This window comes from Ananas comosus, linkage group 3 (genome assembly GCF_001540865.1).
Source record: "Ananas comosus cultivar F153 linkage group 3, ASM154086v1, whole genome shotgun sequence".
Classification (NCBI taxonomy): Eukaryota; Viridiplantae; Streptophyta; class Magnoliopsida; order Poales; family Bromeliaceae; genus Ananas; species Ananas comosus.
In genome coordinates this window covers 2701129-2845307 of record NC_033623.1, presented here as the reverse complement: position 1 = coordinate 2845307, position 144179 = coordinate 2701129, and the positions used below count along the sequence as shown (strand labels likewise).

Below are 144179 nucleotides of genomic sequence, written 5' to 3'. Positions count from 1 at the left end.
TTATTTTTTCTTTGTAAAATAGATAAATAGAAACAAAAAGTTAAGCCAATTACGTTGAGGCTGTTAGAACTTTTACCGAAATACTATCTGCACAAAAAGTGAGCCATAAACTGTATGATCTGCCATACCATGCTAAAACATTACATCCGTGACCAAACGGTCACCCTAAAATACTCAATACAATAATCACGATCAGTCGATAATCATAAGCAAGATGCCGCCCCGTGCCGTACCGTGCCCCCAATATGGGCTGCACATACCGTGCCCCAAGTATGGGGACACAGTATAGGAGGGGGTCTCGCAGGACCCCCCGTATACGCCAGTGGGTATCGCGACACAGTATCGTGTTGGTTGTTCTTTTTTTTTTTATTTATTCTGTTGTGGTTTTTTTTCCCTCTCTTTTTGCACACTCCCTTTTTCTGTTGCGGTTTTTATTTCCTCCTTTTGCACACTCCCCACCCGCGGGGGGCTCCGCTCCATACCACGAGGGGCCGAGCCCTCCGTTTCCACAACAAACATCCATTTTTTCTTCACAAATTATTTTTTCAAAATTTATCGCAGCACGAATCGTGCGGCGAATCGAGGCTAATGCAGAATCGGGTGCGGATAGGATTGATTCGTTTAGGTTTTAAACTCTTTTCTAATTTTCGGAATTATTTTACTTGTTAATTTATTTTAGTCGTTTTTGTGAAGATTTTTAGGATTTATCATATGGAATAAATCTCTAAAAATTAGGGATATGGTTTAGATTTTAGATATACTCGAATTAGGGAAATATACCTAAAATCTTGGGATTTGAATTAGATTAGGATTACGGTTGGAAGGTTATAAATATAGCCTATAATTTGTAATTTGGGGACGTGTAATGAAAATCAATTTGATATTTATGATTTGACTGCGGTCGTGGTATCTTCTTCCTTTCCTCTCTTGTCCTGTGCGCCGACAAAATTCTTCTTACTAAAAGGTTCTACCTTCTCCTTCATCATCTTTTCTCTTTCATCTATTTCTTTCTTATCTTTCTTCTAAATTTGCTTTTCTTTATTATTAGCTATTTTAAAAAAAAAAAAATTACAACAAAAAAAAATCTGAAAATTAATCTGAAATTTTAGAAAATTCTAAATTTGGTTTTAAATTGATTTTGGGCTCATCGCTTGCAAGATAGATTAGGGTTTTCTTAATTTGTCCTGCATTAGTTTTGGTATCAGAGAAAAGTTGATTAATAAATTAATTTTCAAAATGCCAACAAACGCAGAACTTAGTTCAATGCTTGAAGAATTTAAACTTTCTACCAACACTCGTTTTGAAAAGTTAGAAACTAATTTGCAATCAACTAACCAACAATTAGCGGAAATCAAACAGCTATTTGAAAACCTCATTCATTCTAAATCTCCACCGCCCACGGGCTCCTCTCTAACATCCGCAACTTCCGTCCCTCCCTTACCTCCTGTTATTCCTCAATCTATTCAAAATACCCCGCCGCAAACTCAAACCACTACATCTCATACCAAAGCTACAGAAAATCAAAGAGGTATCAAGTTTCATGTGGAGGAGTTTCATGGTGACATGGACCCCGAAATATTTTTAGACTGGGTTTACAGCCTAGAGGCATATTTTCGTTGGTACCAGCCTGCGGAAGATCAAAAAATTATGATTGTAGAATCAAAACTTCGTGGTACAGCACGTATTTGGTGGACACGAGAACAGGCAACATCCTTATATGGATGTTCGTATGTGGGAGGATATGAAAAGAGCTATGACACGTCAATTCGTACCAATTGATTATAGGCAGCGCGTTCAATACCAATTTACCAAGTTAACTCAAGGTAGCATGACAGTCGAGGAGTACACTTCACGTTTCAACCATCTGGCAGCACGATCAGAATTTCCATGGAGTGAGGATTTGTTGATTACCATGTATCGACGAGGCCTCCATTCCAATATTGCTGAAAAGTTAGCCTCCAGTCGATTCCTCTCCCTTGCTGACGCAGTTCAAGTTGCACACCAGATTGTGGAGGAGCAAAATGCGCATGCTTCACCGACGCGGCCTAACTTTCTACGCAATCCTGAGTCAAGATCTGAGCACCACTACACTGCGTCCGAAAAGATGAAGCAACCAATATCCACTCCCTAGGCATCCCCTAAGGCATCAATCTTTGAGGCGTCAAAGAAAAAAGAAGGCAGGTGTTTCAAGTGCGACAAGGCCGGGCACTATGCTCACCAATGTCCACAGCGCAACTTAGCAATGGCTCAAGCACATGATGATTTTGAAAATTTATGCGTCGTACCATATGATGATGATGATATTGAAGTGCACGAGCCCGAATATGATAAAGAGCTTGAACATTGCGGAGTTATTAGGCCGATGCTCTCAACCCACGCAACAGAAGACGATAAGGAGTGGAAGCGCCATACCATCTTTCAAACTCGAGTTCTTTGTAATAGACAAGTTTGTTCAATGGTTATAGACTTGGGAAGTTGTGCCAACATTATTTCTAAAGAAGCCGTTGACAAACTGAAATTGAAGACCACACTGCATCCTGAGCCTTACAAGTTGGCATGGGTAAATAACCAAAATTTGAAAGTCACTCGGCAATGCCTAGTGGTATATTCAATTGGTAAGTTAATTCAACAAGTATCGTGTGATGTTCTACCTATGAAAGTCACACATATACTACTTGGAAGGCCATGGATGTATGATCACAAAGTGAAGCACAATGGATATGAAAATACTTATTCGTTCGACTGTGCCAGATCAAAATTGAAATTCATGTCTTGTAAATTAAGTAATATTGTGAAGTTGAAAAAGATAGGCAAAAACTTGCTTCTACGTCGAGTTGGCTTCGCTACAGGTGATGGAATTCTTGGGCCATATCCAAAATATCTTCGAGCATCAATAGGTATCTCGAGGACGAGATCCTGCGCAGCGGAAGCAAATGATACAGAATCGGGTGCGGATAGGATTGATTCGTTTAGGTTTTAAACTTTTTTCTAATTTTTGGAATTATTTTACTTGTTAATTTGTTTTACTCGTTTTTGTGAAGATTTTTAGGATTTATCATATGGAATAAATCCCTAAAAATTAGGGATATGGTTTAGATTTTAGATATACTCGAATTAGGAAAATATCCCTAAAATCTTGGGATTTGAATTGGATTAGGATTACGGTTGGAAGGTTATAAATATAGCCTATAATTTGTAATTTGGGGAGGAGTAATGAAAATCAGTTTGATGTTTATGATTTGACTGTGGCAGTGTTTGAAAAGGTGGGCCTGAGGCGCGCACCTCAGCGCCTAGGCGCAAGGCGCGGGCCTCCGCGCCTCAACAATAGCGAGGCAAGGCGCTATTGCTGAGGCGCGCGCCTAGGCCCTGAGGCGCGCGCCTCGGCATATTTAATATTTTTTGGATTTTGGATTAAAGTTTTTGGGTTATTGGGTTTCGGATATAAATTTTATGTTTTAGCCCAATAAGATTAGTAAAAGAATCTAAAAGAAACCTAAAAAAACCCTAATGAAATCAATCTATCGCCTCTCCTCCTACCACTCTCTCCTTTTATCGCCCTCTTCTCCTTCTTGAGGCCAAATGAAAACATTGGCACCACAATCACTTTTAAGTTGAAAGTCGAAATATATTTTTTTTAACTTGAGAACCTATATGCATGTGTTTTCTTTACTTTTTTATAGTTATTTTAGTTTTGTATAGTTATTTTGGAGTTTTTTTAATGTAGAATATCAAATTAAATTACTGTGCGCCTCGCCTTCTTAAGGCGCGCGCCTCGCAGTGCGCCTCGCGCCTAGACTCCAGGAGGGTCTTGCGCCTTTTCGCGCCTCGCGCCTTTTCAATCAATGGACTGCGGTCGTGGTATCTTCTTCCTTTCCTCTCTCTTGTCGTGTGCGCCGACAAAATTCTTCTTACTAAAAGGTTCTACCTTCTCCTTCATCATCTTTTCTCTTTCATCTATTTTTTTCTTATCTTTCTTCTAAATTTGCTTTTCTTTATTATTAGCTATTTTTTAAAAAAAAAATACAACAAAAAAAAAATCTGAAAATTAATCTGAAATTTTAGAAAATTCTAAATTTGGTTTTAAATTGATTTTGGGCTCATCACTTGCAAGATAGATTAGGGTTTTCTTAATTTGTCCTGCATCAGAGGCACAAAATCGAACTTGCAAATCAAATTTTGAAAAACATCTAATATAAAATTCTATTATTGGAGTTAAAAGATTGAAAATACTGATAAACTTAAATGTTAAATTAAATCAATTAATACTTAAATTTATTTAATTTATTTGTCATATAATTTATTGCTAAATTTTTATGGATAGATCTAATAAATATTTATGATCAACTGCGACAATCTATTTGGAATTAAACCGTCATCTCTTTGTAAAGACGTAAATTTATATAATTATTGTACTAATGAATTTTATTATTGTATTTTAATTTCTACTCTTTATAAGATATAGTTGTACTTTATATATAAAAAAAGCTTACCAGTATATTAACTAGTGAATATAGTAAGCTATACATAGTCAATATTCATAATTATTTGACTAAACCTTTTAAAATAACATTATAATAACTTATTAGGAGCAAAAAATATCAAAATAAGCTCATACCAAAGTGTGTCATTAGGAGGTCATGCGTATCTATCGGCATACAAGCATGCTATGTGTCGATACGAAAACGTGCCATTGCCATACCGTGCGAAGCAAACAACAACACACCCTTATGTCATGGCACTTTAATCCTTGATCATAAGGTTGAAACCAACCTACTAAATCAAGGCCTTATTATCTTTGTAGTAAAATGTGATGGGATTTAGGCCATCACCAGTTTTATACCACTCCATAAATCATCAAGATCTTTTATCTTAGTTTATGAATTATGATTACGATGGCTTTTCTTGCTACCTAAATCAACTGCTCGTAATGAAACATCATGAAACTCAACCAAGATAATTCATCATTCTCATATTGCTCGGCAGTCAAAGGGTGGCGATCATACCTCCTTGGTTGACGTTTCATTATGCGCACCAACCATCAGAGCATACTTGTTGGTGTAGCGAATTGCTACTTTAGCACACTACCTGGCTTTTCAAACTATTGGGATATGATTATGAAAATCCAGTATAAGAAAATGAGGTAGATTCCAATGACAATGCCCTTTTTGGGTGCGATACCAACTCGTCCAAGCTCATGATTGTAAGTTTTCCAACTTTTCCTTTCTTGGACAAAATTATTTCTAACTACTTTTAGGATGAGGAGCTCTAGAATCTTTAAGAGCCAATTAGAAGATCCGACGAGCACTCCTGAGGGATATGTGTTTTGAGATCCCATTATATACTACCGTGGCTGCACTGTACTAGGCATTGATTCAATATGGAAAGAGAAGGTTTACATCATGTTCACGACACACTGCTTGTAGGTCATGTCAGATTTCTGAAAACCTTTAAGCGACTTAGAACAATTTTCTCTTGGCTAGGCATGCGTAGATATATCATGGAATATATTTCAAAGCGAGGATTTAAGTGCCCATTGGCATAGGCTGTATCCATTGTGTCGTATCGTGCCAACAAGAGATCGGCAAGATATAGCCTCGTGAGGATGGCACAACTTAAAACCCATTTTTCTTTAAATTAGTAAGTAATCTCTTTGTAAAGTTCAAAAGATTTGATAAAGATACATAAGTAATTAGAATACTTCGTTGCTAAAGAAAATAAATAATTTACGCCATTGTGTGTTGGCACACATGTATTTTTTGTGACCGGCATGTATCGGCACAGCCTGACACGCACTGTGCCTGCAAGTTCCCGCCACAACCCCGTGCCGTGGCACTTAAATCCTTGTTTCAAAGTGCCCTGTCTACCAAGAAAAAAGATCAGCCAAGCTCACAAGCTTACTTTAGAGATTGTCGATTCTAGAGCACATTTAAGAGGAAATTTCAATGAACTTCATTGAGAAACCTTCCAAAATCTCAAGGAAAGTCCATAATCATGAAAATAGTCAATCGACTCACCAACAACGCACACTTCGTGGTTCTCTCTCATCCGTAGACCATATTGCAAAGTTACATGGCATGGCCAAATCTGCTATGTTTTATCAAGATCCAATATTCCTTAGTGCTTCTTAGCAAGAGTATTTTGCTTTATAGGGCACTAATGCATGAGCATGTCTCACCATTCTCAAGCTAATGGCCAAATAGAGGTGCCAAATCAAAACTTGGAAACTTATGTCAGATGTTATGTAGACGAGCAACTAAAGAAAAGGATCCAATTTTTGACACGGGCGAAGTGGTCCTACAATATCTCGCACCATTTATGAAAATGTACGACCCTGTTTGAGGTTCTCTATGGACGACCTTCTCTAACCACTCCATCTTATGTCGTCGGATCATCTTACTATGGGATGCAAATTTAGTTGAGCGGGATGAACAAAGAAGAGTGCTTAAAAAGCACCATAGTGCAACACAAAATCATATAAAGCAGGTCTCTAACCACAAGCATCGCGGGTGCGAGTTTCGGATTAGATATTGGGTGCTCCTAAAACTTCTCCCATACCGGCAGTTGAGCATCCTTTCATTTTCGTCACTTAATTTCATCAATTAAGAGAATTAGAGTTTCTACCTCGTCGGTTCTCTTCTCCGACAAAGAAGAGATTTCTGCCAAAAAACCACCACTATAATCCTCACATTTTCCTGAAATTTAGCAACCAAACTAAAGCTGATCCTTCTTTTATAAATCATAATAACATGCCAGTCCAAGGATAGAAGATTATGTCATTTCTATTATCCCTTCTAATGATTGGGGCTTAATAGGAAAAAAAAAAAAAAAGGCCTCCTGAATGCTTGGCAGTAAATTTCCTTCAACACTTGTTACTGTCAAACATATGCATAAGAAAGCATCAAATAATATGGACCAAAATAAGGTCCCTTGATAACTAATAACGCAAATATAACCATCTATGAACTCTTTCTTCCTAAACCTTTAGAAAAATTTTTGTTTCTATAAAACTACATGGTAAAAATTACTCTCATTTTAGTTTGAACATTACTACCTGCAGTCATCAACATAACAATAGAGTTATGTAGAAAGATCAGTGATCGATCACCCGTATTTCACCATCCTATCAGTCAAATAATATTCCACCAAGCAAGAAAACAGTAATAAACCAAAATGAGCAAAACCAAGTACCTTCCCGAGAGAACCATTGGGGTTCTCATTACGAATTCTTTTAATAAACATTGCCTCCCTCAACTGAAGTGCGAGTGAAAAGTGTTCACCACCCACGTGAGGTGTATTTTTCGCCCCATCCGACGATGACGAATGCAACTTCGTAAAAGAAGGATTCCTCGCGATGTTTCTCAACCAGTTCACCACCCCTACAAAAACGTCTCTCTTCCTCTTAAGAAGAGACGACCCTCCGTTCACAACAGCCTTCTCCAACACCACAACGAGGCCGTTGTCGCCCCCACCATTATCGAGCTGCAATTTTTTCCGGCTATCTCTAGGTGGGGTCAAGAACTGATCCTTCTTCGAACCTGAAGGGGGTGAAGGTTTACAAACCTTCTTCATCTGATCCGAATCCCCAGTTTTAGCTCCTTTGATCACTTCCTCCAAGTTCGACAAACTACAATTCCTCTCAAAAACCCCATGAAACCACCAATCGAGCGCACCGAGGTACTTGGCATAGATCAGCTTCAAAGAAGAGCTGACTCTTGAATCGAAACCGATCGCCTCCGCCACCGGCGCCCACAACCGGTGCTCGGAGACCGACTCGTACCCGCCCCTCTCGCGCACCGCCGCGTAGAGCTCGAGCAAGTTTACATGGCGCCCGTCGCCGAGCATGGCGGGGAGGGGCCGGATCTCCCCGCTCCGGTAGATCTCCTTCAAGAAGGCTGAGAGCACCCGATCGAAGAAGCCGAGCTCGGCAATGGCGGGCGCCGGGAGATCAGAGCAGAAGCCGACGCTCTGGAGCTTGCAGAGGATCTCGGCGACATCGAGAGTAGGAGGAGGAGGAAGATGAGGAGGAGGAGGAGCGCCGCCCCCGGCCATGGCACTCTAGGGTTCCGGCGAGGTCACGGCGGCGGCGCCGCCGCCCCGGCCACGGCGGGGCCGCCCATTGGCGGGGTAAATTGGAAAAGGAAAATAATCAAATAAACGGTCGGGGGTAAGAGGTGTAAAAAAAATTAAAAAAGAAAAGAAAAGAAAAGAAAAGAAAGAGTAGAGAAGGGAGGGAGAGGTGGTTTAGGCCATTTTTGCTTTGAGGCCCTTGAAGGAAAGGGAACTTTCTAGGGGGACTAACAAGGGCAAAGGGGTGAGGGAAATTGGGGAGATGGTTTTTAAGGTTTACTCCTCTTTTTTTTTTTTATTTTGATTTCCCAATTACTTTCGAAACTTAGGGTTTGGTGTTGCATACACAAAAACCTAGGTTTGAGAAGGGAAAGGAGAGGCATGGGCTAGTGGGGTTTTGATGTACCAAGTGGATTTATGTGTATTTTTTTTTTAATGAAAAGTATTAATTATCTTCTTTACATATTATAATGTATACTTTTTAAGAGGTGAGATAGATGGATGGATGGATTGATGGATGGAGAAGGGTACGTACCTAGAGGTGGCAAACGGGCGGGTTGGATCACAGTTAAGATCCATTAAATTTTAGTCTCATTTAATTACAAATTATGTCGAGTTTTGGCGGTTTGATTTTAAAGTATTTTGAATTTTAAATAGATCAGACTTGATTTATATTGGTTTTCACTCAGTTGGAATTGTATTGTCTCTGATTTGGATTAATCAAATTTATATTTAGATCATTCGAGTTATATTTTGATTGTCTCGGATGGATAAGGGCATGTTAATATGTTTCAAATATAAGTTGATTCTGTTATTACTTTTTTGGTTTCTAAATGTTTCATGTATTTAATGTATAATTTTATGTGCTTTAGGTAGTAATAATTGCTTAGGGTTTCAAGTATATCAAGTTTCGAGTCATTCTCAAACTCCTATGAATTCTTGAATTCAAGTTGCTATTAACGTCAGATTGTTCAGATAGTAAATTATTAGCATTATTTAGGCTTAGTTTGGTATTGAGGTCTATCTAACGCTATTAGATAAAATAGAGTTGAGGAAAAAGCATATAGAGATATGCTTCTACGTTCTTCGGTGGGACCGTGGAAAATATATCGTAACCGACTCATCGCGATAGGCGGAACGCAATATTATGTACGGAAACAAACATGATATTTTTCCATCGTTATTTCTCACCGCACGTAACACAATCTCCCCGCAATCCCAAACGAAGCCTTACTCCGCTAGTTTTCACTGTATGAAATTTTGTATGACATATATGACTAAAAGGAGAATTTCTTAATACTAGTAAGAAGTTGTAGTGTACCCTACATTTGGATAATCCAATAATCAAACTTCTCAACCAACCATCCCTAGAGCAAATGGCAAAGGGCTTGGTGGTTGGTACTCGAGACCCAAGCTCGAATCCTAGTTGATTCACATTTCTAGCTAAGTTTATTTTTAAATGAAATAAACGAAGCAGGTAGCGTGCTACCTATCTCTCAAAAAAAAATAATAATAATAATCAAACTTATCACCGACCGTCCCTAGAGTAAGTGGCAAAGGGCTTGGTGGTTGGTACCCGAGACCCAAGTTCGAATCCTAGTTGATTCACATTTCTAGCCAAATTTATTTCTAAATGAAATAAACGAAGCGGGTAGCGTGCTACCTATCTCTCTAAGAAAAAACAACAGCCTATTCTAAGGTTGAAATCTTTCAAAAAAAAAAAAAAAAAAAAAAATCAAACTTATCTATCATAATTTGTCCAATCCCAAGTTACAATTTGGATCGAATAGTTCTTTTTAATATCTGTTCTCATATAGAATATTATGTTGAATATTATGTTGAAACATTATACCTTTTGTAATGATCAAGTATTATTGCCACAACTTAGCTTCCCAATGGGTCACACATTACTGGGCCTGCTGTTCGATTAACTGGGTACCCTAAACCTAATAGCTTGTTGGACCCAATTTACTAGCCCAAAATGTTATAGCCGAGTTACTGTCTCTAGTCTATTCAAGCTTGTATAACCCTACACCTCGCCATAATTATCTAATATAGAAATATTCTCAAGGCTTAGAGTGTCACGAGTTATAGTTTTATACTTCCATTTACTTTAATCTTGCTTTCTAAGAATTCTCAAACTTTAGTGGGGAGCTCCCTAACGACGCCTCATTGGAAAGACCTCGATCTATTGCTGTATATAAATTTTATCTATGTCCAAAGATTATAATCATTTCCTCTAGGATTTTAAAAAATTTTTGGTTTAGAGTATTAAAAAATATTCCGCGAAACGTTGGATGGAGTTAGAACTAACACTTGGCAGCATATAGGAGCTCTCCAGTGAGGTATCATTAGGAAGTTCCCTACTAAAGTTGTCCCCCAGATGATGTGCTAGAAATGGATCAAAGATGTAATTATCGATACTTTTGATAGGCAACAATTACCACTAGCAAACTATTAATTTATATGAAATTATTATTATTATTATTATTATTGAAAGATAGGTAGCACGCTACCCGCTTTGTTTCATTTAGAAATAAACTTAGTTGAAAATGTGAATCAACTAGGTTTCGAACTTGGGACATTGGATACCAACCACCAAGCCCTTTGCCACTTGCGCTAGGGACGGTCAGTAAATAATTATTATTTTTCAAAAGCTTAAACCGGTAGAGAACAATATTTTTTTATATTTTTATATTTAACACTTCCCTTACATCTAGGGTCGAAACTTCTTGATAAGCTCATGACTTGAGTTTAAATTAAATAGCAGAAAGTTAATTATGCTAGGTGCCTGGTGAAACTTGAACTCAAAACCTCCTTCTTTGATGCTATATTAAATTAAAGGAAAAACATCAAATACCACCCATGTGGTTTTGCACTTTTTTTTTTATTACCTTGATGTTTAAAGTGTATCAATTTAGTACCTCGTAGTTTTCTTTTTCTCTTTTTATTATCTACTCCACTAATTTTTTTTCGTTAAATCGGTGACAAAGTTAAAACAAAGAGGTACTAAAGTGAATATTCGATAAACCTAAGTGGAGTATCTGAAGTTTTTTGTATATAATTTAACAAAATGTTAACGGAGGAGATGACGAAAAGAGAAAAATGAAACCACGGGGTAGTAAATTGATATACTTTAAACCACATGGTACTAAAGTAAGAACGTATGAAACCACAAGGGTGGTATTTGAAGTTTACCCTAAATTAAATGAAACAGTTTTTATTCTTCGAGAACTTAAATTGGTAGAAAATTAGTATTTTTATATTTTTATCACTAAAAATATAAAAGTAGTGTTTGTTTCTTATAATTTAATACAAACATATTAATGACGAGAAATCATTTTTACTATGCTACTAGTAATGTCTATTCTTTACTATTCTAACCAAGTTTCTAAGTAATTTGCTATTATTAGACTTGCAAGTTACAAAATTATTAATTTGGTAAATTTGTAGCGATCAACAATTTTATTGTCAATAATATACTTTGGTTTGATCTTTTGATGAAATGCTCGCAATAGTGGTAGTGATCATCATTGATAACGATGCAAACAAGTCAAGTTAGAGATGGGTGTAGACCAAAAAACACCCAACCAAAATGAGATTATTGATGGACATAGACTAGAGTCAGATAACAATCATTAGAGTTTAAGCATCTAGCCATTCTATATCTATAACTCTATATTAATCCCCAAAAAGAATCCACGTGGCAGCCCCATCTTCAAGATTGGGTGTGGTCTCCATCTTTAAGTTGCTATTCCCGGCCTCTCATCTTTCTTTAACTGTTTCTCTTCCCTATGTGACAATTTATCTTCCCTATACGACCGTTTCTCTTTCCCATGCGACCATTTCTCTTCCTCATACGTTGTAATTCTTCTTCTACTTTTTTCATTGCTGTTTTCTTTATTATCTTGCTTTTTTCAATGTAGATTCACCAAAAGGTGGGGTGGTGATTGATTGATCTGATGCTTTCTTCGGCGCGATCCAAGTTGAGGGCGCCAATCCCATCCGCTCCTCCCTATGTGTCGATCCCGATCTCCTCTGCCACACCGCTATCCACGACCTCCTCTCTACACTCCACATTGCCGTCATAAACGACCGCGTCGAGGTCGGCTTCGTTTAATCGCTTCTTCTTCTCTTTTGTTGAAGATGAAGGAGATGGGAGAGTTTCTGAAGATACAGAGAAAGAGAGAGGAGAAGAGTTGGCGAATATGGTGGGTGGTGTACTAGAATCTGTAGTCGAGAATGAGGATGAGGTTCCTAGCAATGTCGGTGGTAATGGCGGCGTCGCAGCCTCTTGCGATTGCGGCATCATAGGGCTCTACTATTAATAGGGGTTAGAGGTCAGGGTTAACTTTTAATAGGGGTTAGAGGTGAGGGTTAGTATTCCGACGCGCCAATCGCCCCGTCCATGACGCCTTCTTTGTTTTTATTAATGAATACTTTCTTTTTTATTGGTAGCTTCTATAGTTTCTACCCCCTGCGAAGCGCAGGTCTTTTCACTAGTAAATATATGAATCCTTAGTTTGGGATCCATGTGGCAGCAAGGAGGCAGAGGCTCAGGCGCGGGAAGGTGCTGGTGCGGGCGCGAGCGCATGCGACGGGTGCGAGCGGGAGCAGGCATGAGAGGGCGCGGGTTGCGCACCGGCACGAACGGCTCGGTAGGATTTTTTTCCCTATATTCTCTCTCTCTCTCTCTCTCTCTCTCTCTCTCTCTCTCTCTCTCCATTAATTTTGACAGTGGAGCCATTTTCTTTTTTTCCAACTCATTCCTCTCATGCTCTTCTAAAATTTAAATTATATAATCTATATATATATACACGAATCCTTAGTTTGGGATCCACGTGGCAGCAAGGGGAGAAGACGCAGGCGCGGTCGCGGGCGCGGGCGTGGCGCGAGCGCGTGGTGCGAGCGAGCACAGGCGTGAGAGGGTGCGGGTCGCACGCAGGCATGAGCTGCTCGGGTGGGATTTTTTTTCCTCTAATTCTCTCTCTCTCTCTATTAATTTCGACAATGGAGTTTTTTTCTTTTTTTCCAACTCATTTCTCTCATGCTCTTCTAAAATTTAAATTATATAATATATAATTTTTTACATATAACGTTTTGGCCAATTTGCATAAAAAATCGACAAGTTTTGAGCTTTGACAAAACTAGGCCACCTTTTTTAATTTTGCAGATTCGGGTCGGATTTTTCGCCATCGGACGAAAATACTCTTATTCCTTTTCTTTCTCTCTCTTTTTTTCTCTCTCTCTTTTTTTCCTTCATTATTTTTTCTCGAGAATGCGCCACCTCCTTCTCCGCGTGCCCTCCCCATCGCCTCCTCCTTCACCGACAAACCCACATCCTCCTTCCGCCGCCTCTCTCTCCCATGGCGTCCATGGCCTGCATAGCGTAAGCGTCCATGGCCTGCATAGCGTCGGCATCGAGCGGGACTGCATCGCCTGCACGTTGTACTGCAGCGGCCACGAGTTGTTGTGTGGGACTACGAACGGGGCTTCGCACAACAGTGCAACGTCAATCCGGACTGAGCGTGAAGCCGACATCTGAGAAGCCTGCGGCGGCCGGGTGGTTGTCGTTCTTAGCGACCACTGTGAGGGGCATCCGAGTGCCGAGCGTGCCGGACTGGTCGTAATCAGGCTGACCCAGGTGACACACGAAGCGGAGGGAAAGAAGGAAGAGGAGAAGGAGGAGAAATAGTACAAATTTTGCCCAAAATTGCACCATTCGCGTAATTTTGCACCATTTCGCCCAAAATTGCATAATTTATCCTTCTCTTCCTCTTCATCTTTCTTCTTCCTTCTTACACCATTACACCATTTCTTACACCTTAAAAAATTGCATTCTTTGGATGCTCTCATCTCCCTTGCCATAGAGTAGAACTCGGATGGCGACCTTAAGGGCATGGATCCATCCTCGATGCTCATCTTGTTGATGTCGAGAGTAGCGAGGGTCACCGCGATGGCGTCACAGCGGACGACGATGTACATTTGGCTCATCTTCTGCCCGTACCCGGCGCGGATTATGCGGCCGGCAATCTTCGCAAGGTCGGCGATGGCGTCAGCGCTGAGAGGCATCGACGCGGAGGAGGTCGGAGAAGAAGTGGTCGGTGGAAAGGGATCCTCGGCCTTCTCCTCCTCCTCCATCCTCATCGCCGCCGTGCGGGAGTCCTCGAGATTGGCGTTGCGGTAATGGGGGTCAAATCTGGGGAAGGAGGTGGGGGCGTTGTCGTGGGAGACGGAGAGGCGGCGGAAGGATGTGGTGGGTTCGTCGGAGGAGGAGGAGAAGGCGATGGGGAGGGCACTGCGGAGGAGGAAGTGGTGGAAGAAAAAAAAATAACAAAGAAAAAAAATTAAAAGAAGGGAGAGAAAAAAAGAAAAGAGAGAAAGAAAAGGAATAAGGGTATTTTCGTTCGATGGCGAAAAATTCGGCCCGAATCTGTAAAATTGAAAAATGTGGCCTAATTTTGCAAAATCATAAAATTTGTGAATTTTTTATGCAAATTGGCCTAACTTTTTATATAGCTAAAATTACATATATTAAATATAAATTTTAATTTTATAATATTAAACATTTTGATATAGATTGTACAATAAAAAAATAAAAAGGATTGATGGAGTTTAAGTTAATTTTATATTTTACTAAATTATATTGCGAGAATCGCATAAAATATACTAATTAAATCTGTAGAGTTAAGTGATGCATTCAATATTTTAAAGTCAAAGTAATATTGACTAACTTAAATATAATATATTGAAAAATTGGATAATCAAAATAAAATTTTGAAAGATTGGATTTATATTTTTCACTCTTAAAACTATAAGTCGAGTGTCACTTTAATCCTTGAATTTTAATATGTTATGATTTAAACTATGAGGCATGTGACACTTTCATTCTCAAACTTTAATTAGTTGTAATTCTGACTTGAAATATAAGATATATCATTTTAGTCATCAACATTTATTGTTGCTATAAATATCATTTATTATTCGTATGGTTTTTGATTTTTTTTAATCCTTCTTATAATTTATTCTTATATTTTTATTGCAACAATAGCTGCTTATTCTTCAGTTGCTTTTTTATATATAATTTCTTGACTCTTATTTTTATTATTTATTTATTTATTTCTATGGAATCGTCTCGTTGCAACGCGCGGTTCCTTCACTAGTCTAGGAAGATGATGTTCCAGCCAAAATTGAGTGAACTCAATATCGAGTATGTATTCAAAGATGATATAAGACCTTTCATGTCCTCTGGGATTTGTTTGATATTGAGACTTATCTAATATATTAAATCATAAAGAGTTAATGCAGAAGTGTGCAAAGATATGCTTCTTTATTTTTTGGTGGTATACAAAAAAGAATTATAATATAAGTAATAAAAACAAAATAAAAATTTTCATCACACTTTTTAACCACATTTTAGGCGCTCTTCCCTCAAATCCTTAGCGTAGTAAATAGATCTCGAGGGATGATTTGGAGATGGTAGAAATGGTCCTCCAGTACATAGGGGAGTAGTTTTGGAGGTTTTGCTATATTGATATTGTAAGATATCGAAATTCGACGATAATTGGCTAACTTTGGCCAAATGGACCAAAGTGAGCGATTGAACGGTTTGGACGAGTTCCATCCGGTGCTTCAACATGTTTGGAAGAGTAAAAATGAGTTCCAAAAGTGTTGGAATAGTTTTAGCGTTGTTGGACGCGAAAGGAAATCAAAACGGATCGAAAAACAGCATTCTGGAGCTGCTGTACCGGTACAAGGGTGATGGTTGTACCGGTACAACCATCGCAGCCTGGCTGCGTAGCTCTCGGGTTCGAAGGCTCCAGGTGCTGTACCGGTACAAGGCTGGCTTGTACCGGTACAAGCTCTGCGAAACAGATTNTTTTCCTGGGGACTTGTCGTACACAATCTCGTTGTTGAGCCTAGGGCGGACAGGGGAGACTCTGTCCGTTCGGCGGTCGCGCCGCCGCCCTCGAATCGGACCAAATTGGTACCGTTTTCGGGCCGTGCGGGCGTGGGGCGTGACAGATATATATAGACTATTATATGTGCTCTAATTAGGGATGCAAACAAGGCGTATCTAGGGGTATGAGACCCACCTTGTCTTCTCACCAACCAATACCATATTCACCCTACCTCCTACCCTGTAAAATATTTCTCAAATGATCCACTCTCTCTAGAAATTAGACTTCCACTGGCATCTCAAATCTGCTCCTAAACGTTTATTTACTTTATTAGTACCCACCAAATTGCTCTTAATCTTATATGCATATTTTTAGCTGTAAACTAAACAAGTAAATTGTTGTATGTCACCGCTTCATGCATATAGAAAAAAACTCTATTTGTACGGCGGGTCTGTGCACATGTCCGATCGAGGCTTCCGTGCTATAGCATGACATTATTTAATGTATCGAACTTTAACTAAATTGACAAAGTGCAGATTATATTGTGTTATGCATAATTAAAATGGGTTTTGAGATGTTTAGAATGAGTTTGAGTTGAATTAAAATAAATTTGGATCGAAATGAACTTCAAATTCTAGAATCAGAGTTCCCAGACCACTTTCGGATGCCCAGACAGGGAATCGGGCACTCGAAAAGGGTTTTGGATGGTTCATTTGTCACACTCCAATAATCCCACATCGGATAGGAACGGGAATGTGATTGGGCATATAAGAGACTTAGACATTAGTAATAATAACTGGGCTTAAGTATTTTGGGCCGGTGTTTGGGCCCAATGAGTTATTGTTGCTAGTGGGCTGGGTCGTTACATTTGGTATCAGAGCCAAGCACCAGCCGAAAATGTGTGGCGAGTCGCGGCTGAGTCAGGATCTGAAAGACAAGGTGATAGGCTATGCCGGAGTCTGTATGACAAGGTGACCGGCTATGCCAGGGTCTGGATGACAAGGTGTATGATAAGGTGACCTGCTATACCAGGCTTTGGATGACAAGGCTAGCGAGACGAGTCTCACATCGCCTGGTGATCTTGGGCTGTGTGTGTGATTGGACTGACGAGGACGTCAAGGTCTTAACGGGGGGAGTCTGTCATACCCCAATAATCCCAGATAGGATAGGAATGGGGATGTGATTGGGTATATAAGAGAATTAGACACTAGTAATAATTACTTGGGCTTAAGCATTTTGGGCCGATGTTTGGGCCCAACACGTTATTGTTGCTAGTGGGCTGGGTCATTACACCATTGAGGTGCCGGAATCACTCAAGCGCCTATCCAAAAGCTGAAGTTCTAAAATTGGAGATTCAAACACATGGAATGCCCTGTGGTAGTCGGATCTAGATTCAAACCTAACCAACAGGCACCCAGACAAATTTTTGGACTCCTAACCCGAGAGCCCTGGTCACACAGTCTTGTAGGTGCGCGAAAAAATTTTCGTCTAGACCATTATGGGCGCCCTATAGCTTTCAGATGCTCAACCCGAGAGCACCCCTCAGGCGAGAAGATGACTATTAGGATGCCCAAAACATCTTGCAGGTGCTCGAATTAAGAAACTCGTAGAGCCAACGGGCGTCTGAAACAACTTTCGGGCGTCGCTACATCGGCACTAGACATCTTCTATCAACCACTCGAAAGATCGAGTGAGTGCCCAAAACCTGGCATACAAAAAGCATTTTGTCTACTTATAAATATAAATACTTGAGATGTTTAATTGTAGTTGTTGCAACCTATAAAAGAGGGACTTCACTGTTTTGCGCTAATACGCAACAACACCCTCCTTTTTTCTCTCTCTAGAAGAGATACCAATCCGCTATTGTTGGAGCTCGAAGCTCAGATCCGCCTTCTCCAAAGGTTGGAAATAGTGGAAAGCTTCAAGAAAAAGCCCTGGGAGGAAGAAGAGGACCCTTCTCTCCCATGTTTTGGCTCGCAAGAAAAGAGGAGGTGAGTTGAGATTTTAGGATTTTAATTTTTGAGTTTTCCAAATGGGATTTTTTGGGTTCTAACTATGCTAGGACCATTTTTAGGGTTTCTTTTAGGGATTCAAGAGATCAAATCCATCTCATTAGTGGAGAATCTTGCAAAGATAAAGAATAACACCGAAAAAGGTGATCTCTCTCTTTGTCCATTACTTTTTTATTTTAAATAGCATGCTAAAATACAAATTATTAATCTAAATGTAGTTTAGTTGCATATTAGTGAAACACTAGGGTGTTAAACTTTTTGTATGAAATAGAGATGATTGGTTAAGTGCCTATAATGGTAATGTGAATCTAGAATATAGGTTAACATGTGTGGCATTTAAACTTATGTCAAAACCTATGGTGAAACATAGAGATATATATAAGGACTCTAGGTTGAATGTAAACTAGAGTACAAGTTGTGTATAATGGATATGTACAATAACCCTAGAAGTCATTCAAATTAGGGTGTCATGTTGTGTTATGTCGTGACCTTTTGAAGGTATCTTAGGAGTGCTAATCACTCTCGACTCCCTCATGTGCATTGGAAGGGCCGATCACCTTTGACTCCCACTATGCACGAGAGTGCAAATCCTCTTGACTCTTTACGTGGTAATTGGAGGGATGATCTTCCTCGACTCCAAGTGCTTTCCAATTAGAGAATAATACGATTTTTCTTGGCTCTCTATACGGTATATGCCAACCAATTGGAAAGTAATACAATCTCTCTTAGCTCTCTATGAGATGCATGTGTCAACCTATTAAAGAGTAGTATGATTTTTCTCGGCTCTCTATGAGGTGTAGTGTGAAATGTAACCAATCAAGTAGATGATTGAGACTTGAGGTATTTGAGGCATTGTAGTTGTAAAATTCAATTATTATATTTCTACTATAGAAATATTTGTTGTTATCCATATGCATCTACTAATGCCTCCTTTGGACCGAGTGAGTATAGAGTATCATTCTCAATGGTTGCATCCACTGAGAACTATCTGTAGTTCTCACTCCCTGTGGTTTATCATTTTTCAAATCCTAGCATTGCCGACGAGGTACGTGACTGCAGCAAGGGCGTCGCGCAGTAGAGGACCAAGAGAGGTCTAGATGTATCTTTTTCTTTTTGAAAAATAAAGTGTTGTAAAATTTTGGGGTTAAACTATGTAAAACTTAATGAAGTTTATGTTGGTGAATTATTTCAATCAATAGTTGTAGACTTCAACAAATATTTGAAGTTGAATATTTCAATTTAGTAGTAGTACTTTGATATTATATATATACATATCGTATATGATTGTACATGTTGATGCATGATTTCACTTCATTCGCATAGGGGACGCCTTGCCCATTCGGCAGGTTTGTTCGTGTGCCCATGTGGGCCAATTGGCGGTCTCAGGGCATGATAGATACATAACAAAAGTTCGCATTTATATTAGTGAATACGAGTTATTTGTTACAAAGATCAGGAAATATCTATAACTCCATATGATTTCCCAATAATAACTGATGTAGCAAGTCCTCCTTTTTTTGAACTTTTCTGATTTCTTTTTCTTTTTCCTTTTATAAGTGGGCTTCTCTCTTTTCCATCCTCCTGCCGTACATCCCTTCATCTCCCCCCATCACACTGTATATTCCCTTCATCTCCTCCTTATCCCATCGTTCAGCCTTTCATCTCTAACCCGCTCTCTCAAGAAAACCTCCGTCCCCTCATCTCCCCCTCTCTTTCCCCTCAACCCATATCTGCTCTCTCTTCTCCATTTTTTTATAGGTTTCAAATTACTATTAACAATTTCTAAATACTAATTTATATAATTTTGATTTGATTTAATATAGAGAAGTAGGTGATGATGAATTTAAGAGTTACGAATCGAGTTCGCCTTAGGTGAGATTTTATATTATTATGAATTCAAAAATATATTTTTTCCTTTCTCGAAAAGAAAAACAATTTATTTTTTCTCTCCTATTTTCATTTTATTTTAATTGCTAATTTTTTCTTTTGAAATTTGGTTTTAATGTAGAAAAGAAGAAACCGAAGCCCGTTATAACTCGTCAAGTAATGAAACCAACCCCAATGAAACTCCTCTTTTTTTTTTTTTCTCCTTCTCTTCATTTTTGCATTAAATTATATTTTTTAATTCCTATCTATGCAACAAATTTTTATTCTTTTATAGTTTTTTTCTTTGTTCTCCATTGGATTATATTTCCATTCTAAAAAAAATTCAATATATATTTTATTTTATTAACCAATCAAATATTGATTATTTTCTTCTATATTTTTATATTTTTATTTGTATATTTAATTTATTGTAGTATCCCTAGTTTTTGGGTTGCCAGCAAGATTTCAGCATCTGAGGCTTGTCAACACATCTGGAGAGTGTCGGAACAAGTCGGAGTCATTATGGCGCGAAATAGACGCAAAAACGGATTCAGTGCGACGCGAGAGCAGAGTTTTAACATGGGAATCTGTAAAGTGCAAGTTTTCAGTGTTGAGTACCGGTATGGTATCGGGTTGGTACCGGTACCCTGTGTGTGAGCTTGCGGGCTGAGAGGCCGAGTACCGGTAACCAAATCGGGTACTGGTACTCCAGCTGTTAATAGAGTTGGTGAGGGGGTATAAAGGTCTTTTTATGTTGGTGGTTATCCACACCACCAACTCTCCCTCGTAATTATCCACCTGAGGGAGAGTTGGTTGCTTAATTAATTTCCTCTCTCTCTCTAGATTGAAGTGGAGAGCACGGTGAAGGCCTCGGGTGGAATTCGGATCAACGTCGATTTCGCGCCGGAGAGCCGTTTGAGCCTACGTGCATCGTGGTAGCGCCGTTGGAGGCCGGGTGAGCGCGGGATTCCTTCTCCTATCGACTTTTCGCTGTCGTGGATTAGCTTTTGCGGTGGGTTAATGTTTACCGAAATCATCGGATTTCCTCCCAAGCCTTGTTGTTCACAGCATGTATTTTAGTTTCGTATATCATATTTAGTTGCTCAATTTGTCGATTTGCATTGTCCTTAAATAAAATCTGAATTGGAGCTTAGAATGTTAGATAAATTATGGATGTTGTACTTGGAATTGACTTAGGAGAAAACTATAGATTCTACACTGTCATTTCTAAAAACTACTAGATTTAGCTTTAGGAGCTATAGTTTATTTGTATCGCCGCAGTTTGTGGGCGGTGGATATCCAGAATAGTGTAGAATGAATTTACGCTCGTCCTGGGAACCGAGTTTATTTTTACAGTAGTGTATAGACTGTTCCAGACTGTCTGATGCCGTCGCGGTTGACGGTGGACCCAGTTTGCTGTTTTTGCATCGGATTGTGCCGAGGGCACGTGAGTTTTGGTTGTTAGACCAGTTAGACCCATTTGCTTTCACTATAGCCTGTGAGAGTCTGATTGAGCTCGGCAGAGACAAGTTTGCATACTCGGTTGGGTAGCGCCCACGAGTACCACTCCGGAGTCGGGCTTTGTGTGTTTGCGTTGGTGTCGTTGTGTCCTGGTTGAACTCGCTCTCCACTAACTACCCAGCATGGTGGTTATTAGTGTAGCTTCGACAGGCGGGACGGGTGTGTTCATAGTCCCTAGTGAGATTGGGTCAGAGATTGATTTTTCTTTTCCTACAGATAGTTAGTATTGGATCATGATAGTATACTGGTGTATAACTGTAGATTGTTCCAGTTCCTTTACTATCATTGAGCATACTTTCTGTAGACTTAGTGGGTGAACCGTTGAGGTCGGTAGTGGTACCTATTGAGGACTATTTCTTTTTGCAGTAGTTCTCACACCCAGTTGTTGACCCCTTTTGCAGAGTCTTTTTCTGCGGCTGCTGCTACTGCTGATACTGATCGTGGAAATGGTGTTGCGAGTTAGAGCCCTTCCTGACGAGTTGCAGAGCTAGAGGGGTACCTCCCATAGGTAGTTTTGGGGTATTTTGTACATATGGTTGATGTCTGAGTACTCGCTAGAGCGAGTGTTGTAGTAGTTTTTGTATATGTATATGTAGTTGAACCCCTTGAGGTTTTTTATATATATGTGTTTTCAGATTAATAGCTCTATACTACTAGTTGTGATTTTATATGATTACAGGTATAGGTACAGCTATCGCTTCGTATACAGGGAAAATTCTTTTATATACGGCGGATTTGTCGGCGTGCCCTGGGAAACGAGTAATCCGGGGTGTAACAGATTAAGTTGGTATCAGAGCTTAGGAGTAGGTCGTTGGGACCTAGAAATCTTAAGTTTGGCAAACTTTAGGAAGGTAAGACGTGAGAGGCGTGATTTATCGCGAAAGTTAACGATTGATTTGTTCTAACTCCTAGAGTGAAGTGAGTGACTGAAGGAGTGTCTGTTTCGGCCAGAAAAATTATGTCGGCTGTAGACGGCATAATTTTGAGGACAAACAGGGGCGGCCTTCTAGACTTTCGCTTGATTGGGTTGAGAGTTTATTATGTTTTGTATCTGACCCTTGTTTTGCTTGCAGGTAGCTATGTATCGACGCCGAGGTAGACCGCCGACGCCGGATCGGGCTGCACCATTAGAGATGCCTGAGCCGGCAGAGCCGAGTGCACGGCCAGAGTCGAGCACACCCCCTGATCTGAGAGAGCAGTTGGCTTCCCTGACTGAGGTGACGAAGCAGCAGGGGGCGTTGTTACAGAGAATATGTGAGACATTAGCTCCGCCGCAGAGCACAGCACCGAGAGCGTCAGAGCAGTCAGCTCCACTCCCGACTACTCCAGTAGTCGCACCAACCGCAGCTGTACCCCCACCAGTGGTAGTTCCTATGGCGCCAGTTACATCTTCTGGAGAGGCGTCACAGATATCTGAGGTTGAGCAAGAGCGGATGACAGAGAGGCTTGCTCGTTTCCGCCATTTTGATCCTCTGACCTATGACGGCAGCTGCACAGAGCCCTGGGTTGTAGAGGGCTGGGTCAGCGCAATGGAGAAGCTATTTGAGGACTTGTTTATTCTTAAGCGGGAGCAGATACATTTGGGAGTGCACTGCTTGGCTGGCAATGCACATGTATGGTGGAGGAGGATGAGGCGAGACCGAGGGTTGGTGGCATTGCAGATGAAGTGGGATGAGTTCTGCGGAATGCTGTAGGGGATTTATTTTTCAAACAGCGTGAAGCAGAATCTCGAGGAGGACCTGAAGAAGCTTCACCAGGGAGAGCGAGTAGTTCAAGAGTACATCCGTGAGTTTACTCGGCTTCTAAACTTTGTGCCATTTGTAGCCAGAGACGAGGCCCACAGGGTATATCTGTTTGAGCGAGACTTGAGACCAGAGATCTTAAGGTTGGTACATGCGCAGAGGTTGAGGACCTTGGATGCGTCTATTGAGCAGGCTTTATGGGTGGAGAGAGGTGATGCATCTATTCAGGAGCGGACACAGGTGCCGGTGCAGAGTCAGGATAGGAAGCGCCCGGTTCCAGATGATGGAGGACAGTCGAGCAGCAGGCGTTCGCCGAGACCTACACTATCACGCTCTTAGGGTCGTGGGTCTTCGGGGTGTCAGCGTTCTGGAGGACCTCGTCAACAGAGACAGTCGCAAGGGACTCCGCAGTGTATGATTTGTGGGGGACCACACTGGTCCCGACAGTGTGAGCAGAGAGAGGGCCGATGTTTTACTTGTGGTCAGCCTGGACATATGAGGTCAGCTTGTCCTCGAGCAGCCTCACCAGCACCATTGACAGCGTCAGCACAGCCGGCACCTTAGCAGTTTTAGGGAGCAGCACCGAGTTACCGCCAGGAGGACAGAGCGTCTATGTCGCAGCAGGGTGAGTGGCGACAGCAGGCCCCGAGTGGCAGGGTATACGCAGCTCAGGTGGATGACTCTACAGCAGCCGACCGAGTGGTGACAGGTATCATTTTAATTTCTTGTATTAGAGTTCGTACCCTTTTTGATACCGGTGCATCACATTCCTTTGTTAGCCGAGCATTTGCATCATTGCATGGTCTAGAGATAGGGCCTTTACTGCATGCACGAGAGGTGCAGATTCCCGATTATGTTTTGCAGGTAGCAGAGTATTGTTGGTCGTGTCCGATGCAGTTGGATTCTTGGATTATACCCGCAGACCTGTTGGTCTTAGGGCAGCTGCAGGACTTCGACGTAGTGCTCGGTATGGATTGGCTGGCGCGGTACTATGCTACGATCGACTGTGGAGCGAGGACGGTGACGTTCCGCGAGCCAGGCCAGGAGGAGTTCATGTATAGGGGTTGCAGGAGTACGTTGCTTGCCACTTGGATATCATCGGCGAGGGCGCGATAGCTGATGAGTAGAGGATGTGTTGCTTTTTTTATGACAGTTATGGAGGTGCCTACGGCTGCGCCGGGACTCGAGGATATTTCTATAGTCCGCGAGTTTTCGGATGTTTTTTCTCCAGAGTTGACGACTATGCCGCCGAATAGAGAGATCGAGTTTGTGATTGATATAGTTTCTGAAACTGCACCAATCTCGAAGGCAACTTACCAGATGGCACCGGCAGAGTTGAGAGAGCTAAAGGCGCAGCTTCAGGATTTGATGGATAAGGGGTATGTGAGATCCAGTGTATCGCTTTAGGGAGCGCCGGTGTTATTCGTGAAGAAGAAGGATGGTTCACATAGATTGTGTGTGGATTATCGGGAGCTGAATAAAGTGACCATCAAGAGCAAATATCCTTTGCCGCGCATTGATGATCTGTTTGATCAGCTGCAAGGATCTTGTGTCTTTTCGAAGATTGATCTTCAGTCAGGTTACCACTAGTTGAGGGTGAAGGCCAAGGATGTTCTCAGGACGGCTTTTCGGACTCGGTACGGGCATTATGAGTTTACTGTAATGCCTTTTGGATTGACGAATGCCCCTGCCACATTTATAAATTTGATGAATCGAGTGTTTAAGCCGTTCTTGAATAGGTTTGTAGTTGTATTTATTGATGATATTCTGATATACTCCCACAGTAATATTGAGCATAAGGCGCACTTGAGGATTGTGCTACAACTTCTCAGGGAGAAGAAGTTGTATGCTAAGTTGAAGAAGTGTGAGTTCTGGCTTCGGGAGGTTTCTTTCTTGGGCCATGTGATTTCTGCAGTTGGAGTAGCAGTGGACCCGAAAAAGATTGATGCTATTCGGGACTGGCCCAGACCGACGACGGTGACTGAGGTGAGGAGTTTCCTTCGACTAGCAGGATATTACCGTCGATTTGTGGAAGGCTTTGCGAAGCTTTCCACACCCCTCACTCGATTGATTCAAAAGGAAATTAAGTTTATTTGGAGTGAGGATTGTCAAAGGAGTTTTGATGAGTTGAGACAGAGGTTGATGTCAGCTCCTATCCTTGCCCTTCCAGTTGTGGAAAAAGGATTTGTAATTTATAGTGATGCATCGTACAGTGGTTTGGGTTATGTGCTGATGCAGTATGATAGGGTAATTGCTTATGCATCCCGGTAACTGAAGGATTACGAGAAGAATTACCCTACGCATGATTTGGAGCTTGCTGCGGTGATATTTGCTTTGAAGTTGTGGTAGCATTACTTGTATGGCAAGCACTGCGAGGTTTTTACAGATCATAAGAGTCTTAAGTATCTGTTCACCCAGAAGGAGTTGAATCTGAGGCAACGCTAGTGGTTGGAGTTATTAAAGGATTATAGTGTTAGTATTCTATATCACCCCAGCAAGGCGAACGTGGTGCCAGATGCGTTGAGCAGGAAGTCAGTGCAGAGCTTGGGCATGATGATTACTCAGCAGAGGCCATTACTCGAGGAGCTGCAACGGTCGAGGCTCGAGGTAGTGTCCCCTGGGTCAACTGCAAGACTGATGTCTATGGTCTTGCAGCCCACTTTGTTCGATAGGATCAGAGAGAAATAGAGTGGAGACCCTCACTTGTTGAGGATTCGAAAGCAGATGGAGAGAGGACAGGCAGAGAGTTTTGTTGTGGACAATTCGGAAGTACTGCAGTACAGGGACTGACTGTGTGTGCCTATAGATTTAGAGATCCGAGAGGATATTTTGAGAGATGCTCACTATTCACCTTATATGGCTCACCCTGGTGGAACCAAAATGTATAAGAATTTGAAGGCACATTTTTAGTGGAATGGAATGAAGAGATATATTGGTAGATTTGTAACTCAGTGTCTGACTTGTCAACAGGTAAAAGTAAAGCATTAGGTACCTCCTGGCAAGCTTCAGAGTCTGCTAGTGCCCGAGTGAAAATGGGAGCAGATCACGATGGATTTTGTCGTGGGATTACCGAGAGCACAGGGTGGTTTCGATGCTATTTGGGTGATAGTGGACAGACTGACCAAGTCTGCTCACTTCCTACCAGTACAGACTACTTGGTCCTGGGAGAGACTCGCTCAGTTATACTTGGATGAGATTGTGAGATTGCATGGTGTGCCGATCTCGATCGTATCGGACAGAGACCCGAGGTTTGTCTCGTATTTCTGGAGGAGCCTTCAGACGGTCTTGGGTACACAGTTACATTTCAGCACAACATTTCACCCACAGACAAATGGTCAGTCAGAGCGAACCATTCAGACTTTGGAGGACATGTTGAGGGCATGTGTCATGGACTTTGGAGGACGGTGGCATCGACATTTGAGACTGGCTGAGTTTACGTAAACAACAACTATCAAACGAGCATTTAGATGGCTCCGTTTGAAGTGTTGTATGGACGCAGGTGTCGATCCCCTTTGCATTGGAGTGATGTGGGTGAAAGGAAGACTCTGGGGCCTGAGATTCTGATAAAGACTGAGGAAAAAGGTTAAAGCTGTACGACGACATCTTTTGACAGCCCATAGTCGATAGAGGAGCTACGCAGATATCAGGAGACGAGATTTAGAGTTCCAGCTTGGTGATCATGTGTTTCTGAAAGTCTCTCCGTCTAGAGGGATACGGAGATTCGGAGTGCGTGGAAAGCTTAGTTTATGCTTTGTAAGCCCTTTTGAGATATTAGAGCGAGTTGGACTAGTACCCTACAGGATTGCTCTACCCCCACGACTGGCTGGTATTCATGATGTTTTTCACGTCTCGGCATTGAGGAGATACGTGTTCGACCCTTCACACGTGATTGACTTCACTCAACTGGAGCTTGGCGAGGATTTGCGATACGAGGAGCGACCGGTGCGGATTTTTGCTCGTAAGACGAAAGATTGTGAGACGAAAGAATTGCACAACCGGATCATACCTTATGTAAAAGTGCAATGGAGTCATCATGAGGAGCGTGAGGCGACGTGGGAGCTAGAGACGGTGATCCGGGAGTTCTACTCTTACTTGTTTGAGACTCAGGATTGAGATATGTTTTAAGTTTCGAGGACGAAACTTTTTATAGTGGGAGTGGATGTAGTATCCCTAATTTTTGGGTTGCCAGCGAGTTTTCAGTATCTGAGGCTTGCTGACACATCTGGAGAGTGTCGGGACAAGTAGGAGTTGTTTTGGCGCGGAATAGACGCTAAAACGGACTCAGTGCGGCGCGAGAGCAGAGTTTTAACATGGAAATCTGTAAAGTGCAGGTTTTCAATGTTGAGTACCAGTACGGTATCAGGCTGGTACCGGTACCCTGTGTGCAAGCTTGCAGGCTGAGAGGTCGAGTACCAGTAATCAAATCGGGTACCGATACTCCAGCTGTTAATGGTGTTGGTGAGAGAGTATAAAGGTCTTTTTATATTGGTGGTTATCTACACCACCAACTCTCCCTCGTAATTATCCACCTGAGGGAGAGTTGGTTGCTTAATTAATTTCCTCTCTCTCTCTAGATTGAAGTGGAGTGCACGGTGAAGGCCTCGGGTGGAGTTCGGATTGACGTTGATTTCTCGCCGGAGAGTCGTTTGAGCCTACGTGCGTCGTGGTAACGCCGTTGGAGGCCGGGTGAGCGCGGGATTCCTTTTCCTATCGACTTCTCGCTGTCGTAAATTAGTTTTTGAGGTGGGTTAATGTTTACCGAAATCGTCTGATTTCCACCTAAGCCTTGTTGTTGATAGCATGTATTTTAATTTCGTATATCATATTTAGTTGCTCAATTCGTCGATTTGCATTGTCCTTTAATGAAATCTGAATTAGAGCTTAGAATGTTAGATAAATTATACATGTTGTACTTGGAATTGACTTAGGATAAAACTATAGATTTTACACTGTCATTTTCTGAAAACTACCAGATTTAGCTTTAGGAGCTGTAGTTTGTTTGTATCGTTGCAGTTTGTAGGCGGTGAATATCCAGAATAGTGTAGAATGAATTTACGCTCGTGCTGGGACCCCGAGTTTATTTTTACAGTAGTGTATAGACTGTTCTGGACTGTCGGATGCCGTCGCGGTTGACGGTGGACCCAGTTTGTTATTTTTGCATCAAATTATGCCCAGGGCACGTGAGTTTTAGTTGTTAGACCAGTTAGACCCATTTGCTTTGACTATAGCCTGTGAGAGCCTGATTGAGCTCGGTAAAGACACGCTTAGATACTCGGTTGGGTAGCACCCATGAGTGCCACTCCGGAGTCGGGCTTTGTGCATTTGCGTTGGTGTCGTTGTGTCCTAGTTGGAGTCACTCTCCACTGACTACCCAGCATGGTGGTTGGTAGTGTAGCTTCAACAGGCAGGACGGGCGTGTTCACAGTCCCTAGTGAGATTGGGTCAGAGATTGATTTTTCTTTTCCTACAGATAGTTAGTGTTGAATCATGATAGTATAGTGGCATATAACTGTAGATTGTTCCAGTTCCTTTACTATCATTGAGCATACCTTCTGTAGACTTAGTGGGTGAGCCGTTGACGTCGGTAGTGTTACCCACTGAGGACTACTTTTTGCAGTAGTTCTTACACCTAATTGTTGACCCCTTTTGCAGAGCTTTCTTCTGCGGCTACTGTTACTGTTGATATTGATCGTGGAAACGGTGTTGCGAGTTAGAGCCCTTCCTGACAAGTTGCAGAGCTAGAGGGGTACCTCCCATAGGTAGTTTTGGGGTATTTTGTACATATGGTTGGTGTCTAAGTACTCGCTGGAGCGAGTGTTGTAGTAGTTTTTGTATATGTATATGTACTTGAACCCCTCGAGGTTTTTTATATATATGCGTTTTGAGATGAGCAGCTCTATACTACTAGTTGTGATTTTGTATGATTACAGGTACAGGTGCAGCTATCGCTTCGTATACAGGAATAATTCCTTGGTATACAGCTGATTTGTCGGCGTGCCCGGGGAAACGAATAATCCGGGGTGTGACATTTATAATTTATTATAATTTTTATCCGTCGCATTACGCGGGTTCCTACACTAATTAAGTATGGATCAATATAGTACCCCCTAATTTCTTTTCTTTTTTTACATTAGTATCTAGTTTAAATTAAATAATAGTATTTTATTTTTCTAATATGATAGGGCATTCATCAACTCAATCAATCTGAAGTGATTATTGACAACAAAATGATAGAAAATTATCTATTATTTATTTAATCTTTCTAATTATCATAAGTAGACAATTTATATAACTCGTCCAAAATTTTGGCGAACACCTTTTAAATTTTAATATTAAAAATAAATAATGGTAAGACTTTGACAATGTGTAAAATTTACAATAAGTTTTAGTGCATGTACGAGAAGGATTCTTCCTAAAACATTTAGTCATGTCCTATAAAAATGAGACATGAAGTTTTTCACTTGTCCTTAAGCTATTTAGTTTTTAAAATTAATATTAGAATATAACTTATATTTGTTAATTTTTTAGCTATAGCTCATAAATACGAGATGTGATGCGGAAAAATTATGCCTTGTTTGAATATCTGCAATGACCCGACCCGCTAGCAATAATAACTCATTGGGCCCAAACTACCGGCCCAAAATGATTAAACCCAGTTATTATTACTAGCATGTAGGCCTCATATAAACTGATCGGAATCAGTATCCCATACGATATGGAACTATTGGGGTATTATAAACTCTCCCTGTTTAGACTCTGACATTCTCGTCGGGTCCAAACTAAATCACAGACAGATAGACAGAGCAGGACCAGAATTACCAGGCGATGTGAGATTCTAGAAGTGACTCCTAAGGGTTCAAGAGGTGGCTCCTACCAAACCCGTTGGTGTAGCACTTTACCCCGCATAGCATTTAGCTCTCACACTTCCGACTGGTATTCGGCTCTGATAGCAATTGCAATGACTCGGCCTGCTAGCAACAATAACTCGTTGGGCCCAACCACAGGCCCAAAATGCTTAAGCTCAGTTATTATTACTAGCGTGTAGGCCTCATATAAACTGATCGGAATTAGTATCCCATCCGATGTGGGACTATTGGGGCGTTACAAACTCTCCCTGTTTAGATCCTGATGTCCTCGTCGGGTCCAAACCACCAGTCCAAAAATGCTTAAGCCCAGTTATTATTACGAGCGTGTAGACCTCATATAAACTAATCGGAATCAGTATCCCATCCAATGTGGGACTATTGGGGCATTACAGTATCGAAATGAGTTGTCCGATGATAACATTTTCGATATAAACATTTTTTTTTGTCATTAGTGTCAGCTATATAGTAACTCATACTCGAAACTTCAGCAGATTTGACTGAAAAGAATCTGTGGCATCAGGGTCAAATAGTATTCGCGCATTATAACCATAGACAGAAATCGTACCTTCACCCACAGTGTTAGTGGCCTGAGTATCCTTTGAGGAAAAAACAAAAAAAAAAATACTAACTTGTAACTTGAATAGTAAAGTGAAACTAACAGCTTGAACTAGATCTGATAGGAGTTTGATACTTCAATTTTTGCACCTTGAAAGTTCTTAGCATATGTGATATGATAGAATAGTATATTTTATATGTGAGATAATTTTTTATATTATTCTTAATGACTTGAAAGCCTAATATGCTATTCTATTTGAAATATTGGACCGGATTCCTAACTTTCAATCAAAATAGAAAATTTTGTTAATGAATAAGATATTATTAGATAACTTATCGTCTCATCCATATGATTTGACAAAATATTCTTTTCAACAAAAAGATTGGACATAAATTAAATTATAAATTTGATGTGACAATTGCTTGGAAGCATTAAATGAGCTTTAATACCAAATGGGCCCTAACACAAATTTTCTTTTGTTATAGGTCAACCTATTGACCCACTGGGTTAGCCCAACCCATTTGCTTTTCCAAGTAGTAGGGTTGTAGTTTGGTTCAATCCAAACGCACGCAATCTAACCAAATAACAAATTAACAAGTTGAATTCGATTATCAACTAACAACTTAAGAGTTATTAGAGATATTAAGTCCTACCATGAGCTCAACTTGAGAGTTATTAGATGTGTTAAATTTTAAAGTGAATTTTTTGTTTTCATCTTTTGTTTAAGTAAATTATGTTTTTACATGTGTTCTCGTAACATCCTCATGCAACTCACATAGCCCAAAATTTTTTATGCATGCATGTTGACTTTCATCAATGCCTTCCAACCTTCAACAACCATTCATAAGTATACCGTACTTTCCAACCATTTACACCCTTTCACATTCCTATCCTTGACTCAAGAGCTAATCTCTTGAACCCACCAATTATCTTGGTTTATAAAATTAAATGTAACGACCCAGCCCACTAGCAATAATAACTTGTTGGGCCTAACCACCGGCCCAAAATGCTTAAGCCCAGTTATTATTACTAGTGCCTAAGTCCTTTATATACCCAATCACATCCCCATTCCTATCCGATGTGGGACTATTGGGGTGTGACAGATTCCCCCCGTTAAGGCCCTGACGTCCTCGTCAGTCCACACACACAGCCCAAGATCACCAGGCGATGTGAGACTCGTCTTACTATCCTTGTCATCCAGACCCTGGCATAGCCGGTCACATTGTCTACAGGCTCCGACATAGCCTATTACCTTATCTTTTAGACCCTGTCTCAGCTGAGACTCGCCACACATTTTCGACTGGTGATTGACTCTGATACCAAATGTAACGATCCAGCCCACTAGCAATAATAACTCGTTGGGCCTAACCACCAGCCCAAAATGTTTAAGCCCAGTTATTATTACTAGTGTCTAAGTTTCTTATATACCCAATCACATCCCCTTTTATATCCGATGTGGGATTATTGGGGTGTGACAGACTCCCCCCGTTAAGGCCCTGACGTCCTCGTCAGTCCAATCACACACAGCCCAAGATCACCAGGCGATGTGAGACTCATCTCGCTAGCCTTATCATCGAGACCCTGGCATAGCCGGTCGCCTTGTCATTTAGACTCCGGCATAGCCTATCACCTTATTTTTCTGACCCTGGTTCAGCCGAGATTCGCCACACATTTCCGACTGGTGAACTGGCTTTGATACCAAATGTAACGACTCAGCCCAATAGCAATAATAACTCATTGGGCCCAACCACCGACGCAAAATGCTTAAGCCCAGTTATTATTACTAGTGTCTAAGTCCTTTATATACCCAATCACATCCCCATTCCTCTCCAATGTGGGATTATTGGGGTGTGACATTAAAAAATAAAAATAGAATAAAAATTTTACAGCTTATAGGAGAAAAAGGTTATGGTTATTAGATGTAGATAAAAGTGGATGTTAGATGTGCTATTATATAGCCAAATCGATAGGCATGAGGATATAGGAAGCAGCGCTGCAAAATGTTCAACCCATGATGGATTAATACAAAATCGAAAGCGGCGACGAAGAAAGACGAAACGACGATGAAAGAAGCCGCAGTGGGGAAAGAGATCCATCATTTGATTCCGGCAACGAAAACGACTAAAATGGATGAGAAAACAGTGAAAGAAGAAGTGGCGCCGAGGGAAAGGATCCATCATGGGAAGAGGAAGAGGGTCCTATTCAGTCGAAAGTAACAGCCCTAGGGTTTTCGATTCGTGCAAAGAAAAAGTGAACCAGGTTTCAAAAAAGGAAAGGAACCTGGTTCAATTCAAACAAAGAAGAGAACCCGATTCCATAGTGATTTGATGGGTCCTACTTCAACACCTTCTTATTTGGGCTCTCGTTACATCTTATTATTTGTTGATGATATTACAAGATATACTTGGGTGTATTTTGTCAAGAAAAAGTCCAAGGTATTCTAAATTCATATAGTTCATAGAAACTATTGAAGGTGTGCTTAATCACAAAATCAAATGCTTGCATACCGACAACGACGGCGATTTCACTTTAAATGAGTTTTTCTCTTTTTGCCACCAACAAGGAATCAAACGGGAACTTTCTTGTGCCTACACTCCTCAACAAAATGGAGTCACGGAGAGGAATTAAGATTCGGCATCTCGTGGAGACATGCAAGCCTTGGTTACATGCGAAGAATTTACCCAAAGCCTTTTATGGGCGAAAGAGGGTATGGCGTGCATGGCATATGTGATAAATCGTATGCCTTCATGTCCAACCAATTCAAGTCTCCCTATGAGTTGATATAGGGTGAGAAACCTAATGTTAAGCACTTTAAAGTTTTTGGCTCTACTTGTTACGTTCATGTTCCAGGTGACTTAAGAGGCAAGCTTGATCCTAAAGCTAAGAAATGCATATTCATTGGCTATGACAAGAGAAAGAAAGGATGGAAATGCATGGAACTAGTGTAACGACCCGACCCGCTAGTGATAATAACTCGTTGGACCCAAACCACCAGCCCAAAATGCTTAAGCCTAGTTATTATTACTAGCGTGTAGGCCTTATATAAACTGATCAGAATCAGTATCCCATCCGATGTGGGACTATTGGGGGCGTTACAAACTCTCCCTGTTTAGACCCTGACATCCTTATCGGGACCAAACTATATCACAAACAGACAAACAAGCTAGGACCAGAATTACCAGGCGATATGAGATTCTAGAGGTGGCTCCTACGAGTTCAAAAGGTGGCTCCCACCAAATCCGTTGGTGAAGCACTTTGTCCCGCATAGCACTTAGCTCTCATACTTCCGGCTAGTATTCGGCTTTGATACCAAATGTAACTATCCGACCTGCTTGCAATAATAACTCTTTGGGCCCAAACCACCAGCCCAAAATGCTTAAACCCAGTTATTATTACTAGCGTGCAGGCCTCATATAAACTGATCGGAATCAGTATCCTATCCGATGTGGGACTATTGGGGGATTTACAACTAGAGACTAAGAAAATTGTAGCCTCAAGGGAAGTCGTGTTCAATGAGTTATCTTCTTACTATTCTTCTCAATCCACTTCTACAATGGAGGTGATGAAATATGCACAAGTAGAGATGGTGCCTCAAGTTAGCAAAAGAATGGAAGTTCTTTCTAGTGCTCCTACTTCGCCTAATTCGGTTTCTATTTTGGAGGGGGAACAAAGCCCAAAGGAGAGCCATGACAATGAAGATCATCAAGATGAAGTGCAATTACTGTGAAGTTCATAAAAGAAAATTTGTGAAGCCGCTTCGCTACCGAGACAAAAACCTTGTGAGTATGGTTTCTTTTTTCTTGCCAGTCCTTTTGATGGGCTTGAACCTTCTTGTTTCAGCGAAGCATATTGTGTGAAAAAATAGGATGATGCTATGAAGGAAGAAATAAGGGCGCTAATAAAACATGAGATGTGGGATCTTGTTCCAAAATTTGAAGATGTGAATCCAATCACTTGCTAATAGGTTTACAAAGTGAAGCACAACCCAAATGGTAGTATTGCTCGCTACAAAGCTCGGCTTGTGGCGGGGGGTTTTCACAAAAATATGGCGGAGATTATGAAGAAACCTTCAGACCCGTTGCTAAAATGACTTCCATTCGCATGGTGATATCTTTGGCAGCTAGTCTCGGTTGGAAGCTATGGCAATTTGACATGAAGAATGCGTTCTTTTATGGTGAGATTGACAAAGACATGTATATGGAGCAACCTCCGGGCTATATTTTAGAAATTCGTCCGGATTTGTTTGCAAGCTCAAGAAGGCCCTTTACAGGTTGAAGCATGCACCAAGGGCATGGTATGGAAAAACTGTCAAGTATTTACAATTGTGGTTATCTTGATTCCAATTCCTATTCTACCTTATTTATCAAGAAAGTTGGAAACTTGCATATTAGTGTTCTCTTGTATGTGGATGATATGATCGTCACCGGCAATAATGATGGAGAAGTTGCAAGACTTCGAGCCAAGCTCTCTATTCGGTTCAAAATTAATGACTTAGGTACACTTCACCATTTTCTTGGGTTGGAGGTGGAGAAAGTGGAGAATGGAATTTTCTTGCATCAAAAAGGCTATGCTCAAAAAATTGTCGGAAGGTTTGGTATAGTAAGTACGAAGCGGTGCTCTACTCCACTTGATACCAATATAAAGTTACGATGAGAAGAAGGCAAGCTTCTCCTGAATCCTCAACCATACCGAGCATTTGTTGGAGGTCTTATTTATTTGACTATAACAAGACCGGACATTGGATTTGTTTTCGGTCTTGTGAGTCGCTACATACAATCTCCAAAGAATCCTCACCCCGAAACAACAAAGAGAATATTAAAATATATATGTTAATCCTACTCTTGATTTTGGTTTACTTTTCAGGAATGGAGTTTCTTTTCTATTGCAAGGTTATGCGGATGCCGACTTGGGAGGGGATTTAGATGATTGACGATCTACATCGGGCTATGTATTTTCATGTGGCTTAGTGGCTATCTCTTGGTACAGCAAGAAGCAAGACTCGGTATTGCTCTCTACTATGGAGGCTGAATGCAAGGGATCATCATTGGCCGCCAAAGAATGCGTTTGGTTGCGGTAGTTGGTCAAAGATGTTCATTCATTTCTTTTCCAACCACAATTATGATGGCAATCAAAGTGCGCTAAAACTGCCAATCAATCTAGTTTGTCATGCACGCTCAAAGCATATTGAGATCAAGCATCACTTCATCTGTGAGAAAGTTCTTCAAAACATCATTCATGTGGTCGAAGTTCAAAGCAAAGACAATTATGGGCATATCTTGATCAAAATCACTCTCTAAAGGACCATTCGAACTACTTCACGGAAAGCTCGGACTTGCTTCCAAAAATTCACTTTAAGGAGGAGTGTTACCTGTGAAATACTAGCAAAACATCAAAGAGAATTGACACCAACAGATATAAAAGTTTATGTCTGTAACACACTGGACCTTTGCAAATTGCGAGGTTCGAGTGTTTGGACAGTGTCCTGAGCCTTTCCAGACTTTCTGGTGGGTCGTTGACAGTGTTCCAACCTATGGTTCGAATCCCGAAAATTGTAGTATTTTATGTAGCGCTAAGGTCACTAAAGAGTTGGACTTAGGCTACCCTCGGATTGCATTCTGCACGAGGTGTAACCGGTGACAAGTCGATGGCTGTACCGGTACACATTTTGTACCGGTACACTTTTGATGGCTGTACCGGTACACTTGTGGCGAATTTCAAACCCGAGCCTCTGGTTTGCCTTTTTGTAGGATGTGTACCGGTACACTTTCCCGTGTACCGCCGGTACACTTTGGCAGAATCTGAGCAGTTTGAACTGCAGGAAATTTTTCGCAATTGTGGCCTATCTATAATACCACCCACGCCCCTTAGGGCTTTCTTTGTGCTGGAACCAGAGGAGGAGAAGGTGAGAGGAGCTCCACCTTGCCCCACTTGGATTTGATCCCCTTTTTGGCGTGGATTTAAGGTTTAATCCTTCTCTTTGTGCTTTTGGAAGCTTTTCCACCTTTGGAGCTTGGATTTGGAGCTTTGTGGTGGGGAGATCTTGGGACAGAGAGTTTAGAGCTTGATTTGAAGCTTCTAGGAGGTAACCTACCTATTCTCTTCTCTAAATTTCTTGGTTTATTGGATTTCTTGAGATGGAACCCTAGAATGAGATTTAGGGTTTGATTTTGGGCGTTTCGAATCTAGGGCTTTTGGAACTAGATTCTTTGGTTTAGAACCTTCCTTGGGCTTGGATTGGAAGAATTCTAGCTCTCATTTGGAGCTTAGGAGAGGATTTTTACTCTTGAGGTGAGTTTTGGCCATTTTTGCTTCTAGGTTAATATTTGATCTTATAGTTGATCGTAATGCCTGTGTATCTCTTCGCTCAATACTTTTAGGGTATTTTGAGACTCGTGGACAACTTCGTTCGGCGAAACGAGGCATTACGCGATGGTTCGGTGGGTTTGACCTAGCCACACAATGAGAAAATCTCATTTGTGAAGATTTGAGTATTGTTAATTGAAAAAGCATGCATATTCATGTTAGATGTATTTATTGTGAATTTTAGAATGCTTAAAATGCCTATGTTACATGTGATGAAATTTTGGACCTCTATGTAGTAGAGGGTTGCTTGAGAGATCGATGATTGCATTTAGCATTCTATGTGAAACTTGGTTTCACGCTTCTATAGTGTAAAGGAGCTTTGATTCATACATTTAAACTTAAATTTATTTGAGATATGAAAGATGACAAAAATTGCCATATAGAGGCACCGAACTAGAATGTATGTGAATTAGAGAGCTAATGTCATCAAGCGGCATTGAGCTCGGGACATGTGTGAACCTAGTGGATAGGGCCATCGAGGGATTTGGAAACATGTTGAACATTAAATTGTCTAAGTGTCATCAAGGGGCACTAGGCGTGATGAATGTTGAAACTTCATTTTTGTGATTTAGTACTAGATCTTCGGGATGCTAGCGACTATACCATATTAGAGACATGATGAGTGGATACTTGAGACACTGACTATGCTTGCTTGCCATTTGTGCTCATTCGCACATGCTTGTGAGGGTCGCTCCCTACAAACCGGCACTCCGGAGTTAGCCTACGCGACCTATGTTCGCTCGTGCGGTATTGAGAAGCCTACGGGGTCGAATGGGACAGACACATTCCAAGAGTTGGGATGTTGGGCTACCACAGGCACTTAGGCGGCACAAGCTGTACTACCTTTGGTAGGTCCTTAATTGGAAATAAAAATCAACACAGTGTGGAGAATAAATAATCACTACTAGATAGGCTTAGTAGTTGGATTACTTGACATGCTTACGACATAGCATTGAGACATATAGTGTACTTGCCTGTTTCATTCATTGCAACATAGTATACTGGGTTGCTTTGATAGAGCTTACTCCTTTTGCATTGACATATTGCATCGTGAGGTTTACTTGTTTATTATGTTAAGGCATATTAGTATGCATTGGACATATTATCTTATGATAGCGTAGATGTACATCACCATGACATCATGCTTACTTGAGACATAGTAGTATAGCATTTCATTTATGCTTTCTTTCGGCAGTTCTTATACTCGCTCTTTATTGTTTATTATTATTGTCGTTACTTACCCCTTTCTTTTGGGGCCTAGCGATGCATTGAGCTGATGTCAGTAATTGCCCACTGGGAACTATAAATTATAGTTCTCACGCCCTCTGTTTTATGATTTCTTTCAGAGCCTTCCACGTCGGATGAGGCCAGGGACCGAGGGAAGGGCATTCCTTCCAGCTAGCTCTTCAGTGAGGGACGAGTTGTTAGGTGGCCTACCTCTTGATGTATTTTTATTTTGGAGAGGTTGAGAGCTGTACCAGTGTATTAGAGACCACCCTTTTGTGTACCTTTTTGGACGGATATTGTATAACTATATATTTCACTTCTATTGTTTAGTATTTCCGTTTACCTTGTTATAGATTATAAAACTATCTGTGCTCTGATATCCCTAGATGTAGATTATTTCTCGCTTTTATTTCCGCTGTTATTTTAGACGCCTTATATGTGTTGACATATGGCGGGTCTGGGCGCGCTACCGGGAGGGCCTCTGCCGGTCCCGGGGCGTGACAATGTCGTTCGGAGTTGATCTCTACATTTATGGTCAAAGGTAGAATAAGATTCACGAATTCGAAGGTGAAGTAGAAAAAATGCATATCAGTTTCCAAACTTTGTATCCAAATATGTTCACTATCTTGTACTCAAAAACTCACAAAAATACAAAATAATAGATAAATACTGAACTTCAATATACCATACTAAACTTTACCTAAATTGCACAAAGTGTGGTCAAGTAATGAATATGAAAGTACTTAAAAAGAGTTTTGAAGGTTTCAAAACAAATAAAAGTGAGTTGAAGCTAAATAGCGCAAAAATAAGATATTTTTAGCAAAGTGAATCTGAGTCATGAAAACTACGGGATTCAGACCTTGGTAACGGGACTTGGACTTCGAAGTTACTGTTTGAGCTCCAAACTTCATTGTTCGGACCTCAGACCTTCAACTTGTAAACTCAGTTCCATCATTCGAGATCCCGACATTAGGCATGAAGTTCAGACCTTCACTGCATAACTGGCAACATCAACCGTTCAGGATTTGGACCTCGATTAGGAGATCCGGACCTTCCTTGTGCATATCTTTCGTGATTCAGACTTTCAATGGAAGGTTCGAATCTCATGCAGTCTGAGAGTAAAATAAGAGTCAATCTTAAGATGGTTGATAGCGTAGATTGATTAAGTCAATCCTAGAACAACCGTGAGGTTGTTCAACCATGACCACTGAACATGTGCATGCAATAGCTACACGCAGAGGCCATTTGCTAGTTGAGCTTCGCTTTTTGGGAGTCTCTCCCCCACGAGTCAGGTCCCTCCATAGGTATTGACCATGCAAGGTGAGTACGACAACTTCACCACCTATTGATTAGCCTTCGTGACTTCAAAATCCTAGCAAAGGTACAACCCAGAAGGTCTCGACGTCTCCAACACTGTGCTCACTGTCTGGTGCAAATCCGAGCACCATGGAAAAAGTTATAGTCATTTGTTGGTTGAGCCAAAAGTTTTCTGAGGAGTGACATTACTAATACAGCAATTGGAGGTCCCCCAACAACAACCAAGGTGAGCACGGCATTGCACGAGTGAGAATGATGGTGTGTGCGACAAATTTGCCACTCGTAGACTTGTATGCTAAGGTGAGTGCGACAATTTCGCCACCAACAATTATGTTGAGTACAAAATGGGATGAACCATGAGTTCAGTCCTTGTCGATTGGGTAAAAAAATAGCAGGTTTATTCATTAGTTGAATTACAAAGATTTCGTTATTATTCTTGATTGAGATATAATAGTAGTTTTCTTTCACAGACATTAGATGTATATATACTTATTGTTGGCTATATACAATCTCATAGATATTATGCCACCTTTGGACTCAATGGGTCGAGTTTTCTCCTTCGACGGCCGTACCTACTAGAAACTATATTTATAATTCTCATCCCTATTTTAAAGGTTCATCTGTCGTCGGTGCGCTAGATCGAGGTAAGGATTTGGCGCAAAAAATAGAGTGCACCTATCTTTCTGAGAGTAGCCATGTTGTTCACCTAATAAGATTGTAACATTTATGGGACATAAAAGGTGTAAAGTATAAGTTGTATTTCGTAAACCCTGGCTGGGTAAAAAAAAAATGATGTAATTCATGATGTGGGAATTATGTAATAATTAGTGTTTGGTGTATGCTCATAAGATACTTACCATATGCAAATTGTACGTATTTTTCCTAGGTGAAATGTCATATATACGTTTGCATGCGGGCAGCAGGTTCCCTTATGGGCCGGGGCGTGACAAGATATCCGTCAAGCATTGCACATTTAGTTCAGAAAGTAAGCATTATAAGTGCACCTTTCAATAGTAAAAATATAAATGTTTTTTCATCAAGTGTATAGCTTTTAATGCAGTTTCCACATGGGCCACATTTTTCTGGGCCAAACCACACTCAAAAGTGGCCTGGCATAGCATAGATTTGTATTCGTGCCGTGCCATTGTGCCTGCTTTTCGGTTCCCGGAAAAACATAGGATCCCATTCTAGGGATGTAGATAAGTATGGATATCCAAAATTTTATCAGAATCCAAACTCGAATGAAATAGGTATACTCAATGCTAAAGGTATATATATAGTCAAAAGGTTAAATCTAACGGTGGAAAACTTGATAGTACCAAATGCTTGGTGCTATCGATAGTTTCCCAGCCGGACTATATATATATATATATATGAGTTGGGATAGAATACTCCCAAAAGCATCAAGGGGCTGGTGCTCTTGGGTTTGTAGCCCTTGGATAGAGTGATGTAGGGATAGGATGATGGTGGTAGGTACTGATAGGTGGAATAGTATTTGATCCAAAAGCTATTAATAGTGAAATAATAGATATAAGGGTTAGAAACCTAGAAGCACCAAGGGGTTGGTGCTTCTAGGTATATTCTAGATCAATTCTATATATATAGAATTGATCTCTCATGCTTTTAAAAGTATCAAGTTATTGGTGCTTGTAGATTTTTGGCTATTGGATTAAGAGATGTACAATTAGAATGATATGGGCCGCCTAGGGTTGAGTGGGTGGTTGGTTGAATAGCTAGTATAATCTAACGGGTAAAAATGATCAAAGGTGTAAATCTAACGGTAAAAAATTTACAAGCACCAAGTGTTTGGTGTTTTTATAAGCATCATAGCCGGACTATATATATATATATATATATATATAGGCTGGTATACTATCGGTAGCACGGAGGCCTCCGTGCTACTCAGTTGTTTTCAATGATGCAGCTTCCAAATCGACGATCGGCTCTGTTAGACTTGATCTACACTATTGAAAGTATTTAGAAACTAAATTTTATAAATTTTCGGCATCATTTATTTATCAAACGAGTAGTCTAAAAATGAACAGTTGAAAATAAAAATCTCACAAAAATAATGATAAAAGACTTAAATTTAAGATCAGAGATACTGATCTTACTCTAAATAACGAAAAAAATTTTCTATAAAAATTTCATTAGATTTGGATTATTTTACACCGTTAAATTCACAAACGCATCACATCTACTATTAAAATTATCAATTTTGAGACCTTTTGATCACTAGCCAAATGATGTCGAAAAATTATGAAATTTAGTTGCCAAATATTTTTAATAGTGTAGATCAAGTCTAACGGAGCCGATCGTCAATTTAGAAGCCGCATCATTGAGAACAACTTGGTAGCACGGAGGCCTCCGTGCTACCGACAGTATACCATCCTAACTCTCTCTCTCTATATATATATATATATATATATATATATATATACAGTATAGAGCTACTATGCTATCGGAAGTATAAAATAGTTAGTGCTTCCAATTTTTTAGCCATTGGATCAAAAATTCTACGGTTAGGATGATAGCGATCCCCTTAGGATTGAGTGGTCCCCCCAGGGTTGAGTAATCCCTATTGGTTAATAATCTAGTTAGTAAATCTGCAAATTATTCGCGAATTATTAAAAATCCGAATTAAACGGTCCGTTTACGAATTTTTCCCAAATAAAGAGAATTATTCGCGAATTTTTGGGCCAGCCGAATTATTCGCGAATTATTCGTGAATTATCGCCGAATTATTGAAAATATGAATAAAAAATTATAATTTTTATTTTTAAATATAAATTATCTTATATTTTATATTTTATATTAAATCCGTTTTTTAAGCCGAATTTTTAAACGAATTTAAAAATTAGAAAACGAATTTTATGCGTATAATATCCGTACCGAATTTTTGCCGAATCCGAATTAACTAACTATGTTAATAATATTAATCCAATGGTTAGAAATGAGCAATAGGGTTGATCTAAGGGGTAAAAAATCGGAAGCACCAACCACTTTATGCTTTCGATAGCATAGTAGCTCTACTCTCTCTCTCNAAAGTTTTGATATTATATTTAAATTTGTATTTTAAAAATTTAGATTTAATGTAATATATTTTGAAATATTATAAAGAGAAATAATTATTCCGGATTCGGGTATGCGGATTTAGATTCGGGTTCGGGTTTCGAATTTTTGGTCAGGTTCAAATATGGATATGAGTTTTTAAAATTAGTCGGATTTGAATTTGATAGTCAGATTTGAATTCGAATTTTTAAAATTCGTCGCTAACCCAACCCGTTGACTTTCCTATATATCCCTTTCCCCGTCCTATCCCCACCAATGGTATAAAATCCAACCCTCCCAACACACGCGCACGCGCACACACATAATCCACTATCGTCCCTGCAGGGTTCACCGTCCGCACCAAGATACCACGAAATTCATAAAATAATTGTAATAGTATTACTAACTAAAAAGTTTAGTTGATTAAGTTTAATTTTTCATGGAATCTTTTAATAATCTGTAAGTTTGTTTCTTATTACAATAAAGATTTTATAAAAAATCAATATGTATAAATGCATGGGCTGTATATATTATTTATACTTCATGTATTAGAAGCTTATTATTGAAGATAGAAAATTTTGCAGGCCATTACCATCCTATGTTGGAAAATTTTTCTGATTTTTTATTAAAATATTTTTAAAAATAATTCGAAAGTTTAATTTTTTGTTAGAAAAATTTCAAAATGAAATTAAATAAAAATACTATATAAAAAATGATTAGAAAAGACTTGTGAATCGAGATGTGCAGAGCACTATTCTATAAGCGAAATTGCTTCTTCACTTGCGAAGCTTTCCGACAATTACTTTCAGCGATCCAACAATCACGTTCCACTCCGTCGGCATGTTTTCGCGCAAAACGAACTCAACAAGCTTCAGATCCAGCAAATATGAGAAAGTTCTGCGAAAATCGGCGGAAACGATTAATGGCGAGAAAGCAGGAAAATGCGAGATAGAGAATAAAGTTTTGCTCTTCGGTATGCTTGGGTTCAGGTTGAACTCATGCAATCTCCTCCAATATATATAATCAAGTCAAGAATTTTGCTTAATTCCGTATAGAACAAAATAAGTTTAAGATTATACGAGATACGGATTAGGATTAGGATAAAAATATAACCAAAAAATAAAATAAAATAAAATGAGTGCATGGACCACGCGCGCTGCCGCCCGTCCGGCCCTGCTCGTGCCATGCGTGCGTGCGTGTGTTAAGTCGAGAGCATAACTCTCATTTTCTCCTAAGCAACTAGCTTGTGAATAAAACAATATATAAATTATAATAAAACACCTTTAGTTTTTAATGTGGGACTAAATCTCACATATAAAAACCTTAATTGGGCTTTCAGGCAAAATCCATCAAGTATTGAACTGTCCAAAAGGCCTAATAAGTTTTAAATCACCAAAAACCAACAAAATCCAACATCCTACTGTAGCGCCTTGCTTCCTAAGTGTCCGGGGTCACTTATCCTAAAATTGCTCTAATCTTAGCCAGTTTAATTTTCTTAATCTCTTGAACCTAACAACCGCACAATATGTTAGAACTTAGTTAAGGAATTTAGTTATCCTAACTTAGTTTTCTACCGTTAGATTTTTCTCTTTTATTATTTTCATCCGTTCGATTATACTATTCAACTTACCACCCACTCAGCACTAGGATGCTCACATCATCCTAACCGCACATCTTTTAATCCAAGGATAGAAAACTTCATAGCACCAAGTCATTGGTGCTATTAATAGGATCGGAGATTTTGCGGAGCGGGGAGTAATATCCCCACCCCCCGTCCTTGTGAGAAGTGGGAATTTTTCCACGACCCCATCCCCACGGAAACAAAATCCTTTCCATCCATGCTTCATTCAAGGCGCATCCCCGTGGGCACCTAAGTCTGTGAAAAAAATATTATTTTTATGTGAGATTCATCTCATACTTTCAGCTAATGAATCTGCTCTAATGCCAATTGTAATAATCCAGTCCGCTAATACTAATAACTTATTAAGTCCAAATCGATCCTAAATCCTATAAATTTTTAAATATCACGAATCTTTATGTAAATATATATTATGAGTGTATCGATCACAAGCGACGCTCGTTGTTTAGAGACACTAGCAAACATCAAAGTAACCTTTATTCATGTAAGAGTTATCAGTTAGTTTTTTAATTTTCTATTTTAACTTCTGCTTCTTCCTCTATTTTCTTGGGGTTTTTTTTTTTTTTTTTTTTTTTTTTTTTTTTTTTTTTTTTTTTTTTTTATTTTAAGTTTCCTCCACCAAAGAGAAATGGAGCTAAGTGAGTTAATAATTAACTCACACCTGAATAAAGTATGGGCACACGTGTGCCCATATGTTGGCATCTATGATCAAAGTACAGGCACAAGTGTCAAGGCTATTAGGTTAATAATTAAATTAGATGATGATTAAATAATTGATAGTGATATCATATTCTATTTTACTAAGATGCCATTGATATAACACAGAGGAGATATGATATTGAATGCGCACCTCTGGTACTGCCAACACAAACAGACAATCACAACTCTCCAAATAAGTGGCTTTACTCTTTTATCATCAATGATCAATTTTATTAATAAAGTAGAAAGTTTTACTTAATAACTTTTACCTTGGACCAGGTTAAAAGAGAATATCTCTCTTTCCCTTGGAGTAGAATGGTGTGTACGAGGGACGTTAAATCTATCTATCAGTATCAAAGCTATAATTAGAAGCGAGAAAAATGCCAACACCCACCTCCAAACACTGCATACCACTTCAGAATAACTCATCATAATGAACTTGATCATCCTGGCATACGTTATTCATCATCACCAATACTACCCGAGTCATACCTCTCTTGTCATGCATGTATCGGGCCTTCCTCGCGTACATGCATACGTTATTCATCATCACCAATACTACCCGAGTCATACCTCTCTTGTCATATGCATGTATCGGGCCTTCCTCGCGTACGTCAATCATACCAATTGATCTTAATCTGAGTGCTGCGCAGCATAATATCGGCACACAAAGTATGCTAGCTTCACTACACCCTGCCCATATCTGAACTATCCTGTTATACAGATCTTAGGTCAAATCCTACCCTACTTCACTGGCAGCATTAATATAACACCTCAAAAGTTCCATATCGGATGAGAAAATAATTCTGATTAGAATATATAAAGTCTCACACGCTAGTAATAATAACCGAGCTTAGGCATTTTGGGCCGGTGGTTAGATCCAACGAGTTATTATTGCTAGCGGGTCGGGTCGTTACAATTGGTATCAAAGTTGAATACCAGCCGGAAGTATGAGAATTAAGTACTATACGGCGCAAAGTGCTACACCAATGGGTTTGGTGAGAGCCGCTTCTTGAACTCGTAGGAACCACCTCTAGAATCTCACATCGTCGGGTAATTCTGATCTGTACGTATGTGATCGATCTGAATTTGAAGCTGACGAGAACGTCATGATCTAAACAGATCCATAGGAATCATCTCTAGAATCTCATATTGCCTGGTAATTCTAGTCGGTATGTTTGTGATCTGGATTTGGAGCTGATAAGGACGTCATGATCTAAATAAGGGGAGTTTGTAATGTCTCAATCGGATAAAAAAATAATTCTGATTAGAATAAATATATAAGGCCTCACATACTAGTAATAATAATTGGGCTTCAATATTTTGGGCAGGTAGTTTGAGCCCAATGAGTTGTTATTATTAGCGGGTCGGGTCGTTATTATTAAGCCATATTTCAGCCTACTAAACTCAGTGCACTTCAAGTTTGTTTATCCTTCCCTACATCTCCACTCCATATATTATGAGAATTTGGTTACTGCCAATTATTGGATTAATTTTTCTAGTCTAGAGAATCACATATAGCCACATATCTCGCTACCTCGAGTCCTCGACTCCATCATCAATACCTTAGACCTCTGCCAGACATACAACATACACCTCGGGCCTTTGCCTGGTACCCAATACCTTGGCTTTCTGGCTGGTCCACATAACTTGTTAATATCCAAATAGAATGTGATCCATTCTTTACCACAATATAGTATATATAATGTCACGTTCCAAACCCGAGGCGTAACAGACGTCGCATATCTGTTAAACTAGCAAATATGCAAGGCTACAGAATCAGACAGAAGCTAGCAAAAAGATGATTACCAAATTTTTTACTAAATCCAAAGAATAATAGGATGCGACTAAGAAATTGAATTTTAACTAAAATCAAATGAAATTCTAACATCTATAGAACTAAAGCTTACTAAGAAACACCATAAATTCGGTCCACTAAATATCATAATTAACCAAGGTAAGTACAAAAAAATAACGAAATAAAAGATAACAAACGATCATTTACGAAGTTCAAAAGAATATTCACATCTAAATATGTTAGGCATAAAACTAAAAGGACTAAAAATTAAAACTAGCTACGTCTAACGTTCACTCGGTCTCAGCCCCGCCCAGCAAATCGGTCTCGGTACCTGGGTAAGCAACCATACACCACATTAGTCGGATTAAGCATACAATACAAATAAATAAACGAATACAAAAATTAATTCAAGCGACTGATTTTTAATTTGCAAAATTTAGAAAACAAGAATTTATCAAAACTCAAAAATTCAGATTGGTTTGAAATTATAATTTTTTTTCAAATGCATTTCTCATTCAGCAAATAAACGAAATAGATCTTAAGTCTCCGGCACCTAACTATATCATATGATCCGTTGGCGAGATGCAAAGACACCCGAAGGCGTAAACAAAACAGAGGCACTCGAAGGCGCAAACAGAACAAAGGCACCAAAGGTGCATGTACAAAACAGAGGCACCGGTAGGCGCAAACAAAGTAGAGGCGCGAATAGGCGCAGGCACCCGAAGGCGCAATATAAAGACGAAGCTCACTTCTATAACAAAATACATGTCGACATGGCTAACATTAGCATAGCAGAATACCAAGAGACATCATACTTCAAAAATTATCCAGTCACTAATTTACAGAATAGATTATCAAGTTTCAAAATTTTATTTTGCTAAAAGAACTTGTCAATCACAGTTGAAACTCAATTTATAGAAAAATTAATAATATGTTTAACCCTTAATTTTAAAATCTATAAAATAAGATTTTCATACAATCGAAATATTTTCCTAAATTATCTTACGAAAAACTAACGGGTGTCCGGCCGCTTACCTCAAAAGCGGCTTCTAAGTTAAGAAGCTATCCAATCGAAAATTGCACGAGATCAATCGCCGGAACCTAAAATAGAGATATACGATTCTCTATAAGATACTTAAAAATAAACTTACAAAGAGAACATATATATTTAGAAAGCAAGCTTATACAAAAGTTTGAATTCGGATAGGTTCACATAGGTCGACAATATCAACTACAGATGCATGCAAAAGGGCAAAACAGAGCACGAAAGAGATTTAGAATAATGAACTCGAAGAAACTGAATTAACAATCAAGAGAATTGAGAGTTTCAAAAACTAAAATATTCAAAGAAGCAAGATAAGATGAATGAAGTTTTAAATAATAACGAAGGGTCTAATGCTCGAAAAGAGGGTTTTCAGATGTTGAAATATTAATAGGCAATTTACAATCAGATAGGATCGGAATTAGAAACAAAAACAAAGTTCGCCCTCTCTTAGGCATTTTATCGAACATGTAAGGAGCATTACAAGAAGCATGCAGAATATGGAGGATTTATATAACTAAATCAGATAGGAATACAAAATAAAATGATAAATCGAATAACACATATTTAGATCAAAGCAAATCAGATTTTGATAGTTTTAAATTTCGATCATCATGAGGCGAGTACTCAAAATAATAATATAACGATAAACAAGAAGGTTGGATGATCACAAGGTTCGATATAGAGATAAAATAAGGAAAAGAGAAAAACCTTCTCAAAAATGGTGAAGATGATGGCAGGATGCCGTCGATAGTGAACCAAAAATAACGGCCAAAGAGGATTGCGGCGGAGGCAGCTACGGGTGACGGCGATGATCGGATGGCGTCGCGTGCGCACTTGCGGAACGACAAAGGTCATATGGATGCGGTGAGGAAGTGAGAGAGAGCGAGTCGTAGGGCAGGGGAAAAAGAGGGATTGATCGGGTGAGGGTTAGGGAGAAAATTAATTAAGTTAGATACTAATTAAGTAACAAAATGCCGCCGAATCCCTCGAAGATAGAAATTTACGAAAAGGTCCAAACTTAATAAGAATAGGAGTCAAATAAAGAAGTTTAAAAGTACGGGGTGTTACATATAAACTCATCTTATCACAAATTGAAACACAGAAATGTTGGTCTTATACATGATGCCCGATCATGCACTCACTTTTATAAGAAAATAGTGAAGGCATCGGCGCGTTGCAATGGATCAATTCGTTATTATCGGAAATACTAGCTGTACACCCAAAAAAGGTGTACATTTTACATCGCCCATCATAGATTTATAAACTCCTTTATATTTTAATCTTAAAAGCAAATTAAAAATTTTTGACAAAACAAAGAATGCAATATGGGATTTTGGATGGTACGGATGTAAAATTTATACCCCTTTTTGGAGTTTTAAGGTTGCAATATTGCTCTAAAACTTCCCTCACTAGCCCCTGCACTTTCTACATGTTGCTAGGTGGGGGCCCATTACAACCAGTAGCCTCACAATTTACCTCTTTCTAATTAACAACAACATAGGGGCTTGTTTGCAAACTTGCCCTTTTTTTTTTGTATTACGCGCCAAATTGTAGTGGAGAGAGAGAGAAACCGCACTCAACGGTCATCTTTTTGAACTCCGTGTTCTGCGTGTGTGGTGGGGAAAGCTGTTTGCTGTTTTTGATCGAACAGCTGATCCTTCCGCGGCCTCAACGGCTAGTTTTCCCGCGCTTTAGGCGAACCGCTTCGGATTTGGCTGATTGGCTCAAGTCTTAAAATGCTCCATTTCTGTTCCCAACTTTTCATTCTTTATTTATAAACTTCAAATACCGCCCACGTGGTTTCGCATATTTTTACTTTAGTACTCTGTAATTTAAGTATATCAAGTTAGTATCATGTTATTTTATTTTTATCTTTTCGTCAGTTTTTTCATTAATACTTCGTTAAATTATATACAAAAAACTTCAGATATCCTACCTATATTTATCGAATATTCACTTTAGTATATTTTAGTTTTAACTTTGTCATAGATTTAATGAAAAAAATTAATAAAATCGATAATAAAAAGATAAAAATGAAACCATATGGCACTAAATTGATACACTTTAAACCACAGGGTATTAAAGTGAGAAACTGTGAAACCACATGGATGGTATTTAAAGTTTTTCTTATTTATAATAAGATCTTTAGCCTTTAAATCGTCAGCCCTAACTTTTTACTTTTATTTTCAGTTTATTTCCTAACTTTGCTTCCACTATCATCCTCTACGCCAACAACTATCTCGACCTCGCATATGACGCCACCGCCTCTTTTGGAGCACATGGCATTCTTACTACGGAATCAGACGTACTGCAAAACTCTTTTAAAAATTTAATAGAGTCATTGTTGAGACTGACCAAAAATTCTCATAACATGATAATACTCTATATGAGTAAGTAGGGTTTTATTATAGTTGACGTGATTTATTGCTATTTACCATTGGCACAACAGGGTAGTAATTTTAGGACAAAAATTTGCTGGGTCATGTGTTGCAGCGCCCATCGCAACCATTGAAAAAAAAAAAAAAAAAGAGGGGGGAAGAGAGCGGCTGGGATGGGCGCCCCGACACACGCGGCGCCCATCCGCCAGCTTGCCCAAACTAATTAGTTTGGGCACGGTGCCCAGCAAATTTTTATTCCTAATTTTGTGAAACTCGAAGTGCGCTTTAATTTTTTATATAATTGATGAAATTAATATCTTCTTCACTCTTCAAAGTTATTAGATGAACGCAATTAATTCTCAGGCCGGATTGTATGCAACTGTACAAGCTTGACTTTCTTTCTTCAATCTTTTAATTTCATTTAATCTTACCTTCGAATATATTTCAATATTAGCACATAAATACTCTAGAAATCAGCCTGTCAATTTCAACCCATATTTGCATGTACTCACGGACTGTCTGTAAATTTACAGGTATAAATATTAGTTTTTCTTATCGAAAAAGTTATGAGTAAAATCAGTGGATACTCGTTAAATTATAAACATTTTAGACAATCCACGACTATCCACGAATATCCGTATATATGTTTTTTAAAAAAATAAAAAATAAAAAGGTGAATACTTCTTTTGTTTTATCCTTTTCTAGAATTCTAGCACTAATTTCTCGTACTGTCATTTTTTTCGTTATTATTTATTATATGCTGTAATATTTGAAATAATAAGTTAAATTTTGATCTTCTAAAAATAATATATATGGTATTTGCCTTTGAAAAGTATAATAACATAAAGAAAGATAAAATAAGAGGAGTCCAGCTATGGTGCTTGTAAAAGCACCAAGCACTTAGTACTTTAAGTTTTCTTACCGTTAGATCTACTCCTCGGATCATTTTCAACCATTAAATTATACTATTCAACCAACCACCCACTAAACCCTAGGGGGCCCATATCATCTTAACCGCATATCTTTTAATCCAATGGCTAAAAATCTACAAGCACCAATAACTTGGTATTTTTAAAAGCATAAGGGCTCAATTCAAATAAGAGTACCTTATAGGTAACCTGCATATCCACCCGCCCACATGCAGACGGGTATAAATAAGGACAATGTATTGGATGTGGCCCATGTGATTTATTAAAGCCGATCTATAAAGATACAGTCGGTTTATTGAAGTTGATCTATAAAGATACGATAGATCTAACGGTTAAGATGTATCTGGACACGTCTTTAATAGACGAACGTGATTTAGCATCCTTACATCAAGTTATATATAAATATGTAATATACGGGAGTTCCGGTCTAACTTTAATCCTATTTTCTGTGACGGCTTCATCTCCGGGGATAAGAAAATTAAACTCGAAACATTCCGCTCTTTTACAGATCGCGAACGAGAATGAACCACGAGCAAGAATAGCCGTTTGCAACCCGGATATTATGACCGTTTACAACCCGGATATGAAAATCGAAATCATAGCAGAAGATACGATCTTAATTATTATTAAAGTTTAACATATGATATGAAAGCCGTATTTTTTGCCAGATTTTTGTTTCTTTTATATTTCTTTAAATTTTCTTTTCATTAAAATAAATAAATAAATAAATAAATTTATCGATTGGTTTGCGTTAATGGTGATATCGACGGGTCTCAATTGAGACCAGCGTTTGGAGAAACAGTGTCACCGGCCCGGCCGCGTTAAGCGATTCAAAAAGTTTAAAAAAGAAAAAAAGACAGTGTCAGACCGGTTTCGGCCGTGCTAGGCGGCCGGGGCCCACGTGTACGGCCCCATTAGGGGCTATATGAGGCAACCTCTATGGTGGATGCAGTCAACAATAAAAAAAAAAAAGAAAAAAAGAAGGGAATTGTTTATTTTTTTAAATTAAAAAAGAATTATATATATATATTATATATATATATATTATATATAGAAGAGAGAGTCCGGGCACTATACATATCCGATTAGTATCAAGCCTTCGGTACTATTGAGTTTTCTACCATTTAGATGGCTATTCCTGGTGATCATTTTCCACCCGTTAAATTATACTATTAAACCAACCACCCACTCAACCCTAGGGACCACTATCACTCCTAACGCACATCCTCAATCAACGACCGAAAAACTCAATAGTACCTAAGGGCTTGATACTATTGATAGTATAGTAGCTATATTCTATATAGTAGAAACGAGGCTGGCTCTTATCAAATAGCACCAGCTATTGGCACTATGATTTTTTTATGTCTTGGATTTGAGAAATGGATAGTAGGATGATGTGGACCCCATAAGGTTAAGTGAGTAGTTGTTGAATAGTATAATCTAACGGGTAAAACTAATCAAGGATTAAACCTAACGTGTGAAAAATTCGGCATAAGCACCAAAAAAATTTCTTGGTGCCCTATTGATAGTACCCTGCGGATTCTCTCTCTCTCTCTCTCTCTCTCCTCCGCCCTGCGGCTCTCTCTCCCCCCCCCCTCCCCGCATCTCCTCTCTCTCTATAATATATACTATAATATAATAATATATATATATATATATATATTATGAGTTCTCGCTTACTCTTATGAGTATGATTATCCTCATACTCATAAGTTATTTTCGGCGATAGAGTTTTCCGATCGTACGATCTACACCATTAAATGTTATCTAGAGTATGAAAACGCTCTAGAAATCAAAATTTTATAACTTTTCAACATCATTTACCCTTACGAACAAAAAGTCACAAAATTGACAATTTTTTACGTACTGGTATAGAAGATATTTGCTAGTTTAACGGTATACCAAAGAATCGAAATCGGTTGAATTTTTGATAGAAAATTCTATTCACTACATAGATAAATATCAATGACTCCCGATTTTAATTGAAGGATCCGAACCATCCATTTTTAAGACGTCGTGTTCGATTTTGACCCATTCATTTTATAGCCGCTCTTGATGAACTTTATTATGATTTCGAAAAATTAACGAAATTTATTTTTAGAAGTTTTAAATACTGTAGATCATATTAACGGGTGGATCGTTGATTCGAAGTGCCATCATGAAACAACTTATTAGAATGAAGAGGCTCTATACTCATAAAAATATAGTCAGCCCTAGCATATATACTATATATATTATATATTAATATATATATATATATATATATAGAGAGAGATGAGAATGCGGAACGGAGAGAGAGAGAGGGAGAGACCCGAGAGACGATCCAGGGAGGGTCCCCGAGAAGCTCCCCACCGACCGCGGGGCCGGAGGTCGAGAGAGAGCGACCGACTTTTCCTTTTTCTATCATAGAGAGGAGAGAGAGGTTGGAGCTGGGCTACTCATTAGTACGCAAATCCATGTTGTTACCAGTTTTTAGCCTAGCTTTGATCAACTCTTTTCATTATTTCTAACCATTGGATTAAATACTATAACCTAGTGGGGACCACTCAACCCTAGGGGGACCACTCAACTCTAACCGACTAATATCATTCTGACCCTACAATTTTTCATCCAAGGGTTAAAAACTTGATAGCAAAAAGAGCGTTTTACTATTAATAGTATTCCAGCCTAATTCTATATATATATATATATATATACATATATATATATATTTTGGTGTATAATAACGTGACTTGTTCTAAGAAATCTATATATTAATTAAAATCATGTGTAATATTTGGTATTTCTCATATATGATTTTTGTTCTACTATTTTGCTTTTTTTTTTTATGATTATAAAGAAGTGTGTTTAGATTAATTTTTGCGGTGTAATTTTACGTTATTATTCTAAACATACATAAGGTGATTATAAAAATTTAGTATAGAATATATTGACTTCATACAGTTTATAAATTTTGAGTCACATGAGCTTGTTAAGAAAATTACTCTGAACTCTTATTTTATTTCTGCTGCATTTTGTAATACATGAAATTTGTAGGTCATTCAATATTATATAAGGATTTGTAAGATTAACTATGTTTAGGAGTAGGCATAACATCCTACTCATGATATATGATCACTTACGGTATTTTTTATAAAATAATATTGAATTAAAGTTAATTAGAAAATTCATATAGATTCCTAGTTTGATTTTAATAATCATTCAATGTTGAATAAGGTTATTTGTACTTTTCAGTATACTTAGAAGTAGGCACAGTATCCTATAGATAATAAAGAATACATAAGGATTTACTGACAGTGAACTAATGTTTGACTATTAATTGCAGTCAAATAAATAATAATTTTCTCAATTTCGACTGGAATCGGATAATGGATTGAATTTCTAGATAGCGAGATTTTTTATCCCCACAGGTATAGAAATCTCGTAATTTAGGAATTAGTTTTTTGTCAGTTTTATAATTAAAGTAGATAAATTCTATGCGTGTAGTGCCTCTGCCCATAGGAAGGTAGAATTTATTTAATCTGAAGATTATTATCTTATAGTAGGCGATAAAGTTCTATATTTTTTTTATTTTTGCAGCTTCTTTCTCTACTGCATTTTTTAATGATGTTTTTCGTATTTCTATGTTTACTGGGGGCAACTATTCTGATTGAAAAGAAAGTATTTCTTTTACTTTGGATTATATAGATTTAGACTTGACTCTGCTCGTTGAACAACCGTCTAAGGTAGTGGGGCCAATGACTCCATAGCAGGAATCCGCACAAGAAAAGTAGGAGCGATCCAACCGCTTAAACTTGATACTCATAAAGTCTACAGTATCAAAAAGCAAAATGGGATCAATTCTGAAATGTGATAAAGGTAAGAATTGCCTAAAGGCCATTGAGGAGCAATTTGTCAGCTCCGATAAAGTTTTGGCGAGCTGTGAGGATTGAGATTTTTATTGTGCATATAAACCCTTTGTTGACGATATTTTTGTGTGTAATTTAATTACATAAGCACTCGTTAAATTTCAGGAGAAAAAGTATTAGGATGGAGAAGTTACGCGATCTGTACTAATCACTTAAAGTAAATAGTAACTCCGGCTTTCTGGAGAGGCCAATTAGTGGAGATGGCTTCTGGCGCGTATTGGACTCCGTTCATTGTGATCCAATAGCTCGTTTTCGATGGTGCGACTATCCTGGACCCAATGGCACTGACGGAATTGAGTTCACGATTTTCGAGAAAAAGGGATTTAATTGGATTTACACATATATATGCGTGGTTTTTGAAAAATTGGTGAGGGGATGGGTTTCGTCGCAAATCGGCAACCAAATTTGATGAAACAAAATTGTAGATTCGATGCCCCAGTCGTGTTAAACGCACTGGCGCAATCCAATCGAAAATCCGATTGACGGATCTCCAAAAATCGCATGAAGTTTGCTGAGGGGTCGAAATTGGCAACACGGAAAATTCACAAAAAGCCCCACATTTTATGTACCGTTTTGCGCGATTTCGAACGTCGAGGTGCGTACACGTGAAACACTCGTGCTGTGAGGGACTTGGTTGAAAATTCTCAGCTTTGGGGGACTGTTTTGCAAAAACTGCACATGTATATAATGGTGCAACTAGGGTTTCATGCACGAAACCCTAGCCCTAGTTGTCCCAGCTCCCCTAGCTGCGCCCCAGCCATCTCTACCACCTCCCTGCCCCTCACCGCGCGCACCTCGGCCGCAAGAAAAAGGGTCGGCTTCGTCTCCCTCCACCAATCTCTCTACCCTCTCGGCAGTCGACATAAGGGAACTACCCACACACGTTGGGCCCCTATTCCCTGGCCGAGACCCGACCTCCGGCGCCGCCCCTGCCGGCCCCCGCCGGCCCCCGCCGTCCACATGTGCCTTCGGCGCCGCCTGGGCCATCCGCGGTCACCCACGGGTCGCTCGGGCCGAGCTTGAGCCAACTCGTGGCCGCGAGTTGCCGCCGACTCCTGGACGGCCGCGCTGCCCTCCTAGGCCTCTGACGACCCTCCGCACGCCGTCGCCGCCGTCGCCGCAGGCCCCCGGCTGCCGCCCTTGCTCCTTGTGGCCACCCTATGCGGGTTCGGCCAAGAATAGGCTCGCACCATCTCCGCGCGCCGCCGCCGCCCACCGTCGGCCATGTTGCCCTCCCTTGGCCTCCAGCCACTCGTCGCCGTCGCCCCGACACTCCCCCGGCCATCGTTGAAACGTGAGCCTGAGCCGAGCAGCACGGGCTCTGCTGCTCCACCATGCCATTGGCCGCCTCCCGCCGCCGGCTAGTACGTGCCCGGGCCCCCTCCGACCGGCTGCAACCTCCCCCTGCCAGCGCGCCTACACTCCGGCCGCCACCGGCCACCCCGTGCTCCACCTAGCTCCGGTAAGCTAGTTTTACATTTCCTGCGCACTGTTTTGGGTTTGGGTTGCTGTTCCGGTAATCCGAGGGCACCCCGACACTCCCGGAAGTGAGCACGATGATCCCTAATCCGCGTCGATCATCGTGCTTACCTCATTTGGGGTCAGCGAAGCCCCGGTTTGCGTGCTAGACACTGTTTAGGCACTGTGCGCACTGTTCGCTGAGTTTCACGTTGCTCCCGCGCTCTCTTCAGTAGTCGGCCATGCTCCGAATCATGAGCACGGCCTCCAGCACAGAGACCTATCAACGGGTGTCTTGGCCAGGCACGAATGTCCTCAGTTTGCGCTGTCAATTCGTAAAACCCAAAAAATCACATAAAATGATGTGATTTTATGTAGTTGCAGGGGCTTATGTGCAAATTTACGTTTCGTGACTGCTGTGGCCAGTGTGTGCGGGCACCGGGTGACCTCTGAATTAGTTGTCTAACGTCCCGGGCCTTTTCGAAAATCGAACGTCGATTCCAGTACGATTTTCGGCAAAATCCGCCGACGGAACGCGTTTTCGGTTCAAATTTCTTCCAACAGTTCCTCACGGTAAATTATGTTGTCGCCGAGCCTTGTTGGCTGGTCACCCATATCGTTTCGAGGGTTCGAAAATGACGGGTGAGCGATGGTGGGTTCCAGTGTCGAAATTGACACTTCCGGGAACCCGGATCGAAACGATTATCTGGCGATAATCGTTTCGATGTGGAGAGATGTGTTTGCTGCTAGGTCGCACAAATTATTGTGTTTAGTGGTAGCGGGTGACTCGTGGTACGAGTTGGTGAGTTTCAGGGCAGTTTGCAGTTCCCGGCGGAGTCCCGGTGTGATTTTCGAGACTTCCGGCGAGTTACGGTAATCGATTTTAAGAAACTGACTTCCGTGGGTTTACAGGTGGGGATTGTGAGTTAGTGGTTCTCATTCGTGGGTTGGATTCTAACCCAGTGGACCCTTCGTAGGTCATGTTGACATTCTTCCGCAGTCGGGAGACTAGTGCTACGTACGTACAGGTGGGTACTCCGACCCGAGGTCGATACAGTAGTGCACGCTCGATGACCTCCATTCCACCCTTCTCCTACTATCACTTTGCATTTTATATGTTGAGCCTTGCACCTTTATTATCTCTTTATCACTCTACTTGGTCAGTTTACATATCTAGCATTATAAGTAGAAGTAGAGCAGATTTATGATTACATGTGAGATCTGTGACCTAGTCGGTCGGTTCTTGTATCTCGTATTGTGACCTATTTGGTTAGTTCATTGCATCTGGTATTGTGACCTACTTGGTCAGTTTGACTACTTGGCGACCTACACGGTCGGTATACCCTGAGGGGTAGGATTATCGACTAGTTGCCGACGTTTGGCTATTGAGCATATCAGTATCGATTGCCACTGCTCGTACGCATTTCACTAACACCAGCGGTCTGATCCACTGTAAGAGGGTGTTCTTTTCCAGAAAAGTGATTGGGAATGCCAGCCCGTGAGCCCGGGAGCTTTATGCCAGGGTTATATGCTTTCAAACCCCGGTGCTTATGTGAGGGTCATATACCGTTCAGACCCGGATGCTTATGCGAGGGTCATATGCCTTTCTGACCCAAAAGCTTATGCTGGAGTCATATACAAATTAGAGCAATTGTAGCATAGGCTTGAGGTGTGCGGACCAACATGGCAGATTTCTGAGTTGATGCATACATACAGTAGCGGTAGTGATTCATATATATCTCTCGTTTTCTTGTTATCATTGCTTCTGTATTACCATTATCTATTCTTTTGCTTATCCTCCTTGACTAGTGAATACCCTCGCCCTCGTCGGCTTGTGGTACCCACCGGGAGGGGAGACATGTGTACATATTCTCACCCCCCATCCCTTTTCAGGTGACGTCGCGGGTACAAGTCGGGATGGTACGTGAGGTGTGCATCTTAGCGAGCGATAGAGCTATCGGCCCGCCGTTTTGGTTAAACTTCTTAAACTTGCCTTTTTAAATAATTAATTTAGACTTATTGGTTCAGTGGTTTCCTTTAATTGGATAATTGAAATTTTGTAAATGTAATAAAGGACTTGTGGTTTCTTTTGAGATGAAAACGATTTTCTACCCCTCGTGGTAGCGTGTTTTAAAATAAAAAGATTTCCGTGTGGGAAATGGCTTTGAAATGGTTTTTCGTGGTTTCATAATTTTTTGGTGTTTCAAAATGAGTTTCCAAATAGGAAACATTTTAAACTAATAGACGTGAATTTATATATATCTGTGATGAAACGAATGTGAATGTGAATAGTGAATGTATATGGATGTTCATATGCATGTGGTTGTATCTTGTACTTGTGCGACACCGTGTAAATGCAGGGAAGACTCTTCCCGTGTAAACAGTAGATTTTCTGTATTTGTAGCAGATCTTACATACTCTGGGGTCAAGGTTTTCAAAAAAAAAAAAATTGAGCACTTCTGCATCGATTTTTAAAGCCAAAGGGACCCCGGGGCGTGACACGAGGACGCTGATGAAGCGACTTTCGGGGATCAAGTACAATCAAGCCAAAAGTGTGCCGCGAGCATATCATGAAGATGCGGAACATAGCAGTTCAACTAAAGGTTTTAAAAGTTGAGATCTCCGATACCTTTTTAGTCCATCTAATTCTAAAATCATTACGTCTGAGTTTGATCCCTTTAAGATTTCCAATAACACACATTAGGATGAATGATCAATAATAAATGAATTATTGACCATGTGTGTTCAAGAAGAGAAGAGACTTAAGTAGGAGAAGTTGAAAATTATAACAGAATATGTTAATCTGGCAACTCAGTGTAGAAGGAAAAAGTGTAAGGGTGCCTCCAATTATAAGAAGTTAACTCAGTTACCAATAAAAAATTCTGGCAAGAAAAATCAATTCTACTTCTATAAAAAGAAAGGGCATATAAAAATGGACTACTTGAAGTATAAAGCTTGGTTTGAGAAGAAATGTATTGAAACTATTTATATTTGTTATAAATCTCATTTAGTTAATATTTCTAAAAACACCTGGTGGATTGACTTTGATACTACTGTACATATCTCAAATATTATACAACAAATTGGAAGGAAAAAAAAAAAAAAAAACCAGAGAACTTACAAAATCTGAGGCAATCAATCGCAGATCAACCGTACAGAAGCAGTCAATTTCCTGAGACAGTAAAATTATTCAATATTTTTTTAAAAAAAATAATAAGCAGCCAAATTGAAATTCAAAAAAAAAATGAAAGGTAGAAACTAAATCAGAGAAGAAAAGAGCACCAGCAAAGAAATAGAGATTTTTTACCGTATATTTATGGAGGCATTTTATATAGGTAAAATAAATTGCATTTAACGTAAAACGACCCTTCAGATTCAACAAATACATGTATCCGAGTCAAAGGGAGAGTAAAGAATTAATCTGAACCATTTTTGCGACCGAAGGAGGATCAACCGGCAGGAACGAAACGTTGCTAACGAAAATGGAGTGACGGGAAGAAGAACCGACAATGAACTTGGCCCACTTTTCTGTCTAGGGAGGACACATCAGGAGCCGGAGAGACATCTAGGGGGGTGAGCGGCATCTAGGGCAAACAGTTTAGAGTTAAAGGTGGTAACCAGTTGGAAGATGAACCAAGTACATTGAACTAAGTAAATGGGAACCGAATGAGCAATTACACGGGAAGAAGATGAGGAAAAAAAAAAACACTGACAAGGCCTTATAATTAGGATGAATGATAGATTCTATACAAATCAATTAAATGAAAATCATGTGAGCAATTAAGTGGGAAGAAGATGACTAAAAAAACTGAGAAGTGGGGCTCATGACCCAAGATGAATGATAGCTCTCACATAAATTAATAATTAAATAAGATAATTTAGTATGACAGATAGGTCCTGCAAAAACACAAAATTAAACTAATATCACTACATGGACAAAAGGATATGGACAAAAGGACATGAATTTTTATAGGAATTTATAGATAACGCATGGCCAATTAGCTGTTTCTTGTGCCAACTCCCTATTTTCTCACTAATGAAACTTTACAATTTTCTTTATTCTTTTCTACCAGGGGATGTCCCAACTCCCAAGAGTTAATGGCCAATTAGCTGTTTCTTGTGCATACAAAGACATTAGATTCTCAAGTCACACTTGAAAGAAGAAGCCAATATATGTTCTTGATCTGTAAGTAATTGTACTGACATAATTATTATTACTAGCTAAGTAGACGTGCAATATATATATGTATCAAATTTTGGAGCAGGACTGCTGTGCTCTCAGGAGCACGGAGGCTAAGTAGACGTGCAATATATATGTATCAAATTTTGGAGCAGGGCTGCTGTGCTCTCAGGAGCACGGAGGCCTCCGTGCTTCTGAGCCGTTTTCAATGATGGAGTTTCCGAATCGACGATCGGCTTCGTTAAACTTGATCTAGCGTATTTGAAGTTTCTAGAAAATAATTTTTGCGATTTTTCGATATCATTTACCTAATAATCGAAAGGATTCAAAATCAATGATTTTTAACGGCTGAAAATAAAAATCCTATAAAAAGTGGTAATATAGCAGTAAAATTTTTGATCAAAAATATTGATCTTGTTGTAGATAGTATAAAGAATTTTGTATCAAAATTTCATCTAATTTGAATACTTCTACACCGTTAAACTTAAAAACAGCAGATATCAACCATTAAAAATTATGAATTTTGAATCCTTTCGTTCACTAGGTAAATGATATCAAAAAATCACAAAAATTATTTTCTAGAAACTTCTAATGCGCTAGATCAAGTCTAACGGAACCGACCGTCGATTCGAAAATTCCATCATCGAAAACGGCTCAGGAGCACGGAGGCCTCCGTACTCCTGAGAGCACAGCAGCCCTGCTCCAAATTTTGACTAAATTGACAAAATACGGATTAAGTAGACATGATTAAAATGGATTTGAAGAAGTTTAGACATGATTTAAACGGATGCCAATATATGTTCTTAATCTGTAAGTAACAGTAAAGCTGCTGGTTCAGGGGCAAGGCAAAGAGAGAGAGAGAGAGAGAGAGAGAGAGAGAGAGAGAGAGAAATTAAATCGATGTTCGTTCGAAGGAGAGGAAAGTAGGAAGCCGATTTACACTTTACTTTTGCTGGAATTTGTGGTAATCGAAAGGAATTGAAGTTAAAGTGCAGTTTGACCTTTCGTTGGATTTTAGGAGTTTCGGAGTTCAGATTCTTCAGTGGAGCATTTGGAGGATTCCACCGAACCTCTTGTCACTTCCCGCGGAATTAGAATTACCTCACTCAGATCATCAAGGTAATCTAGTTTCGTCCATCTACACCTTTTGTTGATTAAATCACCAAATTGAGGAAATTTAGTATTTCTTTATTTCGCTAGTACACTTGCTGATTTTAGAGTTTCTAAGTGGATCCTTGCGGGACGTGAGCCGAGGAGAGGTGCATGAGAGGTGGATTTCTCGCCGTGACCGGATTAACAATTCGAGGTGGGTTACGAGTTGTTGAAAACAGTGAAGTTCCTACTATATCTTCGTTGATGCAAATACATGTCTATATGCTATGTATGCTCATGGAGGATAATGTTAGTGTAAATTGTATCGGAAAGTAGAATTTTATTTTATTTTATTTTATTTTTGAGAAAAAGGTAGCAAGTTATCTACTTCATTTATTAAGCAAAATGAACTAAGCATGCAAGTTGAAAGCAGCTAGGGTTTCCGAAAAAATAGGCAAAAGAGGTAAAACTAAGAAACAGAAAAGAGCTAGCTAGGCGAGATGAAGCTAGTGACGCATCAACGCAGAGCGGCCCAATTGGTGATCAGAAGATTAACACATCCTAGAGACCTGGAAGCATCGGTCGGGATACCCCGGAAGATGGAATTGTTGCTATCCCCCCAAACGATCCACCAGATTGCTGTGAGAAGGGTCAGACCTTGTGTTCTCAGAGTCTGCAGGGTTGGTAGAAGTTCGTTCCCAAAGACTTCGGACGTCATTCGTGGTGCCATCAAATACGACCGAGCCTTCCGCGCTGAAGAGGAGGTATCATACATAAACACAATTGTGGAATAGGTGATCACAGCTTTCCGTAATAACCGCGCAGAAGACGCAGTGTTGATCTACAAGTACGCCTCGGAGAAGTAATCTGTCGGCAGTTAGTAATCTCTTCCGCAGTAACAGTCATTGCGATTAGGTATCTTCTTGCATTTATCTATTTGTATTAGCATCGATGCATGATTCAGTCATTCTCTTCTTGATCATTACTAGTGTAGAAGCATGACAGAAAATAAAGAGTTATTATTTATAGTATTCTCTGTAGCTCAGTTTATAGTAAATTTAGTTGTTTTTCACTTATTCTCGCTTCAGGTAGACCTAGTGGGTGGTTGTCGCCGATCGTATCCACTGGAAACTACTGTTTAGTAGTTCTTACACCCTCTTATGGTTTTCTTTTCAGAGATAGGTGCACCATTCGCTGACTGAGATAAGAGAATTGCGCAATAGATAGCATCCCCTACCAGTGTGCATATACTACATAGGACCACCAGATAGAGAGTTGTTCTGTACTACATCTCTGGATTGGTGAAGGCCAAGGCCTTTTGTTGTTTACTTTACTTTTTGGGGTTTGTTTATTTAGCACTTATTCTAGTTCTTGTGATTTGGAAAAACTTTCAGTTGTGATCTCCAGTGTTACTTTGCTAATGCTAGATTATGTTGGTGCTTCGTTCGAACAGAAAAAATTATGTCCATTCGGCGGGTCTGTTAACATCCCCGTGGCCTTTTGCTGCTGTGGACTGATATACTTATTATTACTAGCTAAGTGGACGTGCAATATATATGTACTGAATATTGACTAAATTGACAAAATACGGATTAAGTAGACATGATTAAAATGGATTTGAGGAAGTTCAGATTGAATTTGGATCGAATTGATCGAAACGGAGTTACGAAAGAAGTGAACCTGAGTTCCGAACGTTTTGGGTGCCCGGAATAAGACTTTGGGCAGCCAAAAAATGTTTCGATTGGCCCAGTTGAGCATCCAAAACAAGCAGATGCTCTACTCGAGGGTTGGCTCGCGAGAGGTCAGCTTTCGGGCGTCCGAAAACCCTTCCGAATGGTCCCAGCAGCCGTCCGAACCTTTTCCGGACGCTCTACCTGAGAGCTCGGGTGCACGAAGGATTAAACTTTTAAGCAACCGAATGTCCCTCCGGGCGTATGGAACACCTTCCAAATGGCTTCCGTGGGCGTCCGAATACCTTCCGGACGCTCAACCGAGAATACTGGTTGTGCAACTCATTAAATAATCGGACGTGCAGTCTTCCCTGCACGAGCCCAAGATGTGGTTCAAGCAGACTAGGCAGGTGTTTGGATCACTAACCACATACTGCCACGTAGTTTTTGAGCGCCCGAAAGTTCCAGCAGGCGCCTTAGCCTTTAACCAAAAAAAGAAAAAGAAAAAAGAGTAGGACTACTATAATTTTAAGAGCACAAAAGCCTCCATACTCCTAAATTATTTTCTATGATAGAATTTTTGAATTGACAATCAGCTATAGTAAGCTTAATCTAGAGTATTTGAAGTATTTTAAAAATAAATTTTACGATTTTTCAATATCGGTTACATAAATGGCTCAAAACCATTGACTGAAAATAACAATCTCACAAAAAGTAATAATATAATATCGAAATTTTAGATCAGAAATATTAATTTTGCTGTTAATAATTAAAAATTTTTCTCTCAAAATTTTATTTGATTTGAAAATCTATACACAGTCAAACTAGTAAACAACTCACATTAACCATTAAAATTATTGATATTAAACCCTTTTAAACACTAGATAAATGATATCAAAAAAATCATATTTTTAAATATTTTAAATACCCTAGATCAAATCTAATAGAATTGATTGTCGATTCGGAAGTCTCATTATATAAAACAAATTACGAGAACGAAAACCTCCGTACTCATAAAAGCACAATAGCCTACTCGAGAAAAAATGGGACTTTATCAAAAAATGCCATTCTCATGATTGCAAGCACAATAGCTATTCACTGCTTTGATATTAGAACTTCCAAAGAATCTATTGTTCAAACTACCAAGATTGTGATTTGATCCACTTCAAAAGTTAAGAAAACATCCAAACTTCATAAATTAGTCATAATCATCCAACCAGGTGAAAAGATGTTAAATCTCTAATAGATGAAAAAGGCAAGTTTTTGAAATTTCAGGTTCAATTTCAGTGGGGTTAAGGTGAAACAACCTATAGCTTGAATCTAAATGACCCTAAATTGAATTGTTAGGCCCAGACTAAGTTACTGAATCAGGGGACCTGAAACCCACCTTCTCCTGCCCAATTTCAGCTCTATCAATTGGAATATGTTGCTGCTGCTGGAAATCCTCAAATGAAACATCAATGGAAGGTTGAATCTGTAGGGTCAAATCTGGTTTACTCTGCAACAATTGAAAAAGCTAACAAGTAAAACTAATTGATTTGACTCCAATCATATAGTAGTCCTTGATAAATCTTTGTATCGACTATTTATTCGCCCGCTAATGCATTGATTCTGCTGTATAATAAATTTGCTAAATTACAAAGGCCACCCTTGCGCACTTGCGCTTTACCTTGTGTCTCAATCACCCTCTTGCATATGATTTTGCTTCAATTTGAAGCTTGCATTTTATCACTGTGTACAGGATCATAAGTAATCCCAAACCTCGCACATGTCAATTTGACCTGTTTGATTCAGAAGAGTAATGCTGATCCCCTTTCTGAATTATGTTTATTTCCTTCTGTTTTCCAATTTACTTGATGAAGAAACTTCTTGGAGATTCAAAAGAGTGATTACTTACAGAAGCTGTAAGGATCAGTGAGGCACAGCTTCTGTAAGAAATCACTCTTATGAATCTCCAAGAAAGTTCTTCTTTAAGTAGATTGGAAAACAATAGGAAATAAACATAACCCAACAAAGGAATCAACATCCCTTATGAATAAAGCAAGTCAAACCCAAATTATTCCTTTGAAATCTGCAGGTAAGGCATCTATCAGCTCTTCACTCCTATCTTCTGTTGGACTCGAAAAAACCCTAACTAAGAGTGAGGTTAGTTCGAGAACTAAGTTATGTTCCTACGTCCTCTCTGAATAAACAATTCCTTAAAGGCATGCAAAAAATTGAAAAAATTAAACTCAAAACATACACAATTCTATACAGATATACAGAGCAAACTTGCAAAGTTGTGCTACATATCGTCCTTAGTTATTACTAATATAACTGGTGATTTTGAGATACGAAACTCTTAACTAGCAACAATGCCAACTGATGTTATACAGAAGAAACATAATAATTCTAAAGAAGATCACTGTTAATCTCATTCAACTTCAAACTATTGATGAATCAAGCGATGTAAAAGTATGTTCTATTACCTGTATTACCCTCTATAATTTCTTTCCATGATGATCACTATGAATAAAATAGATTTATACCATCATTGATCCTCTATAATCTCTTGCCATTACCCACTACGTATTCGTCACAATCTCTCTAGTCCAAGTTCCAACCAACAGTTAATTTTCTCTAAATAATACAACAGTATCTTGACCCCAAAGAAATAAAAATTTTCTATCCATGGATGGTGAAGACAAACCACTATCACAAGAAGATGACATAGAATGCAAATGTACGCATTCAATAAAACTACCAAAAGAGCACAGATATCTCACTTTGGTGTTAGAATAATACCTAGAAACATAAAAGGCTATGCACAACACAATCTTACCAGCAGGGCCCAGGTCGGAGACATTGCTTAGCGTAAATGAAGACGTTCTGACCAAATTCAAGAAAATAAGTCATACATGTAAGCTAGATCAAAGTGATGCATAAGGTATGGCCTATTTAGTGACACCCGGACATAACATGTCATAGAGACGTAGCAAGAAGGTAATAAAATTACATCAGAAAACAACTTATAACACAAAAAAAAAAACAAAAAACACCAGGTATGACAGAGAAACAAAAATACAAAGCTATTACAAATTACTCACGTTCAATGTAACACACTGAGTCTTTGATCGAGAACTTTGTGTGGAATTTCATGGTTTTAGCACATAGAAATGCCAGAATTAATTAAACAGAAAAGGGAGGGAGGGGTTGAAGAGAAAAGAAAAGGTATCAGTTTTTGCTCATTGTACATGCAACTATGTAAATAGACCCAGCTAATCGCAGCAATACTGAAACAAATAAAGCTCAAATAATGACTTTATAGAACAAACAGTGAAGAAAACAAACTACATATGACAGAAACTTTTCCATTAGGGTTAATTGCATACACGTCCCTCCAAACATAGTGAATTGCATATCTATCCCTGCAAAACTTAATTTCCATAAGTTGTCCCTGCAAAAGTCCTAATGTATGCAAATATGTCCCTGCCGTTAGTTTCCGTTAGAGAAATTTCGTTAACCATAATTAAAATACTTAACCATGATTAATTAATGAGTGAAATGACAATTTTACCCTCTTCTTCTTCTCTCCCTCTTCCTTTTCCCTCTTCTTCGTCGCCGGCGAGAGAGGAGATGCGGCGGCGGCAGCGAACCCTCTCCCTCTTCTTTTTTCTCTTCCCTCTTCCTCTCCCTCTTCCTTTTCGCCCTTCTTCTTTCTCTCCCTCTTCCTTTTCCCTCTTCTTCGTCGCCGGCGAGGGAGGAGATGCGGCGGCGGTGTTGGCGGCGAACCCTCTCCCTCTTCCTCTTTCTCTTCCCTCTTCCTCTCCCTTTTCCTCTCCTTCTTCCTCTTCCCTCTTCTTCTTCCTCTCTTTCTTTCTCTTCCCTCTTCTTCGTTGCCGGCGAACCCAACCCCGCACCGCCGCCGCCGCCGTCCGCTCCAGCGGCCCGAAAAGGAAGAGAAAAAGAAGGGGAAGAGGGAATATTTTGGAGGGATATATTTGTGAAGGCAAAAAGGTCATTTCACAAGAAAACTGTTAAAAAATTAACAGTTTCCTAACAAATTCTAACCAGGGGGACATATCTGCATATATTAGGACTTTTGCAGGGACAACTTATAGAAATTGAGTTTTGCAGGGATATATCTGCAATTCACTATATTTGCAGGGACGTGTATGCAATTAACCCTTTCCATTATTATCTGTCGAGTAAACAATTATATCATCCTATTAATCTACAGAGTTAACCTGAACATAGTATACTAACATACAACAGTAAAGAATAACTCTTTGGACATACCATGAATACTGAAACCAAGTTATTCCATCTCTGATGCAACTTTCCTCAGTTTGATAGAAAGCATTTAGATTAACTGAGCACTTCCCGTAGCAAACAATTCCGGTGTCAATAATTTGTCCTGACGACCTATCCTTCGTAACAACAACAAAGTAGGAGCAAAAGGGGTTTTCTTGGATGCAGGAGTTTTTCTTTATCTCATAGATCAAGCGCAGTGCCCCTTATTAGTAAAACCCAAATATACCTCTAGCAAATAAGCGTGAATTTTTCCTCCTACCTTTGTTAGTACTTCTACTGCTTCTTAAGGGTGTCAAATAAAAGCGCAACAGCCCATTATCTACATTTCCAGGAGAGGAGTAATGAACACTCCGACTCCGACCGAGTCGGCTTTCTCTTTTCGTTTGCCAATCAGGTTTGAGGTTCTGCATATCATCATTAGCAGCATTCACATTCCGTTTCACACTCTGGCTCTCTCTAGATGAACTTGAGCCGTTCCGATTAACATGCACTCCACTATCAGCTTCCGTAGCTTCTATGATTTTATCCTTTCGCCCATCCTTCCAAGATTCGGACAGAGACCTCTCCAACACACGCTCACGCTTCTTTACAATATCCCTCAGAGGGCTAGTAACACTCCAATCCCACACATTGCTCCATCTGTGTGATTTTCTCCTATTGATTCTCGAAATAGCTAAATCTGCAGAGGATTCATCAGCCGAGGGCTGACCATTAGTTTTGGCTGTATCACCACACTCAGCAGATGGGTTAGGGTTTCTGCTCGTAATATCCTCCGCTAATTTTCCTTTTATACTTCTAATCCCATCTTTTCGCTCCTCAAGGCAGGCAAACGAGCAGGCGAGTGCCCTACTCACCACTGAACCATCCCACGAACGCCTAGGGAGTTCCCATGAGCCCCTTCTCGACTCTCGGCACACCATCCAGTCACAAGAATACCGGAAACTAGGCTTTCTTTCCAACGGCATTTCTCTTGGGCGATCAATTGAACACCTTTCCTGCGATCGGCCATCGTTCGAAGTATTCACTTTCTCCCGTGTCAATCCCTTCCTTGGCAAAATCGAGCTCAACCAATACAGCATGCCTTTTCCGTTCAATTTCCGCTCATCCAAAGCAACCATTATCTTCTCATCAGCGGCAACATTCCCCGACGGGGCTGCTTCAGAGCAACTGGCACCATTGTTCCCAATTCTCGAGCTCTCTACCTCTTTCCTCAGAGATTCCTCATTCACGCCATTATCAACAACATCATCCAACTGAAACAGCGAAAGGAGGGTCTTTTTACGCCTGATTTCACCGCGCTTCTTCTCCTCGGCAACGGGGAACGCAACTGAGATCTCTGTTGAGATCTCTTCTACGATCTCGCTCCTGGAGTTGCTCGTGCCGACCGTAGACAACCTCTCCACCAAACAAGAAGGACAGAAACCAGTGAAGATCTCAGTAGGGTGTTTCTGGCACCTCGTAGAGCCGTCATTTTCGCGGTCCATCAAAACATTTAGAGATCAACAAAGCACAAAGGAATTGAGCATTCCACGAACCTGCATTTGCTGTAGCAACGCATAATCCGGAGATTATAGCCCTCAGATCTAAACAAAGAGGCCTTGAGCACGTATAAACATCTGAATCAAGCTAAATCCAAAATTAATTCCTTCCAGAAAACAAAAAAGGTTACACCTTTGGGCATAAAATTGAAACATTAACACATCAAAAAACTCGGAACAAAAAAAAAAAAAAAAAATTCTAATCCGTGATCTTTGCATAGATCTGAAACAACCAAGTAGATCGTAACACCAATATCGAGCTCAAGTACACATTTTTGCCCCAAAATCACAGAGAAAAAGCGACCTCAGAATCGCCAAATCCGATGGAATCTCCGCGAAATCCGATGCTCCGAAACCCTAAAAATGGTAGCAGCTTCTCCCCCCGTGCGCTCTTGGGAAACCCTAGGGAGAGGGAGAAGAGAGGCCCACGAATCGATCGAAGGATCTCCGCGTCGGATAGTTTGGTAAAAATATACGCCGACCCCCCTAAACGATATCCCATTTGAAATTTATTTTTTTCCAAAAATAACTCTTCAGCATTTAATCTTTGCAATAAACTAATTTTTAGTTAATAAATTAGAAATTCTCTCAAATATACTGGTGATTTAACCAATTTTAATAGCTAATAAAATTAACTGGCATTTAATAACTAAAATAAATTACTAGATTTGATAAAAGGTCCCGATCAAAATAAAAATAGAGGTTGGGGCGCGCATTTCAGAGGCGCGTATAGTTGAGGGGTCTCCCTACATTTTTACCACGTAATTAATTTCCCCCATCGCGGCGATCTCACGAGCGGTTGAAGTGACCGTACGTAACGCCACTGGCGTAGGACAAAATTACAAGAATGCCACTGAAGGACCAGTTGCAGCGAGGGGTATTATGGGAAATTCACATGGGCTGTAAGGATCAGAGTTGGGAAGGTCGGTGAGGGGGAATTAAATGACACGTGTCGTGACAAGCTGGCTCGTGAAGGGAGCCGTTGTAAGAGTGGTGGTAATGGAGAAAGGAAACGTTACTCAATGTGTTTGTACTAAACCACAATTTAATAGGGTACTGTACTAGCGTAGCCAGAGATATTTTTTATATTATAAAAATTTTTAAAATTTTAAAAAATATTTCTTTTAGATAAAAATATACACCATTTTGAATTGGTTGCTCGGCATTTCAAAATTATAATTTTACTGACCAACCTTTCGATTTGTTTGATTGAGTCAGTCGACGACACTTTGACTTTTAAAATTTAAATATGTAGTTTATCTTCACAGATTTAATAAGTATATTTTATACAATTTTTACAACTATAAATTTATTAAAATAAATAAATAATTTAAATTTTTAAGTTAAAGAGGATGTTGACTGACTCAAATTAAATAAATTGGAAGGCCGGATACTAAAATCAAATTTAAAAGATTGGATTGTATGTTTGTACCTTTTTATATTATAAAATTATGATTGATTATAATTGCCATTGGAAAAGCATGTTGTCCTATGCTTCTTCAGTGGCAAAAAGTGATTGACTACATTTGATGCATTCAGATATTTATTTATACACTATATCTCAATTCTTTTTTAAATACATCTCAAATTAAAAATTCAATCACTCATTTTTTAACTAAAGAACTACAACTCATTGGATAGTAGAGATTAAATAATTAGATAAAATAAATGACCAACAAAGATGTTGTGTACAAATATACAAATGCACTGGATATATGCAATGTGGATCGAAAGTACTAACCAAAAATTCTATAAGCTCAAACTGGAGAAAAGAGGACACCGATCACACTTAAATTTAATGGACACATAACGATACGGCCTTCGCTACGACTCGGCTCAAATCGGCCTCCGCCAGGAGGCAGGGATGCTAGTCTATTTAAGTCAACAGCCTCTATCTCCCCCGAAAATGCATTTCGCATGTAGGGATCAAACAGAGTGTCACTAGTTTTTATACCATCTGTAAATAGAAAGTAATGATCAATAATATCAAAAATTTTAACTAAAGGAATGAGGATGCTCATCGCACTTGAAGTGTGTAAACACACAACACTAACGTTCTTTGACTATGACTCGATCCAACCTGGCCTCTGCTACGAAGTAAGATACTGGCTCATTTAAGCTAACATGCAATAGTTTTAAAACAAATAAACAACTAAAATCAAATAAAATAAAAGATTAGAAGTAAAATAAATTTTTTTAAAAGTTAGATAGTTGTAAATAAATTTTTTAAAAAATTAGATAATTGTTAACAAATGACTTCAAGTTTAGATTAGTTGCATCTGTTTTACCTATTTTCTTTTAGCAAACATTTTATATCAAGGGAGCCAAATCGACTATAAAATTAGAATTTTTTTCTCCTTAACTTTTCCATAAGCTCCTCAATCAGAGACCCCCTTCTAATTAATATTAAATAGTCATATGGTATAAAATAAAATATTAAGGGCTTGTTTGGTTCATCCATTTTGGGTATGGAATGTGAATCGGTTTGATCAAATCCGGTTAATTTTGTTTGGTTCACATGAATCGGTTTGGGATTCCTATTCCGGACTGGAATGGGAATGGCCCATTAGCCTTCAACTTGATTCCGGTCTTCTAGCCCGGATTGAGATTTCATTCCGGAAGCCCACTAAGTTCTCGAAGCCCATGTGACCATCTCACCCTCCTTCTCTTCACCCCTTTCTCATCAAAAAATATATATATATATCCCCTCTCAAAACCCTATCCCTAACCAACATCAATAAAAGATTTTAAAAATAAATTTGTTATTTTTTTTGAAAAACTTATTAAAGAATAGTATTATATTTTTCATAAATTTTAAATAATATAAATTTATATTTGAGAGTAAAATTAGTATTATAGAATCCTATACTTTTTTTAGTTTATACGAACCAAACAATGAAATGTGAATACTCATTCCAATCTAATCCACAAATAAACCAAACGTCTGTGGGGAGTGGGCCATTCCAATTACCATTCCAATTTATTCGCATTCCATTATCCATATCCAATTCACACTTAACCAAACAAGCCCTAAAGGAGAAACGAAATAGAAATTTGTTATTTTTTAATTTAAATGATGTCATATATGTATTATTATTTTTTAAATTTTTTTAGCAAACAATTTTTAATATATATATATTATATATTATATATTATATTATATATTTATATTATATATTATTATATATGAATTAGAATTAGCAATAATGTAAATAAAGTTTTACATTCATATTCAAATTTTTGTATACCTATATTTAATTTTTTATATACCTATATTTTTATATACCTATATTCATATTTAACAAATACAAAAATAAACAAAGAGCACACAAGACTATTTTATTTCTCTCCAAGGAAATATTATTATTTCACAAAAAGCAATCAAACTCCTTCTTATCTCTCAATAAATAGCAATTAAGCCATCTACTCCATATACATATTGGCAATCAAACACTTAGAAGTTTTTATTTTTTTTTTACACATCTAAAAACTTGAAAGCACAGTATTGAAACATGAAAATAGAATATTGGGATTAAAGGATTAGGGATATGGGATGTTTCCAATTAATATTGCAATTTAATTTGTCAATATAAAATATAATACTAAAAAATTTGGATATTTGTATCTATACTCATTTTCCCTAGATATTTGGATAATTTTGACTCTCTAAAATCAATTTTATTTTCCATATTCAACCGGATTCAAATATTTTCTATCTGGATGCGGATATTTTCAAATAATATTCTATCCATTCACCCCTAGGGGTCTCAGTGATACAAGATTTTCTCATTTCTCATAAGGAAAATACTATATGTACACCCCTTATGAGGTTATATATTTCGCACCTAAGGATTCAAGAATTGATAAACCTTTTTGGATTTTAGTAAAATCAAAGAGAATTGATAAGATTAGTAGTTTAATAAGAGTTACAAGAGGCCTATTGGAATAAACTTTATACCATGAATAGGGTACATATATAGATAGTATTGCTGTTTTGGTAAAAAGAAAAAAAATGTTATCCATACACCTCAAAGGAGTGTATATCTTACGGTTTCGAATCCAAAAGTTCACAAAATTATTTGGGATGTTTACACCTAAATTTTTCAATTTTTAACTTTCCATGACTACATAAGAGTCACAAAAAGTAGAGAATATTGGAGTTTTCCTATTTATTGTGTGATTTAAAATTTTAATTTGAAGTACAAACCTATTGAGCGGCCCAATTTTTAAAGAGCTTTATTTGGGATCACTGAGGAGCTTATTGTCTTAAATTAAGTTGAAGTTTTGTAATAGTAATACATATGAAGGTTCCAAAACATATCCAATAACTTTTAATGCATAAATAATGGATCCGAGGTTCATTTGTGACATTCCTGTCACCTTATATTATGTTCAGAGATTTAAGATGTTGTAGATTGGAACAGTTGTGTAGGTCCAATCAGATTCAGATTTAGTCATTTAGATCACAGAGAATCCATTCTAGATCTGACACAGCAACTGGTCAGTACTAAGGTCTGTGCTATTATTGTTTAAAAAAAGTAGGGTAAACTTCAAATACTACATCTATGATTTCGCATCTTCTCATTTTAATATTCTGTGCTTTAAATTGTATTAAGTTAGTGTTCTGTGGTCTCATTTTTATTTTTTCGTCAGCGTTAATATTTCGTTATTATATACAAAAAATTTCATATACCCCACTTAAGTTTATCAAATACTTACTTTAGTATCCTTTAGTTTTAATTTTGTCACTGATTTAACGAAAAAAAAGTAAAATTAATAATAAAAAGATAAAAATGAAACCACATAACATTAAATTGATACACTTTAAATCACAGAATACTAAAGTGAGAAGGTGCGAAGCTATAGAAGTTGTATTTAAAGTTTTTCCAAAAAAAAATACAACACCTAACAAAAAAAGGAAACCATCAATTCTAAAAAAAATCCTTCTACACTTCACCTTGCATTCCAAATACAACAATTGAAGAGATGTGGGTGTATTTTGGTTGCGATATATGTACAGGATAGTTTTAATTTTTATAGTTACTTTTATTTAAGTTCTGATATCTACTGTTGTAGTGAATTCTTAATTGTTTACCGATTTAGACGCTTTGCGTGCATGAGAGTTTTTGTGTATGTGTAACGCCCCTAATAGTCCCACATCGAATGGGATACTGATTCCGATCAGTTATATGAGACCTACACGCTAGTAATAATAACTGGACTTAAGCATTTTGGGCCGGTGGTTTGGGCCCAACGAGTTATTGTTGCTAGCTGGTCGGGTCGTTGCAATTGGTATCAGAGCCGAATACCAGCCGAAAGTGTGAGAACTAAGTGCTATGCGGGACAAAGTGCTACACCAACGGGTTTGGTGGGAGCCACCTCTTGAACCCGTAGGAGCCACCTCTAGAATCTCATATCACCTGGTAATGGTCCTGGTTTGTCTGTCTGTGATCTGGTTTGGACCCGACGAGGACGTCAGGGTCTAAACAGGGGGAGTTTGTAACGCCCCCAATAGTCCCACATCGGATGAGATACTGATTCCGATTAGTTATGTGAGACCTACACGCTAGTAATAATAACTGGGCTTAAGCATTTTGGGCCGGTGGTTTGGGCCCAACGAGTTATTATTGCTAGCGGGTCGGGTCGTTGCAGTATGTGGCGATTTCGTATCTCAAATACTTTTTTGTATAAAAGATTTAAATAATAGTAATTATATTCTTTAGTTTTATCCCAAATAAACTCTTTTGTTAGAATTTTTTTTATTAATTTTAATGACGGCATGTTGATATATCATATTTTTCCGTTTCTGTAAGCTTCTTCAAACACACCTTCAAATATTAAAATTTAAGAGGAAGTATGAAAAAGTACTCACATGCGAGAATTTTAAGCATTTTTTTATGTCAAATATCTTATCATGTCATCATCCTTAACACTTCTATAAAAGTTTAACAGAATTTCTAAATTATTAGACTTATTTGATATAAGATTAAAGTATAGGGTAGACATTATTTAAATTCTGCATGTAGGAGAATATTTAAGAACAGGATAAAGTGTAGAATTTTTTTTATAATTAAGTAAAAATAAATTCAAAGGTCCTCCTATGTGTGAAGAAGAATTTTTTATAATTAAGCAGAAAAAAATTAAAAAAGGTCCTCATATATGTATCATGAATGACATAATTTTCTTTGTAAAATTTATTTTGATATGAACTCATCATTATTATTTTTAATTAAAGCCACAAGCATGTCAATCAAAAGAGAGGAACAATACAGCACTACAACAAAATATATTTTAGATAATGTTTTTTAGACGACACTCTATTCTAGCGTTTTTAATATTTGGTATGTGCCGACACCATAATTAAACGTCGCTAATAAACATATTTTTATCAAATACTGATAAAAATTTTTCGACATTATATTAAAGCGTCGGTATATTTATCCCGACATATTTACTTAACGAACTCTTTACTCGACGCTTTGAAATTATTCTTGCCGACGCTTTAAAATTTCGCTAGTTATTATTTAAAGTGTTCTCAAGTGTAAGATTTATTGTAATGCAATAACAAAACTATTGAGGAAAAGTAGGTTACAACTCAGTACACTGAAAGAGGCCTTTGCTAAATTGTGTACTAAATTGTTCACTAATATATTTGATGAAAATGATGGTGTTGGCTCAAAGCATACTCCAGCAGCCTTGAATAATTACAACAGTACTAAGTTGCGAGTTTATTATAGTTGTGACCAGTGGATCCAAAATATTTTCTTAATGGGGTCAAATGTATAATGAAGAGAAAATATAAAAACATAAACTAAAAAAATAAACTACTCATTAATATTACTAAAGCAGTTCAAAATATTCGATATTTCGTACCCAATCCGGACCCTATCCGAATCCTATCCGGACCCAAACCGAACTCGATAAAAAATAGATAGTACACGGATAAAAAAAATTATTTATTAAAATTTCAGGTATGGGTCCAAGTACTTTATGCCCATAATCAATTTGGACCTAACCCAAATCCGACCTTTTAATGGGTACGGTTTGAAAGAGTTTTCAAATCCGGACCCGGATCCGGACTCAAACCTGAACTCATACCCAGACTCAGTGAAATAGTAACAAACGAGATTTAAAGTTGAGAGATTAATTTTAATAGAACTTATAGATGAAGAGTCTGTATATTTGCATCCTAGTAAAACCCCAGTTGCTCTATTTACTTCTTGTTTATTTTTTTATTTTATTCCTTATTTTTTAAACCCTGGCAATTTTGTTTATTGTTTGAATCTTTGTTTTGAATGAATTTTATCTGATTCGGTGCAACTCATTAGAACACGAGTTTTCTATTGTGAGATGTTTACAGTTTATCCATAAATTGTTTAATAAAGTCTATAAAAGATATATGACTATGGGTATCTATACTTGATCTAGAAACGATCCGTACCTGACCAGTGTCCGGTCTTAAGCGGATAGTATACGGCTAGTCACTACGCAGACTTGCTCAAAAAGACTCGATAGGTATATTATTAACTTAAGTATCCAGACTCGGATCCGATCCGAAATTAAATGGATAGGGTATTTTTTTTTTTTCTAACCACTTATTTTTAGGGTATGGGTACAGTATATCAACTATCCAAATATAATCCGGTCAACAGATACCTTTAAATATTATAGAAATAAAAAAAAAAACTATTTCTATTCCCAATTATTCTCAATGTATTTTCATACTCTGAAAATTATATAAATAGCATCATCGTCGAATATTTTTTTTTCATAAAAGTCTCAAAATAATCGTTTATTAATTGATCACATATATAATTGTGTAATTTACTCTTTATAAAATTTTCTACCAGGTCGACTGAATTGATCAACTTATCAAGCCCCTCTTTTTTTTTTTATTCTCGTGATAGAAAGTCATTATCTATCTATTTATTGACCCCACTTTGGGATTAATTTTGATTCCAAAGTGGAGTCAACATATCAAAGAAAGGCATGAAGTCTTACTTTTTGGTTATCTCAATAGAGTCAATAGACCCCCACTAAGATAACAGTGGATCCATCACTGGTTGTAACTGTATGTAGATTCAAATTTTTTATTTATTTTGATGCACTGTAATTCAACTATTGTAATTGTAACTGCACGAAGAGTCTCGACTGCAATAGCTAGAACTACATCTAAATTGGCCGTAACTCTAACTGCACGCTTAAAAAGAGTAGTTTTAAATATAGGTAACCTTACCTCTGTAATAATTATTTAAACTTTTTTTCCCTTTCTTATATAAAGGGTAATTTCACCACCCCACATATAAAATGATAAAAATTCGTAAATACACTTTTTAACTACAGGCAACCAAAAAAGATATTTACAGTTATAGAGCTTTTTACTATAACGAACAAAATGAGATGCATGTAATTATAATTATTGTATTTTTCATTGCATACATCTTTAACTATACTGTATTTATAATTATATCGAACCAAATAATATCTGACGTGAAACGAACAATGCTCCTTGTACGCTTAAATATATACATAAATATAGACAGTAAATTTTATACTCTAGTGTTTCAAATGTCCATAGTTACTCACTAGTCTTATCAACTTCTTAAAAATATTAAAAATTTTGAAAAAAAATATTTAAACTCTTGGAAGCTTTACATCCTACACCAACCATACTAAGTATAATTTTGTAACAGCTTGATATTTTGGTATTTGAGATATCAAATTCGAAATTTAGTGTTCTTATATATCTATCAGATTGGCCTAACCAGTTTGACTCGAAGAACAACTAGATCTAAAAAAATAAAAAATAAATAAAAAAAAAGCTGCAAAAACTATGTCCAAAATGGATATATGACCCGGTTTCACAATCCAGTTTCATAATAATTGTTAAAATAGTAAAATTAAATTATATTAAATTATTTTTAAATTTTACATAGGTACATGAATTATCTCTAGGATTACAACATTTTCATTTGAAATACATGAATTTGAATTCGAATTCTAGCAATTCATGTTTTTAAATTTTTTTTTCTATTTTTTGTTTTAGAAGCGGGTCTAGCTAGTTCAGGTCAAGACACCTTATTCTAAATCGAATTGAAATCCAAACACTATATGTTATTTGAAATTTGGGTCAGAATCAGATCAGAACAGAGCGAATATTATTATTTCTAGCAGTTGCCCGACCCGAATTTGATCCAAACAAGAATTTTTTTGCACCTTAATTCCGAATCTTAAGGGTGTGTTTGTTAATCGAAAATGGAAATGAGCGAAGTCAATTATGAAACCTTAATTCCGAACTTTTGTTGTTTAATTCACTGTAATTTTTATTTTCGGTTGAAACTCAAATTTCAAAATATCGTAATCGGCTTCGGCCCGTCTCAAGCTAAGTCAATTATGAAAAAACAAATAACAAAAAAAACTTCAATTCTACAGCTTTACAAACGAACAATGAAAAAAAAAAAATTTTTATCTAAATTTTATTTTACCAAAAATTTACTCCAATTTGGTTTTTTATTTTCTTTATTTTTGAGTGAAATCGCCCAATAGCGAAAGTTTATTTAAACAAGATGAGACTCATAGTTGGAGTAAGCTCTTATCCTTGAGTGTAAGGGCGAGGCTACCGCAGCTATAATGGTGATTCGCATCGGTCCCTCCCCTTTTTTTCTTTAACGGTTCCGATACATAGCAGAAAAAATCTTCGAAAGAGGACCACACAGTATATTTTTTGCTAGACGGACCATAATTAGCTAGTTAATCAGTTTGCATAGCATTTCTGAAGAAGCGAGAATTCCATCGAAAGGAAAAGGCGTTCACTGAAGAGGGCCTAAAGTATTTTGAGCTTCGTTCTAACATCCTGATCGACTTAGATTGGTGAGACCTAAAGTGAATCGCTTTAATAATCAATACTGAATCCAAGAATATTTAAATTCGTTCTCCTAGGAAGGTACTTAAAAAAAATTTAGCTGCTTTCGACACTATTTCAACTTTAGTTGACAGCGCATTATACTGACCGTCCTTAGAGCAAGTGGCAAAAGGCTTGATGGTTGGTATCCGAGACCCAAGTTCGAATCCTAGTTGATTCACATTTCCAGCTAAGTTTATTTCTAAAATGAAATAAACGAAGCGGGCAGCGTGCTACCTATCTCTCTAAAAAAAAAACGGACCAGACAAACACCTTGCTTATTAGTAACGAGGATGCCAATTCCACCCAAATTGTCGCCTTTTCAGCAGTCATCTACCCAAGCTTGCGGCGAAGAGTTCGAGTTAATCGGCCTGAAATTGCATTCGGGATAACGAAACTCGCTTGCATATAATGAAGTCCAAACCCAAGCTCTCGCGATAATAATGGGAATAAAGATTTGGGAGTAATTTAATACCACTTTGTGACCCTTCCAAATTGCTCCATATTCTAATTATGGCTTTCTCCGGCTGCGAGCCGAGCGCGAGCCGACCGAGTCCGAGAAGCCGAAGGCCGAAGCCGGCTTGAGAAGCTCTCAATGAATTAAGAGCCGGTTGCCAAATCGTTACTCTCTGCGTAGTTGAGGCGCATTGAGTGTTGCTTCTGCTCATCTCCTCTCTCAGCTCTCTCTCCCTGTCACTATTTCCACACATTATCTCATTTTAGCCGCTTCCCCCCCCCCGCCCACCCCCCCACCAAATTGCATCCGATCCCTCGCTCCCCGGCCCAATTCGAGCGTGAATCGCGATCGCCCATGGCAGAGAACCCCCGAACTGGCGCTTCAGCGGATTCGAACCGCGGCATTTCGTGATCTCTAGCGTTTTTGGTGCTTCATGCGCTTGGATCCGTGGATTGAGGTGAGGAATACTAAAACTTAAGGAGTTCAATTTGGTTTTTGAGCAATCCGATTTCTTAAACTTTTAGTGCATTGGGTTAATTTGAATTGATCGGTCTCGGATGCTTGAATTGGTAAAATTCGGTGCGAAATTAGGGTTTGTGGGGTTGAGGGAGTGAGATTTGAAGTTAGGGTGAGCTTGATCGTATGGCATTTTGATCTAAGGGATCCCGGGATTAGTTTTAAGTTTTAATTACTATCTTTTTTTTTTCCTCCTTTTTTGCAATATCTACAGGGTAGAAGTTGATCTCAAAAGAAGGGATTTAAAGGTGAGATTTTTAACTTCAATTTGTTTGTTTACTACTTTAAGCTAAAAGATTCATTTTTCTTACTTTTTTTTTTTTCTAGTTTTAATTAGAAATTTGTTACTAGCTTTCTCTTATAGTTCTTAAATTATCATTTCAAATCTATCAACTAATCCTTTGGTTTGAGCTTAAACAAAAATGAAAAATCATAAAAATGTTTTTGAAAAGAAGTTTCAGATCACACTGCCCTCTCTTTCTCGTAATTTTATTTGATATTCTCAATTAGGACAAATTTGAATACAAAATTAAACAAATAATATCTTCTAATGCTGTCAAATTTTCCTTTCTCAGCTGTTTTGGATAAGTCAATTGTCACATTGGTTGGATCAGATGCACTTATCATCTATCAAAATCAAAATAATTTTGTGAGTGGTGGGTCCGTAAAGTGTTCGGATTCTTTCTCTTTGAGCTAGTTGTTGAAAGGCACTGCTAACACTCTGTTGCAATCAAATGATTGGATCGCGTTCTGGTTCGAGTCGCGATCAACTCTTTCCACGCCGCCTCTTAGCTGTTTCATCTTCACCATGCTATAACTTATTATTGGATGATCCTTTGTTGTAGGGCCCCCCACTGAAAGATAAGGTTTGCTTAATAGTTGGTATGGATGATTGAGTATTCTGGACTTTTCTTTGATCTAAATGATAAAAAAAAATAATTTATTTCTTCTTGTTATTATTTTTTTCTTCTTCACTCGGAAGGTTGAGGGATTAAGGGCCTCTTAGACCTGACTGAAGCTTTTATTGAAGTGCAATTTAAGTAGAATTTTTCGAAAAAGGCTCAATGACTTTTTCAATTATGTTATCAGAGGCTCATTTCAGCTTCTGATAACATGTTGACAGAAGAAGCAACAGCTACAAGTTTAGAGCTTCTGCTTTCGGAGTTTTGAAGCTTATTTCAGCTTATCTAAGGTATAAACTTAGCTTTTTGGGACCATTAATTCGAAATGACGATCTGTTGTTCAAATTTGGTGTGATCTAGATTGATGAACTCAGGTTCGACAGATATTGGACGCGATGATGGAAGCGGAGATGTTTTCGTCGTCGAGGGTTCCATCTCCTCGTGAAGAAAGTGGAGATGAGGGGCTTTCTGTGCTTCCGAGACACACTAAAGTTATTGTTACGGGTAACAACAGAACAAAGTCTGTTTTGGTCGGTCTTCACGGTGTCGTGAAGAAGGCTGTTGGTCTTGGTGGCTGGCATTGGTTGGTAAGCATCCATCGATCTTAACCTCCCTTGGCTTTTCTTATAGTTTGTTTTGATCACTGTTTGAAAAGGCGTGTCAGAGGCGCGCGCCTCGGTGCCTAGGTTTGAGGCGCGCGCCTCAACAATAGTGAGGCGCAGCGCTATACTGAGGCGCGCGCCTCGCAATATTTAAGTTTTTAGGAATTTTTTATTCAAGTTTTCGAGCTGTTGGGTTTTAAATTTGCATATTATACTTTAACCCGATAATATACTTAAAAAATATTAAGAAAAATCTAAAAAAATTCAAGTTTTCGGATTGTCGGGTTTTGAATTTGCATCTTATACTTTAACCTGATAAGATACTTAAAAAATATTAAAAGAAATCCAAAAAAAATTCAAGTTTTCGGATTGTCGGGTTTTGAATTTGCATCTTATACTTTAACCCGATAATATACTTAAAAAATATTAAGAAAAATCTAAAAAAATTCAAGTTTTCGGATTGTCAGGTGTTGAATTTGCATCTCATACTTTAAACCTAATAAAATACTTAAACAAATCTTGAAAGAAACCCAAAAAACCCCTAAAAAAATCAGCCGCTCACCCCCTCCTCTCCGTCTTTTGTTATCCCACATTCTCTCCCTATCGAGCATCCAACAACAGCTGTGCTAGCAGCAGGAAGCAACGGCAGCAAACCAGCGGTGGCCAGAGTAAGCAACCAAAAGCAGCAGCAGGAAAACAAGAAGCAACAGCAGCGAAAACAGCAGCAGCGTCAGCAAGAACATCAAATTAAACTATATGCATGCATTTTTTTACTTTTTGATTGTTATTTTGGGCCTTTTTAATGTAGAACATCAAATTAAATTAGGCTTAATAAATGTGCGCTTCGCCTTCTTGAGGCGAGCGTCTCGCAGTGCGCCTCGCGCCTAGGCTCCAGGAGAGTCTTGCGCCTCTCCGCGTCTCGCGCTTTTTCAAACACTGGTTTTGATTACATCTCGTGTAACCATTTCAATGAGATGATAACTTATTAATTGAGTTCACTTTATAGCTATACTTTTTCTTCTAGGTCAATGAGAAGAATGCTGTCAGCCATATGAATTTGTCACAACTTTATCATTAATTTTTATCTAATTCTGTTCTAGTTAATGGGTGTGAGATAACCACAAGATTCTTGGCTGATCTTTATTTACTAACTGGAATTATACCTATGCGACGGGCGAGCTTGTTTACAATGGTTTATTTATAATATATAATATACAGTTAGAAAACTAAGAAATATATTAACTTTTACCAGTCAATAATAATTTAAAAGTAGAAAAATAGAAAAATAAATATTTTAAATAATATGTAACTGAAAAAAGGTGATTATAGAAAAAAAAAAAAATCAAAGAGAAACAAAAAAAAAGAAAAAAAAGAAAGAAAAGAAAGAAGAAATATACTATGATTGCTGAAAAAAGCTGTACTTTTTTCTATGTAAAATAACATTTCTTCTCTGCAATTTATATAATCATAGCCAAAAATCTAGTCTGAGATTCATGTATTCATTGTTGAAATTTAGTCCGGGAGTTCTATATTCATTGCCGAAATCTAGTCTAAATAGAGATAAAATACTAAAGTTACTCAATCCAAAATCTTGTTTAAAACACACATATCTTATTTTAGTATATGTCTATAATCTTATTAAATTTACTTTAATTTCTATTTAGAGTCAAAATGGATACAAATTATAATCCAGTTTTATCTACTCTAATTAAATAAAATATAAAATATATCTATCTAGTGGATTACTTGTAATTTAAAGAAAAAAATGCTAAGATATTTCTATCTATCTTATGGATTTAATTCTACTTTCTATCTAGTTTAAATAGTATCAAGATATTTTCTATCTTAATAGTGTAAAGTTGGACTGATTAAAAATTTTAATTTTTTGAACGGGGTTTTCTGCTATTTTCTGCTAGGGTGATGAACATGGCTTAATGACATCACATGAAATTCTCCAGTTTTATATAATATTATTAGATTGATATTTGATGATTTCCTTAATGATTCAATCGCTAAACTGCATTGAAACAAAGAGGTTTATATATCAGTACTTGCTTCTGACTTTCAATTTTGAGTGACATTGAGAAAGATATGTGCTCTGATCTTCCGAGATTGAACTTAAACAATGCCACAGGCCTAACCATGTCTCCTAACCAACATTTTTGGTACTTACATATGCGACCTTTTCACCAAGGATACCTGCAGTGGAATTCACACTTTGCTCTCATAATTTGGATAAACTTGAGACCTCGGTCTCCTTGTGCTCGTCCTACTAATATGGTTTCTCATTTTGCTTGTAGAAGCTGGAAAGAGAAGTGATCACATTATTGGTTGCAGGTCCTGAAGAATGGGGTCGAGGTGAAGCTGCAGAGGAATGCTTTGAGTGTTTTGGAAGCTCCAAAGGGTAACGAAGAAGATGACAAAGATTGCATCGACTGTGACAACTCTCTCTGCAGCAGCTCTAACATGAGCGAGAAAGAGATTGACTATCGTAAGAAACTCTTTGTATATTTAATCGAGTATTATGTAAATCCCTATTTACTCATATAATAATTTCAAAATGATGGTTGATAATGTAATATCTATTTTTCGAACAGCAAGCACAGAGTTCCGGAAACCTACAAAACGAAGGGTTCGTCACACAAGGCCTTGGAGTTCTTCTTCAGGGGCTAGTAGCAGAAGCAGCCATGGAGACTTCCCCTCACATGGCTTCGAGATGCAAACAGTAATACTAGGATCACAATGCATTAATATGATACTTAGTGGTAAACAATACTAGGATCACAATGCATTAATATGATACTTAGTGGTAAACAAAAAAAAACTTGCGTGCTTTACATCGAATTGCGACCTACACAATTGACATCGAATTGTGCTTCCACTTTTTGGCATGCATGAATCTATTGTGCAACAATTATCCTTACACTTCATCATACATTATTTTTAGCAGAGAGTAAATTTGGCAAAACTCGGGAGAACCGCCTTGTGGAGATATTGGAAACATTTCAACCTCGTATGTTATATTTGGACCTGAACCCCTATTTTAAGCTTCCATTTGTGAACCTATTCATGATGCTCTGTGATACTAATCGATCTCTGAGTGCTATGAACTTTTCCTATTCAGGTAAGCATCAACCCTAACCCTTCCGAGGAGCAACTAATTCATGGCGTACAACATCATTTCTTATCTCAGGTACCCATTAATATTTTGTCAACTCTATTCCTTCATGACAAAAATGTATGAAGACCCTCTCAGTCGTAGCCTCTTTGCAGTGGGCACTCAAACTTCATTTTTATGCCCCTTCTTAATTGGAATTTAGCATTGTGGTACAGTAATTACTCAATTAGCTATCAGCCGTTAACAATTTAAGAAATGGGGAAACTTTAATTTGCCCCCTTTTGTTTAGCGCATTTATTTTATCATTGTGTGGTTTAAAAAGTCTCACTTTGTTATTCTGTAATTTTCTCTTTGTGTAACAATAAGGGCTTGTCGTTAAGTGGGACAATAAAATGCTATAATTTATCACAAGGTAGCGAAGTGATAAATTTTACAAACCACAGGATGATAAACTAGAACACTTTACTAGCTTATAATTTGTAATTAATCACTCTGTGGTATGCAAAATACGGTACTTTATTATCCTATTTAACGGCAGGTCCTTATGGTGAATCAAAGACAATCAATCATAGGGTTGTAAAGTGCCTGGCAAACTAGAAAACGTGCTAAACCACAAAAAGGCTAAATGAAGTTTACCCTTAAAAAACTTCATAACAAAATTTAGAAAATTACCATTAAACTTAACAAAATCTTCGAAAATTTTATAGTTGATGGAAATAATTTCAATCAAAATAATCAAAAGTTGAAGGGGGTGAGCGAATTAGAAAAAAAGCAGTTGAGGTGTCTATTTTAGAATGGCGAATAGTTGACGGGTTGACCATACATTGTAACCTTTTTATGTTTCTCATTTGAAATAGCATTCTCACCTGTGATCTGATCAATTATTTTTCCTCCCAATTGCAAAAGCGATTGGATGAGATGCAGGTCATTGTGGGCTTCATTCACACTGCAAAGAGATTAAAGACTCTCGGCTCTTAGCGAGGAATTAATTAAACCCAGAAACATTTATACTAAAATGTAGAGGTAATGTATTTTTAAACCAAATACGGAGAAATTTAAAGAGTGATCCTCTTTCTTTACTTGATTGCTGTCCATCTTCTAATTTAAGGATGTATAATAGATTATATGTAGAGTTCGGCTGCTATACTATCGGCAGCACAACGATCGGTAATTTGGAAATCCGTGCGTGCTACCAAGTTTTTTTCGATGATGTGGTTTTCAAATTGATGATCGACTCTGTTAGATTTGATTTACACTATTGAAAGTATTTGTAAACTAAATTTTATAATTTTTTGACATCATTTACCTATCAAACGGGTAGTCTAAAAATGAACGTCTGAAAATAAAAATTTCATAAAAAATGATGATAAACAAATATGGCTTATCCGCGAAGCTTGTAGATATAATACTATATTTAACTTTCAAATTATGTTTCATCCAAATCACATTATGAATGTCAATATCTATCTAGGAGTTAAAATTAAACTTTTTGCTTCTATTCACACAAGAAAATTTTTGTACTAAATAAGTTAAATATTGGATATAAATTATTCCAATATTTAGATAAGACTTAAAGTTCTTTGCGCGATATTAATCCTGATTATGAATGCAAGAATAAAAGGTTTATGACTAACATTCATCTCCATGTGACAGAGGTTTCTAGATATGATAGAGCTTGCAATAATAATAGAGCTAAAACAAAGAAGATAGGATCATTAATTTGACAGTGTCTAAATGCATTCCACAGCGCCTGATGAAATTGGGATGTCAAAGGAAACTATGGTCAACGTTCGAGTAACATAAATGAATGCACCAGGGGGGTGATTGTTTGGATGTAATAATAATTATGCATCTAAAGTGTAACAGTGTGACACCCCAATATCACACATTGGATAATGTGAAACAGTGTGAAGGGCATATTAGAACTAATAACCCGACTTAAGTATTTTGGATTGATAGTTTGAACCCAACTAGTTAGTGTTAGTTGGTTCAATTATTATATTTTGTATCAACGCCAAGTTTGTCAGTCGAAAGTGTGAGATGGGTTTCATATCGCCTGATAATCTTGTGCTAGGGTATGAGATGGGATAAGGCAAAAACTTGATAAGGATATCAGGATCTAAACATGAAGAATTTGTAATGCCCCAATAGTTTTATATTGGATGGGACACATGAGACGAGCTAGGGATGGGAACGAGATTGTGCATGGGCATGAATCTAACGAGTACGTCAGGATTTAAACAGGAAGAGTTTCTAACCCTTAATAATTCTACATCAAATAGGAACGAAATTATGCATAAAAATATAAAGTCTATGGGTTGAGCTTAAGCAGGCTTAAACATTTTGGGTTGGTTATTTAAGGCTCAATGAGTTATTAGTGTTAATGGACTGAATTGCTGTAAGTAGTTATCGTTATACATATCTTGTCGGTCAGCTGCAGAAGAAATCGTTGTCATTATAAATAATTTGTTTGATCAAATATAGTTTGGAATTGTATTTATACGTTTTATCACTCTATATATGAGGTTGTGAGATTAACACCTGTGTAGAAGATTTTTTTTTCCATTTAAAAGGTGATTAAGTAAGTTTACCTTTGTTCAAAATTACTCTTTCCAACTATTATATTTTATATTGCAGCTAAAACTATAGCCAATTTGAATGTAATTTCAACTCCTGTGCTTAAGCCTCCTTTTACGGTTCCCATTATAGCAGTTGAATTTAAGTTAACCAAACCAAATATCATATTTAAATTTACATCCAATTTCAACTACAGTGCAGTTACAACTCAATAACTCTGTGTAACCAAACAATCCTTAAATCTCTTTTTGATGTTTTGTACTCTATAAACATATCAAATAATTTTTGGCTGCAAAAACAAATATAAGCAACCATGAAAATGCAGGTTCAGTTCCTTCATGACTTGAAAAAGTTCTCGGGCAATAGCCATGAATTTCCACCTGGGAACTGATGAATGAAAATGGTCATCAAGCCTCATAATTAATTCAAATGTCCAGAGAGTTTGAGCACCACCACATTCTCAATTTCTAGTATGCCATTCATGTCATCTATCCAGAACAAATCCATTTTCATTTGATAGATTGGGAACTAGAATTAAGTAGACAAGATATAGTTTTGACTGAAAATAAAGTAATTTCAAATTTTTTTTGGTGAGTTTAAAATATAGAGCAATTTTCTATGCATATTCTTAAAAAAAAAAAAAAAGATTTTAAGGAGAAACATCATAGAGATGCTATATGTACCCCAGTCACCAAAACAAACTCATCCTTTTCTGTCATACGTTCTCAACAAATTATAAGATAAACAATAAAAGTGAGAAGACACGGTCAGTGAGATGAGTAGATCATAATAGAGTACTATCCATCTAAGAATATATTGAAAGTCTCAATAGCCAAGGAGCTGTTAGATGTTGTAATCTAAGGATCAGAGGAAGTGGCAGGAGCGAGAGCATCTAAAGTCGCTGACGTAGTCTCCCGACAAAGATTTGAGGAAGGTATTTGGGAGCAGAGGGTATGATGATCAAGCGCAACCGCGCAGGAGAATGACGAAACAACTCGGACAAGGAAAGTGCACGATCGAAGGAGAGTAGTGTATGTGAAAAGAGAAGCAGAAAGGAGGAGGACAAAGGTTCATAGCTTAAATAAGTTGAGTATAAAGCAGTGCAATGTTAAAGATTGATAACATATCTCCGTTTCCGATAACAATCAATGTTACTTTGGCAACAGTAGAAAAGGAAGAGTGACCTCACCTTACTTTCTTGTAGGCTCCAATGGACAGAGAAAACAAGCAATCTCAAGAACCTTCATGCATCTGAAACATGAATACTTCTAGTAACCACCAGTTAATTTGCAAAATTAGTGTCTAACAAAGTAACTCTTAAGTGTAAAATAATTACCTGATTTGAATCAATTGAAAGGAGTTTTGTGAGGAACTGCCACCTGAGCAGACAGCATGATAAAATTCTAGCATACTTTGCAGCTACGCGCGATCATGAACGAAGAAAATGACAATCTTCAGATGAACTTGTCCAATGAAATGAACTACTGTATAAAGGAATCAAAGTCATACGGTAAGTTCTTACTTGATAGGTGAACTTGTCCAGTGAGATGAACAGCACTTGGAAGTCCCACTAATAATACATAGGATAAACTAGAACAATTTGGTATTTACATAACTGCTAGTTCATGATCCATCAAAATTTCATCAATCATGCTAGCTTCCTGCATCAGTGTAACAAGCACTCTCAACATTTTCCGAATCTCTAATGCCTGCACATATGAAATGTCATTGGAGACGAAGGAGCGAACCGTTCCACCGATCTCTATCCAACTACAACCCGGCACGTTGGTGCCACATTTAGTCCTCATCGTGCTTCTCACTGTAGCAACATCCTCCCATTGTCCCGTAGATGAGTAGATATTGGACATGAGTTTGTAATTCACTGGCTCACTTGGTTGTAACTCGAAAAGCTTTTCCGCAGCCCATTTCGCCAACCGAGTGTTGCCGTGAACTTTACAAGCACCAATAAAAGCTCCAAGCACATCAGCATCAGGTTTCAAGCACATATTACTTAGAACACTGTAGGCAACCTCAAGTTGATTAGCTCTACCTAGCAAATCAACCAAACAAGTATAATGCTCCGAATTCAGACTAATTTGATATTCATTTCTCATAGAAGCAAAATATCTCAACCCTTCTTCCACAAGCCCTGCATGACTACAAGCAGAGAGAACCCCTAAAAGGGCGACTCCATCCGGCCTTATTCCTTCTCGCAACATTTTCTCGAACAGATCAATTGCATCGGTAGGAAGTCCATGGTATGCATAAGAAGAAACCATTGATGACCATGTAACCAAGTCAGGCCCAGTGATCAAACAAAAGGAGTTAAATGCATCATCTATGAAACCATTCTTGGCGTAAGCAATAATAAGAGCATTTCCTATCGACACGAAATCTTGGAAACCCATTTTAACCGCGTAACCGTGGACTTGAGTAGTCTCATTGGTCGCCGCTATATGGGCGCAAGAGCTAAGAATACTAGCGAGTGTGAGTTCATCAGGCTTAAATCCGAATTTGATCATCCGACTAAGAAGCTTCATAGCCTCTTTACCTTCGCCACATTGCCCGTAACCAACAATCATTGCGTTCCACGAGACAACATTCCGAGCACCCCTAGCATCAAAGGCCCTGCGAGCATCAACGATCTCACAGCATTTTGCATACATATCAACTAGTGCGCTACCAACAACTACATCACAACTAAGACCCAACTTTTCAATAAGACTATGAATCATCCTTCCTAGTTCACAACAACCCAAGGAGCTACAAGCACTGAGCAAGCTACTAAAGGTAAACCCATCACCGAAAAATCCCTTTAATCTCATCAACACAAACACCTTAAGAGATTCTTCACCAAGACCATTCAAGGCATAGCAAGACACCATCACATTCCACAGCACCAAGTCTCTCACAGAGATATCAACAAACACCTTGTGGGCATCCTCAACAAACCCACATTTCGCATACGTATCCACGAGCACGCTTGCTACGTAAACATCCGACGAGTACCCGTATTTCAACACAGGAGAGTGCAATTGCATCGCCGTTAGGATATCGTTTTCTCTGATGCGAGAACGAAGGAGATGTAGTATAGCTCGGCGTTTCAGCGGTAACATCGTAGAAGAGAACTTGCTTGAGAGATTGTGTGAGAGTGAAGGGACGTTGTAATCTTTGACATGAACCATAGGGGAATGAAATTGTTGGGCCATTTTGTTAGGAGGTGTTTTTGGTCTCTGGGGCATTTCATCAAACAGTGAGCATGCAGAGGAGAGAGAGATGGAGATGGAGAGCATGGAGGTGAGATGATGGTTTTGTATCTTTGATTTGAGCATGGGAGGAGGCAAAGTAATCTTTGAGAGGAGGTGAGCATTGGAGCAAAGTAGAGAGAGAGAGAGAGAGAGAGAGAGAGAGAGAGAGAGAGAGATAGAGATACTAATAAGTGTATGGAGAACCCTCAAATTATGGGATCATAAATTTTAACTTTTATTTCAATGCATTATATTTATACCCTTTTTGACTTTGTTTTATAATTTTATTGGAATTGTGACATCTTTTCATTTTTTTAAATAAAATTTTTATATGAGATAGTATACAAGGGAATTGTGAATTACTCGCGATACTTGTATTTAGAGTGTTTATTTGGCAACAATAAATAAAAACTAAATAATTACTTTTTTCTTCTTCTTTCATTATTTTTTGCACGGATAATTAATGGATGACAAATGTTCAAAAAAAATAAAGGAGAAAGAAAGTTTTGGCTATAAGATTTTTTGTAATCTGATTGTAAGAAAGGAATTTAATTTTTATTCATTGAGAGATTTTGATATTTATGATTTGGTAGAATAGCATATTATACCTACGAGCTAATTTAGCTTATCCAAAAAAATAATTTAAAGGTGAAATATAGTATCCAATTCTAGACATTCGACCACACTCCTCGTATACCAAATGTACAAAATTTTTTAATTAAATCATAGAGATATGTTGAATAAAATATTCATGCACGTAAATAGAACCTAAGGATTAAGGTGATTTATTTATTCAAAGAATAATTTGAAGACCAAATGTTATATTCAATTTCAGACATTTAGGGGGTGTTTGGCTTAGCTTCTCAGAAGTCATTCTAAGCCCAACCTCACTTTTGAGCTCAGTAGAGCGTTTGAAAACGACAGATAGAAAATCTGATTTACTTTTCACAATCACAAAACCGATTTTGAACGATCTAGAATTAGAAATAGAAAAAAGCTACTTTTCCAAAACTGATTCTGATTTTGGACTCAAAACTTTAAATTTTAGATACAAAGTATAAATTTAGCATTAAATTTAAATTTTAAAATTTTAAATTTATATTTGAATTTTTGAATCTCAACTTTTCAAATTTAAAATTTAAAATTTAGATTTTAAAATTTAAATTTAAGTTTCAAATCTCAAATTTTAAATTTTAAAATTCAAAATTTTAAATTTTAAATTTCAGATAAAATTTAAATTTTGACATTTCAGATTTTAAAACTTAAATTTAAAATTTGAAATTTTAAAATTTAAAATTACAAGTTTTAATTTTCAAATTACAAAATTTTTAAATTTTAATTTTAAATTTCAAAATTCAAAATTTTGATTTTAATTTCAAATTCAAATTTAATTTAATTCAAAATTCAAAATTTTAAATTTTAATTTTTCAAATTCAAATTTTAAATTTTCAAATTCAAAATTTTAAATTTCAATTCAAATTTTAAATTTTCAAATCAAAATTTAAATTTTAAATTTTATTTTACTTTTAAATTTAAAATACAAATTTTAAATTTCAAATTTAAAAGTTTAAATTTTAAAATTCAAAATCAAATGCCAAATTTCAAATTTCAAATTTCAAATTTAAATTTAAATTTTAAATTTTAATTTTGAATTTGAAATTCAAATTTAAAATGTAATATTTAAAATTTAAATTTTGAGTTTTAAATTAAATTGAAATTTGAAATTTGAAATATAAATTTAGATTTTAAATTTGAAATTCAAAATTTAAATTCAGATTGAAAATTTGAAAATTTAAATTTATATTTAAAATTCAATTTAAATTAAATTTTAAAATTTATTTTTTGTACAAATTTGAAATTTAAAAATTATACTTTTAATTCAAATTTAAAATTTTAATTTAAATTCAAATTTTAAATTATTTTAAAATAAAATTTAGTAAAAATATTAATATAAGCAAGCATCAAAAATTTTTTGCCAAATAGCTTTAGAAAATCACTTTAGAAAATCACTTTTACCTAAACTCAGCCAAATGCTTTACAGTTTTTCACCAAAATCAATTCTCCAAACTAAAATCACTTCTGTAGAAATTACTTTTTCAGAATCTAGGCCAAACAAGCCCTTAATTACACTACTCATTTATCAAATGTACAAACATTTTAAGTAAACTATCAAGATATACTAAATAAAATATTCATACATTCAAATAGAACCTAAATGAAAAGGTCATCTACTAACATAATCAAATATAATTTCTATTTTACAGAAGAAAAAATAAACGGTGCCTAATCAGGCCTAACATTTTGCTTTAAAATAATCTTCGTGATCATCAGAAGGTAAACTAAAGAAGTGGCCATACAGCAGAAGATTATTATTTTATAACAAAAAGTAAAATGTTTGACGATCAAACATTAGAAAAAAAATGGATCAAATGTTTGGCGATCAAATGAGCTCAAGATGAGAGAAAGGTGACAATTAATTTAGTGATTTTTGCTTTTTTTTAAATTTATTCTAAAATTATCAAAATACACTTCTAAACTCCAAATTCTATTAGTAAACCTAAAAGGGTTTGGAGATGCTTGAAGGAATTTTCGAAAATTAAGAAGAGTATTTTGGTCAATCAAGGATATATTAGATATTTTGAAGTTTTGAAGCTTTGGAGGGTACCTTAGAAACTATCCCATTAAATTTATTAGGCTCTATTTGAATGTCAGAAGAGCATATGCAATGATAATTTATTTAGTATGAAGATCTTTTTATGTGATTAGAGCGTGTTATTTATGATTTTGATAAATAGTAGAAATAAGCAAAAGCCCTTTTTTATTTATAAGATGATTTGAAAGCCTAATATGGAGTTCACTCTAATATTTGATTACATACATTATCTAACAAATATTATGTGTTTCTTAAGTAAATCAAACAGAAGTATTGAATATTATGTTCATCTCTCCAAATGCACTGAATATGACGTTCATCTATACAAATAGTCTTAGGGCATGTTTAGTTCATAATTGGAATCGAAATGGAAAATGTAATTGATTGCTTTGGAATGAAAAATAAAATGACAAATTATCTAAAATTGTTTGATTCATTATTGGAATCTTGAGAGAGGTTTTGGTTAAGAGAAAGGAGAGTGGTGGAGGGAGAGGAGGGGAAAGTGTTTGTATTTTTCTCTTTTTTTTTTTTGAGAAAAAAAAGCACATTACTCGCTTCATTCACCGAAAATATAAACTAAGCTACATAGGTGGGGCACCATCGGCCTTGGGGGCGGTGGGGTGGGGCCGCCGAAAAAAAAAAAAAAAAACCGACTACCAGCTACGAGCATGCCGCCGATTAGCTGGGAGAAATTGTTCCCAAAGATTCAATAGCTACTTAATCTTACAAGTTACAAGAAGGGGTTTTGGCCGGGCCTTCCTAAAGATCACGCCGTTCTTGGTCTCCCAAATTACCCACCAATAGGCTACCAATCCGGTTATCTTTGGCCTAATCGACTGCCCAATCCTCGCCGTCCACCTATCCCAGACCAACATCACATCGTCCTCCAAATCGCTAGGCTGGACATTTTCCAAGGACGTTGTTATTAGAAATCTCGAAAAGATGTACCGTGTAAATAGGCGGTCGACGGTTTCCTCTTCGCACCCACACAACACACAGGCAGTATTACCGGTCCATCCTCTCCTTAAAAGGTTATCTGCGGTAAGAGGTCGCCTTTTAAGTACAATTCAACAAAACGCTTTCACTTTTAGAGATACTCGTAGTCTCCAGATCTTGCTTGTTCGAGTATCCCTTGTACCCCCATCATTTAGCATCAAATAGGCTAATTTCACCGAGAACCTCCTGTACACTGTCCGGTCTATGTTCTAGTCTGAAATTAGAGATCCTATCCCTAAGTGCTAAGTGACTAGGGCTCAATCCGTGTCCACTAGTGTTGCCACCACCAAGAATCTTGCTCCAATTCCATCCATCACTCATGAGGAAATCATTGATTTTCTAGTTTTTACGCTGCGAAAGAGAATAAACCTCGGAAAATGAGGATTCCAGCATCTTTTCCCCACACCATCGATTGGACCAAAAATCGATAGTACACATGTTGCCCAATTTGAAGTAGGTTCCCCACTAGAAGATTTCGTTATGACTAAGGACTCCCTTCTACCAAAAAGTACTGGGTCTAAAGGATCTGACATCCTTCAATGGCCTTCTTTTGTGATAGAATAGATCATGTATAAGTTTATTCCACTGTAACTGGAGCGCCGAGTAGAATTTCCACCACTATTTGGTGAGGAGGGCTTTGTTCATCGTGGCTAAGTCCAAAATATCTAGCCTACCCTCTTTCTTACTCCTACAGACACTCTTCCATGCAACCAAACATCCCCTACCTGGTGAGTTGCATCCTCTATTCCAGAAGAAGCCTCGACGTAGAGCCTCGATACGCTTGATTACCCATTTAGGTGCATTGAACACCGATAAAAAATAAAAAAGGGAGGTTAGTTAGGATCGTGTTGGCTAGAATAAGTCTACCTCCTCTAGATAAAAGCTTCGCTTGCCACCCATCAATTTTACATTGAATATTCCTGATAATGGCCATCCAGTCCTCCTTAAAAAAGGGCGGGTAGCTCAGGTCATGCTATCTGAGATAAAAATCGATAATTGTCAGCAAAGTTGTTTATGCTAACTTTATTATGACCATCCCTCATTGGTTGCCCGCGGATCCCATTATCAAGAAGTGTATCCACGGCTTCTTGTACTAATTTCTCCTGACACATTACTAATTCCCCTGGCGTAGATCTACTTGTTGCTAATAGATCAGTAAGAGTATTGTTCCGATAGATAACTCTTCTATAGAGTTCATTAATATCCGAACTCATTAGTTTACCTCCATCTATCTGAANGTTGTCTCGCGCCCCTAGGTATTCTCTACCTACCCACCTGTGTCGGTTTCGGGTACAGGTACCCTTTTGTTGAAGGTCGTTCGAGCTTTTCCTGGGAGTATGGCATGGGTTACTTCAGCGCCGTAGCGCCTGGTACTCGGACATCGGCTCGAGGCATTTTCTCTACCCCTTCTTACCCTGAAAAAGCAAGCGGAATCAGCATATTTGTGTTTTACTCCCCGTAACTCTTCCTCAGCCAGGCTTGGGCAGAATAGCAGAGCAAGTACAAGTATTATTAGTAGCATAGCAAAAATGCGTTCCTCGTCATTAATATGTTTGCTCGCGGTAATTGTGGCCTATCGGGAGAATCGATGACTGCATCAAAGATGCACTGCTAGTACATCATCTGAGAATTCTTAATTGGCTATTTACAAAGGATTATCCCGGATCTACGCCGAGGTATTGACGGCGATTCTCAAATATCGTAGAACTGAATGTGATACGATGAGATAGAATGCAATAGAAACAAAGAACCCAAGGGGTTGTGGGTTTTTTTCTCCCAATTGGGGCTCTCCCTTCACCGCCCCCATGGGGATGGTCTACAGGGTTCATAACTACCCCTCTTACTACAGGACGCTTACCTAGCCAACACTTAGATCCGGCTCTACCCAAACTTTTTTGGTTCACCCCAACATTACCTTGTTTCAAATTTCAAAGAGAGGAGGGCGGGTTATTCACATTTAATTTGATGGTCAGAGGCGAATTGAAAGCTAAGCAGTGGTAATTAAGATCCCCCGGGGGAAAAATAGAGATGTCTCCTACGTTACCCGTAATATGTGGAAGTATCGACGTAATTTCATAGAGTCATTCGGTCTGAATGCTACATGAAGAACATAAGCCAGATGACGGAACGTGGCCAACTTTATAGTTGAGGATATTCGCCAGTCGTGTTGCCTTGCCCTCTTCCTTTCTAGTGTAGTAAAGTTCCCATTAATGCATTAGGTTTTTAATGGTTTACTTGGAATGGGCCAATTCGATATTCAAAATCGGATTGAGCCATAAATGCATTGGGTCATTCCCATTACAGAGTGAAATGAAAATCAAAATTTAATTTTTGGAAAACAAACAACAACTACTGGAATCAATAAATTCCATTTCGATTCCATAGTTTATAATAGGTGGACCAAACAAGCCCTTAGAGTGTATAAACATAGCACATACGAGTCTCGACTATAACCTAGAACAATCAAATGTGTGCCATCTAAGCAACATGTTTAGAACAAGTATCCATTTAGCTATTTGGTTGTATGTAGTTGTAACTACACGGCAGTTGTAACTATATGTAATCTCAAATTCGATGTTTGGTTTGATGATTTGAATGCAACTACTGCTGTTCAAACTGCACACGCACACACACACGCATACGCGAGATAATATCAAATATGCCCTTCAAAACTTCAAAAATATCTAATTTATTCTTGATCGACCAAATACTCTTTCTAGCTTCAAAAAGTTCTTTCAAATATATCTATGCCGTTACGAACTTACTAATAGGATTTGAAATTTGAAAGGAAATTTTTTTAAAAAACCATGGGTAAATAAACATTTTGAACAATAATACAGTATATATAGACAAAAGCCCCTAAAATTTATATCAAACATTACTTATCATTTGGTTTATCTAACAATATTTTATGATCAAATACCCTTTCTCATTGAAATAAATGAAGATAAGTTAGATTAAAAAAAAATGCTATTAATATGTGGCTCAGATACAGTGTTGGAACCAAAAAAAAAAAAAAGTGAACCTCAAGAAATTGAAAAACATAGGAGAGGTACCTAATTTTACATATTGAAAGCCTCAACTAACTCCAATTGGGCAATTTACATATTTAGATACCTAACAGATTCAACAATTGGCAAATTTGAAAACTCAAACACCTCTATTTTTTTTTAATAGTACTTTGTCAACAGAAAATAAAGTTGTGAAACCAATTACTCCTAGAAGAATCAAATGAACAAAAAACTTAAAGATCAATTAAAAGAAAAACGAAAACCAAGATGGTCACTAGTTGAGGGAGGTTTCCCTACATTTTCACCTTTCAAAATATAGTAAACCAAAAGCCCATAAAAAAGAAAAAAAAAAAGAAAAAGACCTTGCCTTAAACAAATTTCTTGCACTATCACCTATGTACATGTTGCTCCTGTTCCATTAAGCTTCCATTTTCATAAACTCAACTATGAAAAGCAAAGAAAATTTCTAAAAGCCAACTAAAACTAACTCTGCAGCAGACTTCCCCTCCCTCTCTTACACCCTTCTCAGATCAACCACAATGACACTTATGTTGTCACTGCTCTTCCTCCCGAGTGCGAGCCGGGCGAGTAGCGCTGCCGCCAGGTGGCAATTCGCCTCCGACTCTGGGTTCTCCTCTTCCTCGTCGCCCGTTACGTTGAGGTCGATACCGGTATGAAGAGGCGCGATCTCCCTAGCAGGATCAGCTTCCTCAAAGCACCGCCGCGCCACGTCGCATGCCAGTTCGTTGGACAGAACATCCCACAGCCCGTCACTGGCGAGTATTATGAACTCATCTTCCGCGGTTCTCTCCACTACTTTTATCTCCGGGTCAGATATTACCTCAGGTTTTAAGTACTTGTCTCCTAAGACAACAAGGAGGAATGGCTTTAAGTAGTTTAATAATTCAAAGGCGAAATTATATAGATGAACAATACCCCCAATAGGACAATTCATAATTATAACATAGTAAACAAATTGTAATGCAGTTAAAAAAAAAAAAAAAAACTGCTTATACTGGTCGCGTTCGAGTCAGCTTCGCCAGATGCAGATTTTGTTTCCTTGAGTTTACGAAATTGATAAATAACTGGCCCACTATAACCCCCTAGTTTAACTCTAATTTATGGTTCATATTATCGCATAGAATGGAACAAAATTTTTAGATAACAGTAATGAGTGGCGCTAATAGGTCCGCTTTCATGTATAAGCAATTTTCCCCACTGAAATTCTAATAACCCTTTCATTTATGTTTGTTGTTTAAAACTTCTTCAATAAGAAGGTTTACCACACACAGAAACCAATTATGCTAATAAAGATGCAACAGCATTTACTTGATTGTTTTAGCCTGTGAGTGCTTCCATGACCATTTGTGTTTTGTTGTGTGATACAATAGTTCGTATCTTCTCCACTTGTAATACTTCTATAAACTATACCGTTTCGTTCCGCTGCAAATTCTTCCTTCGGAAATCTCGAAAGCATGCTTCATTCACTGCTTGAAAATCTGGAAAATGCATGCTTCATTCCGTTATTGTACAATCTAAGCAAATTTGAGCTAGCCGCAATCCAGCTAGGTTTGTGCGAAGAAACCAAAACAGTGCAAAACAGAACTTTTCAATCTATATTTCTCAGTTATAGCCGGCTTGCTTTCAGGGTTTTGATTGGCACATAACTGCTTGATTTTGGAACAAGTTTTCCCTGAAACCGAGTAAAACTTATCCATTCCAAAAAGATTTCAGTAATACTATTTTCAGATTTCCGGTTTCTTCTTCAATTCTGATTGTATTTTCTGCTTGACAACTTTCTTTCCTTGACTTCTACTTACACAGCTAGGAGGACTAAAAAATCTCCATCAATGCATGAATGACCAACTCTGGACCTTGATGACAACTTCTTTACACACTATTTTGTCGCAAATAAGACAAAATTATATTGATTTGCCATTTAGTTAATTCCAAGAATTGAATTTACAGTTGAGATGATTTTTTATTTGCAATGAGTTCTATTGATCACATTTCCAATTTAATCCATAGTCGCGCATCTCTTTGGAAAAAAAAAAAAAAAAAATCAGGTATTAGTTGTACGCATTAAAAGCCAATCACTGACACCTATTTAGGAAAGTTCATTTATTCTTAATAACAAAAGAGTTATTTCTTTTTATCACAAACATTACTTCTTTGTGCTATGTTTTCCACAAGTTTGTTTATGAAATCCACATTAGAAAGACATCTCTTTCAGTATACTATAAATTTGACATTTTACATAATAGGCTAAATTACACTTTTGGTCTGAAACTATAAGGCATATAACACTTTGGTCCACAACTTTAATTTGTTGTCATTTCTAGCTCGAACTTTCTAAATTGTTACAATCAATTCCCACAAATTAATTTAGCTGACTAATATTGAGGTGTTGCTGAAGTAGAAGTGATGTGACATCTTAATCATTGTCGTGTCATCAATTACAACACTAGCATATCACTTCCATTGTTCCACACTAGCAATTAGTAAGTATTTAGTTAACGAAATTGGGTTGTGGGACTCGATTGAAACAATTAAGAAAGTTCGGGCTAGAAATTGCAACAAATTGAAGTTTGAGGATCAAAATATCACGCGCCTCATAGTTTGAGGACCAAAGTGTAATTTAGCATGTACAATTTTATACATGATTCTCATATAGCTCATAGTCAAAAAATATCACAAGCCCAATGATAATCTGGGGAGATCATTATGTACAACACTTATCTTAGAGCAATGCTCTACACATACACCCAAAATGGGTGTAAATCCTACATGCCATATATCCAATGGATGGGGTTTCTCCACCGGGGAAAACACCCCACCCATCAGATAGGTCCGGTGTAAGAGATACAAAAGCTAGACATTTTGGAGGAACGTCGTCGCCTTGACTCACAACAACAAGAAAAACGAAAACAACTCAAGAAACAACTGTTGACTATAGTGGCAGAAGAGAAGATTTTGTGGAAGACTAGAGCCAAGCAGCATTGGTTGAAAGAAGGTGACGGCAATACTAAATTTTTCCACTCGGCGGCTAATGGAAGAAGAAGACAAAACTTTATTGACTTGGCGAAGGACGACAGTAGAAGAATCTTTAGGGAGGAAGAAAAAAGGGACTATTTTTATACTAAATTCAAAGACATCTTCGCCCTGAACAACCCCAGTACCTCTACTTTTGGAGATTGGAGCGATTTATTTCATGATAGATAGGTCCTGAGTTCGGAGCTGCTTACGGCACCCTTCGACGAGGAGGAGATCAGAAAAGCCACCTTTCAGCTAGGCGGTGACAAGGCTCTAGGACCGGATGGGTTTAATCTAAGGTTCTATCAGAAATTCTTGGATGTGATTACAGCCGACCTCTTTATTATCTTTCTAGACTTGTTTGACTGCAATTTTAATCTTGGACCTTTGGATTACGCCTACATCTGTTTGGTTCCTAAGAAAGAGGATGCCAAATCTGCAAGCGACTTTAGGCCTATCAGTCTTATCAATGGGGTTCCCAAGATCATCTCCAAGGTTCTTTCAAATAGACTCGAAGGCGTTATGAAAGATATTATTTCCCCTACTCAGGTCGCTTTCTTAAAAGGCCGACTGATACTGGACTCTTTCGTTACGGCTAGTGAAGTGGTTAGCTGGAGCTCATATGTAGGAGAGGAGAGTGTTGGAATTAAAACTGATTTTGAGAAGGCTTACGATAGAGTGAAATGGGATTTTTTGCGAAAGATCATGCAGTGGCTAGGGGCCAATGAAATGTGGTGTGGATGGATTGAGAAATGCATTTCCAACGCTAAAGTGGCTATTTTAGTTAACAGGACCCCTTCTAAAGAGATCAAAACGCGTAGAGGATTATGCCAGGGAGATCCTTTGTCTCCTTTTCTTTTCCTTTAGGTGGCAGAAGGTTTGGCGAGACTGACAACGAGAGCAGTTTGCAATTACTTACTAAAAGGGGTAGGCCCGACTAGTGAAAGCAAGGTTGCCATCAGTCAATATGTTGATAATATCATTTTTTCCTGCGAAGCTGAAGAGAGAGACAGGTGCGAAACCTACGGTTCTTGTGGCAACTGTTTGAGTGGGCTTCCGGGCTGAAGATTAATAGGTCTAAGTCTGAATTGTTCTACCTGGGTAGAGGGACCTACTCTGGGGACAGGTTGGCCGACATTTTAGGATGCAAGCGGGGATCCTTCCCGTTTCGTTACCTTGGTCTCCCACTTTCAGTGAGACGCCTTACGAAGGAGGACTGGTGGCCTATTATCGGTAAAATTGAAAAGCGAATCGAGGAGTGGCAAACTAAAACTGCTTTCCCAAAGGGGTAGACCGGTGCTTGTGAACTCGGTCCTATTGAATTTGCCTCTTTATTATTTCTCGGTGTTCAGAGCACCCAAATGGGTTTTATGCCGTATCGAAGCACTAAGGAGAGCTTTTTTTTGGAAAAGGGGGACTACTATCGCCGGGGGACACTGTCTGGTCCAATGGAAGGCGGTATGTAGGAATAGAGAACGGGGAGGGTTTTAGGGGTCAAGGACCTGGAGAGTATGAATATGGCTCTTTTGGAGAAATGATGGTGGAGATTCCTCTCTGACAGGAACCATTTGTGGGGCCCCCTCATTGAAGGACTGTACTACTCCAGAAAACGTCCGCTAAAAGAGGAGCCTCATTCAGACCATCCTCGCAATGGTGGCGGAATGTCTTAAGGACTAGGGAGGTATTCAAATGTGGAATTTCTTTCTCGATTGGGGATAGAAGAAGAGTAAATTTTTGGTCGGACATTTGGTGTGGTCAGATTTCACTCCAGTCCCAATTCCCTAGAATTTTTGGTAATGTGCTAAACAAATCCTATTCGGTGAAGGCATGTTTCGACGAAGGTGGTTGGAAGTGGCGCAAGATCCTGTGCGGTTTTACCCCACGCTCGGTACAGGAGAGAGAACTATTTTTGAAGCTAAAGGAGAAGGTTTCAGATACGGTGCCCAACAGTGATCTTGATGTCGTTAGATGGCGATGGGCTCATTCTGATATTTTTTTAGTTAAATCCTTGTATAACTTCCTGCAAGATGGTGGAGTGATAGACAAAAGTTATACTCGATTGTGGTCTATTAAAGTACCTTTGAAAGTGAAAATTTTCATCTGGACAGTTCTCAAACGTAGGGTTCTAACGGCAGATAACCTGCGAAAAAGGGGCTAGCAGGGGGAAGAGAATTGCATCTTCTGTCGAACGATGGCTGAGACAGTAGATCATCATTTTGTAGGGTGTGACTTTACCAAATCCATGTTGGAAGGTCAGCTTTTGGACAAGAGAGTTTTACAAAATTACCTCTCTGTGTATAGTCTTTGGGATTTAAGCAGTTCTAAACCTGGCGCCTTTGGGCGACTGGAGTTAACTACAATCGCCTCCCTATGGTGGACTATCTGGCTGGAGCGTAACAAAAGAATTTTCGAGAAGCGAAAGGCAACCCTGAGCCAGCTACTCTCAACCTTCCGCTCCTTTCTTTCGCTCTAGAAAGCGTTCTGTGTGTAGAGCGAGTGCATGTCTCTTCCTTCGTTTTTTTTTTTTTTCGTCTCGTTGAGGCCCAACTACCTCACTTTGTAGCTTAATTCATCTTCTTAGTGAATGAAGCGGTAGCAAGCTACCCATTCCTCGAAAAAAAAAAGAAGAAGATATGCATCCCAAATACGATGTATAGGTAGCATTTTTTGGGTAAAGAATCCCTAGCGCTAAAACCATTAGAGCAAGTCTCCAAGTATTTGTTGGAAAACAAGCATGTTGAGCTTGATTAGTTATGAGAAAGATCACATGGATTGTGCTTGTCAATAACTAGTTTTATGCCACAGGATTGTGTGCAAAAACCCTAATTCCTTACTCAAGACGTTACTGTATACTATGAAGCACTAATANGCTACTCTCAACCTTTCGCTCGTTTCTTTCGCTCTGGAAAGCGTTCTATGTGTAGAGCGAGTGCATGTCTCTTCCTTCGTTTTTTTTTTTTTTCGTCTCGTTGAGGCCCAACTATCCCACTTTGTAGCTTAATTCATCTTCTTAATGAATGAAGCAATAGCAAGCTACCCATTCCTCAAAAAAAAAGAAAGAAGATATGCATCCCAAATACGATGTATAGGTAACATTTTCCTTTACCTTATTTGGGTAAAGAATCCCTAGCGCTAAAACCATTAGAGCAAGTCTCCAAGTATTTGTTGGAAAACAAGCATGTTGAGCTTGATTAGTTATGAGAAAGATCATATGGATTGTGCTTGTCAATAACTAGTTTTATGCCACAGGATTGTGTGCAAGAACCCTAATTCCTTACTCAAGATGTTACTGTATACTATGAAGCACTAATACTTCAAATTTCACATCGTTCTCGTATCAGACACGTATCGGATACCGATACATGTCCATACGTGCCCGATACGTGTCAGATATCGGAATGAAGTATCTGACGTTTTTAAAAAATAAAAAAATAGTGGATATGGCTCGGATACATGATGGATACAAAGAGATATAGGGGGATATGGTCGTGTTTTTTGATTTAAAATGATAGGAACTCAAAATTTTTCAAAAGGCCCACATCCCAACCCATTGAAAATAAGAAAAAGAGTGAGAAAAATGACAATCTTTCTTCAATTTGTCATTTCTTCTATCTTTTTAACTCTTGGATAGTTGAAGGCGCCCACTCTCGCTCCATCTCGACATAGTACTAAGCTATGGTTCAGTCTTTTACGGCTTAGCTTTTACTTTATTTTATCTAATTTGCCAACCTAGCACTAATTAACAAAGGCCATGGAGAATGATTTTTTCTTCTTCCATTCAAGTGTTAGCATATTTTCTTTTATTACTATTTTATATAATAAAACCTAATAAAACATACATATATGAATAGCTAATTACCTAGTTTGTGCAAATATAGTGTCATGCGAATGATTATCTTTTTTAACGAACAAATCAAGAATAATTATACTAGCTAATGTATATCAATATATACTCCGTAATATAATCCAGATATCCTTTTTGTCCTCGATATATCATCACATATTATCAACATATATTAAAATATATTTAAAGTAATATTTTATTCAAATATACCCTGCGTATCGTATCCTTGAGCTTTTAGGAATTGTCGTATCATCATATCCATGTCGTGTCGTATCCATATCTGTGCAACATAGATTTAAACACTCTCTCCTCGGAAGGGCACTATGGTATGATTGGGTGTTCAACTTTAACTCCTATTCATAGGCTTATGCCTACACTACATGACTATATTAGATAATGGCTAAAAATATTTGACTACACAACGTCGAATCTGCCACACTAGATACAGTGATAGCATTTTTCATGCAACTCGGTCTGAACAATTATAAACACCATATCAGTCAACATGATTGGATTGATTATATAATTTAAGGCATGGTGAAATTAGATGAGTTATTTATAATTATTATTTAATCACGATATTTAATAATAGAAGTATTGAATAGCGTAGTATGTTTACAAGGAGAACTGTATACTTCTTTAGTAATCTCGTATAAGTGAAGGTGCCACTCAAGTAGGGCTGGCAAATGAGCGAGCCGGCTCGCGTTTGACTCGCGTTCGACTCGATATTTGGCTCGCTCGAGCTCGGCTCGAATTAATTTCAATCCAAGCTTGAGCTTAAATTTAGGCTCGAAATTAATTTCAAGCCGAATTTGAGCCAAGGTAAGCTCGCTCGTTCGAATTAGGCTCGCTCAAAAAGCTTCGAAAAATCTCGATAATTATATATTTATACTATAGTAGAGGCTACCTATCCTATCAAAGTATACGAGAATCCCGGTACTTCAGATTTTTTTATTCTTAGATCAACCCCTTAATCATTTTTATCTTTGATTAATATATTATTATCTTGTAAGGACCACTTCAATCCTAGGAATTTAATTAATTCTAGGGGAACTGCAATCATCCCAACCATACAATTCTATATCAATGGGTCAAACATTTTGAAAATATCAATACAACTCTATATTTTCGATAGTATATAGTTCTACAATATATTATTATAATATATATAGTATATATATATATATATATATATAATTAAAAAATATATAAATAATTTATATTTTAATTATATATAGGCTGAGTGAAATAATCTGAGTTTAGTTAAAATTGGCCAATGTTGTTGGCCATAAAACAAACCCAATAGACAAATAAAAGAGCAAAATTTTCACTAAATTATACATTTCCCTTTCTTCTTTCTTTCACAGAGCTCTAAATTTCAATATGTTTCTCTCTTGCCTTTTTCTGTCTCTCCCCTAAGTGGCCAGCGAAAGCCCTCCAAGTTACCAAGTAACAGCATATACCGCCGTTGCCTACCTTTGCTGTTAATTGTACTGCTTGAGAAAATATACAGAATATTTTTTAAGTAAAAATTATTATTCATATAAAATTTTAATGTTATTATATATGATTGGATATTTAATCCAATATTTATCTATATAATTTATTTATTTTTGATTGCATAAATGAAAATGAATAAATGTAGATTGAAGGCGAAAGAAAAAACATGTGAGCGGAAAAGATTAGATATCTCAACTCATAAATTTTTTTTTTTTCATATTATAATAACTATATTTCATAAATATTTTGTGCTTTGAACTATTATAGAGTAATGTTCTATACAAATTAAACTATTGATCGATGATGTTAGAATTTCAAGCGGCTCTTTAGGGCTCGAGCTCGCTCGACTCGAAATTAGCTCGCGTCTGAGCTCGGCTCGAATTAATTTCAATCCAAGCTTGAGCTTAAATTTAGGCTCGAAATTAATTTCAAGCCGAATTTGAGCCGAGATAAGCTCGCTCGAGCTCGGCTCGTTTCCACCCCTACACTCAAGACAAGTAAAAGTTACATGAGTAATTATGGAACAATTATTCTCAACGATCAATTAATGAATTAACAAAGTTATAATTACAGAATATATGCTATAAAAGTTTTTTTTGTGGTGGTGGAAAGGTATTTGCAACAAAAATTTTTGAAGGACAAATGCGTAAAAGTTATAGTTGAGGAGGGACATATTTAAAAACTAAGTTTACCATAGGATTTATCAACAAAATTTATTAAAATATTTAATTAATAACAAATTAATTTTTTACCAAGTTAATTTGTCACAAAAATAACTTTATTTCAAATACAATAGGAAGATTCTAATCGATTTGAGTGAGGCTGTTATTACCATGCAAGGATTAAAGTGCCCATCAGCAACGGCCGTATCCACCGTGCCGTATCGTGCCAGCAAGATATAGGCACGATACAGTCCCCGTAGCGATGGCACAACTCAAAACCCTCTATTCTTCCAATTAGCAGGTAATTTTCTTAACAAAGTTCAAAAGATTTGATAAAAATATATAATAAATAATTTGCATATTTTGCTACTGAAGAAAATAAATATTTCATGCCATTACATGTCGGCACACATATACTTTTTGTGACCAGCACTCATCGGCACGGCCCGACACGCACCATGCCATACCGTACCGACAAGTTTCCAGCATGACCTCATGCAACGGCACTTAAATCCTTGTTACCATGCCACCAGCATGGGATATGCTATCAGATACTATTAGCATAACATTCCACGTTGGCACGTCTCGATATGCTATTTATAAACTATTATATATGTTTCACACAAGCGGCACATGCAGCACAAACAGCACCGACTTACCAAAATAAGCAATATTGGCATATATCGTGACCATGCCAGACTATGCCAATTGGCATGACAATTCTTGGAAGAAGATTTAAAATTCTTGGTAAGGAATAAAAAAAGAAAACAAAATATAGATTCAAATACAACAAAAAAAAGAAAGTATGCATGAGACCCCTAAAGTAGGATTAAACTTCAATAGGGAGCTCCCTAACGAGATGTCATTGGGAAGCCCTTGGGATAAAACTTCAGTAGAGAGCTCCCCAATGACGTGTCGTTGGGAAGCCCGCGATCTGCTACCACATGTTAGTTTTGTCTCTATCCAAGTGTTCATGGGGTGTTTTTTAATACTAAAACCCCAAAAGAAACCTACAAGGGATGATTATAACCATTGGATAGAGGCAAAACTGACACATGGCAACAGATCGAGGGCTCCTCAGCAAGGTGCCGTTGTGGAGCTACCTATTGAATATTCTTCCGCTAATATGCCATAGCAATACCTCATAATTAGTTGCAACGATTATACAGTTTACTTTAAGAAAGTTTCGTCCTTAAGAATTTGCATACAGAAGTTGAATGCTCATGCTCCATGTATGGACTTCTTTCTCTATCAAAATTCTCCTCTATCGAACTTCTCCTAAGACTAGCAACACCATCGTAGAAGTCCACAATTTTCTTGTTTGTGTCAGGTATCAATGAAGATTTTATAAACTCATAGGAAGCAGCCAATTAGTGATAGACTCCCGTTAGATGAGCATAGAGGCTGGGCTCATGCACAGTTACAACACAAGCTTATTGAGCACGAGTCAATAAGCATCAACAATGAGATCAACCGTGCCACAAGTCATTAAGCCTAAAGCGGTACAGGGTGAACTTGAACTCTTTAGAAATAGAAGTATCCACTAACAGGTCAAGAGATGCAATATATTTTTTTAGTTTTTTTTAGTTGTGATATCATGCTTTTTGCTTTCTGTGATTTGATTATATGATCTCCAAAAATCATTTAAAATTAAAATTTCAATTACCTATGCATTTAGCATCCCGATTTTCTTTTATTACGACGCATGCCTTTGGATAAATAAGTTTTTCTTAGCTTTAACAAATTCAAATCATGGAAGTTCCAACCTCAAATTATTTGATTTTCTTATACTTATTCAAGGCATTTCATATGATTAGAAATCCATCTAAATCACAACAACTAATCTTTCCTAATTATTGTTATTTCTAAAAACGAAGGCTTACGTTTTGAATGAGACAATTATTACCATTTAAATGGGACTGTTATTATCATTCACTAGCATGGGACGTGCCATCATATACTATCAACAAGACATTATGCCATTCAAAACACTATTTTAGTAAGGAAGAGGAGAGAGGTGGGAAACTATCTGGACCCTTAGAGGGCCACTCGGACGAAGAACCGGCAAATCAAGCATGGAATTAGAGCTCCCATCTTCTGCACATCTTGATATATGATTTATACTTGATGTTATATGTTTAGCACAAGTAGCACGGGTGGCACAAGTGGCGCTAATGTATCAAAATAAGAAACACTAGCAGCACATTGCAACTATGCAAGCCTATGCCACTAGCACAACAATCCTTGGAATAAGATTCAAATTTCTTGGAGAAGATTAAGGAGAGAACAAAAACTAGATTTTGGCACCAATTCAAACACAACAAAAAAAAGGAAAGAAAGTGTATGGGACCACTAAAGTGCTATAGTCATACACCATATGCCGATCGGGAGACCGCCCTATTCGTCAAAAGTAGGTGTACCAACTATATAGTTACTTTAAGAATTTTCCATCTTTGAGGGTTTGCGCATACAAAAGTTGAAAAAATTCTCATCTTTCTCATGCTCGCATGGACTTGAACTCTTTGAGTTCAAATTTTTGGGGTTTGCATATAGAAATGAAAAATGGTCCACTAAGATGTCAAAAGATGCAAAATATTTTTTTAGGCTTTTTTAGTTTGATGTGATATCATGGTTTTTTGCTTTCTATGATTTATCTCCAAAAATTATTTTAAATTTAAAATTCCAATTCGATTTTCTTTTATTAGGAAGGTTGCTTTTGGGTAGATAATTTTTTTCTTAACCTTAATAAACTCAAAATCATGGATCACATTATTTGATTTTCTTATACTTATTCAAGTCATTCCAAATGATTAGAAATCCATCGAAATCAAAACTTCTAGTGTTTCCTAAGTATTGATATTTGTAAAAACGAAGACACAATTTGAATAAGATGGTTATTACAATCTATCAAAAATAGAGACTTACGATTTGAATGAGATCGTTATTACCATGCACTAGTATAGGACGTGCCATCATATACTATCAGCAAGACATAGCATGCCGACACTTCTCAAAACGCACTCGATTTATACTCTATTTAACATGCTTATCACAAGCAATATAGGTAGCACAAGCGACACCAGATAAGCAACAATAGCAACACATGGCAGCCATGCAAGATTATGCCAACCGGCACAACATTTGGAATAAAATTCAAATTTATTGGAGAAGATTAACGAAAGGAAACAAAACAGATTTTGGCTACAATTCAAACACAACAAAAAAAAAAGGAAAAAAGTGTATGAGGCTATTAAAGTGCCATAGCCATATACCATATTCAGGTGTAACAACGATATAGTTTATTTTAAGAAAGTTCCGTCTTTGAGAGGTAGTGAATACAAAAGTAGAGAAAATTTCCATCTTGCTCATCCTCCATGCATGGACTTGCACTCTGAGTTATAAATTCTTAGAATTCATATATAGAAATAAAAATGATTCACTAGGATGTCAAGAGATGCAAAATATTTTTGTATTTGTTTAGTTTGATATGGTTTCGCGATTTTTTCTTTCTATGATTTGATTATTTAATCTCCAAAACATATTTTACGTTAAAATTTCAATTTCCATTGCATTTGCATGACGATTTTTTGATTATTAGGAAGGTTACTTTTGGATAGATAATTTTTCTTTAATAAACTCAAATCGTGGAAGTTCCAAACTCAAATTATTTGATTCTCTTATACTTATTCAAGTCATTCGAAATGATTAGAAATCCATATACCTAACTATTGATAATTCTAAAAACAAAGACTTACGATTTGAATGAGACTATTATTACCATGCACTAGCATGGGATGTGCACCATATACTATCAGTATGACATAGCACCCCGCACGTCTCGATACACACTTCATTTATACTCCATTTAATATGTTTGGCATGAGCAGCACAGGCAGCACAAGCTACACCAACTTATCGAAAAAAGCAACTCTAGCAACACATGGCATTCATGCAACACCAGCCAACTGGCACGATAATCTTTGGAATTAAATTCAAATTTCTTGGAGAAGAATAAGGAGGGAAAATAAAATATAGATTTAGCTAAAATTCAAATACAACAAAAACAAAAGAAAAGAAAAGGTGCATGAAACTGCTAACGTGCCATAGCCATATACATATTCAATGTAACAATTATATAGTTTGGTTTAAGAAGGTCCCATCTTTGAGAGTTGGTGCATACAAAAGTTGAAAAAATTTTCATCATGCATGCTCCTTGCATGGACTTACATCTTTGTCCATCCTAATTCTCCGCTATCGAACTTCTCCTAGTACCAGTAACACTATCTTAGAAATCCATTACTTTCTCGTTCTCATCAGGTATCTTCGAAGATTTTATAGATTCACAGGAAGCATCCAATTCGTGATCCGCTTTGTTAGCACGGAGGCTATGCTTTGTGCATGACTACAGCACAAACTTATTGAGCACAAATTGATAAGCATCGATAATGAGATCAACCATGTTAGCCCTTAAGCGGCACAAAGTGAACTTGAACTCTTTGAGTTTTAATTAGATACAAAATATTTCTTAGTTTTTTAAGTTCAATGTGATATCATGTTTTTTACTTTTTGAGGTTTAATTATTTGATCTTCAAAATTAAAATTGTAATTCAGTGCATTTAGCATGTTGATTTTTTTTTTATTAGGAAGGTTGATTTTGGATAGAATTTTTTTTAACTTTAACAAACTCAAATCATGAAAAATTCCGACCTCAAATTATTTAATTTTCTTATACTTACGTTGTTCCAAATGATTAGAAATCCATCCAGATTGCAGCTATTAATATTTCCTGACTATTGATATTTCTAAAAAACGGAAAAATGATTTGAATGAGACAATTATTTCGATGCTAGGCATGCCACTAGCATGGGACATGCCATAATACACTATCAGCATGACATAGTACGCCAGCATGCCTCCAACATGTCTCAATACACATTCCATTTATACTCCATTGTATATGTTTGGCATAAGTTGCACAGGCAGCACAAGCTGTGTGGCACCTTTAGGATTTGGAATAGTTCAATATATAAGATATAATAGGACTAAAACTTCTTTACCTGGTATAACATTTTGGACGGCAGCTAGCCCAAAATATTAAAAGAGTTGAGCGTGCTGCAACTAGAATAATCCTAGAATGGGTGACCCTTTAGGAAATGGGGCGTCATAGTTGGTATAAGAGCCAATTACCAACCGAAAGTGTGAGATGTGTCTTGGCTGAGTTAGAATCATACAGCGGGTAGAGCATAGCTCCACGTTGACGACCATTATGGGTGGAGCGCGGCTTCCCACAAGGTCACCTAAAGCTAGTGAGACCAGTCTCACATTGTCTGGTGTTGTTAGTGTGCTCGAGCTTGACAACAATGTCAAGACTTAACAGGGGAAGAAACGTGACATTCCTAAAATTTGCAGTAGTCCTATATATGAAATATAATAAAGCTAAACTTTGTAACCCAAATATAGCATTTTGGGTGGTAACTAGCCCAAGAGGTTAAGAAAGTTAAACACGTGCTTGGGCTAGAGTAGTTCTAAGATAGGTGACCTCCTAGGAAGTAGGGCGTCACAAGCGACACTGACTTATCGAAATAAGCAACACCGACAACAAATGGCAATCGTGCCAGATTGTGCCAACTAGGACAACAATCTATGGAATAAGATTCAAGTTTCTAAGAGAAAATTAAGAAAAGAAAATAAAATATAGACTTCTGCCACAAATCAAATACAACCAAAAAAAGTGTTTGCATGAGAGCACTAAAGGGTCGTAGTTGTACCTCATAATTTTACTTTAAAAGGTTTCTTCTTTGAGAATTTGTGCATACGAAAGTTGAAAATTTTCATCTTGCTCATGCTCCCTGCTTGGACTTCTTTCTTCATACGTATTCTCTGCTATCAAACTTCTCCTAGGACTAGTTGTGACACCCCAATAGTCCCACATCGGATAGTTATGGCTAGATGTAGGGGTATATAAGCTTGATTAGGATAAGACATAATAACTAGGTTTAAGCATTTTGGGCTGGCGGTTTGGACCCAACGAATTATTATTACTAGTGAGTCAGGTCGTTATATTTGGTATCAAAATCGGTTCACCAGCTGAAAGTGTGATGAGTCAGGTCGTTACATTTGGCATCAAAACCAGTTCACCAGCTGAAAGTGTGAGATGAGTCTCGGCTAAGCCAGGGTCAGAATGATAAGGCTAGCGAGACAAGTCTCACATCACCTAGTAATCTTAGGCTATGTGTGTTTAGGGCTAACGAAGACGTCAGGGCCTAAACAGGTGGAATCTGTGACACCCCAATAGTCCCACATCGAATAGTTATGGCTAGATGTGAGGGTATATAAGCTTGATTAGGCTAGAAATAATAATTGGGTTTAAGCATTTTGGGCTGATGGTTTGGGCCCAATGAGTTATTATTGCTAGCGAGTCAGGTCGTTACACCAGTAACACTATCTTTGAAGTCCACAACTTTCGCAATTGCGTTTGGTGACTTTGAAGACTTCTAGATTTGCAGAAAAACGAATCGATAAGTATTGACAATGAGATCAACTGTGCCATAAATCATAAGCCTTAAGTGGCACAAGGTGAACTTGAAATCTTGAATTTTAACCTTTGTGGTTTGTATATGGAAATGAAAAATAATCCACCTAGACGTCAAGAGATGCAAAATATTTTTTTAGTTTGATCTAATATAGTGTTTTTTTTGTTTTCTGTGATTTGATTACTTGATTTCTAAAAATCATAAATTAAAATTTCAATTTCCAATTCATTTATCATGCCGCTGCTCTTTCATTAGGGCGTTCACCGTTGGATAGAAACTTTTTCGTAACTTTAGTAAACTCAAATTATGGAAGTTCAAACATCAAATTATTTGATTTTCATATACTTATTCAAGTCATTTGAAATGATTAGAAATCCATCTAAATCACAATTTAGTGTTTCCTAACTATTGATATTTCTAAAAACGGAGACTTTCAAGTTGGAAGTCCTCCCAAATTAATGACTTGGCACATGCTAAAGAGGGTGTAAATCCATCCAACCATCTAGTTGGCTTGTTGTAAGATGTAGTGTTGTTTAATAATAGATAATAATCTCCGCTGACCCTTTTCTTTTCAAATTACTGAGAAGGCGATGGGGAAAGGAAAGACAAAAAGAGATAAAGGAGCTTGATTAGTGACTGGATGGAGGTCAATTACTGGAATTCATAAAATCAAGCACTGAGAGGTGAAAGAAAGGTGAAAAAAAAGAGCAGGAATTATACAAAATTTATCATTTTTATACTCCAAGCACTCCTTCCATAAATACTGACATTGCAACTTATATTGCTCATGCTGAAGAAAACACCACAGCCATTGCAAATTATTATTGACATTGGCCTCGGGGCTGCACCTTGCCTTTGGCTAGAAAATTTGGTGCCTTCTTCCCGTCCTTCAGATTGTCCACATCTCAACGCGACGGATGCTTTTCGATGACGCATAGGCTGTGTATTGCATCAACAATCCCTATTACCACATATTGTGGAGGGAATATTCATGACAAAGTTCAGTCATGTTGCATCTTGTCAAGTGTCCATGATAGTTATAAAATTATATTCTATTGCTCCAGTTTAAGTAACATTTTATTTATATGTCTATATAAAGACTGATTATTTTAAGCCAGCCCATTATACTTCTCTACTGTCCTGCATCTAATTAGTAGGCTATACATATCATGTTAAATATTTTGCACAAGATCACGCTATTGCTCAGTCTCTGTTTCTCCAAGAGATATAAGGCAGTGAGTCTTCTAAAAACATAAGCTAGCTATTCCATTTTAAGAAAAGGTGGTATCGTAAAGGGCCAATGAGTTGTTTCTTCACTTGGGTGGTAATAATTTTGTGTGAATTATGATAAGATATAAATTAGATACGAATGACTGCAACTATAGGTCCTAAGTGCATATTTTGGTAAGTCAAAATAAATTCAATTGGGATTCCTTGCACGCATTAACAGTGCATGGGCCAGACAGAAGCTACACTAAAAGTTCGGTTGCTACTGGTCCAACTTAATCCTAAAAGGAATAATTATTCCTTGACGTGCGTAAGCAAACACGGCTGTCAAAGGATGTCCTTAGATTGAAACCAAATTGACACCCATATTCCAAGCCCTGGGACTTTGAAGTTCGACAATCAACACCCCAACACAGCTGCAAAAAGATGTCCTTAGATTGAGACCAAATTTACACCCGGCCATATTCCAGGCTCTGGAACTTTTAATTTCGACATTCAACACCCTAAACTTTTAAAAGTGTTTCACTTGTGTTGTAAACCTTACTTATAAGAAAAGTTTAAAGTTCTAGTGAATCTATATATCCAAGTACCTGGTATCTATCAATGCTTAGTCCCTTCTTACATTTCAATAATCCCATCTCATATTTCAATCATAACACCATTAAGTTCCGACTTTGTCACTAATTAGAAAACAAACTATTAAATAAGAAGAAAGAGATGAATAGAGGACTAAAGCGAAACAATAACAAAAAAAATTCAGGGTTGCAATTATTGAACTTTAAAAGTTCTAGGACCAACATAAAACTTAATGAAAGTCGAGGGACCAGTAGAGAAATTTACTTCCTACTGGAAGGTTATAAAAAAAAAATACAAAGAGTTTAAGGTGTTCGATACATGCTTTAAAAAGTACCAAACACAAACTCTGCTAAATGTTCAGGACTAAGTCGTCATCCTTATTTCTTAGAGAATTACTATCTGTACACCAAAAAAGCGGGTATAAATCTTACATCCCGTCATCCAAGGGCCCATAATGGGCCGTTGTCTTCGACATTTTTTTTTTTTAAATACTAAATATCCAAAAGGTTTTACACATCCTAGGATAAGGGGGTGTATATTATGCACCCTGTTTCTGGGTGTTCTTGTAGCATTTTCCTATTTCTTACTAGGATAATTTGAGATTCAACTCCATACTTTATTGAAATCACAGAACAAATAATCCAATGGGTCCACTTTCACAGTTGAAAATGAATCAATGCCGCCATAAATTGGGCCTGCTAGACCATAAGGATTGGCCAAAGCTTTTGACCTCATAAATTGCACACAAAGGTGTCAAATGCAAGGAGAACTAATTTGAGCTGCATATCCACCATATAGTAGTGAGAATCAATCAGACAAGGTTAAATGTAGTGTGGAATTTACACTTTCTAATACACTAAATGATATTCAACAATACTTGTTGTTTGATGCATTACGAAATTCACGTCACATGTACATGTGCCAAGTATAAACCAAATAAAATATACTTAATGGGGGCAACAATGACCTATTAAGGAATCATCTTCTTAGATAAATAATACGCATTCAACATATAAATAATTTCCTATAACTTGCGGTGTCAGCGGCAGCCATTCATCTCGAAGCAACACGTGGCGTGCATTAACATGTGAATTTCGTGATTAATAGGTAAAGAAGACGTGCTTGATAATCTCTGCTAGCAAATCATCCATTGCGATTCAAATTAATCAACAGAGAAACATGTTTAATACTTATTTAACAGTTCCAAATATAAAAGATTACAATGACATAATCCTAATGATGAATCCAACATGAATGACATAAGAGCAGGATATATGCTCATAAGATTCTACTGCTAATGGACATTTTTCAAACTTTTCTATTGAAAAGACTAGGGTGCCATATTAAAAATGAAGTATCTAGACACTGCCAGGTGGGAGAGAAAGTGTAACGAAAGAGATGTACGTGGGGACTACTTTAAAACTAGCAGGTTGGGTATCAAATCTCTTTTCTAAAAAGCCCACGTGCATAGGCCCCAGGTTATGGGTAAGTGGTCAAATTATGAACAGCTGTTTTGGTGAGCTGGTGTACGAGGAAAATGCTAGACCACCTCAGAACGTACCCTAATGTGCAGATGATGAGGTAGTTTTGCAAATATACTCGGCTAGTAATGGTTCAACATTTAGAATAAGCTAGCTAGATATCTTTTTGTGAGAAAAAGGTAACATGCTAACTATTACGTTAATTTTTTCTAAAAAAATAAATTTAATTGAACATGCGAATTAATTAGACTTCGAATTTGGAACCTGAAGTATCAATTACCAAGCCCTCTGCCACTTGCTTTGAAGTACAGTCGGTCAGCTAGCTAGATAGTGAGAACAAGTTTCTACAGTAATAAATCTAATTCGTCAACTAAACACTAGGTGCCTTGAGCAAAGCTAGAATGGATCCAATTGTTCCATATGGAAAGTAAAGGTAATCCAGCTCCACATAAAACAATATATTGCCCATCATCATATTGGCACTTGCGACCTTTACTAATATAGCGGCCTGACAATTTTAAGTCATGAAGCTGCAACTTACGTGCATGTCTAAACACGAAATATACCTTACAAATTCAAGATCGCCAATTTTTCGAGACAAAACTCATTAGAAACTGCATAAATGAAAGGATCTAAACATGGTCAGCACAGATGAAGGGTGCACTAACAAAATTAGTTTGAAAGCTCAATTTCAACCATTTGTCATTCTTTATATGGAAAGAAGAATATTTTTTTTGCAACTACAAATCTTAATGCAAATAAAATAACGTAGCCAATAACAGTTGAAATTGAGCCTTACAATTTTTATCTTGTTAGTGCATTTTTCACCTGAACTGAGCTTGCCTAATATAGCATTATGTTGACTTTTAATAACGTAGCCAATAAAGTCTTTGTACAACATACCAAACCAAACACCGCTGGCACAAGTAGTTTGTCGGGTATATATAAAACAGTTGGTTGTAGGATGATTAAGCCTAGATTAATTACCTATAATGGATCAGAAATCCTCCTCATTTTTTCGGGTGGAACTAACTATTTGGGATATGACACTTTGCTACGCATCCGATTTAGTCCAGGATTAGACATTTCACTTAACTTGATACGATCCACACCAAATCCCATCTCACAAAATATCAGCTGTTTCTGTCCACCACAAACTGCGGCTCCGTCTGGTCATAGAATCAGTCTGGTCACCCCCTAAGGCTTCGTTTGGTTTTGGAAATTAGCAGGAACTAGTTATTCCGGAGATAGGTACAAGTATGAGTTTTTGTAAGTTTAGATGAAAATGTGAGTATAAGCTGGAACAAGGGCATTTTTTTGTTCGGAAATTCTTATTTGGGCACAAGAGGGAGGATAACCCCCTTATCCCCCCTCTTGTACCCAATCCAAACGCAGTGTAAAGCTTTGGTATTGAGGCATAAGACGGAAAAAATGATGGGCGCCATGATTCTTCTGGCATACATGAGAATCACTCGTAAAATGGGGAAAAGATATGCACATTGAAGTAATTAATAACTTAATCCTACAAGGCCAGGCCAGTATTCATGCTAAGGATCTTTGACTTCTTTAAGATGTTACTAGAAAACTAGGCGTTACAAAAAAGACACGGGATATGGGACATGACATGTTAATTTGAACATGATGACTCAGCAGCTTTCAAAAAATTAGGACACGGATACGATATGGACACCACTAATAAAATATAATATTATTAATATATATTTATTATATATAAAATATTAATTTTGGTAAAATATTGTTATATTTCTCATATAAATAAAGTTAGTAAAATTTTTATTGATAATTCATATATTTTAAGAAAAAAAATTTTGCACCATACATAATTTATTAATATTTTTCAAAAAAAATTATATGTATTTATCAAAAAACTAGAATATTTATCATTTTACATTTATAATGCATAAAAAAAAGTAAAATAAAAATACATATATCTTTTTTAAAATTATTTGCACTATGAATCGATATTAAACGCGCGTCCAAAGAGTATCCATATCGGACACGTGTCCGACACGGATGTCGGACACATCAGGCTGATAGAAGTATCCGTGATACATAGTTAGAAGAACAATTGAACAAAGGAAGGAAAGATTACAGTTTGCGATGTCCTATAAGTTATCATATGTTGGAGAGTTCAATCGGAGAGGAAGAGTAGAACCTAAAGCTGAGTCCAAATAACTTGATTTATATACACTATGGCTGGAAAATCACAAACCACCAAGTTTTACATAATTGATTCCCGGGTGATACTGATTGGTCACGCAACCGCACGCGGAAAAAAGGAAAAAAAAAAAGAAAATGAGCTTGAAGCAAGGGACCGCGAATTAAACTTAACCCAAACTACCCCGTGAAAGTGTTTTCCATCTACTGGAATAACTCCCTTAATTGATCGAGTTTGTATGTATTAACCAAAAGATATTTAGTTTCTTATTTTTATTTTACTTTATATTGTATTTGGTAAGAATCTGGGAAAATGGATTCACCTAGAAGAATAAAAGCGGTAAAATGGAAAAAAGGGTAAAATTTCTCTCCAATCCCAACTCCCCGAGTGGAAACCCGTAATTTGACTTCTTCAACGCATATCCTACGGATGAATGCCACATATATCAGCGGATTAAGCCGCTCAATCAATTCCCAATGACAACAACAACTACTACTACTACTACTACTTCATTAATTACTACAACAACCCAAAGTTTCAGTTTACAGGCACTTAATTAACTGCAGTAAACATGATAAAGCATCAAAGTAGAGATTAAAAGGAAGAAAAATTCAGTATTAAGCTGCGAATGAGGGCGAAAAATTGCGCGTACCTAACGCCCGCGACATCGCGAGGATCCCATGAACGCGCGCCCCGTTCACATATATCACCCGCCCGCCCGCCGCCTCGATCCTCGCCAATTCGTCTGGCCGATCTGGCTGTAACCATTTTCACCCCATTTTTTTTTTTTGGTTGTTAACAATACTTGTGCTTAAGCGTAACGTTAATTATAAGTATAACCATAAACAGAAGCATGTATGTATATATAATATTAGCAAGCAAACGGACTAAAGAAATATTATTATTATTATTATGGTTTATTAATTTTTTAAGCACATAAAAGCGGAGTTGAATGAGGTGAGACCACTTTTGTCCCCATCGTTCTCCTAGGACTCGACGGGGACAGGGACGCAGTCGTCGGCCAACCGCGTCGCGCCACGCGTCCCTCATGGATTACACGTGTCCCACTAGCCTTTTATGACTTTCGAGGGGAGGGTGACACGTGTCCCATTCGAACGGGGGGAACTCTTACGTAACAGAATCTCTTCGTCCTGCCCCCTACGCGTCTCACCACGTGGCGCGACGCGAGCGCGGTTGGGGCGAGCGTGGTCCCTTGGCGAGGGGCAGCGGAGGGAAAGCGCGACCCGAGTTGCCGCAAATTACGGAAAATGCCACTGCATGTTTTATTATTATTATTATTATTATTTTTATTATTTTTCTCTGTGTCTCGTTTTTTTTCTCTTTTTGGGGTGAGAATAAGTGCCGCTTCATTGGATGATGATGATGATTTGGTAATTAATTAAAGTTAATTATTAGTTTGAAGTAAAAAAATTAGTTAGTTTGGTGATTAATTTGACAATAATTGGTTATTTGATTTACCTTGTGGTCGACGGAGAGGGGGATGGCGCGGCCGCGGCGGCTGAGGACGGCGCGGGAGTCGCCGCAGTTGGCGACGAGGAGGCGGCTGCGGGAGACGAGCGCGACGACGGCGGTGGAGCCGACGATGTCGGATTTGATGCCGGACCGCTCGCACCGGCACGGCGGCGACCCCAGGCGGCCGCACGCGCAGGCGGTCATCGCCAGCTCGTCCATGCGCCCGAAGCACCGCCGGATCGCCTCCGTCATCTGCGCGTCCTGCTCCGAATTGCCCGCTGACGACGACGATGACGCCGATGCCACCGCCGCAGATGCAGATGCAGATGCAGATGCAGTTGCAGTTGCAGTTGCAGTCACTGCGGCGAGCTCCTCGGCCAGTAGCACGTGCATCCGATCCTTACAAAGCGCGGATACCTGCGTTACATCATTTATAAATAAAAAAATTTGAAAAACAAAAAAAAAATAAGGAAAGAGAATTGAAGATCATTTTATGGCCTAGATGATGACACGGTACATGAAATGTTAAAAAATTCGATACTGAGAATAATTGATGCTGATCATTTTGAGTTGGAACTGCAAATAAATTAAGGAATGAAAAGGTAGTTCGATTTGATCGTTTCATCATCTTTTACCAGAAACTCAAAATGAAGGAGAGAAAGGGGGGTGGGGGGCGGGGAGGGGATGCGGGTGAGAATAACTGTGGCCGCCCGTGGCACGTCGAAGACGCGAAGAAAATGAGCGAGAGCCGTCCGGAACCGGAAGAAGCCGGCCGGACGGACACGCGTCCTCCATTCTCCCGCGACCGACCGACACGAAACCGATCCGAACGAACGCCGGCCGGGATCCGCCAAATCGCACAACCCGATCCGGAGGCCGGCGCGGCGCGATCGTCCCTCCCCCCGACGACGAGACGGAGGCAACGATATCGCGCCCAGCATCGACGACGACACGACGAAGAAGAAGAGAAACGAAGAACAGGACGAATACATGCCGCCCACGGCCGACGGCGCGCCGGCGGAGGTGGAGAGCCGCGCGCGGCCGCCGTACGGATCCGCTTCTCGGGCTCCGGGTCCGGCGCGTCGGGATCGTCCGGATCGCCGCGCTTTCGGAGGTTCTCCTCGCCGGCGGCGACGGTGGCGAACCGCCGCATCTCGATCCTGCGGCGGCGGTTCTCACGGCATTTCACGGAAGCGTCGCCTGCCTCGCCGTCCGCCATCAACGGCCCGGCGCCCTCCCACGTGTCCGCGTCGCATCTCCGCCGTCCATCGTCCTCGACCAGGTTATTGGGAGGGTGGGGTTGGGAGCAGTAATCCCAGGCGTTGGAGAGGTCCATTCCGAGAGGGGGTTTTTTTTCCTTTTTGTTTTTTTATAGGAGACGAACGGAAAAAAAATAAATAAAAAAAAAAGGAACTAAATATTCGGGATTTTTAATTTCTTTTTTTATTTTTTTGAAATCAAAAATGGGCGTTGTTGTTGTTTTTCTCGTGAGAGCTGCTCGGGCAGGGGGCCGAGCCCTGCCCGAGCTGCCCGGGACCGACCGCGACGTGTCGAGTTTCTGACACGTGTACCAGATGACGCGTCATGCTCGCTGAGGAGAAACTGTTGTATGCACCGGGTATACACGTTCTCTTCGTGCACCGCAGTTAATGCAAGATAATGAAAATGAATGAATGTATCTAAAATTCAAGAACACTGTATAGAGCTTGTGCATTTTGAAAATTGCGGATTAAATGCATCGGAATTATTTGTACTCTCTCATATAAATTTAAAATTTTCCATATTTGCGCGACACGAATTTTTTACGATTTTCATATTCAATCTTTTATGTTTAAATTTCATCAATTTAAAACGTTTAGTCAATAGTCATTGAATGGTAAAAAACGCACAACAATAATATAGATACTACTATAAAAAAAAAAAATCTTATTATAAGAATGTTTTTTCTGATGATGTTTAAAAAAAGTGTCCCCAAAGTTATTATTATATATAGCAAAATTCTTAGCACAATTAGCAAAAAGTTTAATGGTTGGTATCCGAGATTTAAAATTCGAATCCTAATTAATTAACATTTCTAACTAACAAATGAAATAAACGAAGCGGAAAGCATACTAATTTATGGTTATATGAACCGTCATTAATACCATACTAATTTATTGAAGGATAAATTGCACCATTACTTTTAATTTATACTAATTTATTGAAGGATAAATTGCATCATTACTTCTAATTTTTTGGCGCTTCAAGTTCCTGTTTGGATATGTGAATATTTTATACGGCATATCTACTTAATTTGCTTTAGAAATCAGTGATCAAAAATTCAAAATGGAATGTCATGTTTTCCTTTCAAGTTATTTTTTTAAAACACCTCGTAGGTTGAAATATACTATCTCACGAAATCATAGATAGCATAACCTTTGAAGAAATACAAATCATATTTTTTAATTATAATCATATTAGAAATGTCTAATACCGAATAGGTTATCCTTATAAGATAACTTATTGCAATGTCCAAAAATAACTTAAAGGTCGTGACGCGTTAAAACGATGGAATACATACATATATATATATATATATATATATATATATATATATATATAGATATATATATATATATATATATATATATATATGAGTACGTCTTCTATACTTTCAAAAGTAGGGAGGCTTCCGTGCTTATAAGTTGTTTTTAATGATGGAGCATCCGATTCAGCGATCGGTTCTGTTAGGCATGATCTACACTATTAGAGCTATTTAGAAACCAAATTTCATAATTTTTTGACATTATTTACCAAGTGATCAAAGAGCCTAAAAAATGGCTATTTTAATGACCAATGTGGCATGTTTTAAAGTTCAACAGTGTAGAAGAATCTAAATTATATGAAACTTTAATAGAAAATTCTACTTAACATCAAGAACAAGAATAATACTTTTGATTTGAAATTTGAGTCTTTTATCACTATTTTTTGTGAAGTTTTTATTTTCAGCCGTTTATTTTGAATATACTCATTCATTAGACAAATAAAGTCAAAAAATTATAAAATTTGATTTTTAAATAGTTCCAATAACGTAAATCATATCTAATGAATCCGATCGCCGAATCAGATGCTGCATCATTGAAAACAACTTATAAATATGAAGGTCTCCGTACTTTCGAAAGCATAGCAGCCTAGCTCTATATATATATAGTAGAGCTATTATGCTAGGGATATTATTATCCTGTAGAGACCACTCAATCTAGGAATACCACTCAATCCTAGGAGAGAGCGCAATCATTCCAATCGTAGAATTCTTGATTCAAGGGTCAAAAAAGTCCAAAATATTAAATCCTCTATATTTTCGATAATATAACAGCTCTAATATATACATATTACCAATGCACGGTGCAAGTGTCAGTGTATTATATACATGACAGCTCTTCATTTCTCAACGCTTTAGCAAATGCTATCAAATACGTTGGTAAATTATTTTAGGACACTTTTAAATATTATTAATTACTAAAAAAATATATTTTAAATATTATTTTTTATAAAAAATAAAAAAAATCTAAGTAAAAGAAATTATAAAATTTTTGAAATTTAAGTAATCTAATAATCAAATTCCAATAATATCAACAACCGAGACATTAATTAAAAATCAATGTCTAAAATTTGTAGTTTTTGATTGAATTGCTTTGGTTGCTTGCAAATTCTTCATATACTAACACGTGGAGAAGGAAGAATCCAAAATTTAAAGTTGTTGTAATTCACTAGAAAGATCTTGTATTATACGTGTAAAGTAAGGTAAATTTGTATATAAGTTATCTCAATGATTATTCATTTTTATTTAATTACGTAACTTCCAGAATTTTAATTTTGTTACAATATTTTTTTAAATTTAGAATATATTAGGTTGACCGAAAATAAAGCACCGAAAGTATTACTTCGGAAAGTAAATTTTAAATTTTAAATTTAAATTTTTAAGTTGAAATTTGAAATTGAATTTAACTTTGCATTATTAATTTAATTTAAAAAATGAGTTTTAGTTTGAACTTTGAAATTCAATTATGAATTCAAATGTTCTATTTGAATTGTGATTTAAACTCAGTTTGTGAATTCACATTAAAATGCAAAACTTAAAAGCAAGTAGTAAATCAAATTTTGATTCAAATCATTGTAACGACGCAGCTCACTAGCAATAATAACTCGTTGGGCCCAACCACCGGCACAAAATACTTAAGCCCAATTATTATTACTAGTATCTAAGTCTCTTATATACTCAATCACATCCCATTCATATTCGATGTAGGATTGTTGGGGTGTGACAGATTCCCCCGTTAAGGCCCTAACGTTCTCGTCAGTCAAATCACACACACAGTCTAAAATTATCAGGCGATGTGAGACTCGTCTCGCTAATCTTGTCATCCAGACCCTGGCATAGCTGGTCAGCATGTCATACAGACTCCCGTATAGCCTCTCTCATTATCTTTCAGACTCTGATTCAGCCGAAACTCGCCACACATTTCCGACTGGTGATTGGCTCTGATACCAAATGTAACGACCCAGCTCACTAGCAATAATAACTCGTTCGGCCCAACGACCGGCCGAAAATTCTTAAACCCAATTATTATTACTAGTGTATAAGTCTCTTATATACCCAATCGCATCCCCATTCATATCCGATATAAAATTATTGGGGTGTGACAATCATAAATTCAAATTATATATAATGAAATAATCAAAAAATCGAAACCACAAAATATAGTTTTCTATTTTTCACTTTTTAGTCATTTAAACAATGAACACAAAAGTCACTTTTATAAAAGCGACAATTTTCTTTTCAACCCAAACGTCACATTTGTATAAGTCACTTTTACANATATCACAAGGGTTTTAAATTTAAATCAAGCAATGAAAAACTAAACTATGACATAATAGACCTTTGGTCCCACAACTTGCAAAGATGTTTATGTATATAAAATTTGTGGTTGCTACAACCTGGTCACTAATCATAGGTTTGTTTATAGCCTACATTCAGCAAAAGAGAATAAAAGAAATTTTACTACATGAAGTTGAGTAGGATTACTGTATTATTATGAGCACAACAGTTTTTATACCCCTAACTTTTTAACCATCAATCAATTTTGATGAACGGTTAGGATGAGAAAGAAAAAAGAAATTAATTAGAAAAAAATTCAAAGAGAAGAAAAATTGAGACACCCAATTTTTCTTTTCTCTTTTATCCTAACCATTTATCAAACTTGATTGATGGTTAGGAAGTTAGGAGCAGAAGAACTGCTGTGCTCCTAATAACACAGTAGCCCCGCTCACATAAAGATAAGATTTTTGCATGTAGCTTCCACTAGGAAATTTTCAGCACACAATAATTCATTTTGATTTTAATTCATCGACTATGACAATTGACAAATCACTCTTTAGGGATATGTTTAATGGAATCCACAATTTTGTCTTACCTCAAAAAAAAAAAAAAAAAAAAAAAAAAAAAAAAAAAAAAAAAAATTCTAAATTCTACTGTAAGATGCTCGCGCGGTGGAAAGTTATTAAAAGAAGAACTCAAAAGTCAAGGATAAAAACTTTTTTTTCCCAAATTATTAAAATTTGGAAATTCACATAAAAATTTTCCTGAATAAAAAAATAGAATATACATATATATATATATATATATATATATATATATATATATATATATATATATATATATATATATATATATATATATGAGTACGTCTTCTATACTTTCAAAAGTACGGAGGCTTCCGTGCTTATAAGTTGTTTTTAATGATGGAGCATCCGATTCAGCGATCGGCTCTGTTAGGCATGATCTACGCTATTAGAGCTATTTAGAAACCAAATTTCATAATTTTTTGACATTATTTATCAAGTGATCAAAGAGCCTAAAAAATGGCTATTTTAATGATCGATGTGGCATGTTTTAAAGTTCAACAGTGTAGAAGAATCTAAATTATTTGAAACTTTAATAGAAAATTCTACTTAACATCAAGAACAAGAATAATATTTTGAAATTTGAGTCTTTTATCACTTTTTTGTGAAATTTTTATTTTCAGCCGTTTATTTTGAACATACTCATTCACTAGGCAAATAAAGTCAAAAAATTATGAAATTTGATTTTTAAATAGCTCCAATAGCGTAGATCATGTCTAATGAATCCGATTGCCGAATCAGATGCTGCATCATTGAAAACAACTTATAAATATGGAGGTCTCCGTAATTTCGAAAGCATAGCAACCTAGCCTATATATATAGAGTAGAGCTATTATGCTAGGGATATTATTACCCTGGAAAGACCACTCAATCCTAGGGGGGACCACAATCATTCCAATCGTAGAATTCTTGATTCAAGGGTCAAAAAAGTCCAAAACATCAAATCCTCTATATTTCCGATAATATAACAGCTCTTATATATACATATTACCAATGCACGGTACAAGTGTCAGTATATTATATACATGACAGCTCTTCATTTCTCAACGCTTTAGCAAATGCTATCAAATACGTTGGTAAATTATTTTAGGACACTTTTAAATATTATTAATTACTAAAAAAATATATTTTAAATATTATTTTTTATAAAAAATAAAAAAAATCTAAGTAAAAGAAATTATAAAATTTTTGAAATTTAAGTAATCTAATAATCAAATTCCAATAATATCAACAACCGAGACATTAATTAAAAATCAATGTCTAAAATTTGTAGTTTTTGATTGAATTGCTTTGGTTGCTTGCAAATTCTTCATATACTAACACGTGGAGAAGGAAGAATCCAAAATTTAAAGTTGTTGTAATTCACTAGAAAGATCTTGTATTATACGTGTAAAGTAAGGTAAATTTGTATATAAGTTATCTCAATGATTATTCATTTTTATTTAATTACGTAACTTCCAGAAATTTTAATTTTGTTACAATTTTTTTTTAATTTAGAATATATTTGGTTGACCGAAAATAAAGCACCGAAAGTATTACTTCGGAAAGTAAATTTTAAATTTTAAATTTAAATTTTTAAGTTGAAATTTGAAATTGAATTTAACTTTGCATTATTAATTTAATTTAAAAAATGAGTTTTAGTTTGAACTTTGAAATTCAATTATGAATTCAAATGTTCTATTTGAATTGTGATTTAAACTCAGTTTGTGAATTCACATTAAAATGCAAAACTTAAAAGCAAGTAGTAAATCAAATTTTGATTCAAATCATTGTAACGACGCAGCTCACTAGCAATAATAACTCGTTGGGCCCAACCACCGGCACAAAATACTTAAGCCCAATTATTATTACTAGTATCTAAGTCTCTTATATACTCAATCACATCCCATTCATATTCGATGTAGGATTGTTGGGGTGTGACAGATTCCCCCGTTAAGGCCCTAACGTTCTCGTCAGTCAAATCACACACACAGTCTAAAATTATCAGGCGATGTGAGACTCGTCTCGCTAATCTTGTCATCCAGACCCTGGCATAGCTGGTCAGCATGTCATACAGACTCCCGTATAGCCTCTCTCATTATCTTTCAGACTCTGATTCAGCCGAAACTCGCCACACATTTCCGACTGGTGATTGGCTCTGATACCAAATGTAACGACCCAGCTCACTAGCAATAATAACTCGTTCGGCCCAACGACCGGCCGAAAATTCTTAAACCCAATTATTATTACTAGTGTATAAGTCTCTTATATACCCAATCGCATCCCCATTCATATCCGATATAAAATTATTGGGGTGTGACAATCATAAATTCAAATTATATATAATGAAATAATCAAAAAATCGAAACCACAAAATATAGTTTTCTATTTTTCACTTTTTAGTCATTTAAACAATGAACACAAAAGTCACTTTTATAAAAGCGACAATTTTCTTTTCAACCCAAACGTCACATTTGTATAAGTCACTTTTACAGTTTTACAAAAGCAACATTTTTCACTTCAACCCAAACTTGCCCTTAGGCAAAAACATATGGAGCTTACATTAATTATAGACTATTTTGATTGGCTACTCAACCTTAATTCCAAAATTTGAGTTTACGATCTAACCTTTCAATTTATGTGATTCGATTCAGTTAATGATATTTTAATTCAAAATTTTAGCTAATTATTTTAATAAATTTATAGTTGCAAGAATTGTATGGAATAGATAACTAAACTTGTAAAGATAAATAATGCATTAAATTTTACAGTTACAATGCTGTTGACTGACTCAAATCAAACAAATTAAAAGAATAGTAAAATCAAAATTTTGAAATGTTGGGTGGCCAACTCAAAATAATTTATAGTTCAAATAAGTTTTATACATTTTTATCTTTACTTTATATGATTTGAGACAGTTAATAGCTTTTTATTTTTAAAATTTAAATATATCACTTATTTTACGAACATAATTACCATATTTATATAATTTATATAATTATAAATAAATTAAAATAAGATATTAGCTTAGATTTTATACTAAAAGAGTTATATATTAAATGACTTAAATCAAAAAATAAATTAAAAAATTTGAGAACTATTATTAAAAGTTTAGAATGTTGGATATTTACCATAATGTGATAATTATGATAATCAAAGACCCTAAATATAAATAAACTTTAATAGAACANTTATATATTAAATGACTTAAATCAAAAAATAAATTAAAAAATTTGGTAACTATTATTAAAAGTTTAGAATGTTGGATATTTACCATAATGTGATAATTATGATAATCAAAGACCCTAAATATAAATAAACTTTAATAGAACATTTTAAGGGAGCAAGGTTTTTTTTTTTTAATATAGATCTTTTGAAATTTAAATCAGAAGTCGTAGCAAGCTAAAAATTTAATATATTTTTTTTCAAAGGCCGTAGCTTTTATGATATGATAAAATATATTTTACTTACAAAATAATTTATTTTATTTTGAAAAAATTTTAAAAATTTCAACATGCTATGACATCCTAGATATTAAGCTGTGTTTGGATATATATATAAACAGTATATCTCTCTCTTTAATTTACTCAAAATATATATAGTATTCCAAAGCTAAGAAATGTGACCCAATCTAGAATAAAATATTATATTCAGCCTTTGTGTCACTTTTTCAAAATAACATAAATTATCTTGTAGGTAAAATATAAACTAAATTGCACTCTTGGTCCTCAAACTATAAGACACGTGATATTTTGAATTTTTAAACTTTAATTTGCCATAACTTTTGATAAATTTTTTAAATTATTGTGGTCAAATTCTATAACTAAATTTAGTTGATGAACTACTGATATAGTCGCTGATATTAAAGTAAAATACTGATGTACACTAGAGAATTTTAGTACTGCACTCGAATTTTTTGAAATGTTGTAATTAAATTCTGTAATTTAATTTAGTTGTCTAAATATTGATATGTTAACTGATGTTAAAGTAAGGGATTATTATCTATATACCCCTCAAAATTTTTGAAATATCTTATATATTCTTATTTTTTTCAAATATATATCTCTCCCTCGTATATTTTTTCCTTATTTAAAAATACCTCGCTGTTAATACCCATTAAATCATCTCGGATAAAATCGGAATTAATTTTTTACCTAGGGTTAAAAAAAAGGTCAAGATACCTCTTTTGTCCCCAACTTAAGAGTAAATAAAAAAAATTGATGGTGATAAAAAAAAAAATTGAAAGGGCAAAAAGTAAAATATACTTCTTTTACCTCTAACGTAAGAGTAAATAAAAGAAAATTTTGGTAACAGTAGAAATGTATATTTGAAAGGGCGAAATAATAATTTTACAGAGATAACGGTTGTTCTTAACGGTTCACTAATATAATTTAATTCTATGACATTTGAAAGAACTTGAAACATTAAAAGAGTTTTTTTTTATATTAGCTTTCTACCCAGGGTAAATAAAAAAATGCTAAAATTTTCAGAGGTATAAAAGTAGTTATCTCTAATGCGTCTGCCTGTTATGCTTATAAAAGTACCAAACACTTGGTGCTAATAAGTTTTCCGCCGTTAGATTTACTCCTCTGACTATTTTCATCTGCTAAATTATACTATTTAACCAACCACCTAGTCAACTCTACAGAAATCATTATCATTCTAACCGGATATTCTTTAATTCAAGAGCCGAAACACAGTAAGCACTAATGATTTGGTACGTTTAATAAGAAGTATAAGAGTTCAATTGTAAAGTAATATAGCAGGTAAGATGATGTACCGGTGCACCGGATGCAGGGAGTGATTAATTCCCCACCCTCAATTGGAGTTTTGCTTGGCTTGGCGCGTGGTTCTTGCAGCAGGAGGTTGCTATTCCTCGTGCGGCGCGAGCGTTGCTGCGGCCCCCTCGGCGCCCCGAACGTTACTTCTTCAGGGAGGAAGGAGGAGGCGAGGAAGCCAAAGGGAAGTGACGTTTCCACACGTAAAACCCCTGACCCCGCTGGATACCGTATATAGCACAATCGACGGCGGGTACTGCTCTTGGGATTCGCGCACACATTTTGCCACGTATGAAGAACAGCGAGCCTCATGTGAGAGAGATTCAACTCTTTTTCAAAAAATTGTAGCAGTTACATCTCTCTCTCTCTCTTTGCATCATTGATCGGTTTTTGTTATATTTGGTTTAGATTCGTAGTTATCTAAATTAGAGTTAAATTCTAATCTAATTAGAATTATATATAATTTAGATTTAATTTGGCATATATAGATTATAATTAAAAGTATATTTCTAATTGAATTAGAATTATACTCTAATTAGGAGACATGTATTATATATACATGCTACGGCCAAGTTAATGACGTCGCGACCCAATTAAGAGCCATGCAAAATTAATTAAATCATTGGTGGTCGTTCGTACGGTGAGAGCAGCATTAGCCGGAGCGCATTGCTCTAATTAGAGGCAAGCTCTAATGATGCCGCAATGTTAATTAGACCCAAGTCTAATTAATTAAGCCAACAAAGTGTGGTCCGTACGGTAGTAAGAGAGAAGCCAACTTTGGAGTCGACTCATGCCTAATTAATTAAGACAGCAACGTGTTGTGGTCCGTACGGGTTGAGAAAGAAGCACTTGTTTGGAGTTGTTTGCTGCGGCATTTTCGGTTCTTTTGAGAGATCTTCTTTGTACTCCGCCTTCTTTTCGATATTAATAAAATATTTGCTCCGTCTTCGCCCGTGGATGTAGGCCGTTGGCCGAACCACGTAAATATCGATGTGTTCTTTTCGCTTATCTTTTCGTTTTCTGCATTAAATTATTTTCTGGATCTATTTTTCGTCGTTCCGATTTTAACAAACTGGTATCAGAGCCTTTCTATTCCCTTTGAGGATTAAGATGACGACGAAGTTCGAGATTCAGAAATTTGACAGGACCAACAGTTTCGCATTATGGCAAGTCAAGATGCGTGCAGTATTGACGCAGCAAGGATTGCAGAAGGCACTGTTGGGAAAAGAAAAGATGCCCGATTCGTTAACGACAGAGCAGAAGGAGGAGATTGATGATAAGGCTCTTACGGCAATACAATTATGTTTATCCGATGAGGTATTGCGCGAGGTCTTGGATGAAAAGACTGCTGCAGGACTTTGGCTTAAATTGAAGTCTCTCTATATGACGAAATCTCTCACCAACAAGTTATATTTGAAGCAACGTCTCTTCATGTTGCGCATGGTGGAAGGTACCTCTATTAAGTCGCATTTAGATGAATTTAATTCTATCATTATGGATCTCCGCTCGATAGATGTTAAAATCGAGGAGGAAGATGAAGCCCTTTTATTATTATGTTCTCTACCGCCCTCTTATAAGAATTTTCGTGAGACTTTCTTGTTTGGACGAGATACTCTATGTCTCGATGATGTTAAATCCTCTTTACTTTCAAAAGAGAGAATTGACATGCAGATAAGCAACGAGACAGGTGGAGCTTCAGGACAAGGTTTGGTCGCTAGAGGGAGGTCTCGGGAGAAGGGTTCCGGTAATAGAGGTACATCTAGATCAAAGTCAAAGCACAGGAATCTGATTTGTGGTTATTGTAAGAAGAAGGGTCACATAAAAGCTGATTGTTTCAAGTTGAAAAATAAAGAGCAGCGGAAGAATAACGGTGATAAGAATCAAGGTCAGAAAAACACCAATACTGAAGCAGAAGCAAGTGTTGCAGCAGGAGAATCAGATAAAANAAGTGATATCGTCTTCACAGTTACGGATAAGGCACGCAGACAGGATGAGTGGCTTATGGACTCCACATATTCTTTCCATATCTGCACGCATAGAGAATGGTTCTCGACGTACATACCTATTGAAGGTGGAGATGTATTGATGGGAAATCACTCTAAGTGCACAGTTATTGGAATTGGCACTGTTCGGGTACAAATGTTCGATGGAATAGTGAGGACTATATCTGAGGTTCGGCATGTTCCGAATATGAGGAAAAATCTGATCTCATTGGGTACACTTGATACTAAAGGCTTTAAGTATTCTTCAGCTGATGGATTAATGAAAGTCGCTAAAGGGAATCTTGTAGTGATGAAGGCCAAGTTGTCTGACATGTTATATGTTCTACAGGGTTCCATTGTGACAGGTACAGCAGTGGTGACTTCTTCCTCTATGTTAGATTCGGATAGCACCAAATTCTGGCATATGCGACTGGGCCATATGAGTAAATATGATATGATGAAGTTGCGCGAGAGAGGTTTACTTGGTAGTCAGAGTTTAGAAAAGTTGGACTTCTGCAAGCATTGTGTTCTTGGCAAACAAAAGAGAGTCAGCTTTAAGGCCGCAGTTCACCGAACAAAAGGTACTCTGGACTACATTCATTCTGATCTTTGGGGACCTTCTCGTACTCCTACTCATGGTGGTGCTAGATATATGTTGACTTTTATTGACGACTATTCTCGTAAAGTGTGGGCGTTCTTTCTGAAAAGTAAGGACAAGGTGTTCAATTATTTCAAGCAGTGGAAGGTCATGATTGCGAAACAAACTGAAAAGAAGATCAAACGATTAAGGACCGATAATGGTTTGGAATTCTGCTCGTCAGAGTTTGAAGAATTATGCAAGAATGAAGGGATCGTTCGACATAAGACCGTCAGGCATACTCCACAGCAGAATTGGGTGGTCGAACGGATGAATAGAACTCTTTTGGAGAGGGCTCGTTGTATGCTCTCTAATGCTGGCTTAGCTAAGAGTTTCTGGGCAGAGGCGATCTCTACGGCATGTTATCTGGTGAATCGATCTCCACATTCAGCACTTGATTGCCAAACTCTGGAGGAGGTATGGTCTGGTAGCCCTTCTGATTATTCTAATTTGCGAATATTTGGTTGTCCTGCTTATGTTCATGTTAATGAAGGCAAGTTAGAACCTATGGCTAAAAAGTGCATTTTTATTGGTTATGCATCAGGGGTTAAGGGATATAGATTGTGGTGTCCTGAATCGTCTAAATTAATTATTAGTAGGGATGTCACATTTGATGAATCTACTATGTTATATCCTAACCGTAATTCTTCTGATGAGACCTCGAGTGCTAGCAAGCAGTGGAGGTAGAGACCGATGGTATAGTTCAGTCACAGGATTCTTCTCAGTCAGAACAAGTTCAGTCGGCAGACACCTCAGTAACTGAAACCCCACAAGTTGAGAGGCAGAGCATTGCTACAGGCAAAGCGAGGAGACAGATCAAACTACCGCAGAAATATGGTTATGAAGATATGGTTGCGTACGCTCTTTCAGTGGCACAAGATACAGAAGAATAAGATGAACCTTCGACATATAATCAAGCTATTTTCGGTGCCAGTTCTGCAGAGTGGTTGGTGGCGATGAATGAGGAGATGAAGTCTCTCAATAAGAATCGCACATGGGAGTTGGTAAAACCCCCTACAGGCAAGAAAATTGTCGGCTATAAGTGGGTCTTCAAGAAAAATGACGGAATCCCCGACGTGGAAGATATAAGGTATAAAGCTCGTTGAGTTGCTAAAGGCTACAGTCAGGTAGAAGGTGTGGACTTTAATGATATTTTCTCACCCGTCGTAAAGCATACTTCTATTCGTGTTCTTTTATCGTTAGTAGCCATGAATGACCTGTATCTTGAGCAGCTTGATGTTAGGACAGCTTTTCTACATGGAGAACTTGAGGAGCAAATTTATATGAAACAGCCGGAGGGATTCATTGTTGAAGGGAAGGAGGACCATGTTTGCCTGTTAAAGAAATCGCTTTATGGCTTAAAGCAGTCTCCTCGACAGTGGTATAAGCGGTTCGACTCCTTCATGACAGGTCACGGATACTCCAGAAGCAAGAGTGACAGTTGCGTGTATTTCAGAAAGCTTGATAAGGGATCGTTCATATATTTGTTGCTCTATGTCGAAGATATGTTAATTGCTTCCAGCGACATAGTTGAGATAAATAAATTGAAGGCTTTACTTAAGGGTGAGTTTGAGATGAAAGATCTAGGTGCTGCTATGAAAATCCTTGGTATGGAAATTAAGAGGGACAACAAGTCAGGACTACTGCATTTGACACAAGAGAAATATATTGTAACGCTCCCAATAGTCCCACATCGGATGGGATATTGATTTCGATCAGTTTATATGAGGCCTATGCGCTAGTAATAATAACTGGGCTTAAGCATTTTGGGTTGTTGGCTAGGCCCAACGAGTTATTATTGCTAGTGGGCTGGGTCGTTACATTTGGTATCAAAGCTGGTTCACCAGCCGAAAATGTGTGGCGAGTCTCGGCTGAGCCAGGGTCTGAAAGACAAGGTGGCTGACTATGCCAGGGTCTGGATGACAAAGGCTAGCGAGACGAGTCTCACATCGCCTGGTGATCTTGGGCTGTGTGTGTGATTGGACTGACGAGGACGTCAGGGTCTTAACGGGGGGAGTCTGTGACACCCCAATAGTCCCACATCGGATGGGAATGGGGTTGTCATTGGGTTTATAAGAGACTTAGACACTAGTAATAATAACTGGGCTTAAGCATTTTGGGCTGTGGTTGGGCCCAACGAGTTATTATTGCTAGTGGGCTGGGTCGTTACATATATAGAGAAGATTTTAAAGCGTTTCGGGATGACAGACGTAAAACCAGTGAGCACTCCTTTTGCGGCGCATTTCAGACTTTCTGCCGAGTTATCACCGCAGTCCGATGATGAGCGGGAGTACATGTCACATGTTCCCTATTCCAGTGCTGTCGGGAGCATCATGTACGCCATGATTTGCATGCGGCCGGACATCTCCTACGCAGTGAGCATGGTTAGCAGATATATGACCAATCCTGGTAAGGCTCACTGGCAGGCTGTTAAGTGGATTCTGAGATACTTACGAGGTACCACTAGCACTTGTTTAGAGTTTGGGAGGTGTAAGGATGGTGTGGTTAGATATGTTGATTCGGATTTTGCAGGTGATTTGGATAGGAGGAGATCACTTTCAGGTTATGTATTCTCTATTGGCGGATGTGCAGTTAGTTGAAAAGCTTCACTACAACCTATTGTCACCTTATCTACGACGGAGGCGAAATATATTGCTATGACAGAGGGTGTGAAGGAAGTTATGTGGCTAAGAGGCTTATTTGGAGAGTTTACTTCTTGTTGGGATCCGATGATTGTTTATTTGGACAGTCAAAGTGCTATTCATTTGTCTAAAGATCAGATGTTTCATAAGAGGACAAAGCACATCAATGTAAAGTTTCACTTTGTTCGGGATGTGATTGGGAAACGCACGTTGACAGTTAAGAAAATTGGTACTGAGGACAATCCGACGGATATGCTTACTAAGTCCCTTACTATTGCCAAGTTCAAGCATTGTTTGGACTTGGTGGCAGTTAGCAGCATTTAAGGCCCTATGGGGCGTTTGGAGAAGACGGAGCACGGAGTGTTAAGGAACATTGAGGCGAATTAAATTCAAGGTGGAGTTTTATGGCGATCTCGACATAACGGCAGCTAAACTACAAATTAAATCAATGTGGAGATTGTTATATTTGGTTTAGATTTGTAGTTATCTAAATTGGAGTTAAATCCTAATCTAATTAGAATTATATATAATTTAGATTTAATTTGACATATATAGATTATAATTAGGAGTATAATTCTAATTGAATTAGAATTAGACTCTAATTATGAGACATGTATTATATATACATGCTACGGTCAAGTTAATGACGCCACGACCCAATTAAGAGCCATGCAAAATTAATTAAATCATTGGTGGTCGTTCGTACGGTGGGAGCAGCATTAGCCGGACCGCATTGCTCTAATTAGAGGCAAGCTCTAATGATGCCGCAATGTTAATTAGACCCAAGTCTAATTAATTAAGCCAACAAAGTGTGGTCCATACGGTACTAAGAGAGAAGCCAACTTTGGAGTCGACTCATGCCTAATTTATTAAGACAGCAAGGTGTTGTGGTCCGTACGGGTTGAGAAAGAAGCACTTGTTTGGAGTTGTTTGCTGCGGCGTTTTTGGTTCTTTTGAGAGATCTTCTTTGTACTACGCCTTTTTTTCGATATTAATAAAGTATTTGCTCCGTTTTCGTCCGTGGATGTAGGCCGTTGGCCGAACCACGTAAATATCAGTGTGTTCTTTCCGCTTATCTTTTCTTTTCCTGCATTAAATTATTTTCTGGATCTATTTTTCGCCATTCCGATTTTAACAATTTTAAAATAGTATTTTTCTTATATTTTTTTATTAAAAAAAATATGTAAAATTTACTGAATATAAATGATGTGATGTAGCTGCTAGACGCGCCTTGGACTACGAGAGAGCGCATACCACGTTCGCACACATGAAACTTTGTGGCCTGTTTGTTTATCGGTAACTGATTTTCAAATTAGAAATGGCTTAAAAAATTAGCAAAACTAAAGTTCAGAAAAAAAAAAAAAGAAAAAACTATTTTTTTGTTTGATAGGACTACGAGAAGTTTAATTTTTAATAATATTTAACTAACAACATTTCACTGAGTGATACAGATTATAAAAATTAGCAATATTTATTTACCAATATTTAGGCACAAATATTGTTAAATATAAATAACACCAAGACTAAGTATTAAATATTGCAATGTTTAGCAATATTTTTGTTGATAAATGACAATAAGTTTTTCAAATTTTGAAAAGCCCTCCAAATCTTTAAATTTTCATCTTTCCCTTCTTTTAGTAATTTTTCTTCCATCTTTCTCCCTTTTGTTTGTATTTTCACTTTAAACTCTCAAGAGATTTTCAACTCTCACGGCTGTTAGTGATATACCCTAAAGCCAATCGGTGACACAGGCTTGTGAACATATTAAGTATTTTTCTTAATTAATAAAGGGCAAGTTTTATTCATATTTATTGTTAGCAGTACAATACATTTATATGAATCGTCCATTGAATCTTTGTTAAGAAAATATATTCCTAAGAGTTAGGAATTTGAGATATATATTTCTTTGTACAAGATTCTTAAATGCTCCTAGCCATAGGAATATCATAAGGACGATGATATTTCCGGATAGGCCGGTGTATGCTATACTTCTAAGTTGAGGTGACGAATCTCAAGTCATTAGTGTAGGGACACTAAAGTAAGCATGCAGGTGCTTGTTAGAGAACAAGTACACTGAGCGTGACCATTTAGTTGAACAGTCACATGGTTCCGAATTCGCCAGTGACTAGTTCTTTGCTACAGTTGTGTGAAGTACTCCTTAGACCTGAGGCATCATGGTTGCTTCACATGTAGATTGCTACTGTTTAACTGTACTAATACTTAGACTCTAATCATTGGTCTATGTCTGGTACTGATTGGCTGTAGTAGTTTATATGGGGAGGCATATGAATGCGCAATAAGGAATTCAACACTCTCAATAGTGAGAGAGAACGTCCTATGTAGACTGTCGAACTTGACTCGAAAAATCCTTGGCCAGGGTACGTGGTGTGTGGAAAGAGTTTCCAGCTGTGTTACCATATTGAGTCAGTTTTAGATATTCTAGTCATATGATCGAATAATAAGATTTGGCGAGTAATCATAATTTTAGTTCGATCGGGACGTTGTGTTGGAAGGAATTAATCACACGATAACTGATAGCGGAAAGGTTCATTTTTCATCATCATTCTGGATTACCGTGATATACTGCTAGGTGTCACTCACGGACAGTGAGAAGCTGAAATAATTTAAAATAAATTATTTCATAGATTAGAAGAGTTCTAATTCAATATTAAAGAGTTTAATATTGAATTCCACTGCCGAATGATAATGGACCTACGCGGTCACACACAATGGGAATTGTGTGCATCCAATTTGATAAGATGAGTCTAATTAATACACTAAATAGTTTAGTGAAAATAGTGAGAATTATAATTTGAATGTTACGATAGATTTAATCTCTAATTAGATTAGAGAATAATTAAATATTCATAAATTATTATGAGATAATAATATTCTAATGAGATTAGACTTAAGTATGAATATTTAATTATAATGGATAAGATCTAATTTAAAGAGAAGGATAAGGATAAAATATCCATATGGATAAACATAAATTTACTGTTTAATTATCCTATGCAGCAACTAATTGGATGTGATCCAATTAGTATAGCAACTAATTGGATATGATATAATTGGTTGCAACAGATTGCGAGGGTGCCAATTTGTACGGCTCTACTATGAGATGGTGTACGTGAGCTGCGGCTTAATTAGTTAAGTTGTTGCCCACGTATACATTATGCTTGATGAATGGAGTTAATTAAGATATATAGATATATATATATATACATATATCTATATAAGCGAGGATAATTTTTATAAGCTCAGAAGAAGAAAGAAAAATAATATAATTATCCGTCTCTATTAGATCTTCTGAAAATCAGTACATCTCACAAGAGGGAACGTGGATATTACAAGACTGCTAGCACCGTCTTGGTAATCTGCGGCTCATCAGTTCCGTGCGACGGAAGGCGTTGGATCTAGATCAATTCCGTGTGGATACACGTAGAGGCCGGGCACGTGCGCGGCTAATCGGAATCTCAATTTCAACCGTACAGTAGATCAAGAGACCTTAACTGGTCCGAGGTAATGTAACATGAACTTTAAATCTGTTTAGGTTAGATTTTATTTTACATTGCAACATGAGAATGATCCACCGGCACTGGATTGATTTGTTTTATTTTGGTTCATATGTGATATGGATTTTTGTTTTTCGAAAATACAATTTTATTTTCCGCTGCGATTTTTTGTGCCGGATAAATTCTTACAACGGCTTCTTCCATTCCTTAATTCTACAAAATCTTTCTCACTAATTATTTCATGTTGTAAAATTGGAGGAAATAAAAAATGTTAGTATCGGATTACAATTTTTTCTAAAGATGAGTACGTATCCCTTTCTTGTAAAGTAAAGTAGTTTCATATTAACTTCTAATTAAAATTATAAATTCGTTTTTTTTTTCTTTTCTTAGCCAATAAAGTTTAATATGACTAAAATAAGATTTCCCCTTCGACCTTTTGGTTGGTCGTTACATTAATTTATTGCATTATGGTATGATATGAGGCTTTTGGTTTCTTAACTTTCATCAATTTTTTTTTATATATTTTACTTTAAGATATTAAATTTGTGGTTATTATATTGCTATTATTTTAATTTGATACTTTTTTAATTTTTTAGGAAATATTATCAATTTTGTAGTATCCTTGGTTTTTGGGTTGCTTGTGGATCTCAGTATCTGAGGCTTGGTAACACATCTAGAGAGTGTCGGGACAAGTTGGAGTTGCTTTTGCGCGAAACAGAAGCAAAACAGACTCGACGCAATGCGAGAGTGGAGTTCCGACGCTGAAATCCGCAGAGTGCAGGATTTCAGTATTGAGTACTGGTACAGCATCAGACTGGTACTGGTACCCTATGTGCGAGCTTGGCGGCTGAGAGGCCGAGTACCGGTAACCAAATCGGATGCAGTACTCCAGCTGTAAATTAAGTTGGTGAGGGGTATGGATGTCATTTTGTGGTGGTGGTTATCCATGCCACCTACTCCCTTATAATTATCCATCTGAGAGTTGAGAGAGATAATTAATTATCTCATGTTCATCTCTCTAGTGTTGATCAGGAGTTTGGTGGAGGCCGTGGCTTGAGCTCGGGAGTTGTCGCCGTTGCGCCGGAGAGTCGTTCGAGCGCGTGGGCGTTGCAGTTGTGCCGTTGGAAGCCGAGCGAGCGCGTGTTTTCCTCTCTTTTCGACTTTTCGCCGTAGTTGGACTAGCGTGTCGAGGTGGGTTGAAGTTTACTGAAATTATTGAATTACCTCCTAAGTTTTAGTATAGTCGACATGTATTATTGGTTTATTTTCTTGCTAGTATTCGAATTCATGGAATAGTATTTAAATCTGAATTTGAAGTTAAGCTAGTAGTTTGATTTTACATGTTGGACTTGGAATTGACTTAGGAGAAAACATATAGATCCTGCACTGTCACTTTATGAAAAGTTACAAGATTTAGCTTCTGAAGCTGTTGTGCTTTGTATTCATACCGTTAGTCCGCATTTGATACTCAGATAGCTTCTGAAGCTGTTGCGCTTTGTCTCCACGCTGTTAGTGCGCATTTGATATTCAGATAGTTTTCTAAAGCTGTTGCGTTTTGTATCCACGCTGTTAGTGCGCATGTGATACTCAGATGGCGTTAGGCGCTGTGGTTCATTTGTATCGCCGCTATTTGTATGCGGTAGATACCCAGATTAGTATAAGACGAGTTAACGCTCGTGCTGGGATGCCGAGCTTATTTTACAATAGTGTGTAGACTGTTTCTGACTGTCGGGTGACGTCGCGGTTGACGGTGGACTCAGATTGCTGTTTTTGCATCAGATTGTGCCGAGGGCACGTGAGATTTGGTTGTTAGACCAGTTAAACCAATTTGCTTTGATTATAGTCTGTGAGAGCCTGATTGAGCTCGGCAGAGACACGTTTGCATACTCAGTTGGGTAGCGCCTACGAGTGCCACTGAAACGACCCAGCCCACTAGCAATAATAACTCGTTGGGCCCAACCACAGCCCAAAATGCTTAAGCCCAGTTATTATTACTAGTGTCTAAGTCTCATATAAACCCAATGACAACCCCATTCCCATCCGATGTGGGACTATTGGGGTGTCACAGCCACTCCGGAGTCGGGCTTTGAGCGTTTGCGTTAAGGTAGTAGTGTCCGATTTGGACTTGCTCTTCACCAACAACCCAACATGGTGGTGGTTGGTGTAGTTTCGACATGCGGGACAAGTGTGTTCACAGTCCCTAGTGAGATTGGGTCGGAAATTGCATCTTACTTATATCTACAGATAATTAGTGTTGGTTAGCGTATAGTAGCATGTAACTGTAGAGTTTTTTCAGCTTCCTTTACTATCCTTGAGCATATTTCTGTAGAATTAGTGGGTGAGCCGTTGAGGTCGGTAGCAGTACCCACTGAGGGCTACTTCCTTTTGCAGTAGTTCTCACACCCAGTTGTTGACCCTTTTTGCAGAGCCTTCTTCTGCGGCTGCTGCTGTCACTGATTCTGATCGTGAAAATGGAGTTGTGAGCTAGATCCCTTCCCTGGTTGCAGTACTAGAGGAGTACCAGCTACAGGCAGTTTTGGTTTTTGGTTCATGTACATACTTATACTTGTTACTCGGTTGAGCGAGGGATATTGTATCTGGGTGACATTGTATGTATAGTGAACCTGATATTTATTTATATTCAGTTCAGTTTAGCAGCTCTATACTACTAGTTGTTACTTGAATTTGTTTATAGGTACAGCTATCGCTTCGTATACAGGGAAAATTCTTTTGTATACGGCGGATTTGTCGGCGTGCCCGGAAAAATGTGTAATCCGGGGCGTGAGAAATTTTGAAGATGTTAGAGCAAATATGGTGATCTTTTATGATTTGATAAGGGCAATATATTTTATCTTTTAGTAGTTCATAGTATCCTATATTTTATGACAAATTGTATAAAATTTTAATTTTTAACATTTTCTTTTTACAGAGTAAAAAAATAAAAATGACAAGATTATTTCATTTAAGCATTTTGGAAACTTCTACAACGAATAAAGATGACTAGTTTTTTTATTTTGTCGTGATCACTTTGTAATTATGAAGACAATCAATTATTTTTATATTTACATGTGTTATTTGATTTGTAATATATTACAAATTTTAATTGTCTTATACTATACAGGAGATTTTTAATGTTTACGAATTGTGAGTGCTATAGAACTAGTAGAATATTCTTATTATAGTTATAATTATTTTGTATTAATTAATATAGATAATTCTATTATTACCAATTAATCATAAATTTTCTAAATAATAATTAATTATTGTTAATAAAATAAATATTTTTACCAATAATTCAAAATACTATTATATGTGATTGTTTAGTAATATTTGATTATTATTGGTGATAATTATAATAATTAATCAAAACTTAAAAATAATTTAGTTTAATTAATATTGAAATTTATAATTAATGAAATATTTTTGTTAATTTAGAAAATAATAGCTAAATTAATATGAGAATTAATTAAATAATATACACCACCATTTAATAAATGCCCTTTTAACTTTTTTTGTAGCAATATTTGTTAATTGTTGCTAATTATTCAGCATGAACAACACTCTCTCCGTATATTGCTAAAAGATTCAACAATATGAGTATAGACAACACTAAAATTTAAGTGTTGCTAAAAAATTTAGTTATATTTTTTGCTCATTTAGTAATATCTATAAATACTACTAAATCTAAACTTTTTTGTGTTAAAAGTCAATGACTTTACAACAGTTATTATCCGCTTTTTTATTAGAAATTTTATACTAGCACAAAAGAATTTGTTTTAAAAAAATCACAGCAATAAGTTCTTTATTATTTTTTCTCTCGTAATCGACTCTCTCACCATTCAGAGCAAAGTCAATTATAATATTTTAAAAAATACAGTTATGGATGAATATAAGTTATAGCAAACCAAATAATGGAACCGATTATTTATATATGGCCGAAGACAATTAAGTTCTAGGGCTGGCAAACGAGCGAGCCGGCTCGCGTTCGACTCGTGTTCGGCTCGATATTCGGCTCGCTCGAGCTCGACTCGAAATTAAATGAGCCGANGAGCACTTTTAAATAGGATGTTTGTTGTATTGTGCATTGCATCATCCAGCGCCTAAGGAATGCTTAGAGACATGCATCATTCTAAGGATTGTTAGCTGTATGGGATTGCATATCATGCCTTGGTTGTTGATTGGTAAATGTAGGTTGTGGTTGTGATCCTGTTGTATCGTTGGTACGCCGTGCAAATACAAAGGAGACTCTGTCCGAGTGGACAGAGGAACTTTGTATTTATAGCGGGTCTGTACGTCGCGTGGGCCAGGTTAAAAAAAAAAAGAAAAAAAGAAAAAGAAATGGCACGTTTTCCGCAACTCTGTTTTCAAAATGGCTTTTAAAATCGGCCCCGGGGCGTGACACGAGCTCGGCTCGACTCGAAATTAGGCTCGCTCGAGCTCGGCTCGAATTAATTTCAAGCCGAGCTTAAGCCTAAATTTAGGCTCGAAATTAATTTCAAGCCGAATTTGAGATGACATAAGCTCGCTCGAGCTCGGCTCGTTTCCACCCTTATTAAGTTCATCCTTTTTCGGTTGTTGAAACAGACATGCCCTTGATTGGACATAGGAACAACTTGTACTTGACCAACTTATGAATGCACTCCTTGGATGCATCAGCATTTGGGCAAAAATTGTATGGACATAGTGTCCAAATTAGTATTTATGATGGTGCTCACGGGCCCTTTTCCTTCATCTACTTCTTTTTCTCTCTAAAAAAAAATCACATTTTTTTAAGAACAAACAAGGAAGGTAAGCTGAGCGCCCGTGAGCCACGCGGTGCCCATCCAGAGGGTCCTTAAAAATGTTAATTTGGATACTATGTCCATACAATTTTTGCCCTCAACATTTTATTCAATATTTTTTCAATTTTCTCAATAAAATTCTTTTTCAAATTTTATACAAAACTAATATTTTTGCTTTCCTAAAAAAAATTTGGGAAACAAAAATATTAATTTGTCATAAAATTTAAAAAATAATTTTTTTAAAGATTATTTTTTCTTGAAATTAAGCAGACAAAAAACTGAAATAAAGATTTTTATGATCAAATTTTTTTTTTCCATGTTTTTCCGACCAACCAAACACAAAAAAGTGAATTTTAGATATAACATCAACCTCGGACCAAATCGGTCACAAATTTTAGGAAGGTTCCATCTACCACGTTGCAATCTGAAAAAATGAAAGCTCCTCCAAGTTTTCTCTCAATCATTGAAAAATCGGGTCCAACTGACCGGTTCAATCGGTCTGAGCACGATCCAACTTATAGAGCGATTTGGTTCAATCCTTTGAACCAGATAAGTTAAAAAGCTATTTTGATCCATTCGAACTGGTGGTTCGGTCGAATTTTTTTATCAAATTATATTAAAATTCAACAGCTTAAAATTAGCTTAGTTTATTTTATGTACTATTACTATAGATCAGTCTTATCAAAAGTAAAACTTGAAAATTTATATCTACTTAATTTAGCCTAAAAATTAATATTTTATAATTAATTAATCGTGGTACTAANTATATATATATATATATATATATATATAATCATTTATACATCAAAATAAAAAAA

The 144179-nt window shown here is 37.4% G+C and overlaps 5 protein-coding genes and 1 long non-coding RNA gene across 16 annotated transcripts in view; 1 reads left to right on the top strand and 5 right to left on the bottom strand.

The window, feature by feature from the left end:
* The window catches only part of LOC109708067 (AT-rich interactive domain-containing protein 2-like), a 10469-nt gene extending 2069 nt beyond the window's left edge, over positions 1–8400 (bottom strand). Inside the window, exon 1 of one of the 2 annotated variants that reach the window (XM_020229657.1) lies at positions 7189–8400. In XM_020229657.1, the coding sequence (XP_020085246.1) occupies positions 7189–8049 (861 nt within the window). In that variant the 5' untranslated portion in view covers positions 8050–8400. The remainder of the gene's footprint in view (positions 1–7188) is intronic. The other variant, XM_020229656.1, reaches the window with a different exon arrangement.
* On the bottom strand, positions 46766–48574 carry LOC109707197. The gene is made up of 3 exons (XR_002215434.1): positions 48379–48574; positions 47661–47726; positions 46766–46956 (listed from the first exon to the last, which is right to left on the bottom strand). It is a non-coding gene; the product is annotated as an uncharacterized LOC109707197 (long non-coding RNA).
* LOC109707054 lies at positions 67196–69584 on the bottom strand. The gene has a single exon (XM_020228121.1). The coding sequence runs from the start codon at positions 69060–69062 to the stop codon at positions 67785–67787; it is 1278 nt and encodes a 425-aa protein (XP_020083710.1). The 5' UTR covers positions 69063–69584; the 3' UTR covers positions 67196–67784.
* On the top strand, positions 79809–85817 carry LOC109707039. Of its 9 annotated transcripts, none has more exons than XM_020228091.1 (10): positions 79811–79931; positions 80205–80238; positions 80566–80856; positions 80973–81182; positions 81276–81479; positions 83832–83985; positions 84092–84219; positions 84442–84507; positions 84619–84687; positions 85519–85817. In XM_020228091.1, the coding sequence occupies exons 5-10, from the start codon at positions 81288–81290 to the stop codon at positions 85588–85590; spliced, it is 681 nt and encodes a 226-aa protein (XP_020083680.1). In that variant the 5' UTR covers positions 79811–79931; positions 80205–80238; positions 80566–80856; positions 80973–81182; positions 81276–81287; the 3' UTR covers positions 85591–85817. The 9 variants fall into 9 exon arrangements, with proteins under 9 accessions (XP_020083684.1, XP_020083681.1, XP_020083680.1 ...); XM_020228090.1 differs by having other exon boundaries at positions 81253–81479; XM_020228088.1 differs by having other exon boundaries at positions 79812–79931; positions 81267–81479.
* Positions 87058–90625, bottom strand: LOC109707252 (pentatricopeptide repeat-containing protein At2g46050, mitochondrial-like). 2 transcript variants are annotated; one of them, XM_020228397.1, is made up of 4 exons: positions 88712–90625; positions 88526–88608; positions 88379–88440; positions 87058–87677 (listed from the first exon to the last, which is right to left on the bottom strand). In XM_020228397.1, the coding sequence occupies exon 1, from the start codon at positions 90519–90521 to the stop codon at positions 88797–88799; it is 1725 nt and encodes a 574-aa protein (XP_020083986.1). In that variant the 5' UTR covers positions 90522–90625; the 3' UTR covers positions 87058–87677; positions 88379–88440; positions 88526–88608; positions 88712–88796. The 2 variants fall into 2 exon arrangements, with proteins under 2 accessions (XP_020083986.1, XP_020083987.1); XM_020228398.1 differs by having other exon boundaries at positions 87058–87576.
* LOC109708133 (probable protein phosphatase 2C 30) lies at positions 97319–120211 on the bottom strand. Its single transcript, XM_020229747.1, has 3 exons — positions 119612–120211; positions 118785–118890; positions 97319–97961 (listed from the first exon to the last, which is right to left on the bottom strand). The coding sequence occupies exons 1-3, from the start codon at positions 119996–119998 to the stop codon at positions 97612–97614; spliced, it is 843 nt and encodes a 280-aa protein (XP_020085336.1). The 5' UTR covers positions 119999–120211; the 3' UTR covers positions 97319–97611.

Coding starts and splice junctions, on each gene's coding strand:
- LOC109707054 (XM_020228121.1), bottom strand. CDS start 69,062: ATGGACCGCGAAAATGACGGCTCTACGAGGTGCCAGAAACACCCTACT.
- LOC109707039 (XM_020228095.1), top strand. CDS start 81,288: ATGATGGAAGCGGAGATGTTTTCGTCGTCGAGGGTTCCATCTCCTCGT. Junction 81,480..83,831: donor TTGGTGGCTGGCATTGGTTG/GTAAGCATCCAT, acceptor TATTGGTTGCAG/GTCCTGAAGAATGGGGTCGA. Junction 84,688..85,518: donor AACATCATTTCTTATCTCAG/GTACCCATTAAT, acceptor CAATTGCAAAAG/CGATTGGATGAGATGCAGGT.
- LOC109707252 (XM_020228397.1), bottom strand. CDS start 90,521: ATGCTCAAATCAAAGATACAAAACCATCATCTCACCTCCATGCTCTCC.
- LOC109708133 (XM_020229747.1), bottom strand. CDS start 119,998: ATGCACGTGCTACTGGCCGAGGAGCTCGCCGCAGTGACTGCAACTGCA. Junction 118,891..119,611: donor CCCTCTCCGTCGACCACAAG/GTAAATCAAATA, acceptor AAATGGTTACAG/CCAGATCGGCCAGACGAATT. Junction 97,962..118,784: donor CGCGATGTCGCGGGCGTTAG/GTACGCGCAATT, acceptor TTGTTGTCTTAG/GAGACAAGTACTTAAAACCT.